This window comes from Cibotium barometz, chromosome 19, assembly GCF_041138505.1.
Source record: "Cibotium barometz isolate CiBa-2024 chromosome 19, ASM4113850v1, whole genome shotgun sequence".
Lineage (NCBI taxonomy): Eukaryota > Viridiplantae > Streptophyta > Polypodiopsida > Cyatheales > Cibotiaceae > Cibotium > Cibotium barometz.
Window position 1 is genome coordinate 51,507,574 of NC_141064.1, and position 123,301 is coordinate 51,630,874.

The 123,301-nt window shown below is 46.7% G+C and overlaps 1 protein-coding gene across 2 annotated transcripts; it reads left to right on the forward strand.

The window, feature by feature from the left end:
* Positions 1 to 33,118: 33,118 nt before the first annotated feature.
* On the forward strand, positions 33,119 to 121,583 carry LOC147628719 (putative plant SNARE 13). Of its 2 annotated transcripts, none has more exons than XM_086813957.1 (10): positions 33,119 to 33,354; positions 34,967 to 35,059; positions 97,319 to 97,412; positions 97,520 to 97,557; positions 97,685 to 97,776; positions 98,005 to 98,084; positions 98,211 to 98,267; positions 120,539 to 120,631; positions 120,757 to 120,831; positions 120,944 to 121,583. In XM_086813957.1, the coding sequence occupies exons 1-10, from the start codon at positions 33,179 to 33,181 to the stop codon at positions 121,052 to 121,054; spliced, it is 909 nt and encodes a 302-aa protein (XP_086670083.1). In that variant the 5' UTR covers positions 33,119 to 33,178; the 3' UTR covers positions 121,055 to 121,583. The 2 variants fall into 2 exon arrangements, with proteins under 2 accessions (XP_086670083.1, XP_086670084.1); XM_086813958.1 differs by having other exon boundaries at positions 33,233 to 33,354; positions 34,950 to 35,059.
* The last annotated feature ends 1,718 nt before the right edge of the window (positions 121,584 to 123,301 follow it).

Genomic DNA, 123,301 nt, shown 5'->3' on the forward strand with positions numbered 1-123,301 from the left:
GCATATACAAGACTCTAAGTCACCTAAGGAGACATGGGACACCTTGGTGAAGCTATATGAAACTAACACCAAGGCACGAAAGATTCAGTTGAAGAATGAGCTTCATACCATGGAGAAGAAGAATATGTCTGTGAATGATTATGCCTTGAAGATCAAGGGCATTGTGGAATCCCTTGCATCAACTGGTGTTTCTGTTGGATGATGAGGATGATAAGGTGGAAGTGTGTCTACATGGTCTCAAGTTAAAATTCAATCAAGATGATGAACTAAGGTGGATCAAATGCAAGAATCAAATTCCATGATCTACTCCACTGATTTGTTTCTTGATTTGTGCCACCTCCCCTACATCTGGGGGGACACCTCATCCTTGATCTATTCCACCTCTTTTGCTTGATTCTCTCCACCTCTTACCTTTTTCCGGAATATCTCCATACATCCTAGATCTTCTCATGCTACCCTTTATTCTCTCCCAGTAGATACCTCTCACCTTTTCACTACTACCCACTCATTTACATACTCTCTTTTACAGCCTCTTGCTAATAAGGGCTTGTTCCTGCACACACCCATTCACTTGTATATTTCAACGCCTCCCCTCAAGTGAATAATCCTAGCACACCTGGACCCTATACCAAGTTTCCCTCTTACTTGGTAGCCCGTCGACCAGTGCCTCAAGTCCCTAACTCATAGTACTTGACACTCTCAAGGCTACTACAAGTTCTCGTGACCTTGACTAAAGTGCTCACACATACATCTACCACATGGCCTACATCATCGGTGGCTCAAAGGTGGTTTTACTGTGTTGGGGTAGGTTACATTGGGTTGTGGGGTTTCTCTCTCTTTCTCTCTCAGAAAAGATGATCTAACTCCACTTCCTTAGGAGTCTCCATGAAGTTTGCCGATGTCGATCCTTCTTCAGTGGGTTTACTATAGCAGTCTCTTGCCATGTGTCCTTGCATCCCACAGTTGTGGCAAGTGAAGGTCCTTCCTCCTCCCCTGCCTCTTCCTCATCCTCATCCTCGTGAGAATCCATCTCGGATGAAGAATGCTTTTTCCTCTCTAGTTGTTGGGTCCACCCCTTTCTTCTCTTTGACATTGGTCTCTTACTCTAGTAGAGCTCCTTCTTCATCACATGTAATCAATCCCCAAAATCCTTTGCCTTTCAGAAAATTTGTCATCTTGTACTTCTACACGGAAGTTATTTGCGGTCGAGTTTTTCACCAACAATTTGAACGGGACCGTCACCCATTCTGACAACCAAAATGTCACACAATGAAAGCCAAATATACTACTCAGTGCTCAACCACACTTGGTATGCACCCACACATCAACCAACTGATGTACTGCTTCACAAAATTGACCCAAACACCGCTTTTGGCATTTCACCAAAAAAAAAAATTACAGGTTATGTACTTTGCTCAAAAACCGCTTGATTACATCCCAAAATATCCCAGATGCATCAAAACATCGTCCACTTCAACCACCTTACTATTTTTGGCCCAAAAATCACCAAAAATGATCTGTTTTTTGCTCTTTTTCTTCAATGCAGGCTATATGCAGGTTTTGCACGCTTCAAATCTTCAGTTGCAAGTTGTACTTGATCACACCAAGATCCAATGAACTTCTATTAGCTTTGCCACACCTTAATCAAGGTTGATTAGCACCCATTAACCCCAAAGACACCCAAAATTAGCTCAAATTAGCATTTGCAAGTCAAATTGAAGCTATTTGCAGGTTGTTTTTGCTTATTCTTCCCAAATGGAGCTACTGTAGCTCTTTTTGCTAAGCCTCATACACACTCTACTGAGCTTAAATAACACCTCAAGCAAGAGGTATTGGTCAATTTCACAAAGTACATGCTCTAATAATAGACCACGCTGCTGCGAATCCTCTGTGTGGCAAGTTGTTTTTTATCTTCACATCCCCATACAGCTACTGGTCTTCAAGTTCAAGCTTATACCACTTGTATTAAGGCCTTAAACTAGGCCTTAATCCCTTCAATGAGTGCAAATGATGATACCCAGCTCTCACAAGAACCACCACAAAGAATTTTGCCAGCAACAAGTAGGGCTTCATTTTTGCTCATACAGCCCTGATACAATAGCTGGTCACTAATTTGATGCCTTAGCAATGCTCAATGGCATCCAATACATTGATTTTGCCTCTACAAGTGTCCGATTTGGTGTGCTATAGCTCTCATAAGCTCTCACACATTACATGCCATGTTTTTATAGCATTTGTAGCCCTTGTGCTTTAATTCAATGCTTGATAACCTCCAGAATGCATCAGTGTCATGCCAAAACAACGGTACAATTGCTCACTCCACTAGACATCCAATACATTTGCTAGAAATAAGCAACATAGCTCAAAGCTTCCATTTTTTATTGCTTGGGGCAGCCACTCTTTAACTCAAACCACTCTGTGGGTACCTGCCATTTGCTAGGGGGTCTAGCACTTCTTACCCAATAGACCAAGCTCTCAGATTTGATGCTACTATGTGCTCCACAGCTTCACAAAGCTTCACAGCTTCAATGGTGTTTCTTCATAGCTTCTTCTTCCCTCTTTCTCACACATCTCACCAAACCCTAATGAGCTACTCTGGCTCTGATACCAAGTTAAAATGCAAGTAAGATGATGAACTAAGGTGGATCAAATGCAAGAATCAACATCATAAGCAAGTGATTAGATGATGATTATGATGAGATTAGTGAGCAATTAACTGATAGCTTAATGTAGGCATGGATACTCAAAAATCAGCAAATACTCATTAGGCCAATGCCTCAATTTATACAAGTTTGTCCATGATCTACTCCACTGATTTGTTCCTTGATTTGTGCCACCTCCCCTACATCTGGGGGGACACCTCATCCTTGATTCACTCCAACTCTTTTGCTTGATTCTCTCCACCTCTTACCTTTTCCCAGAATATCTCCACATATCCTAGATCTTCTCATGCTACCCTTTATTCTCTCCCAATAGATACCTCTCACCTTTTCACTGCTACCCACTCATTTACATACTCTCTTTTACAACCTCTTGATAAGGGCTTGTTCCCGCACACACCCATTCACTTGTATATTTCAACATCGGCCACAATACAAGGTGTTCAAGATGTCTATTTCAGACTCGAGAGAACATTCCCAACTTCACAGATTTGGTGTCAATGCTGATCATTGAAGAGAAGAACTTAGGTGAAGACAACAGTCTTCACAAAGCAAATATAGTTCAGAGCAGTAGGCCTTCTACACAAGTACAGGTAGAGGATAAGGTAGATGTCATGGATGTGGCCAAGGTGGACAGGTAATCAGAATTATGGGTAGCAGAGTAGCAATAGTCCCTGGATTCACAACAACAACACACAGGTGGAAGAGGCCAGTTTAGAGGTAGGGGGAGTCAAAGAGGTCATAGTAATTGGCAAAGGCAGTATAATGATACACGAGGTTTTTTTTACTATGGTAAGCCTAGACATGTGCAGGCAGATTGCTATAAGAAGCAGAGTGACATGCAAAATGGAAAAGTGCAGCAAAACAACTATGCATCCTCTAGCAAAAATAATGAGGATAATGAGAGGTTGTTTGTTATGCAACATGTGGTTAATGCTGTGTCTGGAAATGATGTAGTAGCATGTAAAGATGATGCATGGTATGTTGATTTAGGTGCTTTAAACCACATGACAAGTCATGGTGAGTAGTTCAAGGAAATAAAGAGTCTTGAAAGACCTGGTTTTGTTGAAACAGGGGATGACACTGCTCATCCACCGATTGCCCATGTTGGAGATGTGCCATTGTCTATGTAGGATGGTAAGGTGAAGTACCTCACAGATGTACTTCATGTTCCAAACATTACAAAGAATCTGGTTTCTATTGGCTAGATAATTGAGCAAGGTTTATAGGTCTGGTTTAACCCTGATGTGGCTGGTATGTAGAAGACTTTAAAGATAAGTGCAAGTTGGTTGCAAAAGGCAACAAAGTGGGTAGAATGTTTACATTGAATGTAAATATGCCTAAAATGAGTGCTGCAATGTCTGCAAATGGTTCAGGAGTTATTACAGATACAGACATTTGGCATAAGAGAATTGGGCATGTAAATGTGCAAAGAATGAAGTCTATGCAGACTAAAGAAATTGTGACAGGGCTGCCTAAGTTTAAAGTTGAAGGTATGCAAAAAGTTTGTGAAGCATGTCAATTTGAAAAGAAAACAAAACATGTATTTCCACATGACAGAAATGTGAGCAAGAACGTACTAGGTGTTGTGCATTCAGATGTATGGGGTCTTGCGAAGACTATGTCTATGGGTGGCTATAGGTTATACTACGTAACATTCATTGTGATGACCACACAAGGAAAGTGTGGGTGTATTTCATGAAGGAGAAGAGTAAAGTGTTCACTCATTTTCAAAATTTTAGAGTGACATGAAAGCATATGAAGTGCCTAAGGTTAGATGGAGGGGGAGAATACTTCTCCAATGAGTTCTCTGAATTCTTGTGAAAAAATGGCATTTAGAGACAATTTACATGTAAATACACTCCGCAGCAAAATGGAGTTGCTAGCAGAAAAACAAGCACATTGCAGAGATAGCACGAGCATTGATGTCAGAGAAGAATATTCCGCATAGATATTGAGTTGAGGCTATGTCGTTAGCAGTTTATATCATGAACAAGACTCCTACTCCAGCTATACATGATGTAAGGTGTCTCTTTTAATAAAGATTTCAAGAAGGAAAGACGTGCACTTAGAGAAGAGTGAGACAATAAGGCTAGAAACATTAGGAAAGAGTTGGAATAAAATATTAGCTCCAAAAATCCTAAAAGAAATAAGAAGACAAGAATAGTTCTATTAAGAGATAAGTATCTCTAAAAATAAAAATTCAAATTTAAGTGATAGGAGGTTGTATTAGAGTACTTTTATATATTTAGAGTCCATGCACACTAAAAATGTGAAAAAGCAATGCATTTCTAAAGACGTTTTTGCCTATTCTACCCACGCTAGCTTGTAGACTAGATGTGTTCTAGTTCTTTTGAGTGGTTACATGACCATATTCTGAGTTTTTATCAGAGATTTATGTCCAAAACAATTTGCTAGTTCTGTCAAGGTCTCTACACAGAGAAACTGTAAGAATGCAGCTAGTAGCCCACAAGGTGATTCTAGACCTTCAGATGCATACGTCCCTTCTTTCTTTTCTAATCTCTTGGAAAAGAAAGCTAGATTGCTATGACCTTTATGAGGAAGAGACTACTACTCCATAGCTTTTCTTTTAAAGAAAGAATAGTATGTCGTAGCCCTGCAAGAGAAGGCTACTTTGCCATAGATCTTTGAAAGAGAGAGTAAGAGTAAGAGGAGATAAATCTTGGGGATGATCGGATGATTTCAATCATAAGAGAAGGTATTAGAAGACTCTCTATTCTCATATATCAAGTTCTGAAACTCTTATTAGCGAGCAAAGACAATGATAAACGATAAATTTCTATAAGGTATATATATATATTGTTTTTCAATTATATATCATTCTTAGGGGGGTTGAGGTATGGTCCTGGGTTCTCTATTAATTGTTAATAGTGATCTATTTGAATGATTTACTTAAAGTTTTTATTCTTTTAAACAACAGCATATGCCTTAATAAAGAATGTCTTATATCAATCTCAAGTTGAAATGCTAAAATATTTGTGAAAGGGTTGTTTTCTTAAGAAGGTAACGTGGATTCTAGTCCTATGGTTTAGTTGAGTAAATGGATTATTATCTTGGTTAAATTAAGGTACAGGTACAACTTCTCCCTATCTTGACGCTGCCCTATTTTCTTGTGCTTGTGTAGCTAGACGGCGGAGACGTTATTAAGGCCCAGAGTCGGCCCCATGGTATCCCTCATACTACCATTGGGAGAATGAGGTTTGCCGATTGAGGCGAGGGATTGTGGTGATGTCTAGTTCTGAGGGCCCAGGCTAGTGCAGTGAATAAGCCCACCCTAGCACGTAGACATCCCTCTAAGGGGGCGGGAGGATCAAGCCGCGAAGCCTGAGGGGGCGACAGGCTAGCTTGAGTCCTCGCCCGTGGCCAACGACGAGGTGTATGGTCCCATAGGGTTTTTCCCAGCATGTAGAGGCTGGATAGATCATCGGGGTAGTATAAAGGAAAAGAATAAGAGAGCTAGTTTGGCTTGTATGAAATTGATTCATGTATAAACCTTTTTTATAAATCTTATCTTTGGCATTATTGTACTGTGGAAAAAGGTTGTTTTAATGAACCTTATGAAAAGGGCCTTAATTAAGAAACATGTTTATTTATGTCCCAGACATTATCGCCTATCTCTAAACCCATTCAAATGCCAATTTTGGGTTGAACACGGAGTCATCTTAGGACATATAGTGTCCAAAAATGGGATTTCCACATATGAGATTAAAATCAAAATTATCTTGGAATTACCCCCACCAACGAACTGTAAGGGAGTCCAAAGGTTTATGGGATATGTAGGCTACTATAGATAATTCATCCTCTTCTATACGAGATTGCTCGTCCCCTTCTCATTATATTTGAGTGGGCAGAAGAATGCCAACAAGCCTATGACGTATTAAAGCAATCTTTGGCTCGTGCTCTGATACTATGAGTGCCAAATTGGAATGTAATCTTCCATGTGCATATTGATGCTTCTAACTTTGCAATTGGATACATCCTAGCCCAGCCAGGTGAACACAAACTAGACTACCCTAGAAGTTTTGCCAATCGACAGTTATGTGAGGCTAAGATGAATTATACCACCACAAGATCTAACATGGAAGTTGCTTAAAGAAGTAGAATTTTACCAAATTGATTATTATAACTCTTTATAGATGTGGTAAGGATGACATATTAAGACACTACCCCAACAGGAGGATGAATACTTATACATCATCAAACAAGCACACAAAGGGGTAGCTAGTGGACACTTCACATGTGATGTTATGGCTCCAATCGATGTATTGGTGGACCATGTTCTTTAAAGATTATGCACTATTTGTTAAAGGATGTGACAAGTGCCAACATTGTGCAAAGCCACAGAAGAAGGACATGATGCCACTCCATCTTGTTAGAGTGAACCAACCTTTTGAAAAATTGGGCGTAGATTTCATTGGCCCTATTAATCTTGTTGCATGTGGCACACAAGCATGCTTCATCATTGTTGCCACAGATTATGTAACCAAATGGGTTGAAGCAAGAGCTTCACAAAAAGTGGATGCCATGGTGACTGCTAAGTTTCTCTATGAGAACATCATTACCTACTTTGAATGTCCATTTGAGCTAGTGAGTGATCAAGGTAAGCATTTCATCAATGATGTAATAAAAACTCTCACTAACACATTGATGATCGCACTCGTAAGTCAATGCCATATTACCCATAGAAAAATGGCCAAGCAGAGAGCACCAACAAGGTTCTTATTTCAATATTGACAAAGATTATTGAGGCTTAACACACTAACTGGGAGTCTAAGCTCACAGTAGCTTTATGGGCATATTGCACATCATACAAAGTTGTAGAGCGGTTCTCTCTACCGTGCAATATAGTGCTCATAGAGTACTACCGATCAACAAATGTGTTAAGAAACACAATGTCAATCCGAGGACTCGACCCGATTAGTGCATGAAGGCTTATCCCATGAGAGCTCACATACACGAACCACCACTTGACGATTCAACCATTCAACACCTCAATCAATCTCTCAATCCCTTAAATCCACTACACTAATCAAGAGAACCAGCAATGCATAGCAATCTCTTAATCCCATTCAAACATTGATTAAATCTTAGCTTCCCCTAATGCCTGCAAACCCATAAGTGTACATCTACTAACCCACAAGCTTAAGCAAGCATAGAATGTAACATTCACAAACCCATAAGCTCATAGAGAGAGTCTATCCATGAATAATTCATTGCCAATGAAGTGGGCAAGAGCTTGCATCAATGGAGACTATACACACACACACTACAAGCATGCAGCATACACAAGAGAAAGAAAGAAGCATTCAACTAATCATAGATTAATCTACTTCAATGATGCTAAACAGATTAAGAGAATGAAGTGGAGCTATACTCATTGGAGCTTAATGCTCATTAGAGTACAATAGAGAGAGAGTTAGAGAGTTGCCATAGCTTGAGAGCTCAAGAGCTTCACTCAATAGCTTATGAGAATGGCCAAAAACGTCCACTTTCTTTAGCTAACATCTCTTTTGTAGAGATGCCACTTACCCTAACCCTAGGCCTCTTTCACACATGGGCGGACAACCCCATAAGTGAGCCTTGCTTAATACACTTAGAACTCTCATTTAGAACCCATATTGGCCTAAAACGATTTACATTGCACTTCGGCACAAAAATATGGAAAAATTATGTGCGTCTTCATGTTTCCATGGCTACAATCCCGCTCTCTCGCATTAATTGCTTTCGACCTCCTTCCATAATCCGTGTTCCCGTGAGTGTTCTCGTGGAACAAAAGTTGCAATTGGTTGCACGCCATTTAAGATGGTGTATGGACTTGAGAGGTAATAATGCCTTAGGAGTTCATAATCCCCAGCTTAAGGGTAGTTGTAAGTGAAAAGGACAAGGAGATCGAGGTAGGAGATCTTGTCCTCATGTATGAGGATATAGCAAAAATAAAAAGCTCAAATATACTGGGAAGGGACCATTTAGGGTTTGCAAAGTTACTCCACAAGGTACTATACGTGTTGAGACTCTTGATGGAGTTATCGGTTTCATTAGTGGTAATAAATTCAAAAAGTATTATGGTCCTCTTACCTAGGAAGCCTTGCAGGTCGCACATGAAAAGAAGGCAGCTAAGGAGAAAGGAGAACTTAGCTAGATCACACATGATAAGAAGGTAGCCAAGGAGAAAGCAGAACTAAAGAAAGCTCAAGCTTGACACGAGGCTAAAGAAAGGCAAACTCGACAATAGCAATGACAAGAACCTATTCTGGTATCTGCACATGCATTCATGGGAGAAGTTGAAGGAGACACTGAGGAGCACATAGCATCTCTACAAAAAATCCATTCAATTGCCTAGCCCTTATGGTAAATTGCTTTATAATGCATTAGTTGATACAAGGGCTAGTCACAATCTAATTTCCTTCAATACATGGATCCAGTTGGGAAAACCTCAGATACCTCTTTAAAGGTGAAAGGTACCTCAGATACCTCTTTAAAGGTGAAAGGTACCATGGTAAAAATACCAAGGTTCTTAGGCTACTACAAATAGAGACATACTATGATGGCAACAAGCACTTGGTGTGGGAGACTTCCTAGTTATGCCTGCCAGAACATTACCTGAATTAGTAATACTTGGTCATACATGGATAAAGGCTGTTGGCTGTATGATTGACTAGTCGATAGGATGTGTCTCCTGTGGGTGAAACCATGGCTAAACATTCTCAGTATTATCGAGAATCATAACAAGAAGGAAGCTTCTACATCACAAAATATTACAAAACCATTGTTGGCTATCCAAGCCCCAACCCCATTAGTTTCCGTAGAGCGACCCACTACACAAGTTCGAATTGTCTAACCACCACAAGTGTCAACTCCATTTCTCATCAATAAGGGAGAACCCATAACCTCCATCCGGTATTATGAAAGCCCTTTACTGCCATTAAAACATGCCATAAGAAGTAACAAAGAGCATTCCTAGCCAACAAACACTAATGGAGCACAATTGGAAGGGATGGTTACAAAAAACCTACAATACCTTCCGCGAGGTCAAGGTATGATAGACAACAGCAAGGGGGGACTTATGCTAATATCATTACTTTTACCTCCACATTTTACTACCCAACAAAGTTCATGTCCATATCAAGAGAGAGCCTGTCGAAACAAGCTAACCTATGAGACAATATAGCTTGCACCAACATGTATAGTAATATAGCACCCATACACATACAAAAAAATTGATTGACCATATTTTAAAAAAAATAAAAGATGATGAGAAAGAGCACATGTTAAAATAAGAGAATGAAGTTTGACTCTGCCCTGTAACTATAGGCCATGAGCATAGAATTCTCATGGATTGATATACGAGTAACCCTATCCTCGACCCAGATTACTTGGAATGTTACTATTGAAGGCAACTAAGTATTCCCCCTTTTCGAACCCACTCTCGCTATTTTTATGCACTATTAGAGGAGTGATGTTGTGGAGCCACCTTTGTGGACCTCTTCTACCTACAGTTTCATCCCCTTGCACCATGTTTTACCTGTAAAGTGTCACATGTTATACGTAGCATCCTACTTATGCTAGCACTATAGGACCTATTTTAGGTGCTATGGGACATGACTATTGTAGTCCATAATAGGAGAGACACCATAAGGACATGGTGACATGAGTGTACTTTATCCAATGAGAGGACCCTATCAAGGGTAAAAAATGCACAGGAAGAGCTTGTAGAGCAAGGGAGGAGGGCAAGAACTTATGGACTTACACTATCATTCTATGAAATAATGTTACTGAGACTACTTGTCCCTTCTGGAGAATGGTGAGTCATTTCCTAAACAACTTAGCCCGTGGTAACTACTTAGCTCACTTACCTATAGTACCCATGTCATAGCATAGTGAGGGCACAAGGGACATTCTCAACATTACAAGTACAATTCACAAGACCCTTTTCCTAACCATACAAAAAACCACGTGTATTCTAAACCCATCCTCAACTAATGCTATTGTTTTCAATTTCAATCTTTTTTATTAGTCTTCATTTAATGTTTGTTTGAGTGCTTGCTTACATTATTCTATGATTGGTCTATCACTTTTCTAGTTATTACTTAGACAACAATTCAGGATTTGGACCAAGTTCAATCCTTTCTGCTGAGATCGACTTTAAAGTATGCCAAGTAATAGTACCCTCTTTAGTTAGAATGGGGCCTTCTAGGTGAATTATGAAAGTGAAAGCAGTTTAAACAAAATACAAAAAATATTTAAAATGATTTTTTTTAAAGCCAAGAAGGTAACCATAACCATGTGGGATCTAGGGTAGGACTTTTGGCTCTTAGTGTGATAGAGCCTTGGGACCATAGCCTCGATCTCCATGGGATGGGACCTTATGGCTAAAAACCTACAAATAAAGGGCTTTTAAAAAAACCATCGTTACTAGAAAGGTACTTAGCAGTTCTTAGATACTCTTGTATGAGGTCTATGGGCCATTGCTTGGGTCTCTGCAGAGTGGTGCCCTATTTTTACATTTTTATCTAATTTTTAAAACTTAATTTAAAAAAATCAAAGACAAACCTTGTAATAATCACTTAGGAGTTTCATTTACGAGGCTCGATAATAGCTAGAGATGGTTTCATTAATTTGATAACGTCTCGATAACGTGTAGAGACTAGGGTCATAACCCAAGGCATGGTTTTTGCTCCATCTTAGTTTAGATAGAATTTGGACCAACCTTAATATTACCCTTGTCTTAACTAGAAAAATTTGATCAGTTCATAAAAATTTTCAGGTATTTGCATTATGCTTAAATTTTAATTATTTTCCACAAGGACACCGTTCTCATTGTACCATCTTGCCTTGCAGACCTTCCAAGACCTCCGACATTTCCAACGCAACATACGTCCAGCATACATCCTCGTACAACTTCATCTGCATATTTTGAGAACGGAATCTACATGAGGAAGGGGAGTATGTTAACCTTTACCGAACACTTCTATGGTGTCAATGCCAACAACTGTATCATCTTCACTATTCTTGGGCCACAGACGCTAGAATGTGAGAAATTCACTTGAAAACCATGTATCATTTTATGTGTGTGCTCGCTTCTTTTCTATTGAAGGTGCACCACCACGGGATCCTAGGTTGACAGTGCTAGCTTTAGAATAGGTGTTTACACTAGCTAGAGTGGCCAAATGAGGCTGAGGACCAGACTTTTAGATTTGGCCACCCAAGAGTGTGAACTCCAGAGGTCACCTCTCATGACTCATTCTCTTATGCATAATCAATATAGTGCTCTTCTTCTCTACTCCTGTCTTGTGTCTTGCTTGCATATTTTGAATTTAGATTTTGTGTGCTCATTGCATGTGTGTGAGAGAGAAAGTGAGTGTGAGAGAGTGAGAGGAGGATCAAGCTATGTTTGGAGTATGGAGGCAATGGGTAGAGTGGAGCTCTTAAGTGCTCCTGCACAAGCAAAACCTACAGAGGATCCCAAGCACACGGATTCACAAGGTGAGTGACGCACCCTGTTCCCTGCATTTGTGAGCTAGTTCATGGCATTGGGGTGGTGAAGGTTCTTTTACAATAGCTTTCCCTTTGATGGAATTTGAGCTATTGAAGCTTTTATCCATGACCAAGGAGACTTGGGAATTTGTAAGCGGCGGTAATGAGACTAGTGGTCTACTTTTATGTTTTGGTATCCAAATACAATTGTTACCCTCATAGTAGCCTTGAGCTTTTAATAAGCGTTTGGGAATCCATTTTGGGGTAGCTTGTAACTTGGACTTCCTATGACAATTCTTGTGTGTCGAGGTCCTTCTTGCTTGCTCGGTTAAGGTGGTATGGATGGAGAAATCTTGGGAATCGATTTCAAGGTAGATTTGGGTTGCCACTTTATAGCTCACCGTATTTGTTCATTCTTTTGATATGTAAGCATTTTCAAGGTAGAAGAATCAAGAGTTTTTTGAATAGTGGATACTGAAGTGGAGGGGTTTTCCATAGATTTTGTGGATGTTGAAGCTTCCTCCTTGATTCCACCTTAGACAGTGCCCTAGTACACAACCATGTCACCTTCAACCTCATCATCTCCCCATAATACTTATAGCCATTTGTAGTAAATCATGCATTGTCTCCCCACAATACTTATAGTAGTTTGTGGTAAAGCATGCTTTGTCAGCGATTTTTTATTTGCTCTCCATCTCGGTGTGTTGTGGAATGGGCTAGAACAAAACCTTGACTCCATTAATTTTTCCTATCTTGGCCGAATAGGATGCGAGAAGGGCTATCACATTTTTCTTCAACTACAACACTAAGTGGAAGAGGCTTCAATTTCTCTCAACAACATGACATGCATGTAAAAGTGTGAGCGTATGCACACGTATGTATGTATAAATAAGTATATATATATATATATATATATATAAAGCTTCTACTAAAGACCTAATGGGCCTATGAGACCAAAGTGATACAATAACATCCATGGCATATCTCATCATGGAATGGAAGATAAAACAGAAACATAGCTATCTCACTGGGTAATACAAAACGTCCCATGGAAACTCATCATGGAATACTAGGAACAGAGAAACATGAGAGCCTAGCATCAGCCCCTAATAGTGTTGAGATCTCCAGCTCAACTACTGCTAGGTGGACATTGATGACCCACCTAGGTAATAGCTTCTGCACTTATGCCACTAGCATGGTTGGTGAAATTATGGTTGATATGCCCCTGGTGTATGACAGGTTGTGATAGCCACTTTGGAGTACTAGAGTTATGGCATAGTTATAGCACCAACTCATATAGTTGGGTTGACACTATTATAGACTCACCATTTTGTATGTTATTGTAGGAGAGTACTTTCCCTTTATGTATGGACTCTTATCTTTTAGTTATATGCAGATAGATAAGAGAAGAAGATAGAAGAAAATTCAGCCATCCATCATTCTCTTGTGTTTTACACTCTTGTGTGCGTGTGTGTGTGTGTGTGTGTGTGTGTGTGTGTGTGTTTGCTTGCAAGGAACTCAAGCTCTCTCTCTCTCCCTTGCATTCTCTTTATGTTATCAGAGCTTTGGTTCATACAAGAGCTAAGGAGGCAAGCGAGAGGCAAGAATGTTATGGCTCACCCTAACCCTCCTTAAAACACATCCAATAAGAGATTACCTGGTGACCCGCAATTATCACATGAGGATCTTTCCAATGGCCAAACTCGTAACCCTTAAGGTCTCCAACTCCTTGAGAAGCAATTCCACTGTGCCTCCCACGAGCGTTGTCACACCGTCGCATTGCACTATGGGTACTCGTCCCTCATCTCACCTCACTTCAGTCACACACACTCACTAGCATTAGGGAGAGAGATTTAGCAAGAGGATTAGCAAGAGCAAGACTCAATTGCACAATAGGAGAGTCTATTGTATTATGAGAGAAATTCACTTATATACATGGCCATAAGTGTTCACACTCACTGAAACTGTGGCCGACTGGGCACTTTAGGCTTATAAGAGGCCTAATGCTATTACTATTGAAATTTGAGCATTGTGATGTGCTATGGTGGATCAAACACTAGAATCAATATCATTAACAAAGTGATTAACAAATAATTAAGATGTAATTAGTGGGTAATTAGTAAATAGATTAATGTAGGCATGGATACTCAAAAACCAGCAAATTCTCATTAGGGCTATGCCTCAATGTATAGAGTTTACATCAAGCATCAAATCCCACTGATTTCTCCATGACTCACTCCACCTCTTTTCCCTTATTCTCTCCACCTCTTCACCTCTTTTCCCTGATTCTCTCCACCTCTTCACTTTTCCCATAATATCTCCACACTTCCCAGAATATCTCCAGACTTCCTAAATCTTCTCATGCTACCCTTTATTCTCTCCCAGTAGATTCTTCTCACCTTTCACATGTTCTTTCACATTTACTCATCCTCTTTTACAGCCTCTAACCAAGGGCTTGTTCCCGCACACACTCTATTCACTTGTATTTTCAACACCTCCCCTCAAGTGAATACTCTCTAGCACACCTGGACCCTATACCAAGTTTCTCTCTTACTTGATAGCCCGCAACTAGTGCCTCAAGTCCCTAAACTCCATAGTCCTTGACACTCTCTCTCTCTCTATGTGTCCAAGGCTACTATAAGTGCCCGCGACCTTGACTAAAGTGCTCACACATACATCTACCACGTGGCCTACATCATCGGTGGCTCAGAGGTGGTTTTACTTTGTTGGGGCAGGTTACATTGGGTTGTGGGGTCTCTCTCTCTCTCTCTCTCTCTCAGAAAAGATGATCCGACTCCACTTCCTTTGGAGCCTCCATGAAGTTTGCCGATGTCGTTCCTTCTCCACTGGGTTTGCTGTAGTAGTCTCTCGCCATGTGTCCTGGCTTTCCACATTTGTGGCAAGTGAAGGTCCTTCCTCCTACTCTGCCTCTTCCTCGTCCTCGTCCTTGAGAGAATCCTCCTCGGGTGAAGAATGCTTTTTCTTCTCCTACTGTTGAGTCGAGCCATTTCTTCTCTTTGCCTCTGCTCTCTTGCTCTAGTAGAGCTGCTTCTATCTCGTGTAGCTTCAATTCAGGTACATTCTTTAGTGTTGCTACAATGTTTTCATAATCACCTTTGTCCACACTCTTCAGAAGCACTGCTAGTGCCTCATCATCTTCTACCTTTTTGCCAATAGCTGCTTAATGCTTTTATATTTATTTAAGTGTGTGATTAAAGGTTCACTTTCCTTCATGTCCAATTTGTAGAATTGCATTAACAAATTTATCTTTGAATTTTTTGCTTCTGTACCAAATAATTTATTGAGTTCATCCCATGCATCTTTTGCCCATTGTATCCCTGTGATGTGATGAATGATTTCATCATTTAAACTGAGTGCAATAAGTCCCAATGCTTTTTCATTCCTGCTCTTCCACTCATTTTTTCCTCTCTCTGGGCATTCATCTCTCCCTTCAACTAATCCCCACAGATTTTTCCTCATGAGCAAATACATGGTTTTTGTCTGCCATGTGTAAATTTGGCTATTTTCTGTGCTGTACTCATGGTGATATGAAGGGGGTCTTACCTCTTGATCCAATTTCAAGATTCAAGGACAGTGTCTACCCTTTTACAACTCAATCTGGTGTTTAAGAGATGATTACAACAAATTTATCAGCATAAAATCACCAGAAATTACATTAAATCAAGGGTAACCAATTTGTACGGAATGGTTGGAGTATCAAGCCAACTCCGAATTACAATCTGAAGTTATAGGGATCTGTATCAGATACCTAATGGTTAATTTGAAGCCTCAATTGCACCAAAATACAGTGATTAGCATTGATTAATCATTGATTAGTAAATTAATCCACTATTTTGTGTGTAGAAAACAGAGTATGCAGGGAGTCCAGATCTGGTGCCTTAGACTTCAAATGAGCTCAAATGCTTTCAAAGGCATCAATAGCAATGAGTCTAGTAGAGGATTAAGCCAAGAAACACAAGATCTGACCAAATATTGAAAGCTTAATCTCTGTTTTACCAAAGTCACCTGTGCAGATTTGATGAAGAGCTTGGATCTCACTGTAGACTTGATGAAACTGAATTCTGTCTTCACCAGCTTGTAGAGCATGCTTGAAAACACCTTGGGCTAAGAGGAATTAGAGACATTTGAACTGAGCAAGCAGAAATGTCAAATCTCCTTCAGAAAAACGGCGCATGGTAAAACGACAATTTCGGCTGCATCCGTCGGCAGTTTGCTGCATGGAGTTGATGGGCTTGAAGAGCATTGAGGTGGCTACCATGTGCTAGAAGAGTTTGACCTAATTGTGAGTGTGCAAGGTGAATGGACTCCTCCACTAGTTGGGGGTACAGAGGTGAGTTGAAAACTAACTAAAATTTTGATTATTTTTTAATTATCTACTAATCCTAATTAATTAGATAATAGGCTCATAAACCTGATGGATTCTAGGCATGGCTCTGATACCATGTTGAAATTTGAGCATTGTGATGTGCTATGGTGGATCAAACACTAGAATCAACATCATTAGCAAAGTGATTAGTAAATAATTAAGACGTAATTAGTAGATAAGTAAGATGTAATTAGTAAATAATTAAGATGTAATTAGCAAATAATTAAGACATAATTAGCAAATAGATTAATGTAAGCATAGATACTCAAAAATCAATAAATAATTAAGATATAATTAGTGGGTGATTAGCAAATAGATTAATGTAGACATAGATACTCAAAAACCAGCAAATTCTCATTAGGGCTATGCCTCAATTTATAGAGTTTACATCAAGCATCAAATCCCACTGATTTCTCCATGATTCACTCCACCTCTTTTCCCTGATTCTCTCCACCTCTTCACTTTTCCCAGAATATCTCCACACTTCCCAGAATATCTCCACACTTCCTAAATCTTCTCCTGCTACTCTTTATTCTCTCCCAGTAGATTCTTCTCACCTTTTCACATGTTCTTTTACAGTTACTCATCCTCTTTTATAGCCTCTAACCAAGGGCTTGTTCCTGCACACACCCTATTCACTTGTATTTTCAACAATTACGACGACGACTCTCATAATATATACATGAAGTACATCACTTGGGACTTCATCCTACATGCTCTTGAAGCGAAAATTACCATAAATACTCCATCACACCATTACAAGCGCCCGTCCCAGTTATAGCTTTGGACACTATTGCTTTATATCTTAAATGTATAACCCTTTGGTGTCTCTACCGACTCCTTGATATAAGATAATGGCGGTAGATCTTGTTAACCCTAGGAATGGGTTAACAAAGAACAATCAAGGAAGAAAGCGGTACATGGGTAAGAGCATCATCATCTCTTTTCCTTCTATGGTTTAGGTGCAACACCCCCCTCGGTAGCTCCGGGAGCTACACATCTCAGATGAGGAGCTGTCTTTGCAGGCTTGGAGGTGCCTATGTGGTATGCAGTACTTTGCAGCCAGAATCGCGTTTCGGGCCGGTTTTGGTCTCCGTTCTTTCATTAACAAGGTATTTTCGATAATTTTGAGAAGTTCTAGTTGAGAACTATCTCTAGTCGAAATCTGGTTATTGCACTACACCAATGCATTTTGGAAGTGCAGACAGTGTTTGCACATGTATTGTTGACGTTGGGTGTATGTACATGTACTCTGGTCAAACCTGGTGAGACTTATAGGTCTTGTTGAAGTATCGTTAAGCAGCAACAAGAGAAGATACTACTGTGTTACACATTGCATACATAAATTATCTATTTAGAGGTTTTTGATTGTTGCAGGAAACATGTCTGACGGAATAAATTATATTGTTAGTGAGAAGCTAGATAAGAACAACTTCCATGCTTGGAAGTTAAAAATGACCAATTTTCTGATGGGTAAAGGATTTTGGGACTATGTTGAAGAAGACAATGTGAGGTGCCTCTAGAGTTGTCTGAAGAGAATGCCACTCCAACAGGTATAAAGGAATTCAAGGATTGGAATTAGGGTGCAAGGAAGTCATGTTTTGGCTTTCAATTAGTGTCACAGACACAATGATAGGACACATACAGGATGCCAACACTCCAATAGCTATGTTTGGCTTAATCTAGGCAGATGTTCCAAACCAACACAAAGGCAAGGAAATTGCAGCTAAAGCAAGAGCTAAATATTGTGGAAAAGAAATGCATGTCAACAATGAGTAGGCTTTAAAGGTGAAGGGCATTGTTGAATCCCTTGGGCCATCAATGTATCAGTGGAAGATGATGATTTGGTGAGTGTCTGTTTGAATGGGCTTGGTAAAGAGTATAAGCTATTCAAGACCTCCATTGAAATCAGAGAGAATATTCCTAACTTTCGAGACTTGGTGTCTATTCTAATAATAGAAGAAAAGTCACTAGGTGAGGACTCTTCTTCACAAAGAAAGAACACAATAGAGAGAGCCTTTTACTCTACTTCAGGTAAAGGCAGAGGTAGAGGTCATGGTCGAGGCCCAGGTGGTGGCCAACAAGGAATTCGAAATTCTGGACAACAACAGTCCAATGATTTGTAAGCAACAATCATACACAGGTGGAAGAGGCCAATCTAGAGGCAAGGGGAGCCAAAGAGGCCGAGGTGGTTGGCAAAGAAATCATAGTACAAATAGCATAGACTACTATTATTATGGCAAAGGACTACTATAAAAAGCAAAATGGCATTAAAAGTAGAAAGTTGGAGCAAGGTAACTATGCATCATCTAGTACACAGGGTGGTGATGACAGAACTAAGTAGTTATTTGTGATACAGCACATGCTCAACTCCACAACAACAGGGGATGTGTTAGGATTACAAGATATATGGTATGTGGATTCTCTCACCTCTAACCACATGACCACTCATGCTAAGTGGTTTAGCGACATGTAGAAAATGAAAAACCCAAGTTATGTAGAAACATGTGATGATACTGCACATCCCATTGCGCATGTTGGTAAAGTGCCGTTGTCTATGTAGAATGGAAAAATGAAGTAGTTAGTAGATGTACTTCATGTTCCAAATATTACAAAGAACCTAGTTTCTGTTGGACAGATGGTTGAGCAGGGTCTGCGCACAAGTGAGGTTTAATCCTTAATGATGTTTTGTGGAAGACTTCAAAAGTCAGTGTCGCTTGGTTGTAAAGGGTAAAATAAATGGCAAGATGTTTACTTTAGATGATGTGAACATGCCTGAAGTAAAGGTAGCCATGTTTATTCATGGAATAGGTGTCATTGCAGATATTGACATATGGAACAAGTGCATTGGTCATATGAATATACAGTGATTAAAAATATTGCTGCAAGTTTGTTAGAGCTTAAGGTTAATGGTATGCATAAAGTATGTGAAGCATGCCAACTTGGTAAGCAGGCCAAACATGCTTTCCCACATGAAAAGCATGTTAGTGCAAAGCCATTAGATGTCATACATTCAGATGTATGGGGACCAACCAAGACTACAACAATTGTAGGTTGTAGGTATTATGATACATTCATAAAACGATCACACTAGGAAAGTGTGGGCTTACTTTATGAAGGAGAAAAGTGAGGTGTTTGCTCACTTTAATTCTCCAATGAGCTCAGTGACTTCGTGATATGAGAAAGCAGGGAATTAAGAGACAATTTACATGTAGGTACACTCCGCAAACAGAATGGTGTTGTAGAAAGAAAAACAGGCACATTGTAGAAGCAATTTACATGTAGGTACACTACGCAAACAGAATGGTGTTGTAGAAAGAAAAACAAGCACATTGTAGAAGTGGCACGTGCCTTGATGGCTGAAACAACATGCACATTGTAGAAGTGGCATGTGCCTTGATGGTTGAAAACAATATGCCACATTATTTTTGGGCAAAAGTAGTAGTAATTGTTGTGTACATTATGAACAAGACACCCACTATAGCTACTCATGGTATGACATCTGGATAGACGTTTATAGGCATAAGATCGGATGTGTCTCACTTGAAAGTGTTTAGGTGTATTGCATATGTGCATGTTCCTGATGAAGTAAGAACAAAGTTAGATCCAAAGGTAGAGAAATGCATCTTTATTGGTTATGCTATGGAGCAAAAAGGTTATAGATGTTATAACCCTACCACTCATGAGATGCAAGTAAGTAGAGATGTTGTCTTTCATGAGATGGGTAGTTGGTATGCATCAATAGTGAAGGAAACAGAAGATGCAGATATAAGAAGTACTGATGCTACACCACATGTAGAGCAGCAATCACAAGTGCTTAGTGGACCTGGAAAGTCCTCTAGCAGTGGATCCAATGTTAGCCCATGGTCAGGGAGGTTGCGGGGACAGATGTAGGTACACATGTATCATGCAAAGGGAAGAAAAAGGTAGAACAACCTTTTGTTCTTGAGTTGTTAGTGGATGGTGACTCTAGTGGCTCTGAGAAGAGCCTTGATGTGAGGAGCTTGGCATTCCATCTATGGTTACTCCTCCCTTGATGTAAGGAGAACGATGGCTGTTTTGAGGACACCTAGCAATGATCCAGGTGTACGTAGGTCTATGAGGGTAGAGACAGGTTGAGATATGATGGATATATAGCCCATCATTATGCTTACATGGTTAAAGCAATACAGAAATTAGAGCCCACTTATTTTGATCAGGCACTTGGAAATAAGAAATGGGAAGATGCCATGAATGAGGAGATGGCAACATTGGATACAAATGCAACAAGGGATTTAGCGCCTTTACCTAATGAAAAGAAGGCGATTGGATGTAAGTGGGTGTATAAAGTCAGGACTAATGTTGATGGTTCAATGAGAATATATAAGGCAAGAATTGTTGCCAAAGGCTATGCGCAGACTTATGGCATTAACTATGAAGAGATTTTCAGCTTGGTTGCAAGAATGGCAACTGCGAGAGCTATCATTGCCATGGCTACAGTAAATGATTGGTCTTTACATCACATGGATGTAAAGAATGTCTTCTTGCATATGGTGATTTGCAAGAAGAAGTGTACATGATGCAACCAACTAAGTTATGAGAGTGATGCATACCCAAATTTTGTGTCCAGGTTACGCAAAGCCTTGTATGGCTTGAAGTAAGCACCCAGAGCATGGTCAAATAAGATTGGGAGTATCTTGTTACCATCGGATTTCAAATATCCTATGTAGATTTTTCACTTTATGTGAAAAAGACAGATGGAGGGATCATGCTATTAGTCATCCATGTGGATGAATTGCTTATCACTGTTGATAGTGATGCTAACATGCATGATGTCAAGAGGCTTTTGAAGCAGAAGTTTGAGATGAAGAATTTGGGTGAGCTAGTATTTCTTGGGCATAGAGGTGGTGAGATCACCTCATGGAATTTTGTTACTACAGAGGTAGTATGGCTTAGACGTATGGTATGACATGCTGTAAACCTATTTCAGTGCCATTGGAGTAGAATACAAAGCTTTCTGTAGATACACATGAGCTTTTGGAGTACCCCACTACATATAAGCACATAGTGGAAAGCTTGATCTACATGACCACCATTACTAGACCAGACTTGAGCTATGTTGTTGGACTTGTGAGCCAATTTATGCAGGCCATTGGGAAGCCACACTTGGATGCGACTAGACGAATTCTCAAGTACATAAAGTCCACGGATTCTCAGGTACATAAAGTCCACAATTGATTATGGACTTTTCTATGAGGCTAGTATAGAGATACAGCTACATGGGTACATAGATGCTGATTGGGCTAGTAGTGTTGCAGATAGGAGATCTACCAGTGGTTTTATGTTCTTATTGGGAGTGTTGCTATGAGTTGGAGCAATAAGAAGCAGCCAACAGTTGCCTTGTCGAGTATAGAGGCATAGTAAAGGGGTGTGCTGCTATGGTAGCTTGGTTTCACAAGCTGCTTAGTGATATGGGTGAGCTCATGGATAGGGCAGTTGTCATTTATTGTGACAACATGATTTGCATATAGTTGGCTAGTAACCTAGTATACCATGCTAGAATGAAGCACATTGAGGTGCACTATCACTTTGTGAGGTAGAAGGTTCTACTAGGTGATGTAGATCTGGTATATGTCAACACAAAGGATATGGTGGCATCTTCACGAAGGCATTGAGCATAGAGATGCTCCACAAGTTTTGGAGCTTACTTAGAGTGCAATGTGTGGAGTTGAGCTCGAGGGGAAGTGTTGAGATATCGAGCTCAACTAGTGCTACATGCGGCGGTGAACTTTGATGATCGGCCTGGGTGATACCTTCCGCACTTATGCCACTCGCATGGTTGGTGCGATTATGGTTGATGACCCACCTGGGTGATAGCTTTCGTACTTATGCCACTCGCATGGTTGGTGCAATTATGGTTGATATGCCACCAGTGGATGACAGACTGTGTGATAGCCACTTTGGAGTACTAGAGTTATGGCATAGTTATAGCGCCAGCTCATATAGTAGGATTCACACTATGGACCAACCATTTTGTATGTTATCGTAGGAGAGTACTTTCCCTTTATGTATGGACTCTTATCTTTTAGTTATATGGATATAGAAAAGAGAAGAAGATAGAAGAAAATTCAGCCATCCATCTCTCTACACTCTCTTGTGTGTGTGTGCGTTTGCAAGAAACTCAAGCTCTCTCTCTACACTCTCGTGTGTGTGTGCGTTTGTTGCAAGGAACTCAAGCTCTCTCTCTCTCCCACATTCTCTTTAAATAGATGGTATACCACTCTCCAAAATATCAAGCATGGGGCTCTTGAGTATGGCCAAGAGGTTTCCTTCAGCTATGTCACATGGAAAGGTAGCACGATGGCGGTGGAGCATGTCCTAGATCTAGAGCTGATGAGGGGATCATGGCCGATGGTCGGGGCGTCGGGCACACTAGAGTGCGGAGGCCCAATCCGAGGTAACTCCTCTTGGAGGTGGGTACAAAGTACCTCAAGGTGGGTTTACATGATCCATTGTATTGGTATCCTCCACCTCTTGGGTCCGGAAGAAACTAGTGATGGTTGGCTTTCGAGGAAGGGGCCAAGGTGGCTGGGACCAAAGCTCTCTCAAGAAAGTGTCCCTATATCTGTGGAGCTCAAGCAGGAAAAGGCTTAGGCAACGCTAGTCTGGGAAGTCAATGATATTGGAGAGTGGACCAAATCCCTCATGAAACAGACAGTGAAACCTCCCGCGGATCTCATAGTATATTGGGCAACTACATATGTAATGATCCTCCGTCTCAACCTCTTTGTGGCATAATCGGCAGATCCTCTCCTCTCTGGGTCTCCATATGAGGTTCTCGGCTTTGAAGACGTGCTTAGCTCTACCTATCTCCACTCTGAGGCAATGGGATGAAACTCGTATCTAACCAATCGCAATCCGCATGGCATGGGACATGTGAACACTCATGTAGCTTGGCTGCTGGATGAATCCATCTTGAGTGAGTGCATCTTTTTTGGGAGCTCCGGAGGTGTGATCCATGTGCAATGTGTGTAGAGGCTGAGAAGATCTAACCGGATAACCCAGTTGGTATCCTCATGAGAACTGGACAAAAGGGTAGTCCAAACTGTACTAAAGGGGTGGTAAGTGGTCCATGCTACAGAGAACCAAGTGGAAACTAATGCATACCATACTCCAGAGTGGCCCTCAAGTAGTAGCTGTCTCGAGGACTCCAAGGCAAGCCTCAGGTACCTGTGGGAATCCATGTGACTGATGTAAGATAGGTAAGTGAATGTCTGGAAGAGTGCATCCACTAGCATCGGGGCTGCAGCAAACTCTGCCTAGGTAATCTAGTGTGGGACTAATGGTTTGCTATGGATCATATGGGAGAACATCATAACCTAGGGCCTCTCAACTAAGTGTGAATCCTCATCTGATAAATCTTCCCCCAAAAGGGTACTCCATACATCAAGGCTGGTGTGACGATGGTGTCAAAAAGCCAACCCTTTGTCCTGGGCTCCTGGAAGCACTGCCACTCAAGTAAGCTCAAGGTTGCATATCCCCATGTCACTCTAGCATGTGCTATGGGAAGCATGGTGAAGCATGGGCCACTAAAAGGGACACCAAGGTAGACATAAGATGACACAATCTCCATAGGATCCCCTCTATATGTGAAGCCCAATCTAGATGTGAAGGGGCGAGAAGTATTGAAGACCATTACCTTGGTTTTACCAAGGTCAACAGAGAGGTCCCGTTGGGTCAACACAAAGGTCCCACTGAGTGTAGAAGTCTTGTAAGGCATCCAACTGTCTCTGAAGCCCCTCGGCTGAATCTGAGAGGAGGACAATGTCATTTGCATAAAGTAGTATGGGGATCAATATGCCTGCTAGTGTGGAACCAGCCCCACCTAATCCGTCAATGAAGCTCGAGATCTCATCAATGAGTGGGTGATAGAGGGAAGCCGTGTTTCGCCCCAATAGTGTTGAAATTCTCCAGCAATGTACCTCATGGGGCTCTCACTTGTCTGGTGACGGACTCAGAGAGAGCAATGATGCTCCAAACCATGTCAGATGGGACTCCTATCTCCTATAGACACAATGTAGGAGGTGGGCTCAGGGTACAGTATTAAAAGATTTGTGAAAATCCAGAAAGCAACAGTAAATCCTATAGACACAATGTAGGAGGTGGGCTCAGGGTACAGTATTAAAAGATTTGTGAAAATCCACAAAGCAATAGTAAATCCTCTGATATCGTGCTCTACCCTCCTCAATGATGGCACAGAGGGTGAAGATGCGATAGAGTAGCTCCTCTGAAAGCTTGCTTGTCGTCAGGCTCTGCATCCCTGTCTCTGTGCAAATGAACTAAGCTCTACCTCTAGCACTGATCCATAGAGTTTGGCTAATGTATGGCCAATCATGATCATCCTGTAATTATTAGGATCAAGTGGGTCTTTGGCTTTGAGGATGGGGGTGATGGTGTTAGTGGACTGAGAGGGTGGAAATCCTTCACAAAGGGCTTTATTGAACATGTAGTCTAGTAGGGCACCAGGGTAGGCTAGTAGGGCGCCAGGGTATCATCGGCATGCGAGATGTATTTGGCAATGAGTCCCTCATGATCGTGGGCTCACCCATTACGTAGTCTATGAAGAATGGCCTTGAGGACCATGCCATTTGTTAAGAAGGTGGAGGTGGTGGGGCAAGGATCTGATGGTGGGGGTAGGGGTGGCTGATGGGGGATATGATAGAGGGAGCATGCATAGGAATGCCATGTGTTTGGGCAGGTGATAGGTGTGGGGGGGTGATGTTCTCAAAGTTTCCTCCAGGCCTCTTTGCAGTTTGGCCTTAATAAAAGTCAATATAACTCATCCTCTTTCCGAGTGTAGAACTCCCGTTTCTTGCATTGTGTGAGCCATTGAGAAATCCGTTGCACTTGGCGCTTTGTGATTTTCCTAATCCATACCTCATGCTTAAGATGGGAGCGTGTGGCTCAACATTTGTCATCATACCAATAGTTATGGGGCATGGAACTGCAAGGTGGCTTGGTGGTAGACCTCCGCATGTAGATGAAATAAATGGTGGCGGATGTGTGGAGTATGGTGGTGAGCTATGATGTGAGGGTGGGTGGAGGGACTGTAGGTTCCACATCCTGGAGTTGGCCACATCCTGGAGTTGGTAGTAAACAAGGTCAATCTCATGATCGAGATGGACCTTAGTGTAATGTGAGATGGGGGGTGGTGGTAGTGGGATGGATGGTGTGCAGGTAAGAGTGAAAGAGAGGTAGGCATGGTCAGCTTCAAAGGGGGGAGGCGGGATGGAGAAGTCGAGGAGAAGGTGTGCTAAAGTCGGAGATCCCATAAGGTAGTCCACGGTGCTAGTACCTCGTGAGTGAGGGAAGGAGATGAGGGCATTGAAGGAGGGCCATCAGGACATCCTTTTATAGATAACAAGACCATGTTTAGCTCCAAGCTATAAGAAATATCTCCCATACACCATGACCTCCTCACGGTTGTGTGATGATCTCTATAGCCCTGTGTCAGTGATGTCCAGCTCATGTAGTCTGATATGGTCACCCAAATTAAGTAGTGGGACCTGCTAACTTCCCGTCTCGTTAAAGTCCCCGAGCAAGAGGACTTCCCCCCAGCTATGAGAACTCCATAATATCCCCATGTAATGGTAAGTACGGTGACTGGCCATGCTCTGCGACGATGTAAGGGGAGTGGCATGGTTCAAAACAACACATAGCAATGTGGATGACTCCGTTCACTGCTAAGTTGTAGCCGTCGCATGTATTCTCGTACTTCCGGACGATGCTAAGAATCTATCGGAGATGGGATTTAAAAAGGACAGCTACCCCGCCAAATCCACGTACTCCTTTTGATGTGTGGGTCTCGCCTCAGAAAGCTGACTCCCACTCATACTCGGCTATGTATGGTAAGCCCCTCTCGGGCTCTAACGAGTCTTTGTATAAAAAATGACATCCCTGCCTATAAGAATATTCCTCAAACCTCCCAAATTTGACCATAGGATGCCATTTTTTGTAGCTCCATACTGTGAATCTCAAGTGTTTGGTCTCATAGACCCCGCATCCCTATTTGGGATGGCCATTAGTGATAATGACCCTACCATCTCTGTAGATAGCCCACTTGCTTGCTCTACGGGCCTCATGAACTGTCACCATCGCCTCATGTCGGTGTGCCACCTGTGCTGCCGGGTGAGATCGTCTCCCAGGCACACACCTATGTGCCCTTGAGGGCAGCTCGTCTATCTAAGAAGGCATGTTTGCTAGTGGCATTAGGGAATCTAATGATGAGGGGCCGCTCTCATGTCATATCCTTGCATGCCCTCCATGTATCTGCAAAGGGGGGTGATCCCATCCACTCCAATCATCTGGCAAAGCATAATGACACCCTCCTTGGTGGAAGCCCCCGCACACTCGCACATGGAGGGCCCTACCCTTCCTAGGTTTCTCCTCTTCAAGAGTCTCATGTATGATGCTCTGTGGGGTTTTGTGCTTCTTCACCACCTCCACCCAATCTTTCTTGGTGGTTTGCAATTCTTCTCGCAGCTTATCACTTGCGGCCTTTAGCTGCTCCAAGTCCGCCGTCCTTAGACCCTCTTGAATATTCAGTTCCCCTTCCTCCACTGTATGGTCCTTGACCGCCGTAGCCTTTAGGGCTTCCATTTCTACCTAGAGTTCCCCTATCACTAGGGGAACTCCTGGCATTTCCTGTTGTTGCATCTAGGTCTCTTTCAACATTTAAATCTCCTCCTCCTAGTGGTTCACCTTGGCAAGTGTGATTTTTGAGGGAGCTCGACGGAGGGATCTTTCTTGTATGTCCTCTCTCTCTACTTGAACAATCTCTCTCTAACTATTGCCACCACCATCTCCGCCCACCACCGCCCAACCAAGCCCAGTCCAGCCCACACCACCCTCTCTCTCCTTCTCCCACCCTCTTCCCTCCCCCTCTCTCTTCCCTCTCACACTCTCTATATCCTTGTCTCTCTTTGCTAACTCTCTATATCCTCCCCTGTCACTCTCTCTATCCTTCTATTTTCTCTCTCTGTGTCCTCCCTATCTCACTCTCTCTATCCTTCTCTTTCCTAACTCTCTCTATCCTTCGCTCTCTTTGGTATCTCTCTGTATCCTCCCCCATCTCTCTCTCCTTTAATTCCCTCTCCTGTCATTCTCCATAATTTCCTACACCTCTGCTTTAGTTGTCTATCCCTCTGCATTGGTTTGACCACCTATACCTATAGGAATAGTGGGTGGAAATCTTAATCTCCTACCTTGTTTCTTGTATGGCTGGTTTTCTATGATATACTCTGGATGATGTGATGAGTTATCTTCCTTGAGATTTATAACTATGGGTTTTCGACGCCGGTTAACAGTAATGTTATCACTAAAAAAGTTCAGTTGCACGTGCATTGGTGTGCCACTCACTGCTTCCCCCACCAATCTGCTAGTGCTTGACAGACTTGGAGCTTTTGATGTATTAGCCTTCTCCATCAACTTTATTATTGTAGGGCCTGCTCCATGATATTTACCTTGCATGAATGCATGCTTCTTTGTGGATTGCAAGAGGGCATTAGTGAGGTCTGAAACAACTACATCATATAAAGGGATAGTTCCCCTGAAACCCTCTCCTACTAACCAACTCGCATGTTTCGGTTTTGCTAGATTGGTGGTTGACATGTGCGGCACACAAGCATCGTCGACATCCTACAACCAGGAGATTAAGTTAATTGCAAGCTCCAACCGCATTCTATAACCAAATAGTTAAGTTAACAATTCAGATTCAAAGTACAAGCTATTCTTTTTCGAAAACCAAGAAAATAATACTTACCCCTACAAGATGTTTCCTCCAGTGGGGATATCTAGTATGCCACCAACTAAGCCAACAATCCATGGCTGGTAAGTTTGCATCAACGACTTTGCCGTTCATCCACCACGATCTAATGTGTCTGTATTTTAAAAGTGCCTCTTCCTCACTCAATTCACAATGCCACTGATGACACAGTCGCTTGTGCTCTTCCTGAAAATTCCTAACTACATATTGTACTATATTCCTACATATTGTACTGTATGGATGTTCAAGCTTTATTCCCAATGAAAAAGACACGAACGGTCACGACCTTCCAATATATTCTCTAGTCCATTATTATAGACTGTCCTAACTGCATTGTTAATCATCTCCCAGAAAAGCACTTGTGCCACTATGTCCTTCTCTTTCATTTCGCAAGTTGCAATTGTCACTCATGAGCTCTTTGCAAGCTGCATGCCATCATACAACAATTGGAAAAGTACTAAAAACAAGATCAATTTTTTAAAGAACTTTACAAGACCAAACTATACCTTGGATCATATACATATGTAGCCATTGTTGTCCATCCTTGCACACGCCTAATGTGATCAAAATAAACCCAAGCCTTCCTCAAATCCCCCTCTCTTGTTTGGCGCATACAGTTCACCAGATCTAAACCCGATGCAGGCCCTGTGGTTGACATTTTAAACACATAACACTGGTCTGACCCTTCCAAAGCTTGCCCAGGAAAATAACTACCATGGAAGAACTCAAAAGCACATTATCTCTTCAATTCGAGGATACTTAATCTACTCCTTGCATTGAACCGTTGATCCTAGAAGCATGCACCATCCTCATAAATCTACAAGAGAATTGGATGACTTAACAAACTATGTAAACATTCATTCATAGGAATTACCAAACAATTAAAATCAATATGGAAAAGAACATTACCTTTGACATTGAATCAGAGGATGCATGTGTTCCAATAATAGTGACAACTCCATGTTGCTAATATTTGATTCATTCTTCGTATGCTTCCTGAACAACTGCATCCAATACCAGTTGTTTAGTGATATCCATTTGTACCTTCCTTGGACCACTTGTAGCCACCTCTGAAACTGCCTCTTACACAAGTTCTCTTATCTTTTGCAATGCCTGCCTTGATTTGCCGCTTTCACCTCATGCAAATGTTCCCCTTGATGTATCATCAATCCTGACATATGTGGATTAGCAGGCATACAATGGTACACCGTAGCACCACACATTCTTCTACATATAGGTTTGTTCTTGTAGTAGAAGCAAGCTAGTGATCCATATCCATCCGTTGCTAAGCCCAGAGAGGGAAGCTTCTGTGTGAACTTGTCTATTATGTGAAAAATTACAAAGTTCCAATAAATACTCTTATAAATCAAAGTTTACTGAAATTAAGCCAAGACAATAAGCTTACTAATCCATGATGTTGTATTCGGTGTGCCATTCATAGTTCTGCTTCCACAGATGGCATAAGTGCACTCAAATAAGCCTCCACAAGAGCTCTTTCGTACAACTCTAGGAAACTTCACATGACTCTCTGCAGGTTTCACCCAACAATGGTCATCACGTGCTTGCTCCATTCCTTGCATTGGAGAGGCTAAAGAATCACGTACATTCAATAACTCAAAAGCCACATTGCCATTATAGATTTGAGGAATCTCTTCTACTTTCTCAACATGTGTGCTTACTACTAATAACAATCTACGAAAAACACCAGCATGAGATTCCTCAGACAATAAGTATTTGACCACACTCTTTTGAAGTGGTGTACCTGTGGGAGAATCTCCTATTGTAAGGTCAATAATGACTTCTTTTGTGGTGTTGCTTGACTCTCCTATTATTGAAATAACAAGCTATTTTGTTGTTATATCTTTATCAAAGATATAACATGCTTCCTCTCCAACGGGTCTAGGGCGATTGGATAGGTATAAAATGATATGTACCATCATCTTGTAGTTTGATTGCTAAAACTTTCAATCCAGAGTGAGGACATAATATTCCATCAAAATCATCAGCTTTAGTAATATAAAAACGACCCTGTACAGTTCTAACAATAGGATCACTCTCAAAACCTTCCACAAAAATGTGAAAAGAAGTGTTCTCCATGACAAGAAAAGCTCTCAAAAACCTACTCATAAACACATAAGCTCTTAGAAAACTAGCTCACAAACACACAACCACAACGAATTCAAAATCTAAACACGAATTCTAAATATTTTAGAAAATTTTTAAAAATTATTTTATTTTTAAAAAATGATCATTATAAATAATGTCATTAATATATAAAATCTAAAATTCATTTTTAATAATTATACTATGTAATAAATGCCTACATAACTAACTCTCATTTAATGATTATTTCATAACTAACTCTTATTTTAATGATTATTCCATAGCTAACTCTCATATAATGATTAACCTTTATATCTCTGTTGTGATCCCAATTTATGTTATAACCTTTTTGCCATCTCTTTTTACGATTCCATCTATTTTTTTTCAAGTAAAGAGTACATCCTTGTATTGTATAGTTCTCAAACAACTTATTTTAACCCCAAGTAAAGATGTCACCCACCATGGAGTCGATGTTGGACAATAACATCGTACATGTGATTGATTGATTAATTAATCGTGTGAGACAGAGAGAGAGAGAGAGAGAGAGAGAGAGAGAGAGAGAGAGAGAGAGAGAGAGAGAGAAGTATTAGTTGGTGGGGGGGTCACGCTCTTAGTGAGTCATGGTTCACGCGGTAAGGAGTCGCCCTTAGTTGGTGGGGGGCGGGTTGCCCTTAGTTGGCGAACCCCTCCACCCACCATTAAGGTCTGGTCACCCTTGGTGGTTGGGGGGGAGGGATCACCCTTAGTTAGCTCACTAAGGGTGACCCCCCCTCCCCCTCCCCCTCCCCCTCCCCCTCCCTCTCCCCCCCCCACTCACTTAAGGGGCGACCGTCACCCTTAAGTGGGTTTTAGGGGGGGTCGCCTGTAGTGAGCGACCCCCCATAAGGGTGACTCCCCCCCACCCACTTAAGGGCGACCGTCACCCTTAAGTGGGTGCAGGTGGATTGCCCTTAATTGACGACCCCTCGCCCCCATCCACTTAAGGGCAATCGTTGCCCTTAAATGGACAGGGACCCACCCATTAAGGGCAACGATCGCCCTTAATAGGCGATCCCCCCCCACCTACTTAAGGGCAATGATCACCCTTAAGTGGGTGGGGAGTGAGGGCTCGCCAACTAAGGGCGACTGTCGCCCTTAACCCCCCCACCTACTAAGGGCAACCATCACCCTTAGTAGGTGGGGGTATCCCACCCCCCACTAAGGGTGACAATGCGACCCCCCTCCCACCTACTAAGGGCGACCATCGCCCTTAGTAGGTGGGGGTGTCCCACCCCCCACTAAGGGCGGCCATCGCCATTAGTGGGGGGCGCATGCGCCCTACCCCACCCTCTATTAAATGCGGCAACCCCCCCCCTATAACACGGCAACGCACTCCCCCCCCTAAAGCTATACGTAGCAGCACACTCCCCCCCCCTAAAGCTAAACGCACTCTCCCCCCCCCGCCCCCCCAAAGCAAAAAGCAACATGCGCTCTCCTCCCCCCCAAGCTAAACGCCCTCTCCCCCTACCCTCCTTAAAAGCAAAACTCTCCCCTCTCTCCCATAAAACGATAGCCCCCTCTCCTTCTCTCTCATAGACTCTCTCCCTCCCTAAACCCTAAAAGGATAGCCCTCTCTCTCTCTCTCTCTCTCTCTCTCTCACCCACCCTTCCTTCACTTTCTTTTTTCTTCTCTCTCTCTCTCTCTCTCTCTCTCTCTCTCTCTATTCCTTTTCCTCTCTTCTCTTTTCTTTATTGTTTCTACGCTTTTCACTCTTCTTCTTTGTTTCTTCTTTCTTTATCTTCTTTCAAAACACTATTTTTTTAAATTTTAGTCTACTTAAATTGCCTACTTTTTTGAATGCGGTCTTTTGTTTTATAAAATAGTTTTGAGACTAATTAGATTTACACTATCTAACTATAGCATTCAAGAATGTTGCATCAAGACATTCTTGTGTTGACGCTATCCTTATTGAATTCAATGAGGATAGCAAGGAGGAGGTTCTCACAATGATAGATCGCTTAAACAGGTAAGAGAATATATGTTTTAAGACTCTTTGAATTAGGAATATTTGACGTCCTATGTTTCAATCTTTCATCATAACCTTAAATTTTGTTGCCATATGATGAATGAAGTGGGCTATGTTTCTTCTTCCCTTATGGACAAAGTATGCCTCATTAGGGCGCTTGGGTTGGCAAACAAAGAAACAATTATGAAGCACACTAAAGACATGAACAAGGCATGGATGGACAAGCATGCCTTGACACAGGAAAAATAGGTGTGCAGCATAGCAACGCTGAAGGGACGCAACAAGGCCCACCAACGCATAACGCATAGCGCAGGGTGCGAAGGTGCTCATGCCATTTTGAGAGAGAGAGAGAGAGAGAGAGAGAGAGAGAGAGAGAGAGAGCCATCCTCTGAGAATGTGCAGTTGGTGCTAGAGAGCTAGATCTCCAATCATCAATGGAGTACACAGCATAGAAAAGGTAAACAAAATATTGTTTCCTAAAATTTGATGCTAAGATAGGTATGCATAACTTGACTATATCAAGTACAGCCTGTCCTAAGCATTCATTCGCCCTGTTGTTAATTAATCTAGAGCAACTTTAAAGTTGGGGCCATGTAAAAGGCTAAAGAATAGCATTGACGGTCCATGTCATCATCATCATCATCATCATTTGTTGTAGCTTCGTAATCCTGCCGGTCACTTTGTAGCCGAGGTACTTCTGGGTGTGGGGGCGTTAAGAATTTTGATGAACGAAAGCGCGGGGCGCTTCATGCGCTTTCACCAGGTGCCCTCTCCATCACACCAGATCTCAACAGAGCTCGCGGCTATGGCGCCCTCCTCTTCCTCATCTCCGTCGCTCGATCTGCCCCCTCGCGTCGCGGACATTGACGACCAGCTCCAGGACCATTTCCGAGCCCTTCAGTAAGCCTTTCTCTCTTCTCTCTCTCTCTCTCCCCCCCCTCCCGCGCGCCGCCCTGCCCTCCGCTCTTCCCTCCCTTGCTGAGTTCAGAGGAATTATGTTTCCTACACTTCATTTCTGCCTTCCCTTTCATTCCATCAGCAATTTTTGGATCAGAATTCGCCTCGAATCCGCTCCTTTCGATCGCAACGAGTGATCCTGCTCGTTATTAAAAGGGGTTTCGAAATCGCTTGTTGGAACATCAGTTTTTTGTTTTTCTTTTGGGGGACATTACTCGGCAGGTAGATCCACAGTGAAATATCTATGCACGATGTGAAACACACAATGCCAAATACATCAGTCTGCAAATTGTGCCGTACAGAGCTCACGGCAAGCCACAGACACAAATCCAAAGACATTTTTTTGCACACCATGCATACATGCCCTCACGCTCAAGCTGTTGCAGGCCATACATGCTCTCGAGTTTCTGACAATACTGTACACATGGCTCATTGGAAGGCCACTTTGAAGACATCACATACTGTGTATGAACTCATGGCAGCAAGAGAAACAATGCCAGAGATATCGCTTGGCATATCATCTTGTACATGGGCTAATGGAATGCAAGAGAGACAATGCCAAGCAGATCATTCAGGACATGTTATACATGCACTCCCCTCCCTATATCTTACCATATACGGGCTTAGGGAAGCAAGTGAGATAATGCCAAAGTGTCCTGTTGGTGTATCATGCTGTTCATGGAAACAGTGAGAAAACGCTGAAGATCATGCACTGCGCACAAGAACACATTGGGGTTTATCAACGTTTTTAAGCATCTTTATGGCTTATGGTCAATTCTATCATTTTTACCAGGTAGTCTGTTGAACCTTTATATTTGGAAGGTTATATTTGTGACCCCATTGCTCAGCAATCAAGTATGCATGCAGCTTACTGTTTCAGTGTAACCACATGATTGTCGAGAGATAATAAGCTTCTTGAATGCCATATCCCAAAGGATTGATACAGATGCTCTTTATTATTTGGATGCGGTTTCTAAGCCAGACATGACAGCTCAATAGAATCTGTAATACAGGAGCTCGGGAGGTTTGGTGATATTTTAGTTAAGAGATGAATTCACTCTTGGTTTGCCTCCCTGGAACAGTCTTATGGTGTGATTGAAAAGTAATCACTGGCATCTTAGCATGAACTGCCCCATCAACAGTTTTGCCTTGCCAATCAGAAACCAGATTTGTCTTGCCAATTAAGAGTACATTACGAAGTTCTTTTTAATCAGCTTCAAAGCTGGCTTCTGATTTTGGGCTGAGCTGTCATGTCCAGCGGGTTGGCATGTCCATACACAGCCAATATCTATGAGCAGCATGGTTTTCTGGAACATTGGTGTACTGACTCATTTTTCTTTCAATCAATGGCAATACATTGCAACTTACATACTTTACTTTTCGATTGAAAATGTGACCCCCTTCCCCTTTTTCGTCTCCCGCTTTTATTGTGACATTGAGTTCTGATAATCTCTGTAAGATAGTGAGTTTATTATAGTTACTATGAACCTTTTACCACAGATACCACTGAAATTGCTTATTTTAAATGATGATAACAGAGCTGGAACTTGTGCAGAAATGGATTTCAGAAACTCGACAAGGTCAAGGATCCCAATAGGCAGAGCAAGCAACTTGAGGAGCTTACTGGAAAGATGCGAGAATGCAAGAGGTTAAGCATTATTCTTCAAAAATACCTAACAAATGATACTTGAATTTGCCACTAGGAATCACTGAGTTTCTCTTGTGTTCAGTGGAAAAGTTAAGGTGGTTTTTATGCTTGCTACTTGTCGGCGTATTCCTTACATCTCTGTAAATACGGCCATAAAAACTTTTCAGTGTTGATGAAAGCTCCTTGGTCAGATATTATTAGAGTTTTGTTCATGACTTTTGTCATGAGGTGGAAGAGGAATTGTTTTGGGCAACTTTGGGACACAAGCCAATGGCTTTGGGCTAGTGTGGTCTCAAGGGGGACTTCATAGCGATGTTAAATGTGTGACTTACAGTGATGGCTTTGGGCTAGTGTGGTCTCAAGGGGGACTTCATAGCAATGTTAAATGTGTAACTTACAGTGATGGCTTTGGGCTAGTGTGGAAGCTCTAGGTAGTCTTTTTCAGCCCTTACCCTGGCATAGGAACACTTGACGCAAGAACAATCAACATAGACAGAGAATAGAGAGAGAGATGGCTGTGTATTTAAGTATATTCATATAGTACAAAAAGGTACATGATTTTTGGCAAAGCATAATTCACTGTGTGATGAGATGTGGAAGCCCAAGATGAGCGGCGAGGTCCAGGGGTGGTGGTAGAGATCTGGTTGTGGACCTGTGCATCAGTGAGACCAAAATCTCTAAAGAGTTGCTGAACCCACCGAGGTAGGCCAGCCTTCCTCTCAAAGCATGAAGAAGAAGAAGATCTAGCTGCTGCAGTAGATGACTCATCCGATGCTGTTGGGAGAGGTGATGAAGTAAGCATTGGTGGGGGTAATCCCGCAGTCAAAGCAGGACTCATAGAGGGACTGGGAGCTGCAGAAGGTGGTGCAACAAGAACTGGTGGTTATAATGTAGGAGCTGGCACCAGAGTTGCAACAAGAGGTGTGTAACACGCGGAAGCTCTGGGGGTCTTCTTTCAGCCCTAAACACCACTGAGAACATGCTGATGCAAAACGCAGACATGAAGAGAGAGTAGAGAGAGAGAGAGAGCTGCTGGAAATTCAGTATATTACTATGGTACAAAAAGGTACTCAGTCCACAGCCCTAGGCTGCCTTGAAGAAAAGGTGGTAAACACCCAAAAGTCTAGTCCCTTTTTGGACCCTAATGATCCACCCCATAAAGGAATGAATGAATCAAACTATGAGCACACTTTGCTATTTATAGGGTTCTTGGACACTTGGTATACTGGCCGACTGCTGGTTGGCCAGTCAAATATGCATTAAATGCTCTTCAGCGCTGCCCGACTGGATCTCTTCCCTTGTTATGATGCGCTTGCAGCCGCCCTGTCCTCTGGTTCAGCCGACCACCTCTGTGAGCAGCCGACAACCTTCTTCTCTTCTAACGCACTGACAGGACATCCTCTTCATGTCCTCCAAGCCTTGCTCCAAGTCCACATTGTCCACTTCTGTATCTTGTGCTCCAAATCCCTAGCTCTAATGGTCTTTTTCTGGTTACCTCTGCTGGAGAGTCTCTGAGAATGTCCATGACATCTTCATGCTCATGACATCCCCCTCTGCTAAACTTGATGACGGGATTCCAACCTGTTCTTGGATGACTATCATCATCCCACTCTATTCCCGGAGTCCCTCTGTCATCCAACCAACTCTGGCAACCCTTTTCACTGAAAACCCGGCCCGGTCTGAAAAACCACTCTGACTATGAATAATATTCATGCATCTGTTCCCTCCAGTCCTCCCCAATCCATTCTTGCCCTGACTCTGAACATTGTCTTGGTCTTCATTCCTGAGAAATGAGTCTGGCACTCTCACATCACCCCTTGGAGGATAATCCTCCCTTGGGACTGTTGCCCGAGAACCTATCTGGCTCACAGGACTGCCATCCCCTCTGGCTCTGTGGAACACCACCAACAAACCTTCTAGGAACTCTTCCCAATTCTGTGTTCCTTGCCTTGGGCTTCGTATCCGTGTACTTTCCTGTACCTTGGACCTGTACACCATCATATGGGACTAAATCAGTGTTTAGCTTTGCTGAGCCTGATGCTCTGATACCAATGTAACACGCGGAAGCTCTGGGGTTCTTCTTTTAGCCCTAAACACCACTGAGAACATGCTGATGCAAAACGCAGACATGAAGAGAGAGTAGAGAGAGAGAGATATGCTGGAAATTTAGTATATTACTATGGTACAAAAAGGTACTCAGTCCACAGCCCTAGGCTGCCTTGAAGAAAAGGTGGTAAACACCCAAAAGTCTAGTCCCTACTTGGACCCTAATGATCCACCCCATAAAGGAATGAATGAATCAAACTATGAGCACACTTTGCTATTTATAGGGTTCTTGGACACTTGGTATACTGGCCGACTGCTGGTTGGCTAGTCAAATATGCATTAAATGCTCTTCAGCGCTGCTCGACTGGATCTCTTCCCTTGTTATGATGCGCTTGCAGCCACCCTATCCTCTGCTTCAGCCGACCACCTCTGTGAGCAGCCGACAACCTTCTTCTCTTCTAACGCACTGATAGGACATCCTCTTCATGCCCTCCAGGCCTTGCTCCAAGCCACATTGTCTGTATCTTGTGCTCCAAATCCCTAGCTCTAATGGTCTTTTTCTGGTTACCTCTGCTGGAGAGTCTCTGAGAATGTTCATGACATCTTCATGCTCATGACAAGGTGGAGGAGGAGGAGGAGCTAGACGTGCAAGAGGTATAAGATCACTAAAATCGGCCGGGAATGGATCATCTAGAAAGTCGGAAGATGCATTAGGTGGAGAGGAGTAGATGCCAAACAAGCTCTCATCAAACCGAGCTATTGGAATATGGTCCTTCTCAGTGGCTTGTACGTGGTCTCAATCATGAGAAATAATCTTTGGATAGTGGAAAAAAGACTAAGCATGAGAACTAGCCTTCGGATAATTGGTGGTCATTGAGTATTTGGTGGGGATCTACCTTTTGACCTCACATGTGATGTAAGCAAGAGCTTGGCTCTCTCTACTGTAGCTTGCCTATATAATAGGCTTTTGATGATCATTAAACTTGCACTTTTCATTCCACTCTTGGCGCTTGCATTTCCAACATGGTATCGGAGTAGGCACAAATCCTAGGGCATGCTCAATTTTCACTAATCACACCATGATTAGTACTAATCCTTATCCCTAGACTAGCTCACCTAGCTCACCTACTTTCATGGAAGCTGTACCCAGCTTCAGTGGAGGATGTCCAGCGTCTTAACCACGGCACCTTTTGTCAAATCCTTCCACAGACGAGTTCCTTGCATCAATGCACACCGGCTGGAAGCAGCAATTGAAGGGTACCCTGCGCTCTAGCCTTGGCATTAAGATTTCCCCCAAATCATACATAGAAACTCTAATGTTATGGTCATACCACTAATGCGCCCTCACAAGGTTCTTTATTTTTCAATTCCTCCTACTGTCGAGGTCGCCTACGAGTAGGCTTCATCCTCCTGAGAGGAATCAACCAATCAAGCAAAGCTCAAGCTCTGAGAAGAAGGAGTCGGATCAAAGCGCAAGTCCATCAAGAAGAAGCCAAGAAAGGTGCCATCCTCATACCTTGAAGTTCTTCACCTATATGGTGAAGGGATTCTTGAGTAATCAGCTCTATTGCTCAGTAATAACAATGGATTTATTCACTACTTGAGCTTGAAGAGCTCTCTTGTTTCAAGGCCTTGCTCAGGGAGATCTACAACACACAAGGTGGTTATTAGCAACATGGCTATCATCCTTTTTCTCTACATAGATCATGTCATTATCGTCTACATTCACTAGTGGATTTCTCCACTAAGGGGCTCCAATCATGGGAGAAATGAAGGACATGGTCAAGTTTAATGGCACAAACTTCTTTACTTGGTCAGTGAAGGCCAAATTCCTTCTTATCAAGAAGGGTTTTTGGAATGTGGTCAATGGAAAATAGAAATGCCCACCAAGGGGGGAGGATAAAAGTCTGTGGACAGCAAAAGATGAAAAGGCACTAGCAATCCTCGTGCTAAGCATGGAAGATGATCACATCCACCACATTGGTGCTTGTGAGACCTCCAATCAAGCATGGGAAACTCTCAAAGAACTATTTGGAGCAAAAGGGAAAGGGACTCTAATGTCTCTCATGATAGAATTTTTTGGTCTCTCCATGGAGCCTGATGTCTTTTTCAACTCATCTTAACAAAATGAAAAGTTTGTTGGCTCAACTTGCAGGTGAAGGAGAAGTCATTAAAGAGGACATCATGTGATATTGAAGAGCTTACCACCAAGCTATGGGCACCTAGTGACAACTCTCAAGAATCTACCTGATTTCTCTCAAGAAGGTTCAATCCTCCATCTTTAAAGAAGGGAGAAGGACATCTACTCCAAATGCAATCTATCAAGATGATGCCCTCTATGTCAAAGGATCAAAGACAAAGACATGTCAAAGGATCAAATTCAAAGACAAATCAATCCACTCAAGATAAGCAATCATGCTCCTTTTGTGGTAAGTCTAGGCATATTGAAATAGCATGTAGGTTGAAGATGACATGTAGCTATTGTGGTCTCAAGGGCCATAACGAGAAGTATTGCTTCAAAAAGAAGCATGAAGCAAACGTGATAGAAGAAACCCACCATCATGAGACCAACATGGTCTCCACTAATATTGTGAATGATTCTGATTGGGCTCTTTGAAAGCCTCTTTTGTAGTCCCCTTCAGAAAATTATGATGTAAGTTGAACTAGTGCATTTATAAACTAGTCTCAACATATCCTCACGATACGCTTTCTTCTATGTAGCCAAGCTCTTGGATTGTGTTAGTCAAGGCTTGGGAAACTAGGCAAGACCGGATCATGTTTTAGCCATGTCTTGTGTAGAGAAGATGTAAGACTCACATCCTATAGCCTAGTCTGAAGGGGGACATTAGTCATCCTAGTCCTTTTTGATCTTTTTGTTATGTAGACCCCCATGTTTAGTTCATGGGAGGGTAGTAGAATATTTCTTTCTTGTAGACTTTTCCATGTTCGGACCACGGAAGGGTGTTGGAATATGGTCCTTCTCATTGGCTTGTACGTGGTCTCAATCATGAGAAATAGTCTTTGGATAGTGGAAAAAAGACTAAAGCATGAGAACTAGCCTTAGGATAATTGGTGGTCATTGAGTATTCGGTGGGGATCTACCTTTTGACCTCACATGTGATGTAAGCAAGAGCTTGGCTCTCTCTATTGTACCTTGCCTATATAATAGGCTGAAGCAGGAGCATAGGGCAGCCAGAGGAAACCCTAACCAGACGGCAGCCGGAGGAAACCCTAACCCTCTCTAATACCAGTGTTGGGTAGGAGGGCAGCTAGCTTGCACACACACACACACACACACACACACACACACACAAGCTCAAGCACATAGAAATGTGACTGTTGGAAAAGATGTACTCGATGATAAAAATGAAAGTACAATATGGGAGTACTAAAAAGCCTAGAGCTAAGTGCCCAACACACAAGAGTGTGTTCACACGGGGAAAAAACCTGTGTCCATCCATAGGGAAAAAGTGCTCGTGAGTAAGCTAGGTTCACACCTGAACTAGCCGGGAATGGTCGGGTGGACATGACCAACATTGGACACTACATGTAGCCATGGAATGTTTATGGTTAAGCTTCCCATGTATATGTATGCTAGCTGTATCTACGAGATCCTGGCTGCATAGAAGCGAATTAGGCATTTGATGGATCTTTGAGAACCAAATGCAATACATAATGCCATGGACATTTGATGGATCTTGGAGAGCCAAATGCCATGGTTTGCTATAGCAGCCACCTGACCAGCTCATAAGCATGAAAACGCAGCATATATAGCAGTCGTGGCTTTATTACAGATCCGACCAGCAGGAGTAGGCCGACCAGCAGCTTCAGGTCACTATATATACATGGGCTTGGCCATTCATTCAATCATCTCATCATTGGGGAGTCATCTCAACATTGGGAAACAGCTCACCGTCAGGAGATCAAGCAGTTCATCATCAAGTATTCAAGGCAGTCAAGTATTCAGCGTTTCAGCCCTCATCTCAGCAGATAAGTTAACGCATCACTCTCAGCATCATCATCAGTAAACGCATCTTCATCAGCATTCGTCCTCAGCAAACGCATCATCATCAGCCCATCAGATCTGCGTTTCATCCTCAGGACAGCATTCAGCATCATAATCAGCAGTTCAGCCCGCATATACAGCATATAGGCAGCATATTCAGTCTTACAGATCCATTTGGATCTTCATTGTAACATCATTCATTCATTTAATATAGCTGCATTGCATTGACACATACTTGTCTATCTGTTTGTCTCTTAAACATCATTAAGTGCAGTTAAGTGTAGACTAAGGTTGTGATTACTACGGTCTTAAGCTCTCACATGTCACATTGGTATCAGAGCGTTACAGGGTAACCAGCCTTAGAGCATGTTCATTCCAGCAGTCATTCAGTCAGTCATCATTTTTATCGCTTCCGCACAGTTAAACCCAGTTCTGAAAATTTTGCAAGCCACCCATAAGGATTTTCCCTTAGGTCTGCATTAGTAACCCATCCATCTGCATTCTTGCACAGCATATAGGGTTGCACATGGTTTGCATAGCAGTCATCCTAGCAGTCATCTTAGCAGTCAGTCCTGCATACATGTTACCCATGAACTCTCAGGGAAGAAGGACATCCATCATCAAAGGAGCACATAAGTTTTGGCTTCAACTGGCAGCATGGAGTTTCTCTTCCACAGAAGACGGAAGTTTGCTCCAACATTCGCCTCAGGAGGTTCAGAGCTTCAGGTACGACGGAGATGGTAGGTGAAAGGTTTCCAGGAACAGGTCAGGGGTGACTCAGGTAGTTGCCATTCAGTTCCCACAGTACATAGCGTCTTGGCTCAAGGATTTTTACTCCTGCAGACGGCCTCAGTCCCAGCAGAAGACAGAAGGGGGCAGTGGTTCGGAGGAGAAGGATCGCAGACGACGAGTCGAAGGTTGCCAGGTATCCACCCAGCAACAGTTTAGCAGCGGGGAATGTCACGTGCACACCAGTCAGGTGTACAGTGACATGGCATCATTTAGCATCATGTAGCAGGGTATGGCACCAGTAGGAGCATTAAAAGGCCATCTCTAGTACATCAATAGCATGACATCAGCATGTAGACATCATTAGTAGCATTGAAGCGTGGACAGCCTTGAGAAAAGCCTAACCATGCAGTCGGTTTGCTATAGCAGCCACCCGACCAGCTCATAAGCATGAAAACGCAGCATATATAGCAGTCGTGGCTTTATTACAGATCCGACCAGCAGGAGTAGGCCGACCAGCAGCTTCAGGTCACTATATATACATGGGCTTGGCCATTCATTCAATCATCTCATCATTGGGGAGTCATCTCAACATTGGGAAACAGCTCACCGTCAGGAGATCAAGCAGTTCATCATCAAGTATTCAAGGCAGTCAAGTATTCAGCGTTTCAGCCCTCATCTCAGCAGATAAGTTAACGCATCACTCTCAGCATCATCATCAGTAAACGCATCTTCATCAGCATTCGTCCTCAGCAAACGCATCATCATCAGCCCATCAGATCTGCGTTTCATCCTCAGGACAGCATTCAGCATCATAATCAGCAGTTCAGCCCGCATATACAGCATATAGGCAGCATATTCAGTCTTACAGATCCATTTGGATCTTCATTGTAACATCATTCATTCATTTAATATAGCTGCATTGCATTGACACATACTTGTCTATCTGTTTGTCTCTTAAACATCATTAAGTGCAGTTAAGTGTAGACTAAGGTTGTGATTACTACGGTCTTAAGCTCTCACATGTCACACATGAGAAGCTCGTGGATCTGGGGATGCCTGGATTGCACCCATGAGTTAGTATGTTGCATAATCTCTCTTCAGTTAACTTGTATTGATGGGTTTTTTTTTTCCTGGGAAAAAGATCCTTCAATTAGTTAAAGAAAAAATAGCCGCAAAGGGCTAAGTACAACCATGACGGGCTAAATACAGCCTCACCTCATGTAACATGCGGAAGCTCTGGGAGTCTACTTTCAGCTCTAAACACTCTTGGAAAACCATTTGATGCAGAACGCAGATATAGAGAGAGAGTAGAGAGAGAGAGATATGCTGGAAATTCAGTATATTCATATAGTAAAAAAAGGGTACTCTGCTACAGCCCTAGGCTGTCTTCATAAAAGGGTGATAAACACCAAAATTCTGGTCCCTACTTGGACCCTAAGGGACTCAATCCCTAAAGGACTGAATGGCTAAAACCATGAGCACACTTGGCTATTTATATGGTTCTTGGACACTTGGTATACTGGCCGACTGTTGGTCGGCCACCCAGTCATAAATGCATTAAATGCTCCCCAGCGCTGCCCCGACTGGATCTCCTCCTTGATCATGATGCGCCTGCTGCTTCTCCTATCCTCTGGTTCAGCCGACCAGTTCTGTGAGCAGCCGACAGCCTGTGTTTGCCTCTAACGGACTGTAAGGACACCTTCTTCATGCCCTCTAGGCCTTGCTCTGAGTCCTCACTTGTCCTCTTCTGCATCTTGTGCTCAAAATCCTAACTCTATCTGGTTCGTACTCTTTATTTGGCTGCCTCTTCCGGATTTAGCCCCTGAAAATGTCCATGGCATTTATCATGCACATGACATCCCCCTCTGCTAAACTTGATGACGGGATTCCAACCTGCTCTTGGATGACTGTCATCATCCCAAATCTTTTCCCAAAGTCCCTCTGTCATCCATCCATCCCTGGCAACTCCTTTTCTCTGAAAACCCGGCCTGTTCTCCAAACTACTCTGTCACCGACTAAGATCTATGCATCTGGTTCCATCAAGTCCACAATCCGTTCGTGCCCTAACTCTGAACACTGTCTTGGTCTTCATTCCTGAGAAATGAGTCCGGCACTCTCACATCACCCTTAGAGGATAAACCTCCCTTGGGACCGTTGCCCGTGAACCTATCTGGCTCAGAGGACTGCCATCCCCTTTGGCTTTGTGGAATACCACCAACAAACCTCCTGGGAGTTCTTCCCGGTTCTGTGCTCCTTGCCTTGGGCTTCGTATCGGTGTACTTTCCTGTACCTTGGACGTGTACACCATCATATGGGACTGAGTCAGTGTTTAGCTTTGCTGAGCCTGATGCTCTGATACCAATGTAACACGCAGAAGCTCTGGGAGTCTACTTTCAACCCTAAACACTCTTGGAAAACCATCTGATGCAAAACGCAGATATAGAGAGAGAGTAGAGAGAGAGAGAGAGAGAGATATGCTGGAAATTCAGTATATTCATATAGTACAAAAAGGGTACTCTGCTACAGCCCTAGGCTATCTTCACAAAAGGGTGATAAACACCAACATTCTGGTCCCTACTTGGACTATAAGGGACTTAATCCCTAAAGGACTGAATGGCTAAAACCATGAGCACACTTGGCTATTTATATGGTTCTTGGACACTTGGTATACTGGCCGACTGCTGGTCGGCCTGTCATAAATGCATTAAATGCTCCCCAGCGCTGCCCCGACTGGATCTCCTCCTTGATCATGATGCGCCTGCTGCTGCCCTTGTCATCTGGTTCAGCCGACCAGTTATGTGAGCAGCCGACAGCCTGTGTTTGCCTCTAACGCACTGTCAGGACACCTTCTTCATGCCCTCTAGGCCTTGCTCTGAGTCCTCACTTGTCCTCTTCTGCATCTTGTGCTCAAAATCCTAACTCTATCTGGTTTGTACTCTTTATCTGGTTGCCTCTTCTGGATTTAGCCCCTGAAAATGTCCATGGCATTTATCATGCACATGACACCTCATATAAGGGCGGGAGACAAATGATCAAAGGAGAAGAGATGCTTCTCCTTTGGCTGGCCGCTCTGTGAGGAGAAGGCTATCTCATACGGCGGGGGGGGAAACAACCATACAGGTGGTTTGTAATGCCAAATGGGGTCACCGCCTCTATCTTTGAGGAAAGGACCAGGCCTCCAAAGTCTCAAGAAGGCTTCCCACCGCGTCCGCATGCGGTTAGAACCTCCCTGTAGCTTCCCCCACTGACCGCGGAGGGTGTGAATGATATTGAGCCATATGCTCCTGATGGTCTTAGCTGGCAGAGTGTGGGTACCCTTGATGGCCTCGCTACATCTAGCACGCGAGATGTGCCAGGCTGCTATGCTACTGCAAATCTCCCATCGCTGGCATGAGCGAGGTCACCAAACACCTTCCAGTGAACTGCAACCGTGTGAGAGGTCGGCACTCCCAAATCCATAGCCGCCAAGGTCTCTCCTTGACCACCTTGGCCGGTGCTGAATCTATGTGCCATGTGTGCCCGAAAACCAATCACCCTCACCCTCTACAAGGTGCAGCCTCTGAAATCCTCCAAGGGGTGCTTAGATCTCTCTAGTTTGCCATGGGATCCAATAAAAAAAGTGAGCAGATCCTCATCTGCTCCATGGACCGCCACGAGGATATCGTGTCTGGTGAACATGCCTAGCCACACTAGGGGGGTCGGGTTTGGAATAGGAGTCAGCCACTCCTGAGGAATAGCTGAGTTGATGTCGATGCTGAGCCTGTTTCTACCCCGGATCCTTGCGAGGCCTCTCTCCTGCTCCGCCTAAGGTAACTGCCTATGTGCAATCCAATCTCCGAGAGACGTGGCTGGTCTCATGCTGAAGGTGCCCCAAGATATGTGTGGTTGGGCCCCTGGCATGTGGCCACTGGGTAAATGGATCAGGGGGTTATAGATCAAAGGCTGTCGAAGCTGCTGTAATATGCGGAAGCTTTGGAGAAGGATCGGTACTTCAAAACTCAGAAATCAGCACTCTTTTCGCGACGGAATTAACGCACAAACTGAAAGACGATGTGCAGAAAATAGAGAGAGAAGGGGGAGATGGAGAGGACACAGTATTGGGTCCCAATTACCCTCTGTAGGGCCCCCACCACGGATGGTGTATTTGCTTTATTAGAATGATGTAAATCTGAAAACAAATACAGAAACTTGACCTTTTCTTGGCTGGAAAATCCTGCCCTTGACCTTCAGTCCTTCACCCCTTTGCGTTAGCAACTTCTTGGCTGTCCTGGCCCTTGTTTGCTTGGAGCACTTGGTGAATTATGAGATGACTTCAATGATTATTGGCTGGAGTATTTATACTCCCTTCAGCATCCAGTCGGCCAGCTTCATGAAGCTCCACGACTGGGTCTTATTCAATAAAATGCTTTCACACTTTAATAAATGCTGGCCATTCTGCGCATGCTTTCTGGGACAGCACCAGGCTGCTGGGCATCTGCGCATGGGTGTGGGACTGCCCCTACACCTGGCCGACCTGCTGGATAGGGCTTTTATCCCTGTCGGCTGCCTGTCCAGAAGCTCTAGAGCAGGCCGACAGCCCTTCCAGCCCATGTCATGGCTGGTGGGCACAACTTGGGCCCTCTTGGCCCCTTGGGGGTGGTTCTATACCTCCCCCATGCCCACACTAAGAGTGCAAGTGCAAATCTTCGCACTGGGGTAGCCCTATGGGCTGGCCCCATCTCTACATGCAAACCTACATGCCTACAGAGGTCTGGCATCCAGTTGCAAACCAGATACACAGAACATCCGACATCATTCCAGAGGGAGACTCACAGCGCGGACTGGCACTGCTTCATGTGCAGGACAGTGCACACCTGACCTTGGACTCATGTGCAGGACAATGCACACTTGACCTCGGACGACTGAGATGGATCCCCGGCTGACTCGTCCCGGACTGGGCTCACATGGGACTAGTTCACCATCCCAGGTCCCGCACCTTCTGTACAGAAATGTCTACGTGGCATCCAAGTGCGGGATGCACGTGACATCCCCTTCTGCTTAACTTGACGGAAGCTGCATAGCCTCCAAATAATCCGTCAATAATGCCGGATAGTCTTCAAAAAATTCTTTGTCGAGCCATACCGCTTCATGAGTTCCTCGGTCCTGAAACTTCGTGAGAAACTGTCGTAGTCTTCGGCCTGAGCCATGCTTGAAACGGTGCAGAAGGATCTGTTCTGGAACCATTACTTCTGCTTCATCAATAATGTCTGGTTCCGCTTCGTCTTTGACCTCTGAAGGGGGTGGACCTACATATGGCTTTAACCAACTGACATGAAATACATCGTGCATAGTCCAACTCGGAGGTAGCTTTAACTGCATAGACACCTCATTAATCTTTTTCCGGATGGGAAATGGTCCGAAGCTCCTGAAAGACAACTTTGGGCATCGCTTGCCCACTTGCTTCAATCTTTGCTTCATAATCCGAAGATACACCCAATCCCCTTCCGAAAACATCATATCCCTTCGGTCTTTATTGGCCTGTCGAGTGTAGGTCTCTTGCGCTTTAGCCAATCTGTCTTTAACGGACTCTAGGATCTCCTGGTAAGACTCCGTCACTCTGTTCGCCTCCGGTACTGAAGACGAAGTCCTGGTTAACAACGACTGGAAAGGCCTTCCAAACGCTGCCTCATATGGAGTCCTGCCAATAGCTGAAGAAAAAGAGTCATTCAAAACAGCTTGAACTAAAGGCAAAAACGATTCCCACTTACCTTGCTGATCGTGGACATAACACTTCAGCACATCAAAGGCCAACTGGTTGTATATCTCTGTCTGGCCATCTGTCTGTGGGTGGAATGCACTAGAAAAATTCAACGTAGTACCAAGATTATCAAACAATGCCCTCCAAAAATGACGGGTAAACTTGGCATCTCGGTCTGACACTATGGTTCTAGGAATCCCGCCAATCGGGTACCAATGCCGAATGAATAGTTGGGCAACATCCTCGGCGGTCACATTGGCCCTGCAAGGAATAAGCATAACAAATTTGCTGAACCTATCAACAATAGTTAAACACTGTGTATTACGCTTACTCGGACTGGGAGGCAGATTTGTGACAAAGTCCATCGAAATGTCCTGGAAAGGACCCTCAGGAATTGGCAAAGGCTGTAACAACCCTATCTTCTTTCCACGAGGAGCTTTCACCTTTTGACAAATGTCACAGCGTTGTACATATGTAAACACATCACGTCTCATCTTTGGCCAATAGTATTGCCGTTCTAATTTCTCCAAAGTCGAATTCATGCCCCTATGACCACCTGTTAATGGCGTCATGGGCATCATGGAGAAGAGCTGCCCGGAATGATTTCATGACACATAGTCGGCCTTTGTAGAAAAGCCAACCATCGCGTATCAGAAAATGGCATGTATAACTGCTAGGAGTTCACGATCATAGACTGAGTAGTTCTTTTCGGCGGGCAGTAACTTACGAGACATGTAAGCTACTGGATGACCATTCTGTTGCAATACACCTCCAATTGCGATGTTACTCGCATCGGTGATCACCTGAAATGGTTCGTCCCACGAGGCAAGGGCTAAACAAGGCGCTTCTGACAAAGCCACCTTGAGGTTCTGGAATGCCTCCAACGCTCGTGGAGTCATTCGAATCTTTTGCCTCCTTGTTTTCACTCCCTTTAGCAGATCGGTGAGGTCTGCCGAGAGATCAGAAAACTTGTCAACGTGGGTGGAATATGCCTGGCATATACCCACAAATGATCTAATGTCATAAGCAGTCTGAGGTACTTCCCAGTTAACAATCTCGGCCACTTTAGCCGGATCAAGTCGAATGCCTTCGGCACTGATTATATATCCCAAGTAATGTACCTGGAACAGATAAAATTCTGACTTCTTTTCATTGACATAGAGCTCGTTGCTTTCCAGCAACTTAAGGACTTTCTCCACATCAATGTCATGCTGCTCAACTGTAGCTGAAAATATGAGTATGTCGTCCAGAAATATGAACACACACACTCCAATCAACTCCCGGAAATACGCATCATGATGCGGTTAAATGTAGCTGGGGCGTTCGTCAATCCAAATGGCATAACCACAAATTCATAGTCGGCCCGTTCTGTACGGAAGGCTGTCTTGGGGATGTCCCCCTCTACAATCCGTACCTGGTGGTACCCACTCTTTAAATCCAGTTTGGAGAACACCTTAGCTCCATTCAGCCTCTCGAGAATATAGTCAATTCGAGGCATCGGGAATCTGCTCTTGATAGTCAGCTTGTTGAGTGCACGATAATCGACACACAACCGAGAAGACCCATCTTTCTTCTTGACAAATAAGATCGGTGTTGCAAATGGCGACACGCTGGGGCGGATGAAGCCAGCTTGCAACAATTCTTGGAGTTGGCGGTCCAACTCCGATTCCATTGCCTTAGAAAGGCGATACGGAAACTTGCTCGGGGGTTCTGAGCCTGGGAGGAGGTCAATCTTGTGATCCTCCGGTGTGGACGGGGGGAGCTGGGGAGGGAGACTGTCTCGAAGAAAAATCTTCTGGAACTTTTCATGGAGAACCGAGTACTTCTCGGAAGCACTGGCCACCGTCGGGGCTGTCTGGATGTAAATCATCGCACACTGTGCGCCTTTCCTGACTGCTCGCTTAGCCTGCAAGTGGCTTATGAGCGGAAAGTTTGGAATACCTGGCTCACACTTAATGGTCACCGGGGTGTTTGACACATTCCGATCGATTTGGAACGTGTGCTTGTCCCACTTGACATCAGGAAGAAACTTGTGAAACCACTGGATACCCAAAATTATGTCTGCTCCTACTAGAGGGGCAACCATAAAGTCACGCACAAACTCTATGCCCTGAATCACTAACTTAGCACCTAGAGCTTCATACTTGACGCTCGTTGTCATACCTGTGCTAAAACCCTCAACTTGTTTGTCCACCGGAGTCAGCTCGAAACGGGCACGCCTAGCGGCCTCTTCCGTGATCACATCCTCCGTGCTGCCACTGTCAAACAAGACAACGACTCTCTGGCCACCTATGTAGCCAAAGGACTTGAGCAATTCGTTGCGCTCATACTCCTGGTCATGGGCGCCCTTCTGCTTATCTTCGAGCTCCCGGCTAATAATTGCTCCAACTGAAGCACCGGGGGTTGAAGAACTAGGGGTAGCCGCTGGGGTCTGTGTGGGAGCTGTGCTCAGCACGGAAGTTGTGGAGGTTGCGGCGGCGGCGGCCTTTGGAGGCTTCTTCGGACAATCTCGAGAAGTATGTCCTTTTGTGTGACAAAAGAAACATCTACCCTCCTTCCTGTACTGAGCAAGCTCCTCAGCACTCAACTTGCCACCTGTCTTGCCTGCCTCCGCTTTCTGGTCTGGAGTAAGCTTAGACGCATTGTTCGAGTTCTTGGAGCCAGAGGCTCCCGGGCTCTGTCCTGGGGAAGACCCCGTCTGGTTCTGGCTTTTGCCCCCCGAGGCGTTAGCCTTGGGAGAAGTCGGCTGGGAAGTCTTGGGCTTGCCACCATTGTGTTTCATTTTTGCACTCTGCGCAAGCGAGAGTGCGTCCTCAAAGGTGGCTGGCCTAAACATACGCACCTCCCATTGGATTTGCGTGTCCAGGCCATACAAAAACTGCCCTTTCTTGTCCGAATCAGATAAGCCTAATTGCAGACACAAGGTCGAAATTTTATTGGCAAACTGAAGGACTGGTTGCGCGTTCTGACGCGCTCCCCTGAACTCGTCTTCGAGTCGCTCAAGGTAGTGGGGCGGTAGAAACCGCTACTTAAGGTCGCGGACGAACTCGTCCCACACATAAGCTGCCATACCTGCTCTGGTGTGGGCATGAGCCCACTGAGTCCACCAAGGAATGGCCTCACCTTCCAAGTACCAACCAGCTAAGATCACTTTGTCAATATCTGTTTTCCTAACTGCGGCAAAGTAAGCTTCAAATTGATGTAACCATGAATACAGAGTAGTGGGATCGAGTTTACCATTATACTTACTGAAATTCATTTTCTCGGGAAAATGATTCGAGGGCGCCGCCGGTGTCAATCTGGCGTCCAAAGCTCTGAGGTAACGCTCGTGTTCCACTCGTCGCATGGCATCGTCTTCTCGTTGTCGAATCTCCAATGCACGCATCTGCATCTCAAGCAAGGAGCTTGGCTGCGGCTGTGACCCCGTGAGAGGGTCCCTGTGACGAGGATCTGGTATCTGGGATACGGAAGGAGAGGGAGGAGGAGATGGAAAACGCGACGTTGGAGAGCGAGAACGCTCCTCCAGAGCCAAAATCCGCGCCTTCTGCTCATCCAACTTGGTTGTCTGGTCTGCGATTGCTCGCATCATCTGCTGGAACATGTCTGTGACACTCAAGCCGGGTGCCCTAGCTGGGCTGCCTGGTGCACTCTGGTCCCATGGTTCTGGTTCTGTCTTGTCGCCGAAACTCGCCATAGTGGGAAAATGCAATTCCTTTCCGGAACGCAATCTGACCATCCACTATCTGTGTGGGAGACTTCCGGAGGCTTCCGGAGGCTAAAAACCAACCGTCCTTCGAGGGACAGGAGTCACTCCAAAAGGGGTAGTCCACCGGCGTCTAAAAACCAACCACACGAGCGAAAAAATTTTCTAGTTTTCTTTGCTGAATCTTTGTCCTTGAAGTGAGCTCTGATACCACTGTAATATGCGGAAGCTTTGGAGAAGGATCGGTACTTCAAAACTCAGAAATCAGCACTCTTTTCGCGACGGAATTAACGCACAAACTGAAAGACGATGTGCAGAAAATAGAGAGAGAAGGGGGAGATGGAGAGGACACAGTATTGGGTCCCAATTACCCTCTGTAGGGCCCCCACCACGGATGGTGTATTTGCTTTATTAGAATGATGTAAATCTGAAAACAAATACAGAAACTTGACCTTTTCTTGGCTGGAAAATCCTGCCCTTGACCTTCAGTCCTTCACCCCTTTGCGTTAGCAACTTCTTGGCTGTCCTGGCCCTTGTTTGCTTGGAGCACTTGGTGAATTATGAGATGACTTCAATGATTATTGGCTGGAGTATTTATACTCCCTTCAGCATCCAGTCGGCCAGCTTCATGAAGCTCCACGACTGGGTCTTATTCAATAAAATGCTTTCACACTTTAATAAATGCTGGCCATTCTGCGCATGCTTTCTGGGACAGCACCAGGCTGCTGGGCATCTGCGCATGGGTGTGGGACTGCCCCTACACCTGGCCGACCTGCTGGATAGGGCTTTTATCCCTGTCGGCTGCCTGTCGAGAAGCTCTAGAGCTGGCCGACAGCCCTTCCAGCCCATGTCATGGCTGGTGGGCACAACTTGGGCCCTCCTGGGCCCTTGGGGGTGGTTCTATACCTCCCCCATGCCCACACTAAGAGTGCAAGTGCAAATCTTCGCACTGGGGTAGCCCTATGGGCTGGCCCCATCTCTACATGCAAACCTACATGCCTACAGAGGTCTGGCATCCAGTTGCAAACCAGATACACAGAACATCTGACATCATTCCAGAGGGAGACTCACAACGCGGACTGGCACTGCTTCATGTGCAGGACAGTGCACACCTGACCTTGGACTCATGTGCAGGACAATGCACACCTGACCTCGGACGACTGAGATGGATCCCTGGCTGACTCGTCCGGACTGGGCTCACATGGGACCAGTTCACCATCCCAGGTCCTGCACCTTTTGTACAGAAATGTCTACGTGGCATCCAAGTGCGGGATGCACGTGACAACTGCTCCTTTGAGGCCGCTAGAACAATATGCCTGAGGGCTGGCTTGAGATGATCCCGATTGGCTGCGAATCTGTCCTCAAAGGTAGGACTAAAACCATGGGCTCGCATCTTTGTGAAGATCCATCTAGTACTTTGCAACCACGGGCCTCCAAGGCTCGGAGTGCTGGTTGAAATCCGGGCCAAGAGGAAATCCTTCCAAGGCGCACCACCGGATAGGAGTCCTTTGACAATCAACTTGCCCAGTAGGGCACGGCTGTGTATAGCTGGATTGATAAGGCCAAGCCTCCCTTTGCTACGTGGCTGAATGATCACTCTCCATGCCACCTTGGCCCTGGCTGGCCTCCCATCACTTTTGGCCCACAAGAAGTTTCGGATCAAACGTTCTACTTGGCCGATATATGCCCGAGAAAAGGCCCAGATTCATGCATGTAGAGTCAGTAGAAGCCTTAGGGTTTGCATTAGAAAGCACTTTGCATAATGCATAGCATTCATCCACTACATCTAGACCATTGCAGAAGCCTTTAGATATCATCTTGCATTCATCAGAATTTATCTAGTATTATTCCCATAATTTATAGCATTTATTGGGCATTTTTACATCATTTATATATTTTTACCAAGACAAATGGAGTCGGCCAGCTCTGTAGCCAGTCGACCAGCATCCCTTGTCCATATAAATAGCTGAGCATGTAGTCCATTTATTCATTCATATCATGATCAGCCTTGAAGCACTCAACGCTTGGAGCCTTCAACACAAGGAGCATAAGCGATTGCAGAATTCAGCACATCAGCCTTCAGCGTTTTCCTCATCAGCATCTAGGAGCATCAATGCTTGAGCAATTCAGCCTCCATACAGTAAAACGCAGCATCTACAGCAATCAGCCTTCAGTACCCCTTGCGTTTTCAGTATTCATACAGTTTTCAGCACCCTCATATGCATCGTTTTGCTACTACCACTTGGTGAAGGTAAAACTTAGCATTCATACATAGTCTAGAACAGTCCCAATCAGCCCCTTCTCTCAGCTTCAGATTTGCAGCCTTCCTACATCCATTGGGAAGAGTGCATAGGCTCGAGATTGGTCATCATTGGTGCTTCTACAGCCATGTGCAGTTCAGCCCGACTCTTGGTCCTCAGAGATCTTGCGTTTGGCTCATCATCAGCCCACCGTCAGTCTCTTCAAAGTAATAAAGCAAATACTATTCCGATAATAGGATAGGGGGCCCTTCAGTTCGTAATTCGAGACCCCATATGGTGTACAGTTCCCATCTCTCAAATCTCTTAAAGTTTGAAGTCTTAAAGTGGATTGCTAAACTCGCGAAACTCAGGATACAGAGACGGTGTGAGCATTTGTGTGACAGGATCCTCAAATTACGAATACTTCCACTGCATGTTATAGTATTGGGTATTGTACTAGATCTTGTATATAGTGCCGAGTTCATACAACTTCACTCTCTCTCTCTTTTGCGTTTGCTCTTCCACACACAGTTCAACGTTTTCTAGGCTGGTGGTTCTCTCTTGCGTTTGCTCATCTTCATTGTTGGTGTCGTGCTACGTTGTGCTCTCAGCAGTTTGTCTCATATCCGCTACGTATTCCGCCATGGTATCAGAGCCCCAGGTGGCTTGAAGCTTGGAGAGCTTGCGGGATCGTTTCTTGAAGACCTTGGAGCTTGCTGGAGATTTGAAGAGCTTGTGGGACTATTGGTTTTTTGGTGCTGATTGGAGATTTCTTGGGCTGTTCGGGACTTGGAGATTGAGTAGAAGGCGGCTATCATCGTTGGACAGCCACCTTGCATATTAGTTGCAGTCTTTTCTTAATTTTTTTTCCCACCCACGCTCCCTTCACAAGACCAAAGTAACCCCCCCGAGATGGTTGACTTGCTTGAGATGGCTGAGAAGCATGTGAAGATCCCTACTCTCTTCACATTCCCCGTGGATCGACAGTTGGACGGGACCAACTATGGCATATGGAAGGTAATGATGGAGTCTTACGACTTGGCTGATTTCATTATCGTTGGTGTTCCATGGCCGGAGTTGGAGGACGGGGAGTCGTTACCCTCTACTAGGAAAGAACGGGAGGCTCAGGCACAGTTGTGGAATGGTGTCAATGCTCGTGTGTTCTTTCATCTTCCTAAATTGCACACCATAGGTGATTAACCATATATGACGCTGGCCAGAGAGATTTGGCAACATTTGGCTTCTCTGTATAATAGGGTATCACCCATGAAGCGCATCTCCTTGGAAGTGCAGATGTGGGTGATGGATCCTACAAAGTCTTCAACGATGCGGGAGCACATCAACAAGTTACAAGCTCGTCAGCAGGAGGTTCTTCGAACTGGGAAGGAGATATCTTCAGAGGACATGGCCATCACTTTGTTGTCTCATCTGACCTCTCAGTACTCAGCTTTCTACTCCTCTTTGATCACCAGGGCAGGCTCAGCACCATCACATGGGAGGAGCTTGTGCCAATGGTCTTGGACCAGGAAGAGTGTTTTACGAACCCTCCACAGGGCGGAGGTTCTGAGGCCTTGACTGGCTAGCGGTCGCAAGGCCGCAATAAGGGCAAGGGGAAGTCTTCACAGGAGAAGTCTTCCAAGCAAGAGCCCGACGTGGATCATGACGCCTTGAAGGCAAAGAGGACCTGTAACAATTGTGGTGAGAAAGGCCATTATTGGAGAAAATGTCCTAAGCGGAGCACCAAGCAGGGTGCAGATTCCTTAGCAGTAACTGTGAAGACACTGGCTTTTGTGCACTTGGAGATTATGGACATCGGCGTTTCATCTTCTTCGAGCAGGGAGGCGGTTGGACTCACCGCTTAAGGACACTCGGGACTAGATTCTAGACAGTGGTGCTTCCACGCACACGACTCCTTCCCAGGAGTTATTACAGGATCTTCGAAGGCAGGCAGGTCTCATCCTGATTGGTGACGAGTCCACTATCCCTATTCATAGTGAGGGCAGGTTAGAGATCGTTCCCGATGGCAGAGGGGGGAAGCATTCATCCCATGTTCTTTTTGTCCCATCTCTTGGTTTTCATCTGTTGTCAGTTTATGAGGTTTGCAAGACTGGTGTACGGGTGGAGTTTGAGGAGCATTTTGTTGCTCTCTGAGACCAAGCAACAGGCCAGGTTGTATGGGAAGGTGGAGTGGAGAATGGGATCTACAAACTCTCAGCACTCTCTTACAGGTTCTTAGTTAGGTGATGTGTGGCAATTTCATCATGACCACTTGCATGATACGCTGCAACAAGCTTTCCGAGACCAGATGGTGGATGTTGGCAACAGTAGGCAGGAACATTCCAATTCTTGCGTTCGTCAGTCAGAGGAGCCTATCCAGGTGAACTATGCTCTGATGTCTCGTATTAGTCAGGAGCGGAGTATTCTGCATGGGAGGAGATGATATTGATTCTTAGGGGACGGGACCCTTAGTATCTTCCAGAGTTTGAGCGTAGCCTTGGGAGTCTTAGCTTCTCTCAATCGGATAGGCGGATCAGATCTTTGCCACTTGCACAAAGATTCGGTCCATTGAGGAGAGGAGGGTGGAGTATAGATACCATGCCAGGGCTTCATTCTGGGCTCAAGCCGGTGACAGAGTTATTGGAGACTTCTTTGAGATAGCTGGCCCCCACATGAGGGGAGACAGTATTCGCAGGCTACGTGGCCAGGATGGAGCTATTGTTTTTGATCCCCCACATGTGAGAGCCATCGCCACGGATTTCTTCAAATCTCTTCTCATTGGTGTCCCATTATCCCCCCAAGTGATGGATGCACGGGAGAGAGTCTGGAGGCACACGAGAGAGGTGGTTCCCCCCCCCCTTCGGTCTTTCTTATTGACCCCTTTCACTTCAGAGGAGCTGGTAGAGGCAGTAAAGGCATTACCCAGGGGCAAATGCCTGGGCGCGGATGGGCTTCTTGTTTCTTTCTTTCTTCACCATTGGGACCATGGAAGGTGGTCTTCACATTGCCTTCAATGAGATCATGCTCACAGGTGCCAAGGGGAAGACTTCCAAGGAGGGGGCCAATGGGGCAACGGAAGTACCAAGTAGCCAATAGCAGCTGAAGGATGACTTAGCCGAGTATCCTGTGCAAGGGCTTCCTTGATGGAAGTGGGCTCTTTGTCCCACATGATACGAGACATCAAAGCATAGTTTACCTGTAAAAGCTCCGTTGAATGACTTTTATCATGAACTTTGTGCGATCTTCGAGGTCCGTCCTCTGTGGTCCATTCGGAGGAAAGCTCCATGACACCTGACTCCCGAAGGGTGTCCACCAACCACCTGGGTACTCGAACAGAACGCGGAGCCTCCTGCTACTGCGGGGACTCATCTCCTACTGCGGGCTCAACCTCCTCAATTGACTGAGGTTGTCCAGCTGGAACGATCGACTAAGAATCATCAGAATCTTCTGGGTCTCCTAGAAGTGGCGGCTCATCAACAGTGGAAACCGAACATGCTCATCAAAGACCACATCCCTGCTGACAACAACCTCGTTCCTCTCTAGATCATACAACTTGTATCCCTTGGAAAGAGAGTTATAACCCACAAAGACAAGCTTTTGGGACTTTGAGTCGAGCTTCCCCCTTTGCTTCTTTGGAATGTGAACATATGCATCGCTCCCAAACACACAGAAATGGGAGACATCAGGTTTCCTGCCAAAATATGCCTCAAAGGGAGTCATGTTCGATACTGAAGTCGTCGGAGAACGGTTGAGGATATGGATTGCCGTAGCCACAGCCTCTCCCCAAAGCGGACAAGGAAGATCACGATGCTCCAACATCATCCTCGCCATCTCCACCACAGTCTTGTTCTTACGTTAAACATCCTCCTTTGTCAGCCCGAAGAGTCTTCACTTACAAGCTAGACTCTTTCTCCACCATCACATGCCACTACTTGAACCAAGCAAAAGCTTGGTCCTTCTGTGAAAGGAAATAAACCCATGTGAATTTGAAACAATCATCAAGCAGCATCATAAAGTACAAAGAACCTCCCAAGGATGCAGTCTGCATAGGTCCACACAAGTCAATGTGTGCCAATTCCAAAGGTTTCGAAGCCCGCCTGGAAGCCTTCTTCCTATGCTACTTACCACGAATGCAAGAACTACAGCGTCCTTGCCTGCTGCCAATATCTGGCAAGCCAACCACCATCTGGCGCCGGAAAGCTCGCCGCAGCGCATCCACATTCAAGTGAACTGTGGCCATGCCACCTCCAAGTCTGTCCTCTATTGCCTCTATCATGTTGAAGTCACCGCCCATGCACCAAAAATCAGCCTGGTGCAGGGCCTGTCGGACAGTGCTCCAAAAGATAGCTCTACCTGCAGCAGCATTCGGGGCATAAATGTTGAGGAAGCCAACACTATCCTCCCCAATTAGAATGGTAACCCACTGAGCACGTCCTGGAACTAGGACTCCCGATCCTGTCACAGATGGCAGAAGCTGCTCACTGACAGAGAGACATACTCATCCCTGCATCCTTGAAGGGCCGAAGGATGGAGACCAAAAAGTGCCTGGTAGAATCTTCCCGCAACGGCGGGTATGCCCCTTAGTAAGATGGTACTCCTGGAGGAAAAGAATGTCGATAGGTCCCCCCACCATAGCTCGCTACAGCTCTCCTCTAAGGACGCCTCGTCCCTGAAAGCACTGAGGCTCCCCTAAGCCTTGAATGTTCCATGAGACAATCCTCATATCAATCTCTGTGTGAGGCGGAACGATCGGAGTTGTGCTCCACTCGAAGAGTCTTGGGTGCGGGCTTAGACGGGGAATAGTCGTAATCTGTCCTGGTGCGAAGTCGCACCAAGTGGGCATGGATCCTGCCCTCCATGTATTGCCACTCTGCCCGAGCGCGAGAGTATGCATACTCCGTGCTCCATCAATCACAATGGAGATATCTGTAAGAAGGGGGGAGAGGTATTGCGATAGAGGTACGCATGAACACAAAAAGCAGCACCTCCAGGCTGGAGGTCACCATCTCCTCTCCCTGGTCTCTGTGGGGTGATCCACCAAGCTCCATCCTGGTCAGAGGCCATAGATGAGTAAGAACGTCAGTGATGTGGAGATCCTGTCGGTGATGCGGAGATCCTATAGATGATGCGATAGCTCGACTGCCTGATCTTGAATGGTAGCGGCCACCGACTCTGGGTCCCACTCTGTTCTGGGGGTTGCGCTCAAGGGGAAAGAGAAGCTCATCGCGCCATTCTCTGGCATAGAGGGTCTGGAGTGGTGGGAGACCACATATACCTGAAAGGGGCTACAGTCTCCTCGAACCCATCAGTCCCTTCCGTCGGAAGACACCGGAAGAAACTATAATCCATAGGCTATCGCAAGATCTTGGGGGCCCGCTTGGAGACTCGGGTGGGAGAGCCCTCATTGGTGAGGCCACAATGGTCATCTCCACCGGCTCTGAGAAACGATGAATCAGGTGACGAACGGAACTCGCCGGCTGTCTCCTCTCCGGATCAGGGGTTGTAGGGGGTTGACGGGAATGCTCTAGAGTGGTGGATGGTAGGCACGGAGGTAGAGGAAGGGGAAAATAGAGCAACTGCGGGTAGAGTCCAAGGTGGGGGAAGGGGGGGAGGAGGAGTCCAAGGTGGGGGAAGGGGGGGAGGAGGTGAGGGGAGCAGGAGGGCGGAGAGGTTGGAGAGGGATGCTGCTGAGAGGTATCCGTTGGAGAGGAAGGCTGCTGGGGAAGGCTCGACGAAGAGAGGGTGGGGTCAACCTACCCCACTGGGCATTGAGGGCCAAAGGAGAAGTTGCGACGAGGAATCGACCACCACATCGGGTTTGTGGGGGTGATTGGAGGGGGCCCTCCGTCTGGGTGGGTGCTGTGATAAGTGCGTGAAACGGTCCTCTGATAGAACCGAACGTCCTGCATGTTGCCAGCCTGGCGCGCACAACGGCGACGCTCAGCTCTGGTGCTCGGCCGGCGACTTAGGCGGGGGCCAACTGTCCGCCACACTCCAGCTGGTGGGTCATCCATGGTCGGAGCCTGGTGCTCCACGGCCTGGGAACCTGCTCCTCCCTTGGCCCCCTAGTGAGGATCTGAGCGGGAAGTAGGAGGGGGAACCATCGGGGACGGTCTCCTAGTCTGATGCTGAGCGTAAGCTCTGGCTAGGTGACCCATTTGCCTGCAAATGAAAATTGGCCTGGAAGGCCGGAATACTCCACTCTTTGTAAAATGGGGTCGCCCCGAAGGCTAGGAATCGATATCGTGTGAGGCATAGAATCCGGCGAGGCAACACAGATGCGGAGAGATGGAATCCCGGCTGCTTGTGCGAGGGCCAAGGCAGCGGTTGGGGGGGGGGATTCCATTACTCTCCCGATGGCACCACCTATCACCGGAAGAAGAGGAAGGTATTCCTTCCTGAGGCCTTGAATGCAGACGATCACGGGAAAGCCTGAAACTTCAGCAAGAGGGTCGGATGCCGGGTCGAAGCCGTGGTGCCACCGTGCAAAGAAGGCTTGGGCCGTACGCAATGCAATGGGGCTTAGCTGCATCAGACATCGGTGGCAAGTTGAACTCAACCTAGTAGTAGCCACGTCCCAAAGGATGAATGTCTAGAACAATCTTTGCAGGTGCACCTAGGAGGCTAGCTTGAAGAAGATCCCTAAGTTGGCCACGCGGGGGGCACCGACAATCTTGAAAACCAGGTGGAGGCCTCTAGTGCTGCAACAGTTGTGGCCAGGATTTGAAGGTCCTCTTTGGAAAAAAGATAAGCAAGCAACGGCGGCCTCGGTCGGGGATGATGGGACGTTTGCCATGGAGTTCTCCCGAGGGAAAGACCAGAAGGGGCAGGCTCAAGGGGGCAGAAACCCCGGCAAAGAGGGGGAAGATGGAAAAAAGGGGGGGGGGGGCAGGCGGGAGCAAGGGCTGGGGGAGGGGGGAGCTGGACAGAGTGCGCAAGAGGGGAGCGGACAGAGGGCGCAGGAGGGGGGTGGGCAAGGGCGCAGGTGGGGGACGGACAGGCGCGCAGAAGGGGGGCGGGCAGGCGGGTAGGGAAGAAAAGCGAAGATGTGCAAGGAAGGGGGATGTCTGTACATTACATCAAGGCCTCTGTTGTGGGTGTGGCCGCCTAGTTTTGGTGTTTCCCCATTTTTCCTCAGTCTCCCATGTGTTTTTTCCCATTTTCTTGGGTGTGGGAGGGCTGTCGGCTGATTCTGTTGCTGGCTGACTGGCTTGATTGCTACCCGACCTGATGTGCAGACCTAGCCAACCAGGGTGTTGCTGGTCGTGAGCACTCCATCTGCTGGTCGTGAGCATATGGGCTGCTGTCGGCCTGTTTTGGACTGGTCGACCAGCAGCCTGGGGCCATTTAAAATAGCCCCTTGCCCCCCCACACTCTCTGTATTGGGTATTGTACCGGATCTATTGTATATAATGCAGAGTTCATACAGCCACTCTCTCCCTCTTCTGCGTTTTCTCTTCCACACAGTTCAGCATTTTTCCTGCTGGAGGTTCTCTTGCGTTTGCTCATCTTCATGTTGGTGTCTTGCTACATTGTGCTCTCAGCAGTTTCTCATATCCACTGCGTATTCCGACATGGTATCAGAGCCCCAAGTGGCTTGAAGGTTGGAGACATTGGAGAGCTTGCGGGACTGTTTCTTGAAGACCTTAGAGCTTACGGGAGATTTGAAGAGCTTGCGGGACTGCTGGTTTTTTGGTGCTGATTGGAGATCTCTTGGGCTGTTCAGGACTTGGAGATTGGGTAGAAGGCGGCCATCACCTTGCATATTAGTTGCAACCTCTTCTTCATCTTTTCTCCCACGCACCCTCCCTTCACAAGACCAAAGTAACTCCCCCAAGATGGGAGACTTGCTTGAGATGGCTGAGAAGCACGTGAAGATACCTACTCTCCCCATGTTCCCCGTGGATCGACAGTTGGACGGGACTAACTACGGCATATGGAAGGTAATGATGGAGTCTGTATTGGAGTCTTATGACTTGGCTGATTTCATTATTGTTGGTGTTCCACGGCCGGAGTTGGAGGACGGGGAGTTGTTACTCTACTAGGAAAGAACGGGAGGCTCAGGCACAGTTGTGGGATCGTGTCAACGCCCGTGTGCGTTCTTTCATCTTCCTTAATTGCACACCACAGGTGATCAACCATATAAAACATATGATGCTGGACAGAGGGATTTGGCAGCATTTGGCTTCTCTGTATAACAGGGTATCACCCATGAAGCGGATCTCCTTGGAAGTTTAGATGCGGGTGATGGATCCTACAAAGTCTTCGACGATGCAGGAGCACATTAAGAAGTTGCAAGCTCTTTAGTAAGAGGTTCTTTAGGCTAGGAAGGAGATATCTTCAGAGGACACGGCCATCACTTTGCTGTCTCATCTGACCTCTCAATACTCAGCATTTTACTCTTCTTTGATCACCAGTGGGCAGGCTTAGCACCATCACATGGGAGGAGCTTGTGCCTATGGTCTTGGACCAAGAAGAGCGTTTTTCGAACCCTCCATAGGGCCAAGATTTTGAGGTCTTGACTGGCCAGCGGTCGCAAGGCTGTAGTAAGGGCAAAGGGAAGTCTTCACAGGAGAAGTCTTTCGAGCAGGAGCCCAACGTGGATCGTGACGCCTTGAAGGCAAAGAGGACCTGTAACAATTATGGCGAGAAAGGCCATTATTGGAGAAACTGTCCTAAGCGGATCACCGAGAAGGGTGAAGATTCCTTAGCGATAACCGTGAAGACTCTAGCTTTTGTTCACTTGGAGATTATGGACACCGGCATTTCATCTTCTTTGAGTAGGAAGGTGGTTGGACTCCCCACTAGGGACACTCGGGATTGGATTCTTGATAGTGGTGCTTCCAGGCACATGACTCCTTCCCGAGAGTTATTATAGGATCTTTGGAGGCACGCAGGTCACATCCTGATTGGTGACGAGTCCACTATACCTATTCACAGTGAGGGTAGGCTAGAGATCGTTCTCGATGGTAGAGGAGGGAAACATTCCTCCCAGGTTCTTTTTGTCCCATCTCTTGGTTTTCATCATAGACCCAGGGGACGGAAGGGACGGACTGTTGGAACGGAGGGACGCCGGGTCGGGATGGTTCAGCCAACGGGGATGGCAGGGGACGGTCGGTCCCTCACAAGGGACGGGACGGCAGTAGGAACGGGGATGGCTGTGGGGGATGACAGTAGGAACGGGGACGGCTGGGAGCCGTTGCGCGCAGTCAGACTGGTTTTTTTTGGCCATTTCTAGCCATTTGCCTTGGCCGTTTCTAGCCGTTTGGCGAGGCCTTGAGCCTTTGAGGCTTGGGCCTTGGGCCTTGGCCCTTGCCTCTCTCTTGCCTTGAGGCTTGGCCTTTAGGCTTGAGCCTTGGAGCCTTGGCCCTTGGCCCTTGAGGCTTGGCCCTTGCCTCTCTCTCTCTCTCTCTCTCTCTCTCTCTCTCTCTCTCTCTCTCGTCTTGCCCTTGCCTCTCTCTTGCCTATCTAATAGCTATATAAGAACAAGGCTACAAGGCTACAAGCACACACACACCCCTTTAAGTTTTCAAAGTTCAAGCAACTCTCTCTCTCAGCTTTCAAGCCTCAAGCCTCAAGCCTCAAGCCTCAAGCTACACTCTATGAGTGTATCTACTCTCTCTACTCTCTGTCCCTCTTCTTCTAACTTAGTAACTTCCAACTTCCAAGCCTCTCACACAAGACTCTACTCTCTACTCTCTCTCTCTCTCTCTCTCTCTCTCTCTCAAGCCTCTTGAGTCTTCCAACTTAATATAACATTTCATTTCATTTCATTTCTCTCTCTCTCATTGCTCAAGGCTCAAGCCATCTTCAACCATAGCATCCTCCTCAACCGTCAATGCCTTCACTCTTTGATTGGCGTATTTTGTTAATGACTCAAAAGCTTACCATTTTAGTGTAAATTTGTGCTCATTTTGATGTACTTCCAAAGTAGAATAAGTGTGGAGTAGAAAAACTAAAAAAAAAGAGTATTTTTTGAGTGCCGTTCCCTCGCTCGTCCTCGTTCCCTACTTATGGCCGTCCCCCGTCCCGTCCCCATCCCCGTCCCCTGTTACCGTCCCTCGTCCCTTGTGACTATGGTTTTCATCTGTTGTCTGTGCATGAGGTTTGCAAGACTGGTGTACGGGTGGAGTTTGAGGAGCATTTTGTTGCTCTCCAAGATAGTGACAAGCCAAGTTGTATGGGAAGGCGGAGTGGAGAATGGGATTTACAAACTCCCAACACTCTCTCTTATAGGTTCTCCATTTGGTGATGTGTGGTAGTTTCGTCATGACCACTTGAGAGTGGATATGTTGCAGTATGCTTTCCGGGACCAGTTGGTGGATGGCTTGCCAGATGTTGGCAGCAGTAGGCAAGAACATTCCAATTCTTGCGTTCATTAGTCAGAGGAGCCTTTACAGGTGAACTATGCCTCTTTATTTAGGAAGCGGTTTGGCTCATTGATTTTGTTGTTGAACACCAGATTGGACCTGAGATTCCCAGTGGGGCTGTTTAGCTCATTTCTGTAGACGCCTTTGAAGACTCATTGGGACGCAGGATCGCGGATCTTGCGGTTTCTGCAGCGTACGAAGGATCTTGGACTCTGCTGTGATCCTCGAGGGGGGACAATGCATGGAGTTAGACTCCACAGTTGGAGTGACTCAGATTGGGGAGGAGATCCAAACACGAGGAGATTTACATTAGGCTATTGTTTTACCCTCAACTCAGGAGTTGTTTCATGGAGCAGCAAGAGGCAGCCAACTATTCCCTTGTCATCTACAGAGGCAAAGTACCGAGCTGCTTGTGGTGCTGCTTGCGAGGTGGTGCAGTTGCAAAGGTTACTTGGTGAGATTGGGTTTCCAAAGAAGGAACCCACGGTCATCCAGAGTCACTTTGTTTGTGAGAAGTTTTTTGCTGATGACATCTTGTTAGAGTTTTGTTCGATGGAGGACAATGCGGCGGACCTCTTCACGAGGTCTCTACCTAAGGCTATCCTCCGGCGGCACTCCATCTCCCTGGGGTTGGTTCCACATCCAGGAGCTGAGACTCGAGAGGGGGTGTTAGCAGTCATCTCCTATCCGTATATTACACCAGGGCCTCTGTTGTGGGTGTGCCCACCCAGTTTTGGTGTTTCCCCATTTTTTCTCACTCTCCATGTATTTTTTCCTATTTTCTTGGGTGTGGAGTTTGAAGGATTGAGAACTGACGATTTTGCCCTTGATGTTCAATGGTGGCATAAATCTGTCCTCTTTCTTCCTAGGGCTGTCGGCTGATTCTATTGCTGGCCAACTAGCTTGTTTGCTACCCGACCTGATGTGCAGAACTGGCCGACTGCTGAGACCTGGCTGACCAGGGTGTTGCTGGTCGTGAGCACTCCATCTGCTGGTTGTGAGCATATGGGCTACTATCGGCCTGTTTTGGACTGGCCGACCAGTAGCCTGGGGCCATATAAAATGGCCCCTTGTCCCCCCACTTTCTGTCTTGGGGTATTGTATTGGATCTATTGTATATAGTGCAGAGTTCATACAGCCACACTCTCTCTTTTCTGCATTTTCTCTTCCACACAGTTCAACGTTTTTCTTGTTGGAGGTTCTCTTGCGTTTTCTCATCTTCATGTTGGTGTCTTGCTACGTTGTGCTCTCAGCAGTTTGTCTCATATCCTTTGCGTATTCCGACAGAGGAGGGCGGCGAGGGGGGGGGGGGGGGGGGGGGAAGAAACACTGGGGCAGAAGAGGACAGGGGGGGGAGGCGCAGTGAAGCGAAGAGGAGGGGCGGAGGGCACAGGCGAGCAGTGTTAAAATATATGATGTACAAATAATAAAGGGTGAGAGAAAGAGGTCATGTAGGTGTGAACACACCCCAAATAAAGTGGGCATGTGGGTGGAAAAGGGATTTAGGGTTGGCCCAACCCTAGCCCTTGGTGAACCCTATATAAAGGGCAGGAGGCTTCACTTTTTGTAACACAACACAACCAACACATGAGGGTGAAGGTTAAGCCAACTTTGGAGTGGCTGAAATAGAAGGTAATATAGAAGCTTTCTATACATCTTGTGTTCTTGCTCTCTCTCATATATGTTGCTCTATCTTGCCATCAACTATTGCTTCCGTTGTGCATACTCCCCATTATTTTGACATGGTATCAGAGCCTTGCAAAGGCTAAGCTCCCCTTCAATCCCCTTTTCTTTCTCTCTCACTATCATAAGCCATTCACATCCTCATCAAGAAGGACGGTGGTAGAAGAAGGTGAGAAGCAAAAAGGTGTCAAGAAGTAAGGCAACAAAAGAGCTTCATCAAAGAGGAGATTCATAAAAAGAACATCAATCAAGGTATAGTTCTTTGAGCAAGAAATTCATGTTTTGGGGTTTGGTGGTTTTTGTGTTGGCTTGCATGTGGAAAGGCTTGTGGAAGGAGGAGAGGTCATAGAAGGCCTCAAATCTGGAAAACCCAACCTTTAGCAGCATCCAACATCAAAAACGCAAGAGGAGGTCGAGAACGCAAGCATAGAAGCTTACTAGAGCAAAGCAAGGAGCCTCAAGAGAAGAAGAGCTCAGAAGTGTGTGCATGGTGAGAAGCTCGCTGGAGGCATATCAACCCAAAATGCACCAACAACTGGCGGACGACAGCAAGCAACAAGAGTTTGCCTCAGTCAAAACGCAACCTTGGCTTGTTGTGTGGGCATAACACAAGTTTTGGAGGCAACGTCGACTGCAGTGCTATCCATCTCAACGGCAGTGCTTCCTCACTGGAGAACATCCGTTAACGAGCCTCTGCAGCGGCAGTTCTCCTCACTAAGCAACAACGTTAATAGAAACGCAATCAACACCTACAACACCATCTCCACAGCGAGCGACAACCTCTGTTGCAGTCCGTCGACGGCGACGACAACACATGCACCATTCGTTCGTTGTATCAACAGTCGTGCTCACCCACTGTTGCAAGCATCGACATCATCTCTTCTGTGCATTAGAAATAAGCAACCTTCAACAACGCTCAACAAACGTTGTAGGTGGTGCAACGTTTTTTTTCAGATCTGCATTTTTTTAAAAAAGCGCTTTTTTTTTGGTAAGTTTTTTTTAATAAAAAAAACCTTTCTTTATCCAACATACCCTTGGAACGCTTCTTTATAATGTCTTTAAACCTTTCTACAAAGGTTTTCTCAACTTTGTTTTCCAAGGAGATTCAAGAGGGCTCTTGTTTATCGAAATCAAGAAGTGCTCTTTGTTCATCAAATCAACCTTGAATTATTTTCTGCCTTGTAAACGGAGTTAGACACTGCCCTTGTGTTGATAAACAAGTGGTAAGACCTCTCCTAAATCAATGTTCACATTGGTGTATGTATTTATGCATCGTGATGAAGGGGAAGGTGGAAGCAAGAAGCATATTGAGAAGCACATGCATAAGCTATTGAAACATGGGTGGCAGCCTTGTGTTAGTCTATGTGGTGTATTATGCGGAAGCTTCGGAGAAGAATCGGTAACTTCAATACTCAGAATTCAGCACTCTTTTCGTGACGGAAATTAACGCACAAATTGAAAGGAGCAGTGCAGAAAATAGAGAGAGAGAGGGAGAGGTGGAGAGGACACAGTATTGGGTCCCAGTTACCCTCTATAGGGCCCCCACCACAGATGGTGTATTTGCTTTATTAGAATGATGAGAAATCTGAAAGAAAATACAGCAATCTTGGACCTTTTCTTGGTTGGAAAATCCCTGCCCTTGACCTTCAGTTCTCCACCCCTTTGCTTAGCAATTCCCTTGGCTTGTCTAGCCCTTGATTTGCTTGAGCTCTTGGTGAATAATGAGATGAACAATTGGGATTGTGGCCTCCACTATTTATACTACCCAATCATGAGCAATCGGCCAGCATTAAAGCAGTCGGCCAGCATCAAGTACTCCCACGACCAGAAATTCAGCAATAAATGCTGAATTAAATCCCAAAAAATGCTGCCTTTTTTTCCTAACAGGCTGAAAGTGATGCGCCTGATTCTAAAGGGCTGGGCACAGCTTTTGCAAACCTCAAGAGGGCTGGGCAGCCTGTATGGGCTGCCCCATACGTGCCCTACAGCCATGCAAAGGCTGTTTTCTCCTGAATTTTGCCTTTAGCTTGCCCTAGGGCTGTCCTACAGCCCCTCCATGGCTGGTGGGTTTAGCTTGGGCCTTGCTGGCCCTCATGGGGGTGGTTCTACACCATTCCCATGCCCACACTAAGATCCGGGGTAGCCCTATGGGCTGGCCCCTTGTCCTAACCACTATCTACTCATTGATCTGGCATCCGGTACCATACTAGATACACAGAACCACTGACATCATTCTAGAGGGAGACTCATAGCGCGGACTGGCACTGTTTCATGTGCAGGACAGTGCACACCTGACCTTGGACTCATGTGCAGGACAATGCACACCTGACCTCGGACGACTGAGATGGATCCCTGGTTGACTCGTCCCGGACTGGGCTCACATGGGACCAATTCACCATCCCAGGTCTTGCACCTTCTGTACAAAAATGTCTACGTGGCATCCAAGTGCGGGATGCACGTGACATCCCGTTCTGCTTAACTTGACGGAAGCTGCATAGCCTCCAAATAATCCGTCAATAATGCCGGATAGTCTTCGAAGAACTCTTTGTCGAGCCATACCGCTTCATGAGTTCCTCGGTCCTGAAACTTCGTGAGGAACTGTCGTAGTCTTCGGCCTGAGCCATGCTTGAAACGGTGCAGAAGGATCTGTTCAGGAATCATTACTTCTGCTTCATCCACAATGTCTGGTTCCGCTTCGTCTTTGACCTTTGAAGGGGGTGGACCTGCATATGGCTTTAACCAACTGACATGAAATACATCGTGCATAGTCCAACCGGAGGTAGCTTTAACTGCATAGACACCTCATTAATCTTTTTCTGGATGGGAAATGGTCCGAAGCTCCTGAAAGACAACTTTGGGCATCGCTTGCCCACCTGTTTCAGTCTTTGCTTCATAATCCGAAGATAAACCCAATCCCCTTCCGAAAACTTCATATCCCTTCGGTCTTTGTTGGCCTATCGAGTGTAGGCCTCTTGCGCTTTAGCCAATCTGTCTTTTACTGACTCTAAGATCTCCTGGTAAGACTCCGTCACTCTGTTCGCCTCTGGTACTGAAGACGAAGTCCTGATTAACAACGACTGGAAAGGTCTTCCAAATGTTGCCTCATATGGAGTCCTGCCAATAGCTGAAGAAAAAGAGTCATTCAAAACAGCTTGAACTAAAGGCAAATACGATTCCCACTTACCTTGCTGATCGTGGACATAACACTTCAGCACATCAAAGGCCAACTGGTTGTATATCTCTGTCATAGAAACATGGGACGGGGAACGGGAACGGGGACGGGGACGGGGAACGGGACGGGAACGGGGCAAAAGGCCGTCCCGGGGACGGTGGAAAAAACGGCAATATGAAAACGATTGTTTTTTTGCAAATTTTTTTAACACACTTGATTTACAATTAGAAACCAAGACATTAAGCACAAAATTGCACCAAAAAGAGGAGAAATGCATAGTCGTATTAGCAAAAAACTATAATGGGGCGCCGATGGCGTGATAAACAAAAGTGAGTGTACAATGATCAATCTAAACAAAAATGCCAAATGGCATAATGAAAGGCCCAAGGAGGGTGTACACTCAAGGCAAAATGACTAAGTGCCAAGATACAAGACTCAAGAGACTAGGCAAGAGGCTGAAAAGGGTGAAGATCAATCGTGACCTCCTCGGTGAAGTCCTCCATAGGCTGGTCCTCAAGTGGGAGGGGAGGGGGAGGTGGGGGGGACAATGCCTCGGGCACAACCTCAAGCTCCTCTAAAATCCCGGCCCTCTGCTGATCAGAGAGATGTGGGTCCTGCTGTGCCTGCTCCCATTCGGTGAAAGGATCTGCCTTCTTTGTCAAGCCCTTGCAAAGCATTCGCAAGTTGGCACTGACAAACACCAAATCATTTGCACGCTGTACACCAAGGCGGTTCCTCTTCTTAGAGGCAATGTGGCTATAAACTGACCAGAGTTGCTCTAGGCAACTGCTACTGCAAGCCTATGAGAGTACACGCACAGCAAATTCCTGCAACTTTGGAGTTTCCGCACCATAATCCTCCCACCAAAGTGCAGACCCTACCTTGAAGCGGTCCGCCTGTGCATCTGCCAAACCAAAAGCCCCCCGCTTCTCTCTATAAATCTGCAATTGGTCCTTGATTGTGCGGCGATCCTCCTCACTAGTGTAAAGGCGATCCAAGGTTTGTCGAAGGCCTTTGCTCACCTCTTTGTCCTTGTGTTGCCCTTTGCCTTGAAACTCAGGATCAACAATGTAGGCAGCAGCATGGAGGGGAGAGTGGTAGGCTTGCCACCTTTTCAAACATAGGGATTTGACCTGTTTATAGTGAGGCTTGACTTTGAACATTGCTTTTAGCTTCTCTGTCATGCGATCCATTGCCTCGTACACTTTGCCAATGCATGGTTGAGTGGAATCCACCACCCTAAGGAGATCAATAATCGGTTGCACCATCTCCACAAGCGCCTTGGCCTCCTCCCACCATGCCGCATCATCCGCCCTTTCCCTGCAAAATTTGCCGACCGTCGTGGAAGCCTCTGAAGTGCGTGCAAACTCATCACTGAGGAAGAGTCCCCTCAATGCCCCGCTACATGTACACAAGCGGCCTAGCATGAGAAAGTTGAATGCAAACCTCGTCTCGGAATACTTAAGAAGAGAGAGGCTTGACTTCTTGGAAAACTCGTGCTGCACCCTGTGATGGTTGAGGACAAAGGTCACTATTTTGTTGGCACCCTCAATGACAGGTGCAACCCAATCCAAGGCCCCTATGTCTTTGATAAGGTTGTTGAGGCAATGGGCCATGCAAAAGCACACGGTGATGCGAGGATAAGTTGCATGGAGAATTGTCCCCGCCGCCCTATTTGCCGGTTCTCCATCCGCACATATGGCAATGACATTCTCCGCCCCCACCGTCTCTAGTGTTGTTGCCCACTCCGCAGCAAGTATCTCGGCACTCTTCCCCGTCCCGGAAGCATCATGGGAGTCGACAAAGTATGTCTCCCCTCGTGAGTAGGCAACAACTCCATGGATGGAGCGCTTTCTAGTGTCACTCCACCCATCAATGACGAGGGTAACACCATTTTCAGCCCATTGCTCTTTCATGTGGTTGGCCGCCACCTCCACGCTTGCCTTCTCCTTGTCAAGGAGAGAGGTGCGGATGGTCTCCGAAGAGGGGGGAACATAAGAGGGTCCATACTCCCTATCAATTTGCACATGGCCCGAAAGTATGGAGATCTATCCAAAACACCATATGCAAAACACAAACAAAATTCAGATTTTTACCATCATTTAGTCTTTTAAGTTTTAGTCTTTAAACTTTAAAGTTTAGAGCATGATATTTGAATTTTGAATAGTACATGAGCATAGTGCCAAGGACTTACCGTGCCGCCCGAAATGCTATGTGGTCATGAAAGAAGAATCGTGCCACCGCCATGTCCACCTCTTTCAATTGAGGGTTCCAATTCTCATCAAGAGTACTTTGGCGTCCCCGGGAAGCGGATGCCTCTCTTGATGAACGAGGTACATGCGGCGTTGATGTCCTCACAAAGGATGTGGGGTCGACGGCCACTTGAGGATTGCGTTTTGCCAACTCGGCCGCCTCATAAACCACAAGCTTTTCAAGGAGCTCCTTCTTCTTCTCGGCCGAAACCTCCTTGCAAAATTGCACTTCGTTGCCGGGCTCATGCAAGAAGTGAGCACGCACTTTGTGGGCACCGCCGGTTCGCTTGTAGCCGCAAAGCTTACATACCCATGGTCTTGAACCACCCCCTTGACCGTATTGCGAGCACTCTACCTCATCCCACCAACTCCATCGATGTACGGCGGGCCTCCTTCTTCGTGATGGAGCGGGTGTTGAAGTGGTGGAGGCGGCGGCGGACCCGGGTTGAGGAGAGGAAGGGGTTTGAGAAGAGGATGCCATAGTGATAGAGACTAGAGTAGAGCTTGAGATGGATGGTAGAGCTTGAGAAAGAGTCAAGATGGAGAATTGGGATGGAGATGTTGGAGAAGGAGAGCTTGGACAATGGAGAGGGTGAGCTTGGAGAGGGAGAGCTTGGATGTTGGAGAAGGAGAGCTTGAAGAGGGTGAGCTTGGAGAGGGAGAGCTTGGATGTTGGAGAAGGAGAGCTTGGAGAGGGAGAGCTTGAGCCTTGAGCCTTGGGTCTTGGAGAGGGAGAGCTTGGAGAGGAGATGGCTTGAGGAGAGCATGGAGGTCTCTTAAATAGAAGATGGGGAGCCATGTGGGAGAGCTTGAGCCTTGAGGAGGAGTTGCGCATCACCAAACGGCTAGGAGAGACAGCCGTTGAAGCCCCGCCAATGGTCAAAAAATGCGCCAACGGTCAGTTTGACCGTCCCCGTACGGACAGGGAACGCCGTTCCCGGAACGCGTTCCCGGCGTCCCCGTTCCGCTGTCTGGCTGCCGTCCCCGTCCCTCCGTCCCGCGGACGTCCCGCCCCCGTCCCAGGCGTTCCCCGTCCCTAGGGTCCGTTCCCCCCGTCCCATGTCACTATGATCTCTGTCTTGCCATCTGTCTGTGGGTGGAATGCACTGGAAAAATTCAACTTAGTATCAAAATTATCAAACAATGCCCTCCAAAAATGACTGGTAAACTTGGCATCTCGGTCTAACACTATGGTTCTAGGAATCCCGCCAATCGGGTACCAATGCCGAATGAATAACTGGGCAACATCCTCGGCGGTCACCTTGGCCCTGCAAGGAATAAGCATAACAAATTTGCTAAACCTATCAACAATAGTTAAGCACTGCGTATTACGCTTACTCGGACTGGGAGGCAGATTTGTGACAAAGTCCATCGAAATGTCCTGGAAAGGACCCTTAGGATTTGGCAAGGGCTGTAACATCCCTATCTTCTTTCCATGAGGAGCTTTCACCTTTTGACAAATGTCACAGTGTTGTACATATGTAAACACATCACGCCTCATCTTTGGCCAATAGTATTGCCGTTCTAATTTCTCCAGAGTCGAATTCATGCCCCTATGACCACCTATAATGGCGTCATGGGCATCATGGAGAAGAGCTGCCCTGAACGACTTCATGACACATAGTCGGCCTTTGTAGAAAAGCCAACCATCGCGTATCAGAAAATGGCATGGTCCTGTGGCATCCAATGCCTGTTCCCATTGAGTACCGAATTCCTCGGAATCTGCGTACGTGTGCTTCATGTCCTCTAGTCCTGTACCAACAAGGTCAAGTCTAGTGGTCTGAATCGTAGACACTTGTCCCTTCCTGCTCAAAGCGTCGGCCATTGGATTGGCCTTTCCTGGAAGGTACTCAATCATACCACCGAACTGCTGGAATATCTGACTCCAGCGGTGTTGTCGATCACTCGATGGTCAGTGCGAACCTCGAAATCACGGCCATACAGGAAATGTTTCCAATGTTTCAAGGCCTGTATAACTGCAGGAGTTCACGATCATAGACTGAGTAGTTCTTCTCGGCGGGCAGTAACTTACGGGACATGTAAGCTACTGGATGACCATTCTGTTGCAATACACCTCCAATTGCGATGTTACTCGCATCAGTGATCACCTGAAAAGGATCGTTCCACGAGGCAAGTGCTAAACAAGGTGCTTCTGATAAAGCCACCTTGAGGTTCTGGAATGCCTCCAACGCTCGTGGAGTCATTCGAATCTTTTGCCTTCGTGTTTTCACTCCCTTTAGCAGATCGGTGAGATTTGCCGAGAGGTCAGAAAACTTGTCGATGTGGGTGGAATATGCCTGGCATATATCCGCAAATGATCTAATGTCATAGGCTGTCTGAGGTACTTCCCAGTTGACAATCTCGGCCACTTTAGCCGGATCAAGTCGAATGTCTTCAGCACTAATTACATATCCCAAGTAATGCACCTGGAACAAATAAAATTCTGACTTCTTTTCATTGACGTAGAGCTCGTTGCTTTCCAGCAACTTAAGGACTTTCTCCACATCAATGTCATGTTGCTCAACCGTAGCTAAAAATATGAGTGTGTCGTCCAGAAATATGAACACACACTTTCCAATCAGATCCTGGAAAACATGCATCATCATGCGGTTAAATGTAGCTGGGGCGTTCGTCAAGCCAAATGGCATGACCACAAATTCATAGTGGGCCCGTTCTATACGGAAGGCTGTCTTGGGGATGTCCCCCTCCACAATCCGCACCTGGTGGTACCCTCTTTAAATCCAGTTTTGAGAACACCTTTGCTCCATTCAGCCTCTCGAGAATATAATCAATTCGAGGCATCGGGAATCTGCTCTTGATAGTCAGCTTGTTGAGTACGCTGGGGCAAATGAAGCCAGATTGCAACAATTCTTGGAGTTGGCGGTCCAACTGCGATTCCATTGCCTTGGAAAGGCGATACGGAAACTTGCTCGGGGGTTCCGAGCCTAGGAGGAGGTCAATCCTGTGATCCTCCGGTCTGGACGGAGGGAGCTGGGGAGGGAGGCTGTCCCGAATAAAAATCTTTTGGAACTTTTCATGGAGAACCGAGTACTTCTTGGAAGCATTGGCCACCGTCTGGGCTGTCTGGATGTAAATCATCGCACACAGTGCGCCTTTCCTGACTGCTCGCTTAGCTTGTAAGTGGTTTATGAGCGGAAAGTTCGGAATTCCTGGCTCACACTTAATGGTCACTGGGACGTTTAACACATTCCGATTGATCTGGAACGTGTGCTTGTCCCACTTGACATCAGGAAGAAACTTGTGAAACCACTGAATACCCAAAATTATGTCTGCTCCTACAAGAGGGGTAACCATAAAATCACGCACAAACTCTATGCCTTGAATCACTAACTTAGCACCTAGAGCTTCATACTTGACGCTCGTTGTCATGCCTGTGCTAAAACCCTCAACCTGTTTGTCCACCGAAGTCAGCTCGAAACGAGCACGCCTAGCGGCCTGTTCTGTGACCACATCCTCCGTGCTGCCGCTATTAAACAAGACAACGACTCTCTGGCCATTATGTAGCCAAAGGACTTGAGCAATTCGTTGCGCTCATACTCCTGGTCATGGGCGCCCTTCTGCTTATCTTCGAGCTCCCGGCTAATAATTGCTCCAACAGAAGCACCTGGGTTTGAAGAACTAGGGGTAGCCGCTGGGGTTTGTGTGGGAGCGGAGCTCACCACGGAAGCTGTGGCGGCGGCGGAGGGCTTTGGAGGCTTCTTCGGACAATCCCGAGAAGTATGTCCTTTTGTATGACAAAAGAAACATCTACCCTCCTCCTTGTACTGAGAAAGTTCCTTAGCACTTAACTTGCCACCTGTCTTGCCTGCCTCCACTTTTTGGTCTGGAGTAAGCTTAGACGCATTGTTCGAGTTCTTGGAGCCAGAGGCTCCCGGGCTCTGTCCTGGGAAAGACCCTGTCTGGTTCTGGCTTTTGCCCCCCGAGGCGTTAGCCCTGGGAGAAGCCGGCTGGGAAGTCTTGGGCTTGCCACCATTATGTTTCATTTCTGCACTCTGCGCAAGGGAGAGTCCGTCTTCAAAGGTCGTTGGCCTAAACATACGCACCTGTCATTGGATTTGCGTGTCCAGGCTATACAAAAACTGCCTGGTTGCGCGTTTTGACGCGCTCCCCTGAACTCATCTTCGAGTCGCTCAAGGTAGTGGGGCGGTAGAAACCGCTGCTTAAGGTCGCGGACAAACTCGTCCCACACATAAGTTGCCATACCTGCTCTGGTGTGGGCATGAGCCCACTGAGTCCACCAAGGAATGGCCTCACCTTCCAAGTACCAACTCGCTAAGATCACTCTGTCAGTATCTGTTTTCCTAAGTGCGGCAAAGTAAGCTTCAAATTGATGTAACCATGAATAAAGAGTTGTGGGATCGAGTTTACCATTATACTTACTGAAGTTCATTTTCTCGGGAAAATGATTCGAGGGCGCTGTCGGTGTTAATTTGGCGTCCAATGCTTTGAGGTAACGCTCGTGTTCCATGCATGGCATGGCTTCGTCTTCTCGTTGTCGGATCTCCAATGCACGCATCTGCAACTCAAGCAAAGAGCTTGGCTGCGGCTGTGACCCCGCGAGAGGGTCCTTGTGTCGAGGATCTGGTATCTGGGATATGGAAGGAGAGGGAGGAGGAGATGGAAAACACGACGCTGGAGAGCGGGTACGCTCCTCCAGAGCCAAGATCTGCGCCTGCTGCTCACCCAACTTGGTTGTCTGTTCTGCGATTGCTCGCATCATGTGCTGGAACATGTCTGTGACACTCAAGCCTGGTGCCCTAGCTGGGCTGCTTGGTGCACTCTGGTCCCATGGTTCTTGGTCTCTCTCGTCCGTCGAAGCTCGCCATAGCAGGAAAATGCAATTCCTTTCCGGAACGCAATCTGACCATCCACTATCTGTGTGGGAGGCTTCCGGAGGCTAAAAACCGACCGTCCTTCGAGGGACAGGAGTCACTCCGAAAGGGGTAGTCCACCGGCGTCTAAAAACCAATCACACGAGCGAGAAAAAATTCTGGTTTCTTTGCTGAATCTTTGTACTTGAAATAGGCTCTGATACCACTGTAATATGCGGAAGCTTCGGAGAAGAATCGGTAACTTCAATACTCAGAATTCAGCACTCTTTTCGCGACGGAAATTAACACACAAACTGAAAGGAGAAGTGCAGAAAATAGAGAGAGAGAGGGAGAGGTGGAGAGGACATAGTATTGGGTCCCAATTACCCTCTGTAGGGCCCCCACCACGGATGGTGTATTTGCTTTATTAGAATGATGAGAAATCTGAAAGAAAATACAGCAATCTTGGACCTTTTCTTGGCTGGAAAATCCCTGCCCTTGACCTTCAGTTCTCCACCCCTTTGCTTAGCAATTCCCTTGGCTTGTCTAGCCCTTGATTTGCTTGAGCTCTTGGTGAATAATGAGATGAGCAATTGGGATTGTGGCCTCCACAATTTATACTACCCAATCATGAGCAGTCGGCCAGCATTAAAGCAGTCGGCCAGCATCAAGTACTCCCACGACCAGAAATTCAGCAATAAATGCTGAATTAAATCCCAAAAAATGCTGCCTTTTTTTCCTAACAGGCTGAAAGTGATGCGCCTGATTCTAAAGGGCTGGGCACAACTTCTGCAAACCTCAAGAGGGCTGGGCAGCCTGTATGGGCTGCCCCATACCTGTCCTACAGCCATGCAAAGGCTGTTTTCTCCTGAATTTTGCCTTTAGCTTGCCCTAGGGCTGTCCTACAGCCCCTCCATGGCTGGTGGGTTCAGCCTGGGCCTTCCTGGCCCTCATGGGGGTGGTTCTACACCATTCCCATGCCCACACTAAGATCCGGGGTAGCCCTATGGGCTGGCCCCTTGTCCTAACCAACCACTATCTACTTAGTGATCTGGCTTCCGGTACCATACCAGATACACAGAACCACTGACATCAGGGAGACTCATAGCGCGGACTGGCACTGTTTCATGTGCAGGACAGTGCACACCTGACCTTGGACTCATGTGCAGGACAATGCACACCTGACCTCGGACGACTGAGATGGATCCCTGGCTGACTCGTCCCGAACTGGACTCACATGGGACCAGTTCACCATCCCAGGTCCTGCACCTTCTGTACAGAAATGTCTACATGGCTGCCAAGTGCGGGATGCACGTGACATGTGGCAGCTGGACTAAGGAAGCTAGCTTGATTGGAAGGAGACATGTACGCATGAAGCGTGTCTACCACGAGAAAGGATTGGAGAAGCACGAAGATGCAACCAATGAAGCCAATGTAATGACGAATGGTACGTCCAAATCTAACTTGAAGATTGTCTTTTGCAAGAAGATGGTTTCATCAAAGCGAAGGAGCAACAAGGGTGGTGCATGAAGTCACTATGGAAGAGAAGGTACCAAAGATGTTACTAAGGTTGAAGGGAATTTTGGAAGTTCCTCACATGATAAGCAACTCTTCTAGTTGAGGAGTGAAGCATGTTTGCTAGAATTGGGAGTGAACCACATTTCTCTATAACTCGTCACTTTTGTAAAAGCCTAATTTATAAAGGCTACCTACCTCGTCATCCTATGGTTGAGAGGGGGTCATTTTGTTCTTGTATGTCCAATGCTCACCTTGTTCCATGTTTGGCATTGTCCCATGGTGGACATATCTGTAGAGAAGGTGCAGGACCTAGGATGGTAAACTGGTCCCATGTGAGCCCAGTCCGGGACGAGTCAGCCAGGGATCCATCCCAGTCGTCCGAGGTCAAGTGTGCATTGTCTTGCACATGAGTCCGAGGTCAGGTGTGCACTGTCCTGCACATGAAACAGTGCCAGTCCGCGCTGTGAGTCTCCCTCTGGAATGATGTCAGTGATTGTGTGTATCTGGTATGGTACTGATGCTAGATCATTGTGTAGATAGTTAGGGTTTGCTTTTAGGAAAAGGGGCTAGGGTGGATGTCATGTGCATGTTTGCCCATGGACATATCTTGACACTAGTCGAGAAGGGGCAGCCAGAAAAAGATGATAAGAACGAGAAGTTGGAGCATAAGGTGTAGAAGTGGCATTAGTGGACTTGGAGAAGGACTTGGGTACTGTCGGCTGAGACAAAGAGCTGTCGGTTGTACCAGAGGGCAAGGTGGCTGCAGGGGCATCAAAGTATTATGAAGAAGATGCTAGTCGGCTGGCCGACCAGCAGTTGGCCAGCACTCCTATGGTCCAAAGGGGCTATAAATAGGCACAAGTGCTCATTATTGTAATCATTCATTCCACTAGGGAATGGGTCCCAGTAGTAGGACTGTTTTGGTGTGTTCCACCTTTTCAGGAAGGCAGCCTAGAGCTGTAGATGGGCTGTAGATCTAGAGTACCTTTTTGTACTACATGAAATATACTGAATTTCCAGCATCTCTCTCTCTCTCTCTCTCTCTACTCTCCTTTCTGTTTGCGTTTTTTTGCATCAGCATGTTCTAGATGGTGTTTAGGGTTGAAAGAAGACGCCCAGAGCTTCCGCGTGTTACAACCCCAAATAAAGTGGGCATGTGGGTGGAAAAGGGATTTAGGGTTGGCCCAACCCTAGCTGTTGGTGAACCCTATATAAAGGGCAAGAGGCTTCACTTTTTGTAACACAACATAACCAACACATAAGGGTGAAGGTTAAGCCAACTTTGGAGTCATTGAAATAGAAGGTAATATAGAAGCTTTCTATACATCTTGTGTTCTTGCTCTCTCTATATATGTTGCTCTATCTTGCCATCAACTATTGCTTCCGTTGTGCATACTCCCCATTATTTTGACAAGCAAGGACGAGGGGGAGCACAAAGCTATCGCGCACGACTCGAATTGCTCAAACCAAACTTTGTGATCCAAAAGTCTTGCACAAGCCTCTCCCTACCACATCTTTTCATGAGCAATAACCTCCACTCCTCTTCATCTAGGCGCCTCCTTCTAGGCTTAATACAACTCTATAAATTGAGATTTCCAGCCTCATCTCAACACACTTCTGGGCCCTTGTTTATTGCTCTATCTAGTGTACTTATTGTAGAGTATTTCTCTAGCCATACCATAATGTTTGTTTTCATGTTCAATCATTTTGGAAGAAACGGTGGTGTATGGGTGGGCAATGCCACCCGTTTTATGTACTCATGAAATTATTACTCCCTTAAGGCATTACATATCCTTCAAGGGGGGGGGGGGGGACTAGCCCATCTTGTGGTCGCTAGTGCAGTATCGGTATTTCCAAATTGTATAATCAATTGTTATGGCTATGTATGTGAGATATGGCAGTCATCAAAAGATGATAATCTTGTGATTTCAATACTAAAATTCTGTATAACCACGAGCCCGTTTGTGACAGAGTCATGCAATGGATGATGATAAGACGGGCTTGAGCATCCAATATGCTTCTCAAAGCAAGGTCCACCAAGTGAGGTGTGGAGATGGACATCCACACACCAGCACCTTCTTGCAATAACTAAGTGTAGAAAGACGAAGTATGATGGTTGGTTGCTGTAAGCTTCATGGAGTCACTCACTTGGGGAGGATTGTAGGATGGTATATGGGTAGGGGTGGGAGAAAGACGTGGATGAGAGAAACTTAAAGAAGAAATATTGGGAAGAGGAACCACTTGGGGAGTGGGAGCAAGGGATCCAGGCAGTGAAGGTGCTGGAGTATCAACTTGAGAAGGAGCAGCAATAGAGAAATCTCCTGAAGCCATGTCCTCTGACCAGAAACCTTCTCTGAATCACGAGGGCTGTAAAAAACAGCAAATAGCCTCCTCTCAAGCTGTGCGCATGAAGAGGAGAGAAAGAAGAAAGGGAGGGAGGGTGGGAAAAAAGAAAGAGAAAGAACATCTCTCAGCAACCCTATCCTTAGCACCTAGAAGATAGTTTCAGCCCCAACAGCAAAAATGCAGCAGTCCCAAGGTACAGATGCAAAAAACGCAGCAAAGATGATGAAGCCTCTGCTCCAATCAAAAAAACGCAGCTGTAGATCAGCGTTTGGCTCTGATACCATGAAAGACAGAGCAAACACAGGTTGTAGCCCCAAAGCACAAACTATAGAAGGCTAGTAACAGTTGATTATTGCTGAAAATGAGCACGAGGGAAGCTCGTAGGTGCTTACAAGCATAAGAGACTGTTTCTACAGCCAATGACCTCCAACAGATATGCAAGAATGAGATGAAAAATGAGGTGAAGGGTTATTTACCTCCAATATGTGCTAGTCGCTCTAGTAGACTAACAGTAGTCGTGAGCATAAACATGCCATAAATAGCATAAAAAAGCTCATAAAATGCTGGAAAAAATCCTAAATAATATCTGCTAAAATATGCTAATGTAGGGTCTCATAAAATGACTGGTACAAGCAGAGCCATTGCCACTGCATTCTATAGAGACCTGCTTGCCACTGCATTCTATAGAGACCTGCTTTCAGCGGAGCCAGCCACTGAGGATCGGGATGCTTGCAGACAGACTGTGTGGGCCCATGTGCAGAGGAGGGTCACAGATCGTATGCATACAGTTCTTGGTGCGCCTCTTTCAGAGATTGAGCTTGCCGATGCCTTGAGGGTCCTGCCGCGACATAGTTGCCCAGGGGAGGACGGACTGACGCCGGCCTTTTTTATGCGCTATTGGGACCTTTTGGGGCCAGGCCTCCGCAGGGGCTTTCAGTATGTTTTGGACACTGGGGTGATGCCACACAGCTTTTTAGAGGGCTTGATCTTTCTTATCCCCAAGGGGGAGCATTAGATGATATTCGGCATTGGAGACCTATTACGATCCTCAATACTGCCTACAAGGTCTTAGCAAAGGCCTTGAGTTTGAGGATCCAGCCTTTCCTGGGGGAGTTGATTCATGCTACCCAGACAGGATTCGTCAAGGAGCGCAGTATCCTTGACAACATCTTTACTTCCTTGAGTTTTTTGAGATCACTGGACCCCGCCATGCTCGAGCAGGAGTCCGTCAGCTTGGTAGGCCGGATGGATCGGTAGCTACTGAGCCTGGGGAGATCAGAGCCATTGCCACTGCATTCTATAGAGACCTGCTTTCAGCGGAGCCAGCCACTGAGGATCGGGATGCTTGCAGACAGATTGTGTGGGCCCATGTGCAGAGGAGGGTCACAGATCATATGCGTACAGTTCTTGGTGCGCCTCTTTCAGAGATTGAGCTTGCCGAGGCCTTGAGGGTCCTACCGCGACATAGTTGCCCAGGGAAGGACGGACGGATGCCGGCCTTTTTTATGCGCTATTGGGACCTTTTGGGGCCAGGCCTCCGCCGCAGGGGCTTTCAGTATGTTTTGGACACTGGGGTGATGCCACAGAGCTTTTCAGAGGGCTTGATCTTTCTTATCCCCAAGGGGGAGGGAGTATCAAATGATATTCGGCATTGGAGACCTATTACGATCCTCAATACTGTCTACAAGGTCTTAGCAAAGGCCTTGAGTTTGAGGATCCAGCCCTTCCTGGGGGAGTTGATTCATGCTACCCAGACAGGATTCGTCAAGGAGCGCAGTACCTGTCATGGCCCTGTGAAAATGGAACAGCACAAGTGTGGGCATGGTGGTTGCTGAGTCAAAATATTGAATGATTCACATGGGGGGTGCCCGGACAGAGTTAAAGATGTGTGGACATCCCTAGGTGTGAAGGGGGGAACTAGAACATTAAACTTTAATGTTTATTAAAGTTGCCCCTAGGCCTTAGTGGCCCCTAGGGACTTTTTTAAGTTTGGGGCCCTAGGATTTTTATGGGGAGGAGGCCACTCCACTTTTGGAGTGAGTGCTTCTCTCTCCTCCCCCTCTCTCTAGCTTTTGGGAAAAGGAGTCGTGGAGCATCCTTGCATGTTCTCAAGCGTGGAAAAGCTGAGAAGGAGGCGGCGGCTGCTGAAGACTGTTTTGCTGCTGTTTTCTCTGTGCAAACCAGCCGTATAGCCTTGTACGGACAGGCTGCAGGTTCTTTCTTGATCCACGCTACACTCAGGAACTGCTGCGGGTCTATCTCCGTGCTGGACAGGCTGCGCACAGGCTCTGTAAAGGCTGTGCAGACAAGTACACAGCAGGTACAACACTGTACGACTGTCGTACAGTGTACAGACAGTCAGGTACAGCAAGTACTGTTGCAGGCGGCATTGGACAGGTGCTGGACAGACCTGGCTACGCAGATTCAGGCGAGCACAGGTGCTGGTTGCAGGCGGCGCTTGCAAGTACAACTCCTGGCACGTATCCCGAGGTAGTACAGACGGGTACAGGGCTGTTTTTTTCAGATCTGTACATTCATAGACAGCATAGAAGTGAACACAAGGAGGAGGGTACAGACAAGTACAAACACATGTGTGAATAAGGGTTGTGGAAACAAGTGCTTGCAAGTACAGATTGGTACCGTTGCTTCCTCCAGTGCTGTTTCACGAGCTGATTTCGGTAAGCTCCTTATCTGTTCATCTATCTCTCTTTCTACTGCTTGATGTCTGTTGCAGATATGAGTTATCTGGCCCCTTGTGAGAGGAGGGGTATGGGAGATTGACAAGGGTTGAGACAGAGTTTGGACAGTACATGTATGTATGAGCTGAGATGTTGTATCATGCACTTGAGTTATGCCAGATGTATGCTCATGGCTGCCCTGCTAAGTGGTCTTGGCTGATCAGAGGGAGGCACAGTGTGTTATTTTGAGACACAGATCTGTGTGCATAGATCCTCTGTGCTAAGAGGTATTGTGGGCCGTCAGATTGGACATACAGGTGTAATCTCTTGGCTGATTTTTGTTGTACTCAGCCATTCATATTTTTGGAATTGAATAAAGAAATACTGCAAGGGGCGCCAAGCTTTGGGGCCAACAGGTGTCGCTTTGTTTTCAGATTTGGGCACTCTAGCTCCAATCTGTTTTGTTTTCACATCTAGGCTACAAGTGGACGGGTGACTGCTAGTCTACCGCACCCTGGTTTCTATCAGAGGCCGGTTTCAAGGTTCCGTCCCCGGGACCAATCATCAACTTTTTGAAGGGGGTGAGCTCGTGGTTGCCTTGAAGAAAGCCATCGCTGAAAAATTCAGCAAACATGTCTGATACAGAGGATGAGTACTTCTATCATGAAGAAGAAGAGCAAGAGACTTCTCCTGAGAGAGATGTATTTGAGGATATTTTTGCAGGAGAACAGACTGCAGATGTTGAGCCTTATGAGGATGTAACATAGCCAGAAGATGTGCATGGTAAAGAGGATGATGATGCTCGGTTTAAAGATCGTTTGGCTGGTGTTATGGAAACTTTTATGCAGCTCACACAGAGTGAGAGATTTGCTGAATTTATGAGATCTCGCACAGAGCCCCAGAACCATCTTTTGGCCAGTTTCCGAATATGCAGCATGCTTATGGTGCAAACTCTCAGAGTTCCTTCTATGGACAGCCACCTATTCCTCAGCAGAATATGCATCCAGGTTACTTTGGTGGTGGCTCGGTGTTTCAATCTATGACTGGCGGTTACCCTCAGGGAGGCATGGGTATGCACGGGCCTTTTGGAGCTAATTTTCAGCCTGGTATGCAGGGGAATATGTATGGTGGTATGCAGTCCGGTATGGCTGGAAATATGTTTGGAAGCATGCAACCTGGGATGCAAGGCAATATGTTTGGTGGTATGCAGCCAGGAATGCATAACGGAATGTTTGGAAACATGGTTGGGATGTATGGTATGCCTGGTATGGGAATGGGAAATGTTGACCCAATGATGGGTATGAATGTTGGGGGCAGCAATCTTGCGAAACCACTTCCATATGATAATCTAACGCTTATGGGAAAGGCGAAGGATTACAAGGAAGGGGGAGCTGCAGTGAAGTTTGACACATTCAGTGGGGCCAAGGATAAACTGAAAGCACTTACCTTTTTACAGCAGTTTGATGCTGCTTTTTCTGGTGGGAATTACACAGAGTCCTCTAAGGTGAGGAAAGCTGCCACTTTTCTCAAGGGCAATGCTTTGCAGTGGTGGTCTACTCTTCTTTTGCAGGGCATAGCACCCACCACATGGGTCCAATTCAAACAGGTTTTCTCTTCCGTATGGCTCACATCTACATTTGAGGTGGATGTTATGACCGCATGGCACAAATTGTGTGACATGTGGGAGCTTATGACCGTAGTAATCACAACCTTAGCCTGACTTAACTGCACTTAATGATGTTTAAGAGACAAACAGATATGTGTCAATGCAATGCAGCTATATTAGATGAATGAATGATGTTACAATGAGATCCAAATGGATCTGTACTGCTGAATATGCTGCCTATATGCTGAATATGCGGGATGAACTGCTGTCCACTCTTTCCCTTGTCTCCTGGGAAGGAAACGCTAAAGGGAGGCTTTGGAACAGATGCTGAATGCTGATGGGATGATGAAACGCAGACCTGTTGGGCTGAACTGACTGCGTTTGCTGATGATGATGGCTGAACTGATGATGCGTTTGCTGACTATGCTGTTGCTGATGATGATGTGTTAACTGAATGCTGCTGAGATGAGGGCTGATGCTGATGCGTTACTGTAACTGCTGCTGATGGTGATATGCTGAAACGCCAGATGATCCAGATGAGGATGCGCTTCACTGATGAGCCCTTGATGACTGAATGCAAAGGCGCCTGAATATATATGGGTGAGGGCTGCTGGTCGGCCAGATGGGCTGCAGTCGGCCAGTGCATATCTCCCATAAAAATACCATTAATGCTAGTCGGCTGTCCCAATAATGCCTAAAAAATGCCTTAAATGCCTGTAAAATATCTGATGATGCCTGATGATGCTAATAATGCTAGAATGATGCCATGTCACTGTACACCTGACTGGTGTGCACGTGACATTCCCCGCTGCTAAACTGTTGCTGGGTGGATACCTGGCAACCTTCGACTCCTCTGTGATCCTTCTCCTCCGAACCACTGCCCCCTTCTGTCTTCTGCTGGGACTGAGGCCATCTGCAGGAGTGAAATCCTTTGAGCCAAGACTCTATGTACTGCGGGAACTGAATGTCAAATACCTGAGTCACCCTTGACCTGCCTCTGGAAACCTTTCACCTACCATCTCCGTCGTACCTGAAGCTCGGAACCTCCTGAGGCGATGTTGGAGCAAACTTCCGTCTTCTGTGGAAGAGAAACCCCCTGCTGCTGCCAGTTGAAGTCCAAACTTATGTCCTCCTTTGATGATGGATGTCATTCTTCCCTGAGAGTTCATGGGCAACATGTATGCAAGACTGACTGCTAAGATGACTGCTAAGATAACTGCTATGCAAGCCATGTGCAACCCTATATGCTGTGCAAGAATGCAGATGGATGGGTTACTGATGCAGACCTAAGGGAAAATCCCTAAGGGTGGCTTGCAAAATTTTGAGAACTGGGTTTAACTGTGCGGAAGCGATTAACATGATGTCTGACTGAATGACTGATGAATTGAACATGCTCTAAGGCTGGTTACCCTGTAACGCTCTGATACCAATGTGACATGTGAGAGCTTATGACCGTAGTAATCACAACCTTAGCCTGACTTAACTGCACTTAATGATGTTTAAGAGACAAAGAGATATGTGTCAATGCAATGCAGCTATATTAGATGAATGAATGATGTTACAATGAGATCCAAATGGATCTGTACTGCTGAATATGCTGCCTATATGCTGAATATGCGGGATGAACTGCTGTCCACTCTTTCCCTTGTCTCCTGGGAAGGAAACGCGGAAGGGAGGCTTTGGAATAGATGCTGAATGCTGATGGGATGATGAAACGCAGACCTATTGGGCTGAACTGACTGCGTTTGCTGATGATGATGGCTGAACTGATGATGCGTTTGCTGACTATGCTGTTGCTGATGATGATGCGTTAACTGAATGCTGCTGAGATGAGGGCTGATGCTGATGCGTTACTGTAACTGCTGCTGATGGTGATATGCTGAAACGCCAGATGATCCAAATGAGGATGCGCTTCACTGATGAGCCCTTGATGACTGAATGCAAAGGCGCCTGAATATATATGGGTGAGGGCTGCTGGTCGGCCAGATGGGCTGCAGTCGGCCAGTGCATATCTCCCATAAAAATACCATTAATGCTAGTCGGCTGTCCCAATAATGCCTAAAAAATGCCTTAAATGCCTGTAAAATATCTGATGATGCGTGACGATGCTAATAATGCTAGAATGATGCCATGTCACTGTACACCTGACTGGTGTGCACGTGACAAATTGGATGCTTCAAAGTGTGATAGTTTGGAGGATTATAACAAGAAGTTTTGGGAAGCTTTACTCCCAGTGACTTCTTATCGTGCGGTGCCATTATCTGAGCAGGTAGAGAAGTATTGTTGTGGACTGCCTAAAGAGGTACGAGATTATTGTATAAAGACAAGAGTAACGAACATGTCACAGATGATTGAAAATGCTATGACAGCTAAGGTGGTTCATCTGGGTTTAAAGGCAGTAAGAAATTGAGCAAGAAAGCTGAAAAATATGGGCATTCTCGTGATGCTAAAGGGTCTACTGAGACAAAGTATAAGAAGTTGCCAATGCCCAAGAGGACTTCTGAGGAAAGACAGGTTTTGAGAGATGCTCATAAGTGTTTTTACTGTACTGAAGAGGGGCATATGTCATTCAATTGTCCCAAAAGAAAGTCCCAAAAGGACTGTGACAATAAAGGAGAGCCCAAGCCAAAGAAACAAAAACCTTCTGCAGGCTTAGTTCTTGATCTTGTGGGGGAACAGCCAGGTGGTGAAGCTACAGAGTTGTGCAGGGCACGGGGCAAAGTGAGAGATCAGAATGCCTTGATCTTCTTTGACACAGGTGCTCGAGCCAACTTCATTTCACCAGATTTGGCTGGCCGATTGGGGATTCGCGCAGAGGAGATGGGGCCGTTACATGAGGCTAATATGGCTTGTCCAGGGTATGCAGAACCTATTACTCCTATTATTGGGAAGCTTCGGCTTCATTTGCAGGGTTATGTGGACAGCGAAGAGTTCTTTATCATGCCACTTGATGGCTGTGATGTTCTGTTGCGGATGCCATGGTGCCACAGGGTACATGCGGTGGTGGATACTTACAATAGGAAAATCACTCTGACTCATAGAGGGAAAGAACATGTATTGAATGTAAAACTCAAAGGGGAATCTGTTCCTATTGTATCCGCTTCGGCGATTTCATCAGTAATGAAAAAGCATCTTTCCGCGTACTTGATTTATGTAAAGGATGCACAGGATGATGAGTCTAAGTCTAATTTGTCTATGTTAGATAAGGACAGGACTGATTTCTTATGTGGGTTTCAAGACTGTTTTTCCGAGTCATTGCCAGGAGAACTTCCTCCTGAGAGGCCAGAAGATCATGCCATTGATTTGATTCCTGGTAGTACTCCACCGAATAGACCACCGTACCGTGTTAGTGCAGCCCAACAAGAAGAGATTATGAGGCAGGTACAGGAGCTTTTGAATAAAGGGTTGATACAGCCTAGCTCATCACCCTTTTGCTCACCTGTGCTCTTAGTGCAGAAGAAGGATGGTTCTTGGCGCATGTGTATTGATTACAGGGCGCTGAACAAGAATACCATCAAGAATCGATTCCCCATACCGAGGATTGATGACATCTTGGACCGCTTACAAGGCTCCACAGTCTTTAGTCGCATTGACTTGAAAAGCGGGTATCATCAGATACGAATTAGACCCGAGGATGTGCATAAGACAGCATTCCGAACCACGTTTGGGTTGTATGAGTTCTTGGTTAGGCCCTTTGGTTTGACAAATGCGCCTGCCACATTTAACAGAATGATGGACAGGATTTTCAGGCCTCATAGAGAGAGTTTGTGGGCACATTCTTTGATGATATGATTGTGCATTCACAAACTGAGGAAGAGCATAGAAGGCATTTGGCCATTGTGTTTGCAGAACTCAGAAACCATAAGTTGGTGGTTAATGGCAAGAAGAGTGAGTTCTTTTTGCAGGAGATACATTTCTTGGGGCATATTGTGTCTGCGCATGGAGTCCGTATGGATCCAGCAAAGGTGGAAGCAATACTTAATTGGCCAGCTTTGAGGACCGTGCATGATGGACGCAGTTTTCTAGGATTGCGGAGTTTAGATGGACTGATCGGGAAATTACAGCATTCAAAAAGCTCAAAGAAAAGCTTACTTCGGACCCAGTATTGGTGTTACCGGACCTCCGAAAGGCTTTTGTTGTCCAGTGTGATGCATGTGGAAGTAGCATTGGTGCAGTTCTCATGCAAGAGGGACATGTCATAGCCTATGAGAGTAGAGTTTTGCAAGATGCTGAGAAGCATTTACAGGTTTATGAGAAAGAGATGTTGGCTGTAATTCATGCTCTTTCTACATGGAAACACTACTTGTTTGGGGCTGATTTCACTGTGCAGACAGATCATCAGACCTTGCGTTATTTCCTCACGCAGACTTGGGCAAACTTTTTGTCAATGTTTCACTTCCAGATTGTGCATGTGGAAGGCAAAAAGAATGTAGTGGCAGATGCTTTGTCACGCAAACCACAGGTCTCTGCAGTTTCACTTGCTTATCATCATGAGCTTGATGAAATGAAAGAGCAGTATGCCCATGATGAGGACTTTGAAAGGTTGTATGATCAGATATCTAAGGGTCAGCGGCATGAGCACTATACTCTCAGAGATGGGTTTTTATTGATGCATGGCAGACTGTGTGTTACCAGGCCATTGCGACTCAAGGTTATGATTGAAAGTCATGCTCCACCGTATGCAGGTCATAGAGGTATTGACGCCACGGTCAAAGCAGTGGAGACTTTCTTTTATTGGCCAACCTTGAGAAGAGATGTTGATGCCTTTGTGAGGCAATGCATCGTATGTCAGAAGGTAAAGTTTGACCGTCAAAAGACACCAGGGTTATTACAGCCTTTACCTATTCCAGATAGACCTTGGGAGAGCATTGCCATGGATTTTATATTTGATCTTCCACGGACACAAACGGGAAATGATGGCATCTGGACTATCATATGCAGGTTCAGTAAGCAGGCTCATTTCATTCCCGTGCGTAAGACGATCAAAGTGGATCATATGGTGAAGTTGTTCATGGCGAACATCTTCAAGTATCATGGCTTGCCTACGTCTATCATTAGTGACCGTGATCCACGGATGACGAGTTTGTTCTGGAGAGGGTTGTTTGACAACATGGGTACAACTCTCAAGTTTTCATCGTCATTTCATCCGCAGACAGATGGTCAGTCAGAAGAGGCTAACTCTACAGTATTGGATCTTCTCAAGTGTTATGTGTCAGAGCACAAGCAACAATGGGAAAAGTATCTTCCTTTGGTGGAGTTTGCCTATAACAACACTGTACATACCTCGACAGGCAAGGCGCCTTTTGAGATTGTGGAAGGAGGGAAGAAGGTTCCACCCATTTTGCATACAAAGGATAAGATCTTTGAGGCTAATGAGTATGTGGAGAGTTTGGATGACGCTTATCGGAGGGTTAAGTTGGCACTCCAGAAAACTCAGTAGAAGCAAAAGAAAGCCACAGACCGTCTCACAGACGTGATTTACAGTTTGCATTGGGTGATTGGGCTCTTTTGCGCTTTGAAAAGGCTAGACTCAAGAAGATGAAGGGTAAAGAGCGCTTATTCCCTAAGTTGAGCATGCGATATTATGGGCCTTTTCAGGTTTTGGAAAAGATTGGTGAGGTAACCTATCGTTTGAAGTTACCAGATCACTGGAGGATTCACAATGCTTTTCACGTGAGTCTTCTTAGACCTTTCCGTGGGGATGTGCCTGAGGATGTATCAGATGAGGCTCAGCCGGAAGTTGAGGAACTTGATGAGGTTCTGATTCCAGAGCAGATACTGGCACATAAAGAAAGGAAGGTACGAGGTAAAGTTTCCCGTCGCTATCTTGTGAAGTTCACGAACTATTCACCGATGGATGCGAAGTGGATGGAGGAAGGTGACTTAACAGATTCACCTCAGGTTTTGCAGCTTTATCTCGATGCCTTTGAGTTAGAGCCGACTCTTATTGTGGCTCATTCAGGTTCAACAGAGCATGGGTCTGGAGCATTACCTGATGCTCAAGAGGGGGGTAGCACCTCCACTCCCTTGATACAAACAGGCTCAGATGACATCTAGAGGTCGCTTGGTGCAGTTTTTATCTCACCCGAAGGTACTGAGGCTGACAGTACATCTGTTTATGGGACTTCTATGATATATGTGTACTAGTCACATGGGATTTTCTGGATATGTATGGTTCACAGTGGTATACAAGTTGGACTATTACTACGCCATTGGTTAGCAGTGAATGTTGATACATGTGCATGGCTTAGAGAGATTGGGACGCTGATCTTGCCATATTGTATATTTCACTTTGGATATTTTGATGCATCACCAGAATGCAATCGAGGACGCTTGCCATTTTTCAAGAGGGGGGTATGTCATGGCCCTGTGAAAATGGAACAGCACAAGTGTGGGCATGGTGGTTGCTGAGTCAAAATATTGAATGATTCACATGGGGGGTGCCCGGACAGAGTTAGAGATGTGTGGACATCCCTAGGTGTGAAGGGGGGAACTAGAACATTAAACTTTAATGTTTATTAAAGTTGCCCCTAGGCCTTAGTGGCCCCTAGGGACTTTTTAAGTTTGGGGCCCTAGGATTTTTATGGGGAGGAGGCCACTCCACTTTTGGAGTGAGCGCTTCTCTCTCCTTCCCCTCTCTCTACCTTTTGGGAAAAGGAGTCGTGGAGCATCCTTGCATGTTCTCAAGCGTGGAAAAGCTGAGAAGGAGGAGGTGGCTGCTGAAGACTGTTTTGCTGCTGTTTTCTCTGTGCAAACCAGCCGTACAGCCTTGTACGGACAAGCTGCAGGTTCTTTCTTGATCCACGCTACACTCAGGAACTGCTGTGGGTCTATCTCCCTGCTGGACAGGCTGCGCACAGGCTCTGTACAGGCTGTGCAGACAAGTACACAGCAGGTACAACACTGTACGACTGCCGTACAGTGTACGGACAGTCAGGTACAGCAAGTACTGCTGCAGGCGGCGTTGGACAGGTGCTGGACAGACCTGGCTACGCAGATTCAGGCGAGCACAGGTGCTGGTTGCAGGCAGCGCTTGCAAGTACAACTCTTGGCACGTATCCCGAGGTAGTACAGACGGGTACGGGGCTGTTTTTTCAGATCTGTACATTCATAGACAGCATAGAAGTGAACACAAGGAGGAGGGTACAGTCAAGTACAAACACGTGTGTGAATCAGGGTTGTGGAAACAAGTGCCTGCAAGTACAGATTGGTACCGTTGCTTCCTCCAGTGCTGTTTCACGAGCTGATTTCGGTAAGCTCCTTATCTGTTCATCTATCTCTCTTTCTACTGCTTGATGTCTGTTGCAGATATGAGTTATCTGGCCCCTTGTGAGAGGAGGGGTATGGCAGATTGACAAGGGTTGAGACAGAGTTTGGAGAGTACATGTATGTATGAGCTGAGATGTTGTATCATGCACTTGAGTTATGCCAGATGTATGCACATGGCTGCCCTGCTTAGTGGTCTTGGCTGATTAGAGGGAGGCACAGTGTGTTATTTTGAGACACAGATCTGTGTGCATAGATCCTCTGTGCTAAGAGGTATTGTGGGCCGTCAGATTGGACATACAGGTGTAATCTCTTGGCTGATTTTTGTTGTACTCAGCCATTCATATTTTTGGAATTGAATAAAGAAATACGGCAAGAAGCGCCAAAGCTTTGGGGCCAACAGGTATCGCTTTGTTTTCATATTTGGGCACTCTAGCTCCAATCTGTTTTGTTTTCACATCTAGACTACAAGTCGACGGGTGACTGCTAGTCTACCGCACTCTGGTTTCTATCAGAGGCCGGTTTCAGTATCCTTGACAACATCTTTACTTTCTGGGAGGCGACGGCCCGAGCTAGATTTCTTGGTGAGGACTTGGTCGTGATGCTTCTCGATTTTGAGAAGGCATACGATAGAGTTGATTGGAGTTTCTTAGAGGGCACTATGCTTCGTCTGGGCTTTGAGCCAGGCTGGATTAGAGGGGTGGCGGCTCTGTATTCCACAGCTCGTAGCCAGGTGTTGATTGCAGGAGGACGGGGGCCGAGTTTTGAGCTGACCAGATCAGTCCGGCAGGGGTGTCCCCTCGCCCCTTTTCTTTTTCTCTTCTTTGCGGAGGCTATGAGCATGTATTTGACGGCAGAGGAGGTTGGTTTGAGAGGACTCCAGCTCCCAGTCCGGGGGGAGGACCTGCTCGATGCTGAGTTTGCTGACGACAGGGGCTTATTTTTGCATGGTCAAGAGGCCAATCTTCTTCGGGCAGAGCAGTCGCTCCAGGTTTTTAGTGCAGCTTCGGGAGCATTGATCAATTGGCGCAAGACAGTGGCCTTTTGGATCAGCAGCGCTCCCACTCCGGCATGGAGCCCGGACCCCGGTTTTAGATGGATTCCTCCTGGCACAGCAGTGCGGTATTTGGGATGCCAGATTGGACTAGATTTGTCACCTGAGCAGCAGATTGCCCCGCTTCTTCTGAGCATTCGGAAGAAGCTTTTGTATTGGAGTACAGCTCGACTATCCTTGGCTGGGAGGGTGGTGGTGGCAAATCAGGTGCTGTTAGCGACCATGTGGTACATTACGTCTTGCTGGATCTTCTCGAGCTCTTGTATCAGCCAGGTACAGAGGCTGATCATGGAACTTTCTTTGGTCTGGGCGGGACGGTCAGCCAGCCCGGGCAAAGGTTGCATGGGCAGTTATTACACTTCCGCTGGCTCAGGGAGGCTTGGGCATTATAGATCCAGTCGATCAGAGTAGAGCCTTACTGGGGAAGCTTATTGTTCGGGGGCTGCTTCCAGGCGCAGAGCCGTGGAAAGAGCTCCTCTTGCAGCGGCTGCAGGCTCGGGCTCCCCCAGCAGGGGGCACTTGGGCACTAGAGATTCGCTGGATCTTCATAGAGATGAGGAGGACAGGCCTCAGTAGAGGATGGGAGGACAGATTTGCTTTGAGCATCCTGAGAGCTTGGGAGCTGTTGAGACCGGGGCTCTCTCAGCGACCTCCTTCTTGTGTTGAGGAGCGGGCCAGACAGCCGCTCATCTGGAGCCCAGCGGTTCGCACAAAGCAGGGTCATATGCTGGGTTCTCGGCCTCGGCTAGCCTGGGGGCCTTTAGCGGCAGGCCCAGCTCGTAGTTTTGGAGACTGGCAGGCCTTCTGCAGTCTACCAGAGGAGATCCAGGTGGAGAGGCTGAGTCACTTCAGAGGGGGGTTGATTATGAGGGATGATATTCAGGAGGCACTCACAGAGGAGTGGTTCACGCCTCTCGAGCCAGTGGCCCCACGGTGGATGGGAGCCTTTACACAGTTAGAGATCCTGATTACTGTCAGAGCTTGCACTGAGGATGGCAGTTGCCTCTACTATGAGATTCAGGATGAGGGCAGACTCCAGAGAGTGGAGGTGGAGTCGCCTTTGGTTGCAGAGTGCACCTTTCAGAGGATTCGGGTAGTGGCCGCCGCTTCTCGGAAGTGGCATATTGACCCCGACCCTGCTGATGTGGTCCCGGATTGGCGCATATGGGCATATGCAGCGCGCCCCTTGGCCCGGTACAGTGGGACCCCGGGGAGTACGAGTGGCATGATCCTTATGCATCCCTTGAGGCCACAGAGATCACCTTTTTCCAGTATACTGTTCGGCTAGGGCGGCATATTTTGACGGCGAGGAGGACGGTCTCTCCAGCGGCAGCAGGGCACAGGGACTCTCACAGGAGTTCCTGGAGGATTTTTGGGCTCGGCTCTGGGCTAGTCGACAGGCCCGTAGGATCTCGACTTTTCAGTGGTTGGTCGCCCACAGGGGCTCAGCAGTTGGCACTTGGCTTGTTTACAGCGGTCTTCCGGCGGCCTGCGTCCGATGCGGCCACCCTATGGAGACACAGAGGCATTGCCTTTGGGATTGCCCTCAGGCGCAGCAGATTTGGCTGCGGATGTTGCGTATTCTGGCCCCCCTCTCTCCAGAGGGTATGTTTACGTGGGGTGCCGCAGCTTGGTCGACTTCGTCAGGGCCTGCTATGGGCTATGAGATGGAGCAGGGCAGTCAGGGCATCAGATTTATTAGGGGCCAGCCTCGCCTGGTTCCGGCACCGGATTTCTCGTCCGCCAGCTGGACACAGGAGAGGGATTTACGATGGGAGCTCCTCCGCAGCCTCACCATCTGGTTCACCTGGAGGGCCCGGTGTTTCAGGGCCTTTGAGGGGAGACTGGAGCCACCAGCAGAGACTGTACGGGGGATTTGGCAGGAGTTGATCCACACCCTGCGAGGACAGTTTGACCGCATCCGGGGCGACTCGGATGAGGCGATCTTGCGGCGCCACCTGGCGCAGCGGCCCCTTCTATACCTTACACACGGGATCCCCCCGTTGGCATTACAGGCCACCTGTTTGGCTTTTCCCCCCTCCTATTGTATGATTTAGTCCCTCAGTCCTTTGTATTGATGCTTGTATTTTGCAGCACCTAGGGAGAGTCTCCCGGGCTGCCTTGCTTTGTTCACTGCTCTGTTTTCTTATGAGCAGGAGAGATCTTTTGTAGCCCTACGGGCGTTTTTATATAACTAATGAAAGGATCTTTTCTCGGGAAAAAAAAAGAAAAGGTACATGTAGACCTGAGAGAGAGAGAGAGAGAGAGAGAGAGAGAGAGAGAGAGATTAGCGTCTTCAGAAGGCCAAAATGACCTATGAGACCAAAAAGGTTACAACAATTGGTGGATCTGATACAATGTCTGTATAAGAAAAGCTAAAAACAACTAAACAACTAACTAAAACTGAAACAACTATGAGGAAAAGTACGGTACTAGGAGCTCCTAATGGATAACATCTGGGAGGAAAACTCCAGCAACAAAGGTAAGCATCATACGCATCACTATCCAAAGATGTCTCTCATCGGTCGATGGCGGATATCCTCAATGTCCTCCATGGTGAATACTCTGACTGGACGTCTCCCATGCCGTGCTAGTATGGTCCTGATCCTTTGTTGTAGTCTCCGCCGGTGTCGAGATGGGCCTCTCATCTTGGGGCGCCTGGACTACCCCAGCTCTATAGCCCGATCAATCAGTGTACCTCTGGTGCGGCTATACTCTGGGGCTAGCTGCAATGCCTGCTGGCCTGACTGCTCAATATCTGGTCGAAAGAAGTCTGTAATATGCCTCTGTAGGTGTCTCTCCCTCTCTGATCCCCTCCCTCTCAAGAGACCCCCTCTATGTCTACGAAGCTCCAGCAAGTATAATCCGAGGCATCTCTGATCCTGGTATCTCATGACTCTAGAAAGTGGTCCGAAACCCTCTCTAAACAGGCAGTGAAAACGGCCTCGTATCTCATAATATACTGGACAGTGACATATGTAATGTAACTCTGTCTCTGGCTCCATCTAGCACAGCTGACAAATCCTGGCCTCAGTTGGTACTCCTTTGAATCTGCCAGTCTCAATCTCTAGCTGGTGTGAGGATGTGCGCATCTGACCAATAGCACACCGTACCCCATGAGAAAGATGAGTATCCATGTAGCTGGGTCGAATCACAAACCCATCTTGCGTGAGTTGGAGAAGATGATCTCTATAGAAAGCCATCTTCGTACCAAGCTCGTGTGTCGGCTGTATCCATGTCCTAGTGTCCAGCTGAATCAAGTCTTGCCTAATAAGTCTGGTAATCTCTGCCCGTGTGAGAGAGAGGGAGGGTGCATCCAGGGAGTACTGAAATGGAGGTAGCCTGTCCATACTAAAGCCATGCAGCTGGAACCAAGCTGTCATCTGTGCATACCAACATGATCCATCTCCCTGTGATGCCAACATGATCCGTCTCCCTGTGATGCCAACTGTGGTGAAGACTCCAGGGCTAAGCGAGCATATCTGTCTCTAGGGAGAGCCCAAGTGCTATGTATAAAGGAGATTGATCGAGTGAGTGCCTCTACTATCAATGGGGGGGCAGCCATCTCTGCACGGATAATATCATGTGGTACGGAGGCCTTGGCCCTAATCATCCGGGAATTTATAGAAACCAACGGCCTCTCCATACGTCTCCATCCATCAGTGCTACCAGCTCGGCTGTGGTGATCCACTAAGGGTCCCCATATCTCCACTCCATACAGCATGGCTGAAGTGACCAAAGTGTCAAAGAGCCAAAGCTTTGTTCGAGGTTCCTGAAACTGAACCTACGAACACATCCTCTCTAGTCTCCCCAATGCTACATAAGCTCTGGTCAATCTGGTCTCCGCTGCTCTCCTCAAGGAAAATAGTGGGCCACTAAAAACCACACCAAGGTAAGTATATGCATCTGTATACTCCACTATCTCCAGACCATATATAAAGGTGGGTACTGACCTCCTAACCCACTGTGCTGTGGTGTTAAACACCATCACCTTGGTTTTACCAAGGTTAACAGACAATCCACTGTCGTGTGCAAACGTGTGCAATGCATCCAAATGACGCTGCATCCCCTCTGGAGAATCTGAGATCAGCACAATATCATCAGCATACAATAACATCGGAATCCATGTCCCTGCTAGCTGTGCTCCTCTGTCACCCTCCCGCTCTACATAGTCTGAAACCTCATCCACGTACATCCCAAATAAGGTGAGAGAGAGAGAGAGAGAGAGAGTGTGCTGAACTCTTGAGTGCTCATACATGGGAGACTGCCAGATTGTGGAGAAACTTGGGAATGCTGTTTTATTGACATCATTTAGCAGTTTGGAGGCTGTTTTTAAGGATAAGAAACAAGGGCAAGCTCCTCATTGATAGAATGTAATTTCATATCGTGCTTTTTTGTATTTTGTTATGACTGATCGATCAGTTGGACTAGTGGATTACCTGGCCTAGTTCTGGTGCTCAGTTTTTGCATAGTAATATAAGATATCTGATATACGAAGAGGGATGTCCGATAAGGGCGGTTCTTTTGGCATGGCATGCTCTGTATTGCACCAAAAAGGAATGAATGATTCAGAGTGTATGTACAGAAGGAGTTGAGGACCCAGGGGGCTGATCAGCTCTGGTATTGCATCCGATCAGCTAAAATATTGGACTCTGCAGTCAGCAACTTTTCTTGTTCTCCTCAAATTTATTGGCCAAACCTGAGCCCAAACTTGGTTGCAGGTGCAGCCCTGAAACTGCTGCTATCAGCCCATCATTATTAACCTAACTTGCCCAACTAGAGATTGTGGAGCCTTCTTAAACGTAGACAGTAGCTTTTGAAGGTCCATAAAGACACTAAATATGATTGAATGCACTCATGCACTTCTTGATACTGGTTTTCATGTTCACATGCATGGTAACCCAGCTCCATGACTGATAATCTGTCTACATACAATCAAAACACTTGGCACCTTTTCTACATCTCAAGAAGTGTCTAGATTGCTTGATGCCAAATGAGGTATTCCCTTTTTTCATGCGTAGGCTCATCAAGGATTTTGACCGAGAGATCAAAGAAGAAGAGTCGAACTATACCCCAGCCATAAACAAGCAGCTCAATGAAAGAAAGCAATCTTTGGTAAGTGTGGCATAGTCAGTTTCTCTTTATGTATTGGTTTCATTTTGACTGTCATATTTTTGTCTTAGCATCTGAGTTCTGTACTGGCTGTTTGCTTATTTCGGCAGATAAAAGAACTCAACTCTTATGTGGCGTTGCGAAAAACGTAGGTGGAAGCCTAGCTTACCCTGCCTTAACAAAAATTGACAGATTTTTTCTGTAAGCACATATATGCAGGTAGTCTTAAGCGTGGTAATTGTTACTGGGCATAAGGTTTTTTTGTTATGCACCAGGTATACAAGTGCTATTGGCAACAAGAAAGCAGAGCTTTTGGATGGAGTAGGGGGAGAACCTCTGGTTGATGAAAATGTGCGGATGGCCTCAAGTAAGGTTTTTTACCTCTTGCTCTTCACGTTTTGTAGGTACATGGCTAGACACGATATTTTTGAGAAGAGATTAAGGACATGGTGTGACATGTGTAATTTAGATTAAATATGCATACTCATCTCAGATGAACGATGCTGTGCATGCCATGGATTTTAGATTCTATATAGAGACTTCAAACTCTCCCATGGAGCCTTCACTCTTACTAAATATGGTTGTATGCTTGCAGCAATGACAAACCAGGAGCTGATTGACACTGGCAAAAAAACAATGGATGAAACTGATCAGGCAATTGAAAGATCAAAGAAGGTACACCCTTTTTTAGCATAAAGAGCAGAAACTTTTGTCTTCATGGTTGGAAGTTGCCTATTTTTGATGCTAAACTCATGAAGCGTGTCAGAATTGTAATTCCAGCTATCCAATTTGGTCTCACAGGTTGTTGAAGATACTATTAATATAGGTGCGCAGACGGCGCAGACCCTCAAGTCACAGGTAAAGTATTGGTTGCATAAGCTTTTTTATGATGAGTTCCTCATTGATAGTCTATAGCTTGAACTCGGTCCTGAGAACAACTTTTGAGTTCATGCCAACCCTGCCCGTATGCTGCTGATATGCACAGCTTGTGTGCTACCAAACTTGTCTTGCCTCACATTTGGTGCTTGGCTGTAGGTGCCACACTTCCCAGAGCTGTTGGCTTGCCGTTGGATCATTGACTTGATATCTGTTTGATATCTAAACTGGGATCTATGTTCCATACTTCTAATTGGTTACTCTTTATGAATGGGGCTATTCTATGTAGAGCAAAACAAACTGTGCATTTATGACTGTGGGTGGAGCATTGATATTTAACACTCCCCGTGTTACATGAAGCTCTTTAATGAAGGTTGAGGCATGCTGATTTTGCTGATTTTACTGTTTTTGGAGGAATTTTTGGAAGAGATAGAGAAAGAAGACAGGAAGCTTTGCAAAGTACACAATACTAGCCCCTGAAGGCCCCCCACCACCGTTGCTGGTGTATTTGCTTATTATATTGCTGCAAGTGAATGAAGTACATGAAGGACAAATCTGCCTTAAACAGAGAATGGACTGAAGTGAGGGATTCTCACTGAGAAGTCACCTTTGATGCTTGCGTTAATGGTCTGTAGGCTGCCCAGTATTGTTGCTGCAGGTGCCTTTTGGGGCCACAGAAGCTTGCATCTGCTTTAGCATGGCTGGATGCTTCTGTTCTGACCTGGTCGCCCTGGTCAAGCTTGCGTTTTTCTTCCTCTGACTGGTCCACAGGGCTGAGAGAAAACTGCTTGCAAATTGGGTTTGAGATGTCTTGATATGGACCCCTGCCCTCCTGTATATAGGGACATTTGAGCAGGCTGAATAGGCCTGTATGCGGCACGCTCACACCATGCACTTGTGGGATACACTTGTCAGAGGGCAGCGGAAACAGATATGCAGAAAAGAAGTGAAACGCTGGAACTGAGAGAGAGAGTGAGAGAGAAAGAAAGAAAGAAAGATTTTATTAACGTCTTCCAAAAGACCGAACTCGGCCTATGAGACAAATCGGAGAGAAAATACTGATGAATAACTTCAGAAGTTGAATACAACTGCGTGAGGCAGGGAGTGGGCTCTGTGTGGAGAAGGCAGGCGTGGAAAACACTCAAAACTGATGTATCAGAATGATGGGGGGCAGTGCTTATAAATAGGCTAGGCGGACAGCTCAAGAGTCGGCCATCTTCCTACTCTCACAACACAGGAGATGAAAATGATGAAAGTCATGCTAACACCCCCTCTCAGATCTTGGGTGTGGAACAAAGCCTAAGGAGCTAGAGTGTGAGGCAATAGAAGGGTGAGGAAGAGGCTTGTTAACAAGTCTGCAGCATTGTCTGTTGTCGAACAGTAGGCCAGGTCGATCTCAATCTTCTCCGGTACAAAATGGTACTGGATCTCAATGTTCTTGGTCCTTGCATGAAAAATGGGATTCCGTGTAATCGCCAAATCTGGTTGTCGCATTTGATGATGGTAGGATTCTTCGGGAGAAACCCAATCTCCCCAAGTAAATGCCGCAACCAAATCGCCTTATAGGTAGCTGAACAAGCTGCTCTATACTCTGCCTCTGTTGAAGACAGCGCAACAACAGGTTGCTTCTTACTACCACATGAAATAGCTCCGGATCCAAGAGTGAAACACCATCTTGTTGTAGATCTCTTGGTGTCTGGATCACCTGCTCAATCAGAATCACTAAATCCATATAAATTGATTTGATTTTGTCCTCTATCATCAACCTGGCCAAAGAAGATGCCGTGATCCGGAGTACCCTGAAGATATCTCCTGATGCTAAGGGCACCATACCAATGGGATTTCACAGGTGTTTGCATGAAGGAACTTAATAAACCAACTGGAAAGTTGATATCTATGCGGGTATTCAACAACGAGATTAAGGAACTGTAACTCGCGGCGGGTGCCCGGGGGACTAGGACCTTTGACACACTTGTTGATACCATCAATGCATATTAAAACATTTAAACATGGCCACAGCCTTAACATATATCCATCATCACTTTGCATGAAACATAAAAGCTGGACAAAACATCCACAAATGCTGAAAGTGGAGCTTGCACGTGTGACACCGCATAGAGGCCGGAATGGGCCGACCCCCCCTTGGAGTATTTTATTACCCAAGGAGAATAATATCATGTACAAGCTTTGAGGGCCTTACCCTCCCCATGGGAGATGCCGGATTATCCATATACAAATGCCATAACACAGCCCAACACGAGGCAACCGAGCCGGAACACAGGCTGTAGAAATGCTGAACCAACAATATAATCCATATACCTTCATGTGGGTACTGATTCTTCCCCAAAAACCACGGGTCTTCATGCAATAGAGTTGGTACAACAAGTACAACTCTCCATTCAGCCGGTACAGCAGGTATAGTGGCTAGTACAAGTACAAATGCTAGTACAACAAGTACAGTGGCTGGTACAATAGGTACAATGGTTGGTACAATGGGTACAACAAGTACAAGGACTGATACAGCCAGTACAGTGGCTGGTATAGTAGGTACAAGGACTGGTACAACAAGTACAATGGCTAGAAATCATAATAAATGATTAATTACCCTTGCCTGAAGTATTTATTCGTGATGGAAACCTCCAAAACAGTCCCCAACAGCCGGTATTCTTCACAGGCAGCGTTCAAGAGAGAGAGAAAGAGAGTAGTCATCATTAGGGTAGCCTGTAACGGTGGTAGAGGCTAGTGTGCAGCAAGAGAGACTTCTCTTAATGAAGAGAGAGGGCTCCAATTTATAGATTCGGGGCTCCCATAAGTGAAAATGGAAAGAGAAGGCTATGATGACAAGTGGAGAGCCACACGATAGCTGGAGTGACAAGTGTGAGGCCACTTGTCTCACTTTGATCCATTTTCTGACAAGTGTGAGGCTACTTATCTCACTTTGATCCACTTTCTTGCCACATGTCTCAATCTAAGAGATGGGTTCTCCCATAATGTTTACCTCTAAAAATATCCCAACTAGCAGACATTCTATCATAGGCACTTTGCCAACTCTTGGTATCTGCTCAGTTCTAGATGTAATGACGTGAACAGAATTTCCATCGGAGTTGGGCAAAAAATAGCAACTCTCCTAAATTTTAGGAGTGTGGTCCTTTGTATTCTAGGATAATCTCCCATTCCCAAAGCTTGTACTTTCCAAATATTTAGACATCCTGGAGTCCACCAGACCCCTTTCATAGTGGGAAATGTCCAGGCTGGTGACATCCTCCCGAGCTTCTTAAAAGTTGTCCGCAACTTTAAGCTTCAAGCCATATATTCAAGATATAATCATGTCCCATCAAGTGGAGGAGATGAGACGGTCTCAAAAATCCAATATAATTGAAGAATCCATGTCTCAAAGAAATGGGTGAGACTAAATAAGTTTTCATAATACCAATATCAAAATCATGTCCCAAAATAAATGGGCAAGAATTCCATGGAAGATATGCTAGACACGGGCACCCAAATCCCTAGAAAAGAAGTCCAGGAATCCATAGACATGTATACCATAATCCTTGTATACCATAACCCTTACCACATACTCCGTGCTAACCACACACCTTGGAGTAGAGGTGGACTTTTATCCATAAAAGCATCATATCCATGAGATATCAAAATATTTCTTCTCTATAAACTGAGACAGATTCGTCCATAGAAATTGCTTGTGAAGCCCAATATCTATGTAAATCTCGTCCAAGAAAGAAATCTCCATAGATATAATCCATCCCCATAAAGGGAGCCATAAACAATGTCTCCGTGAAACCATCTCAAGGAAAACAATACCACCTTTCTCCTTACATGGCTGTACAAGGGTCAGTGAACATCAAAAACACTTCATAGTAAATAGCAAAAGTACCAACTTTGCAAACTCAAAGTATACTTTGCTTTTCTTTGCCAGGTTGGTCATGAAGCCAAAAGAAATATCTCCTCACCATATCCTTAGGATATCCCGAGATATATCTCCATATAGCTTGCTTGTAAGCTTGATAATATAATCCACAATATCCATATGGAAAGAGTGCTAAACGTGTGCACATAAAGCCAGCTCCACACTTCCAAGATAAAATTTTGTGAATTCATAAATCCTTAGATCAACAAGCTGTCTACTGCTCATGCTCTTGCTTCATAAGCTATGAAGCGACTGGCCATGCTTAACAGCAATGATGGTAAGTGTGGTCCCCACTTGAGATCTTTTCTCTTCCTTATTGATAGAAGGAAGCCTCCGCTTCCAAGAAAGCCTATGCTCTGATACCAATGTAACTCGCGGCAGGTGCCCGGGGGACTAGGACCTTTGACACACTTGTTGATACCATCAATGCATATTAAAACATTTAAACATGGCCACAGCCTTAACATATATCCATCATCACTTTGCATGATACATAAAAGCTGGACAAAACATCCACAAATGTTGAAAGTGGAGCTTGCACGTGTGACACCGCATAGAGGCCAGAATGGGCCGACCCCCCCTTGGAGTATTTTATTACCCAAGGAGAATAATATCATGTACAAGCTTTGAGGGCCTTACTCTCCCCACGGGAGATGCCGGATTATCCATATACAAATGCCATAACACAGCCCAACACGAGGCAACCGAGCCGGAACACAGGCTGTAGAAATGCTAAACCAACAATATAATCCATATACCTCCATGTGGGTACAGATTCTTCCCCAAAAACCACGGGTCTTCATGCAATAGAGTTGGTACAGCAAGTACAACTCTCCATTCAGCCGGTACAGTGGTTGGTACAGCACCAGGTATAGTGGTTGGTACAACAGGTACAAATGCTAGTACAGCAAGTACAATGGTTGGTACAACCGGTACAATGGTTGGTACAGTAGGTACAACAAGTACAAGGATTGATACAGCCAGTACAGTGGCTGGTACAACAGGTACAAGGACTGGTACAACAAGTACAATGGCTAGAAATCATAATAAATGATTAAATACCCTTGCCTTTAGTATTTCTTCGCGATGGAAGCCTCCAAAACAGTCCCCAACAGCCGGTATTCTTCATGGGCAGCCTTCAAGAGAGAGAAAGAGAGTAGCCATCATTAGGGCAGCCTGTAACGGTGGTAGAGACTAGTGTGCAGCAAGAGAGTCTTCTCTTAATGAAGAGAGAGGGCTCCAATTTATAGATTTGGCACTCTCATGAGTGAAAATAGAAAGAGAAGGCTATGATGACAAGTGGAGAGCCACACAATAGCTAGAGTGACAAGTGTGAGGCCACTTGTCTCACTTTGATCCACTTTCTGACAAGTGTGAGGCTACTTGTCTCACTTTGATCCACTTTCTTGCCACATGTCCCAATCTAAGAGATGGGTTCTCCCATAATCTTTACCTCTAAAAATATCCCAACTAGTAAACATTCTGTCATAGGCACTTTGCCAACTCTTGGTATCTGCTCAGTTCCAGATGTAGTGACGCGAACATAATTTCCATCGGAGTTGGGCCAAAAATAGCAACTCCTAAATTTTAGGAGTGTGGTCCTTTGTATTCTAGGATAATCCACCATTCCCAAAGCTTGTACTTTCCAAATGTTTAGACAACCTGGAGTCCACTAGACCCCTTTCATACTGGGAAATGTCCAAGTTGGTGACAAGAACCCACAAGCTTCCTGTACAAATAAGCATCAACAAGGTCTGTACCATCACTGCCAGTAAGTCGAGATCCCGGATCCATGGGTGTTGACATAGGCTTGCAAGTGCTCATCTGAAAAGATTCTAAAAGTTCTTGGACATACCTTTTCTGAGAGAGAAAGATACCTATCTGTGTCTGAAAGATCTCTAGTCCAAGGAAGAAGTGGAGTAAGCCCATCTCAGTCATCTCGAAAGTGGATGAGAGAGCATCCTTGGTCTTCTGGATGTGCTCAGTGTGTGACTCCCTGTGATGATCAAATCATCCACATAGACGATTACCAACATAACTAGTCCCTTCTCCTTGAAGATGTACGGGTTAGGATCAGACGTTGACTGTTTGAACCCCCTCCGTTTGAAGAAAGAGTGAATCTTTTGGTAGCACTGTTGCTGCCTAGCACATGATTGTGTGCCTCTGTAACGTGGCTGCCCAACATGTACATATAGAAGAGTGCAAGCAAATTCACCTCCCAACTGTTGATTCCATTAGGAATCACCTCTAAGCTAGGGGCTAGGGTTCTAGTTCCCACTAGCCAAGCCAGTCGGCTCTGGTGTCCCATACCACCAGAGCTTGTCCCATGGGACCTTGGGCAAGACTGCCTATGAACCGCTATGTCCATGGCAGGAGTCTGGTCCAAGCATAGACCAACAACCAACTCAACTCAATGTCTGAATGAATCACAATAATGCTATAAATAACAATCCCGTTATAGATAGCCAGTAACCATGGATTATCCCTAATAATGAACCCTAGCCACCCATAACCTACTAATGGCCTCCTAATAATCCGAGGGCTTCCCAACACTGAGACCAGATTGGGTCCTATTCTTGAGGATTAGTGTTAGGTACATAACACAAAGCCATGATATGAGTCAAGCAATGCATTGAGGATTGTCGCGATAAGATAACTGTCTTGAATGATCTCATCAATATTAGCAAGCTACTCATGAAGATCTTTTACCTTCGTCAGGGTTTCATCCATAGAGTCACCCTTATCCACACACGACATAACCCAACTTCTTTTTTAGGTAGACAACACGTGTCTGATCGCGACTTGATAGAGTGTTGCAAGGGCATCCCATGCTAAACTAACTTAGCAGTGACACGAGAGTGAATATGAGGAATGATGCTCCTCTTCAGTGAGAGGGTGAACATCATTTTCAAGCATGGTTACGCTTCTTGTAACTCATTATTATGTAATCGCACTAAGCGCTTCATGTAAAAGATATATGGGATGACCGAGCTTATGACTTGTGTAATGCCAGGTCACAGGAATAAGCCTAGGTGTACATAGAGCTAGGAAATCAGTTTTGGGTCTCTAATTGTTAAATGGACGGCCGGCCATTGTAAAAAGTGAGCTCATGTATATAAGTGACTTATGAAATATGAAAGAGGACAATCCCATTAGCACAATTAAGTTTTGCCTTCTCTCTCTCTCTCTCTGTGTGTGTGTGTGTGTGTGTGTGTGTGGAGAGTAATTCCCTCCAGCCCCTACACGGCAGGGAATTACTCTCCAGAGAGCAGAGACACTTAGAGCCCGCAGGAGACAGAGGACACCTGGCTTTTGGACACCACGCTTATACCAGAGAGAGATGACAGAGATCAGAGCTCAGTTTTACAGAGAGGGTGCGGAGCGACTGGCTCGCTTCAGAGCACACCCAGGCATGTTCTTCAGGGAGCTGTGGACAGCCCCTTCACTGATGTACACCATTTTATACCCCCAGTATGGTACAGGATGGAGCTAGCTAGGTTGCATATCATGATTGTATACTCCATGCATATAGCTTTGCATTCTCCTAGTAGTAGAGCTCCATCCCCTGCACACCCAGATTCAACTTTTTTATTCAGTACTTTTTCATTTTGTTGGGATGACAGAGGATACCCCATACAGGTACTCCGATTTGTCTCATAGGCCGAGTTCGGTCTTTTGGAAGACGCTAATAAAATCTCTCTCTCTCTCTCTCTCTCTCTCTCTCTCTCTCTCTCTCTCTCTCTCTCTCTCTCTCTCTCTCTCTCTCTCTCTCTCTCTCTCGGATTGTACTTGCTGGAGCTGCGTAGACATAGAGAGGGTCTCCTGAGAGGGAGGGGATCAGAGAGGGAGAGACACCTACAGAGGCAGATTACAGACTTCTTTCGACCAGAGATTGAGCAGTCAGGTCAGCAGGCATTGCAGCTAGCCCCAGAGTACAGCCGCACCAGAGGTACACTGATTGATCGGGCTATAGAGCTGGGGCGGTCCAGGCGCCCCAAGATGAGAGGCCCATCTCGACACCGGCGGAGACTACAACAGAGGATCAGGACCATACTAGCACGGCATGGGAGACGTCCAGTCAGAGTACTCACCATGGAGGACATTGAGGATATCCGCCATCGACCGATGAGAGACATCTTTGGATAGTGATGTGTATGATGCTTACCTTTGTTGCTGGAGTTTTCCTCCCACATGTTATCCATTAGGAGCTCCTGGTACCGTACTTTTCCTCATAGTTGTTTCAGTTTCAGTTAGTTGTTTAGTTGTTTTTAGCTTTCCTTACACAGACATTGTATCAGATCCACCAATTGTTGTAACCTTTTTGGTCTCATAGGTCATTTTGGCCTTTTGAAGACGTTAATATATCATTTCATTTCATTTCATTTCTCTCTCTCTCTCTCTCTCTCTCTCTCTCTCTCTCTCTCTCTCTCTCTCTCTCTCTCTCTCTCTCTCTCTCTCTCTCTCTCTCTCTCTCTCTCTCTCTCTCTCTCTCTCTCTCCTGTGCCGCGTTGCCTTGTTTCTGCCCTGCCTGACGCCCTGGTTGCCATGCGCGCTGCAATACCTTCTGCCGCCAACCTGTTTCTTCCCTGCTCACGCCTGTGTACCTTCTGCCACCGCGCCTGTGCGTTGGCTCCCTCCGACTCCCCGCCGCTACTGTACCTTCTGCCGTTGCACCACCCTGTTTCTGCCCTGCTCGCGCCTATACACCACCTTGTTTCTGCCCTGTCCCACGCTGTGCTGCGCACCCCCTACTGTGTTGCGCCTAGCCCGTTGCTCTGTTGTGCTCGCACTGTGCACCCTACCCGCTGTGTTGGCCTGCTCGCGCTACGCGCTGGTGGCCTCTCCCTATTCGTATCCACCCGACCGTGCTGCTCTGCTCGCGGTGCCCTATCCACGCTGTGCTGCGCCTGGCGGCGCTGCTCTGCTATGCTCGCATTGTGCACCCTGCCCGCTAGTCCCTTCGCCTCCCTAATCCCACCCACCCTTCGTTAGGTCCCCAAGGCAGCAACATAACTCTCTCTCTCTCTCTCTCTCTCTCTCTCTCTCTCTCTCTCTCTCTCTCTCTCTCTCTCTCTCTCTCGCTCGCTCGCTCCCTCGCTACTCCCTGCCTGTGGGAAGCGCTGCAAAGTAATCTCGAGGAATGGCTCCGAGTCTCCAAGAGAAGCTTGAGGCCCTGGAGACGGCAATGAAGGCTCTAATCAAGGAGAACAAGAAGACATCCGATTCCAACCTCAATGAGGTGGAGAACAAATTACACCGGCACCTCATGGCCCTCGAAGCACGGGTCACGGACCTTGAACAAGAGAACATAGCACTCAAGGAGGAGGTGAGTGCATTGAAAGTGGAACTGGTAGCCGTCAAGAACACCAAGAAGGAAGAAGGGGAGATCAATGACAACACTCTCACGGCCATCAAAGAAGAGATCTCCAAGGAGATCACAAAGGACATGGAGGAAAAACTCGAAGCCAAGCAGTCAGGATGGGTTGAAGTGGTGAAGAAGAACATCCGTAAAGAAGTGAGGGAGGAGACTCAAAGGGAAGAACACCAAATCATTCACACCACCATTGAGGAGGAGAAGATGAGGCATGCCCGCCGCCTCAACATTCGAGTCATAGGTATAGCCGAGACACCCGACTCCACTCCCGAGAAAGATGGACAGCTTCTATGCATGAAGCTCGGCTACAGGGAAGAGGATCCTCTCCCCTTCACCAAAGCATGGAGAGTCGGGAAAGACTCAACACGCAAGCAAGCCCTCATCCTACAGTTTGCAGGAGAGACGGAGAGTGTCACCTTCATGAGGAAGAGGGTGATTCTATGAGGATTACAGGGAGATCCCATCTATTTGGATGACGACCTTACAAGGATGCAGATAGAACACAGGAAAACATGCATGCCGAGAGTCCTACAGGCCCGGAAAGAGGGCAAGAGAGCATTCTATCGCGATGGCCGTGTCATCATCGATGGCAAGGCCACCGATTAGCGTGAGGCGGCCTATGGGACATCAGCTATGGAGGATCCAGATTCACAAATACACATAGCAGTTCGGAACTGCAATGGAGCACTTTGGACACATCTTGGGAGGATGGAGGAGGTCATGGAGGGATGGGACATCATACTACTTACAGAGACGCACCAGAGCCCAGAGAGGGGGCTATCAGTGGGAGTTTACATACAGGGGGACCACACGGCAGAGCACATCGAGAGGATTTGGAGGTATAGCGGCACTCTTCAAGCGAGAGCTACAGGAGCGCCTACAGGTGGTAGCACGTGACTAGGAGGCTAGATACATGTGGATTAGACTGCAGCTCTCAGCAGACATGGTGTTATACATTGCTCTATGCTACTTCTCTCCTAGAGGATCAAGATATGCCATGACAGCAGAGGAGGAGAGTAGAGAGGAGGAGGAGGACACAGGGCCATTGGGAGAGTCACCATATGCAGCCCTTTCAGATGAGATCATACACTACTCCAACCTGGGGAAGTCCTCCTTATGGGGACAGGTCCACGTGCTCGCTGAAGCTCCCGCCTCCTCTCCCTGCTCGCGTTGTTGCACAGCGCCCGTCGCCCTCCCTGCCTGCTCGCCCCCTCGCCTTCCCCTCGCTCCTTGCCCCCCCGCCTTCCCTGCATTGGCCGCCGCCTTTCTTTTAGCCCCCCCCCCCCCCCCCCCCCCCCTTCCGCCTGCCTTCGCTGCCGCCGCCTTGCTCTGCTCGCCGCCTTCCTTTCCTTCGCGCCTCCCCCCCTTGTCTTCGCGCCCTCCTCCCCTCTGCAGCGCCTCATCTCCCCCCCTCCGCCAGCTCACTTTCCTCCCCTCCCTCTTGCGCGCAGCCCCCGCCCTCCCCCCCTTTAGGTTTTTCTCCTTCGCCTGCTCCCTCCCCCCCCCCTCCCTCCTTTTTCTTGCTTCCGCCCCCTGGGGGTTTTGTTTTCCTTTTTTGCTCCATATTCCGCCTCTCTGTGTGCAACTCGGTTCCAGCAGGATCCCGCCTTCGCCTCGCCTTCGTCGCAGCTTCAGACTCTGATGGAGGCTCCTCCCGCCCCGCCTCAGAGGGACTCATCCGCAGCCCCCTCGCCCGCCCCTGAGGACACCCCCATCAGGCTTTCTCTTTCGCCAGAAGAGGAAGCGAGCCTCACCGCAGAGGTGGAACGCCTCCAGGCTCATTCCACCATCTGTCGTATAGTCGGCACTCGCCCCAGCAGAGGGGAGATCAGGGATCTTCTTCAGGCCCGCCTTCTTGCAGATGTGGGCAAGATCCTGGATGTACAGCTCCTGGGCCGGGGACATTATCAGATCGAGTTCGAGGCCGCCCAAAGCGTTGCCAAGGTCCTTGCCATGAGTCCCCTTGACATCAAGGGTGCTCGGGCTTTCTTCAGACCTTGGCAGCATGGATTTGACCCAGCAGCGGCGGAGCAGGGAGAGCGTCTCTTCCATGTTACAGTTTGCTTCCCTAGACTCCGCCGGGAGTATCTTCCGCTCCTCTCCAGGCTCGGAGCATTGGTGGGCTCGGTACTAGAGACTGGCCCCTCAGCAGCTTCAGTGGTGGCCAGAGCAGCTGGGCTACCTTCGGTCAGACTGTTGGTGTCTGACATCTCCTCCCTTCCTAAGGTCATTCAGCTACCTAGGATAGGGGGGGGGATGGATAGATCAGAGAGTGGAGTTCTCGGGGCTCCCGAATCAGTGCTTCATTTGCAGGCAGGTCGATCATCTGGCCAAGGCCTGCCCTCGTAGGAGACCCCGACCCTCACCACAACAGCAGGCTACTGATGGCCCACCCACAGATTCGGCTCGGCAGGCTGCCTCCGGGACACCTGCTCAGGCCACAGAGACCTCGGAGTGGCAGCCTGGACAGGGGCGCCGCCGAGGGACACAGCCACAGCAGCACGCCCAGAGACCGCTGCAGCAGCAGCCACAGTCTCAGCCTCACTGGGTTCCCGTGAGGAACAGCTTTTCTCCCCTCCAGGAGGAGACCCCCGCGGCGAGGACTGAGGACCAGGAGATGCCAGCACCCCCTCCTTCACCCCCCCCCACCCCCGTCCCCTCCCACCACCTCGCTTCCACCATCGCCTCCTCCCGTCTCCGCTCCGGTTTCGGCAGCGGCTCCCTCTCCACCCCCCTCGCCTCCCCCTCCTCCCCCTCCGCCCGCCTCACCTTCCCGGAAGGCCCTGGCAGTTCCCTGGCGTTCACCTGCAGTCCGGAGAGCGCTGAGCACTGACCTCGCTCGAGCATCACAGAGGAGACCTATGCCGATTAGGGCTTCACGGATTTCATCTATCCGCCGCAGTCGGCTGAGTCGCCTTGGCATTAGATAGCGCTCGGAGGCTTTTGATTATACCTTCACACGGCTTTTTGGAGCAGAGGGCCCCCATGAGCCAGCACCCATCCGAGTTCATGTAGTGATACCTCTGGCCCGCGGGGAGGAGGCACTAGACTCAGCGGTGGCCTTCTCTTTCCCTCTATGTGGCCCTTGCGACCGGGAGTGGACTCTAGAGCTCGCTCTCAGCACTTTGAAGACTCAGGCAGTTGAGTTTTCTCATCACATGAGCGATCTGGAGGTGACAGATGTGATAGGCCGACTTTGGGAGTTGGCTCATTTTTTCTTGGATCCCGGGAGTGTGGATACCTCAGGGATTCGGCATTTGGTCGTGCGCATAGTGGCAGACTTAGCACGCGACCCTGGATATGTGTGTATACACGAGGTTGCTCTGTCAGAGCAGGAGGCAGTCGTCATGGGCCACAGCCACTGGCGCTTGATCCGGGATTCCTGCAGTACACCGGGTGGGCAAATTCGCAGCCGCTCGGATGGGGACTACTCTCCATCCAAGCCGCTTGCGAAGGCCTGCCGTACGGCTGAGACAGCATCCACCTCAGCAGGGCATCCATGAGGATCATCTCATGGAATGTACAGGGCCTTGGCGGAGCACACTTTATACGCTATCGTGGCTGCTTGAGGCAGGAGCTTCAGAGATGCCTGGTTGGTGGCAGCATTGATATTTTGATGATGCAGGAGCACCACTTGGGTGAGAGCAGGATCCGGAGATATGGTTCGGTGATGCCTGGTAGATGGGACACTTTTTGGTCTGCATGGTTTGGTCCTTTGGGTGGACAGGGAGGAGTATGCATGGTCATTGCAGATGTATGGCGGCAGGCCATTGTGGATCGAGGGATCATTGTGCCTGGTAGAGCACAGTATGTCATTCTGAGGATGCATGATGAGCTATTGGATGTGCTCAACGTCTATGTGCCCAATCATGCTAGTGCCAGAGCAGAGTTCTGGACCCAGGTTACGGATGCATTGCCAGAGGCCGCACATTGGTGTGTCGGGGGAGACTTCAACATGCTTGAGGACCCGGCAGATAGGGTGGGAGGCAGTCATGTTACAGTGCACGGCACGGAGCTTGCAGCTTGGGACCGGCTTTGCATGTCACTGAGGATCACTGATGCATGGCAGCATGGGGCTTTCTCCCGGTCTCAGGACAGTCTTAGTTTCTCTCGGTCGGATCGCCGGCAGGGAGGGACTAATCTATCACGGATTGATCGCTTTTATGTGGGCGACTGGTTAGGGGAGCGAGGGGGCTCCGTCGGCATTCTCGCTGGCACCTCATTTTCAGATCATGCGCCAGTTATATTGACATTGGAGGAGGGGACACGGGAGCCCAGCTTGCAGTTGACGATCCCAGAGAGGGTACTTACAGATCCCAGTCTCGTTGAGGACATTGAGAAGATCTGGCATGATAGTCAGTGCTCTGACCAAGATGCAGCGGGCCAGTGTGCCCAGGGACTCACCGATCTTAGCTCTTTTCTACACGCTGCAACTTTGACACGGCTGGGAGAGATTCGCGAGTGGGAGCATCGGCTGAGACGCAGCCTTGCTTCGCTACAGTGCCTTCAGGAGCAGCAGCCTGCATGTGAGTGGGTGGCGTCCCCAGCTGAGCCAGGCACGCCAGGAGGTTAGAGAGGTAGAGGAGCAGAGACATGAGTTTTACTATCGTCGTCAGGCCTCTCAGTGGACGCAGCTTGGTGATAGAGTGACTGGAGAGTTTTTTGAGATCACTGGACCCCGTCATGCGCGAGCAGGAGTCCGCCAGCTTGGTAGACCAGATGGATCGGTAGCTACTGAGCTCGGGGAGATCAGAGCCATTGCCACTGCATTTTATAGAGACCTGCTTTCAGCGGAGCCAGCCACCACTGAGGATCGAGATGTTTGCAAACAGACTGTGTGGGCCCATGTGCAGAGGAGGGTCACAGACCGTATGCGTACAGTTCTAGGTGCGCCTCTGTCAGAGATTGAGCTTGCCGAGGCCTTGAGGGTCCTGCCGCGACATAGTTGCCCAGGGGAGGACGGACTGACATCGGCCTTTTTTATGCGCTATTGGGACCTTTTGGGGCCAGCCCTCCGCAGGGGCTTTCAGCATGTTTTGGACACTGGGGTGATGCCGCAGAGCTTTTCAGAGGGCTTGATCTATCTTATCCCCAAGGGGGAGGGAGTATCAGATGATATTCGGCATTGGAGGCTTATTACGATCCTCAATACTGTCTACAAGGTCTTAGCAAAGGCCTTGAGTTTGAGGATCCAGCCCTTCCTGGGGGAGTTGATTCATGCTACTCAGACAGGATTTGTCAAGGAGCGCAGTATCCTTGACAACATCTCTACTTTCTGGGAAGGCGACCACCCGAGCTAGATTTCTTGGCGAGGACTTGGTCGTGATGCTTCTCGATTTTGAGAAGGCATACGATAGAGTTGATTGGGGTTTCTTAGAGGGCACTATGCTTCGCCTGGGCTTTGAGCCAGGATGGATCAGAGGGGTGGCGGCTGTGTATTCCACAGCTCGCAGCTTGGTGCTGATTGCAGGAGGACGGGGGCCGAGTTTTGAGCTGACCAGACAGATCAGTCCGTCAAGGGTGTCCCATCGCCCCTTTTCTTTTCCTCTTCTTTGCGGAGGCTATGAGCATGTATTTGACGGCAGAGGAGGTTGGTTTGAGAGGACTTCAGCTCCCAGTCCGGGGGGAGGACCTGCTTGATGCTGAGTTTGCAGACGACACGGGCTTATTTTTGCATGGCCAAGAGGCCAATCTTCTTCGGGCAGAGCAGTCGCTCCAGGTTTTTAGTGCAGCTTCGGGAGCATTGATCAATTGGCGCAAGACAGTGGCCTTTTGGATCAGTAGTGCTCCCACTCCGGCATGGAGCCCGGACCCCGGTTTTAGATGGATTCCTCCAGGCACAGCAGTGCGGTATTTGGGATGCCAGATTGGCCTAGATTTGTCACCTGAGCAGCAGATTGCCCTGCTTCTTCTGAGCATTCGGAAAAAGCTTTTGTATTGGAGTACAGCTTGACTATCCTTGGCTGGGAGCGTGGTGGTGGCAAATCAGGTGCTGTTAGCGACCATGTGGTACATTACGTCTTGCTGGATCTTCTCGAGCTCTTGCATCAGCCAGGTACAAAGGCTGATCAGGAACTTTCTGTGGTCTGGGCGGGACGGTCAGCCAGCTCGGGCAAAGGTTACTCAGGGAGGTTTGGGCATTATAGATCCAGTTGATCAGAGTAGAGCTTTATTGGGGAAGCTTATCGTTCGGGGGTTGCTTCCAGGCGCTGAGCCTTGGAAAGAGCTCCTCTTGCAGCGGCTGCAGGCTCGGGCGCCCCCAGCAGGGGGCACTTGGACACCAGAGATTCCTTGGATCTTTATAGAGATGAGGAGGACAGGCCTCAGTAGAGGATGGGAGGACAGATTTGCTTTGAGTATCCTGAGAGCTTGGGAGCTACTGAGACCGGGGCTCTCTCAGCGACCTCCTTCTTGTGTTGAGGAGCGGGCCAGACAGCCGCTCATCTGGAGCCCAGCGGTTCGCACAAAGCAGGGTCATATGCTGGGTTCTCGGCCTCGGCTAGCCTGGGGGCCTTTAGCGGCAGGCCCAGCTCGTAGTTTTGGAGACTGGCAGGCCTTCTGCAGTCTACCAGAGGAGATCCAGGTGGAGAGGCTGAGTCACTTCAGAGGGGGGTTGATTATGAGGGATGATATTCAGGAGGCACTCACAGAGGAGTGGTTCACGCCTCTCGAGCCAGTGGCCCCACAGTGGATGGGAGCCTTTACACAGTTAGAGATCCTGATTACTGTCAGAGCTTGCACTGAGGATGGCAGTTGCCTCTACTATGAGATTCAGGATGAGGGCAGACTCCAGAGAGTGGAGGTGGAGTCGCCTTTGGTTGCAGAGTGCACCTTTCAGAGGATTCGGGTAGTGGCCGCCGCTTCTCGGAAGTGGCATATTGACCCCGACCCTACTGATGTGCTCCCGGATTGCCGCATATGGGCATATGCAGCGCGCCCCTTGGCCCGGCTACAGTGGGACCCCGGGGAGTACGAGTGGCATGATCCTTATGCATCCCTTGAGGCCACAGAGATCACCTTTTTCCAGTATACTGTTCGGCTAGGGCGGCATATTTTGACGGCGAGGAGGACGGTCTCTCCAGCGGCAGCAGGGCATTGGCGACTACAGGGACTCTCACAGGAGTTCCTGGAGGATTTTTGGGCTCGGCTCTGGGCTAGTCGACAAGCCCGCAGGATCTCGACTTTTCAGTGGTTGGTCGCCCACAGGGGCTCAGCAGTTGGCACTTGGCTTGTTTACAGCGGTCTTCCGGCGGCCTGCGTCCGATGCGGCCACCCTATGGAGACACAGAGACATTGCCTTTGGGATTGCCCTCAGGCGCAGCAGATTTGGCTGCGGATACTGCGTATTCTGGCCCCCCTCTCTCCAGAGGGTATGTTTACGTGGGGTGCCGCAGCTTGGTCGACTTCGTCAGGGCCTGCTATGGGCTATGAGATGGAGCAAGGCAGTCAGGCCATCAGATTTATTAGGGGCCAGCCTCGCCTGGTTCCGGCATCGGATTTCTCGTCCGCCAGCTGGACACAGGAGAGGGATTTACGATGGGAGCTCCTCCGCAGCCTCACCATCTGGTTCACCTAGAGGGCTCGGTGCTTTACGGCCTTTGAGGGGAGATTGGAGCCACCAGCAAAGACTGTACGGGGGATTTGGCAGGAGTTGATCCACACCCTGCGAGGACAGTACGACCGCATCCGGGGAGACTCGGATGAGGCGATCTTACGGCGCCAGGCCTTTCACACCACTTGGCGCTGTGGCCCTTTCTACACCTTACACACGGGATCCCCCCGTTGGCACTACAGGCCACATGTTTGGCTCTTCCCCCCCCCTATTGTATGATTTAGCCTCTCAGTTTCTTTGTACTGATGCTTGTATTTTGCAGCACCTAGGGAGAGTCTCCCGGGCTGCCATGCTGTATTCACTGCTCTGTCTCTCTTATGAGCAGGAGAGATCTTTTGTAGCCCTACGGGCGTTTTTTCTATAACTAATGAAAAGATCTTTTCTCGGAAAAAAAAAAAAGTCCTCCTTATGGGGGACTTCAATGCACGGACACAGAGTTGACAGTGCAACATTTATGATTTCGAGCACCCCGAGGTGATGCACACACTAGAGGTGGAGGACACGGGAGCTTGCAGGGTGTCAGAGGACATGGAGCCGGATAACACCAGATATGGTAATCACTTACTTGAGCTGGGAGCGCGACACCATCTCGTTATTTATAGCGGGATGAGACAGTGGCAGGATTCAGGAGCACTGACATGCTTTCCACGATCAGGGGGGGTAGCACAGTGGACTACATCATGGGGTCCATGGAGACCACACAGGCAGTGACATCTTTCACCATCCCCCCTTGTCCTATTGGTGTAGATCACACGTACCTCTTACTGTCACTAGCAAGCTCCACACCAGCACCCACAGCCCACAGAGGCATTGCATACAACTTTCTACTTCACCCATGACTTGGCAGACATATATGAGCATCATGTATATGACGGGCTATTTCAGACATATATGACTTGGCAGACATATATGAGCATCATGTATATGACGGGCTATTTCAGATGGATCCCCTGTCACCTCTAGACACACTCACCACCTAGCTGTCATCTCTACTACATACGGCCGCCACCCGCAGCTTCCCCCATCATACACACATTGCACACACAGATAGATCTGAGAGTATGCCCGAGAATCGGTGGTATGATGATGAGTGCAGAGAGCTATATAGACACCTCTGTGCCCAGAGAGCACTGGGGACCATTACACAGAGACAGGCGAGCCGACAGAGGAGGGCCCTCACACGTCGTAAGAGGCGTGCATATGAGGAGGCACAATACTGGAATATATACCACCTACTCATAAGCAGAGATGCAGCCACTGCATGGCGCAAGATGAGAGAGCCTCGCCCTCATGCCCCGATTGAGGATCCACACACATGGCACACATATGCAAAGAGCCTCTACCATATCCCTCAGCAACCGCCCATACCACAGCCACAGGAGTCCCGCCCTACCACCTCTACTTTCTTTACCGCCTCAATAGTAGAGAGAGCTATCCGCCGGTTATAGCATGGGAGATCGGCTGACCACACAGGTATACAGAGTGAGCATCTTATTTATGCAGCTGACACACTGGGACCCTTTGTTGCGCACCTCTTTAATAGGGCACTAGTGGAGGGCCTACCAGCTGATTGGACTATGCACACCATCGTACCTCTCCACAAAGCGGGAGACATGCTAGACCCCAGCAACTACAAGACTATCATGATTGGTCATACATTGGCTAAACTTTATGGCACAGTGCTCGAGGCAGAGTTGAGCTCATATGCAGAGAAGGAGGGATTGCGAGCACGAGGGCATGCTGGATTCCAACGAGCTTTCTCCACTATTGACCATATATTGACTCTAAGATGTCTGATTGACCAGGCTAGGGCGCGGGAGAAGAGATTATACTGCTGCTTTGTGGATTTCTGCAAAGCATTTGACACGGTGCCACGAGAGAGACTTTTCCAGCGCCTACAGTCATTGGGGATCCATCAGAGATGATTTATATATGAGCAGGTCCTCGGGCGCATACGATGCCCCAGGGGGGCTATCTGATGTTATTGCTAGCACCATAGGTGTGAAGCAAGGATGCCCACTCTCTCCTACACTATTTGGGCTATACATCGATGAGGTGGCGGACTTCATTGGTCACGATGGTGGGGACGGGGTAGACATCTCAGGTACCACAGTCCACATTATGCTATATGTAGATGATATTATTCTGGTCTCTGAGTCGTGGATGGGACTACAGCACCATCTCCATGCACTCAATGACTTGTGCACACAGAGGGGGCTTACAGTGAACCTTGGGAAAACCAAGGCCATGATTTTCCACACCTCAGGGCCGGTTCGACGACAGGCCATCTTCACACTAGCAGGAGGATAGGTAGAGGTGGTAGACTCATATGTGTACCTGGGGATTACATTTACGACTCCGCCAGGAAGATTTACTATGGCACAGGCAGCCAGGGATAGACTCACACGAGGGTATGTAGCTCTGGCCATGCTAGAGAGACAGTGTCACCAGGCACACTTCCAGGAGCCCCGCACGAAGGGGTGGTTGTTTGATACACTAGTCACCCCTACTTTGATGTATGCTGCAGCAGTATGGGCACCTACGCTCGCCACCTCCACATGGTCTCAGATAGAGAGGCCTCAGATTCTCATGCTCTCACGGATGATCCGCAACAAACCCTCCGTCCCACATGACATTGTCCGGACGGAGTTTGCTGCACCTTCTATGCTAGTAGAGGCCCTCTTCCAGACGATCTGCTTCATACAGAGGATCGGATATATGCCATCAGATCGACTCTCACATAGAGCTTTTGAGGCGTCTAGGCAGAGAGTGGAGATTGTAGGTCATGGTATTCACAGATGATATAGTGGCTCACTCAGCATGGTCTCGGCATAGATCACTTGCCACCTTCCCAATATGATATACATGCACCACACATCCAGCTCTCTCACAGTGAGAGGAACAGAGTCCTTCGGCAGGATTTATGGCAGCGATACACTCAAGAGACTTGGATTACACCCAGTCAGCCTCTACCGCCGAAGATGCTATACTACAGAGATCAGTTTATGCGTATCTCAGCGGATGGATTCATACAGAGACCTAGATACATGGATGTATACATGCCTCAGAGTGCCCGAGTGGCGATTGGCCAGCTCAGAGTGTCATCACACCAGCTTGAGATTGAGGCAGGTAGGGCAGCACGGATCCCCAGAGCAGAGAGGATATGCAGACTATGCTAGGAGGAGGTTGAGAGTGAGGAACATTATGTATGCAGATGCAGAGCATATAGTGTCATTAGAGAGAGATACACCACCATCTTCAGTGGACATCCCTCACTCTGCCAGATCATGGAGTCCGCATACCAGCGCAGATTTGGCCAGTTCTTGTTAGAGACACAGTGCCACACAGAGACACTGATATGGACTCATACCACAGGGAGAGGTGGGCGATAGCTCCAAGGAAGATCCTGTAGTGCCAGATGTAGCTGTGTGCTCTAGGAGCAGGTACAACTAGCTGCTGCAAAACTAGCAAGGGAGGTCGGGCCTCCTCACCTGAAACCATAGCCCATAGGCCCTTGGCAACCAGCAAGTGCCTCATCATGTATGCCCACAATGGGTAGTTAATCCTATCCAATTTGTCCTTAGCTGTAAGCATGCTGAATACATCATCGCTTGCCATAATAACTTGCACAAAAATATCTGACCAAACTTTGGAAGTGTCCAAACACATTGCAAATGCAATGTCCATTGAATGCAACGTGTATGGCTGCAGAGTGGCCCATTGCTGGCTGTAAACTTGAAAATGTATTGAAATTTCAAGTGTAGGGATAAATTACTAATAAAGTGTCGATTTCGGAGATGCCAGAAGTTGATTTGCAGAAAGTCCCAAAAATTGGCAGCAAGTTGTCCAATTTGTCGATTTTTTCCTCAATTTAAAAAAAAACAAGTGCCCAAATTGCAGGCGTTGTAGGAGGTCCAATTTTGCTGCTGGATGTCGAAAAGTCCCAAAATTTCTCTCCTGCAGTAATGTTCTGACCGGAGCACAGGTGACACGAGTATGGCTCTTGATGTGGACTTGTATGGCACGTGGAGTTGTTGCAGAGCTGCGCAGGGTGTGCTGGGCGGCAAGTGGCGAACAGAGCAGCAAGTGGGCAGGTCTGCGCATGTGTACGGCTGCTACAGGTGTACAGATGGTAGGCGCAGGGTGTATGGACAGCATGTACGGTTTCACGTGTGTGTACAGTCAGGTATGGGCTGATGCATATAGGGACAAATGAAAAAAATTTGCTACTTCGCAGGCTCAAACAAGGCCTTGGGCTCTTATACCAAATGTTATGTTTAGGGTTCAAGGCATACGTAGGGTGCAGCAGACACAGTTGTGAAGCTCTTGGGAGAAGAGAAATGTACCGTTGATTAATGATAAGTGTTGTGTACACAAAGAAAGTACAAAGGATAATAAGTACACCAAATAATAAGAAATAGAGGGTATTCCCATGCCTGGGGGAAAAACCTCCTAGTGAGGGAAAAAGTGCCCTGGCTAGTCCTAGAGTGTTCACATACCATTGATAGACATAGATGTCTACAGCCGTTACACTCCAAATCAAGGACGAAGAGACCAAGAAGCTCCAAGCTCAGCTGACAAGGGTCACCAAGGAGCTCAACGAAGCTATAGAAGACCAATCAGAGTAGAGCACGCTCCTCCAATATGTGCTGAAGGCCAAGGATCAGTAGATCCTTTAGCTACAAGAGAAGCTCAAAGCTCAAAGCGGAAGAGAGGGCCAAGCCTCTTCTGGCTCCAAGCCATTGACATACCTTACTGATAAGGTAGATGCACTTTTGACTACAGCAACACAACTCTTGGACCTCACCTACCCACTATATAGCCCTCTTTCACTCCTCTCTTTATGCTACAAAGCCATGGTCTTCTGTACTCTAGAGTTCAGATTTATAACTTTCCAGCATGTTATACCTTTTCTTTTACTGTGTCGCACTTGAAGACACGCATATGGAGATTCCTGGATGTGCTTGAGGATCTTGATTACCACTTCTACACATACAGCCTTGTGCATGTATATGCAAAATCAGACACTTTGCAGTCTCTTAACCTCAATTACCAAGGTCTTGCAATTTAACCATGGTTAGCTTCAACCTACAACATTCCTGTGTGGTCTTTTTAAAGAGTGCTCTCCTAGCATGTGATGCAAGTGATGACCTTATTTGGGTAGTCAAAACTGAAAGAGTGTGTTGAGAGGTTTTTGAGGTGTAAGACAGCCTGATCTACCTACCACACCCCCCCCCCTTCCCTTCTTTCCCCCAAGAAAAAATAAAAGAAAATGAAGAGGAAGCAGTAACAATGTTTTTCTTTTTAGATGGCTTACTCTCAAATTTTGTTTGAGTTTGCAGACAGAGCAAATGGGCCGAATTGTTAATGAGCTGGACACAATTCAGTTCTCAATAAAGAAAGCTTCACAACTTGTAAGGGAGATTGGTAGACAGGTGAGCCTCAAATGCCCGTTTTAAAAATATGGTTGTAAATATTCACATTAGAATTAGGAGTGTGTGTGTTCGTCAAGAGAAGAAAACAAGGAATCGACCTAACACATCCTGCTGATTTTATGCAGATTGCTACAGATCGTTGTATCATGCTATTCCTCTTTCTTGTTGTTTGTGGAGTCATTGCCATCATTATTGTTAAGGTACTGTGTCTTGCTTCAACAGCTTTTTGATTAAATACCTGTTTGCTTTTTTCCTGCTTTTTTTGGTTGTCCTTGTTGTTGGCTGCAAGCTTTATCTTCTTCAATTGTCTAGATTGTTCATCCAAACAACAAGAACATTCAAGATATTCCAGGCCTTGCACCTCCTGCCAGTGGTAGCAGTCGCAGGCTCTTGGCTGCTTTAGAGATGGAGAAGCCATATTGAGAGAGCTCTTCACGGGGCTACACTGCCGAACTGTGAGAAATTTCTGTGCGATGGTGCGGGGTGGTGGCCATGGTTCTCAGGATTAAAATTACTCTGGATTGTTTTTTTGTTTTCTTTTTTGCTTGTAAGTTGCTCCATAAAGTCCTGCCACACCTTTGGAGGGTTCCCTTGCCAGGAAACACAGAGTGGAGTTCTCGCTTGGGCAGGTCCTTGCTTGCTTGCACCAATGCATCTTAAAAAGAGCAGTGGCTGGGATCTCTCTATAACCTTCCTGCAACCTTTGTTAAGTTTCATCTTATATTAGAGTTTAAAAGGAAAAGCATTAGCTGTAGCTCTGAAAACTCTTTTTTGGTTGGATTGGATTTAAGGGCAATCTTGGAATGCCATCATTCTTTGACAAACACAGCCACCGAAGTGGGCAGATTTTTTGGGTGGAGAATTCTTTACCTGTGTAAATCTACAGTTTTTAACACTGGATTAGTTTTACCAGTATTTCGATAATGATATTACCTTGTGATGATTGCTGTTTGCTAGTCCTCACTACTGCCCGAGGAAGCCACACTCGGCTCTTATGTGCTACATTGTTCCTCTCAAAGTCCTTGCCTTAACCTAATTTGGTGAAGGTAAACTAGTTTGGTGGATTCCTTGTGAGTTGTCCATAGTTAACAAAGAGAGTATTGGGTCCAACCAGTATGAGGAATCATATGTTGGTTTTGGAAGGAAATCTGGGAAGGGTTGGCTAACTTTGACATACAATAAGAGATGAAGTGTTTCCCCAGTGAACTTCTCAGTGAGTGGCTTGCACGCAGGCATGGATAGTGGTGGCCCATCAAACATGGGACGCAGTAAGTGTTTTTGGGAGACTTTGGTGAGCCCTTCCGCTGGAAAAGCTCATTGATTGCGGCTGATCTTCCAAAAATGCTAAGTCACCTGCTTGACATAAAATCAATGGAACAATTAACTCTGAAATCAAAATCTGCAATTTTGGCGCTTTGTTTTGTCTTTCCTAGAATGTGATGGCCTTGAGCTCAAATTCAAATCAGTATAACATGAAGAAGAAACTTAGTTTGTTATAGCACCGCTAATCTCAAATTTTATCCCAATCAGTATTGATGTCACACCCCTGTGAAACATCTTCATAAGAGGGTATTAGTCATCATGGTATTCCAGGCCTCCCCAAAGTAGCAAAGCATATAATATCCAAAGTTGTTGCTACGGTGGGATATGCGAGAAACAATGTGTGCTGGAAAAGCATAGCCATGGCTCACAATCAATGACACTGGTGAGTAAGATGCCGTATGGGTATTTGGGTCAAACATGAATCTAGTATTAATGCCACTTACCACCATCATCACAAATAGTTGCGACATATTGCCCTCATGTAGTGTCTTTTCCTACGTGGTGTAATGTATGAATTTGCCAATTACACACCTTTGAATGGCATTTCATGGACTTGCTATGGATGTACCATAGATGGGACTACATGGAACAGGGTCACATTGAGCAACCAAGAGTGAATCGAATTTTTCAATAAAGTGGCCTTTGGCAGCTTCATACGCTTAGGATATAGGTTTCAACCTAGCACACATAGAATATGAGTATATGCAAATAACACTTTCACCTTAAACATGGATCCAACCCTCAAATACTAGGAGGTTGGTTTATATCATGCATTATGAACTCTATGGTGCAACTCATTTCATCAGAGTTGTGCATGTAGGCACATGCCAAGAGGTGTGTTTCACGATGAACTATAGGATCTATTGATAAACATGGCATTTAGCACATAGGAGGTGGAGCCACAAATGAAGATGCTATGCTCCTTTTAACATTCAACATAGTTATTTTGAGAGTGTTTTCATCATCCCATCCAAGATTTGATGCAGTTATGGAAATGACAAATGTGCTATGCACTAGGATGTCCTCATTATGCAAGTGAACATAGCTAAAGCCTTTGATGTTGTCTAGTGGTACTTCATAGCACCCGTAATGGATAGAATGGGATTTTGGGTGCAAAATGAAAAATGTTGTTTTAGGGCTATATCAAGAAGGTATAACAAAATGCATTTTCGGAGGAGAACTTTCAGCTCCTTGGAGGTTAGGCAAATTTGTTAGACAAGGTTGTCCTCTCAATGCCTTGCTAGCTATTTGCCATTGCTACATATTCGATGCTCCTGCACATGGATAAGTTGTCATAGGATGGCATGCTACATGGAATTACCATGGGGGATGGAAACTAGTTTGTGG

Coding starts and splice junctions, on each gene's coding strand:
- LOC147628719 (XM_086813957.1), top strand. CDS start 33,179: ATGAACGAAAGCGCGGGGCGCTTCATGCGCTTTCACCAGGTGCCCTCT. Junction 35,060..97,318: donor AAGATGCGAGAATGCAAGAG/GTTAAGCATTAT, acceptor TTTCATGCGTAG/GCTCATCAAGGATTTTGACC. Junction 120,832..120,943: donor TTGCCATCATTATTGTTAAG/GTACTGTGTCTT, acceptor TCAATTGTCTAG/ATTGTTCATCCAAACAACAA.